The sequence below is a fragment of the Paramormyrops kingsleyae genome, chromosome 3 (assembly GCF_048594095.1).
Source record: "Paramormyrops kingsleyae isolate MSU_618 chromosome 3, PKINGS_0.4, whole genome shotgun sequence".
NCBI classification, from domain to species: domain Eukaryota; kingdom Metazoa; phylum Chordata; class Actinopteri; order Osteoglossiformes; family Mormyridae; genus Paramormyrops; species Paramormyrops kingsleyae.
Window position 1 is genome coordinate 3,889,712 of NC_132799.1, and position 116,092 is coordinate 4,005,803.

The 116,092-nt window shown below is 45.9% G+C and overlaps 8 protein-coding genes across 22 annotated transcripts; 3 read left to right on the forward strand and 5 right to left on the reverse strand.

The window, feature by feature from the left end:
* The first annotated feature begins 7,055 nt into the window (after positions 1 to 7,055).
* Positions 7,056 to 26,989, forward strand: desi2 (desumoylating isopeptidase 2). 2 transcript variants are annotated; one of them, XM_023828200.2, is made up of 6 exons: positions 7,056 to 7,349; positions 7,541 to 7,715; positions 21,076 to 21,148; positions 21,981 to 22,074; positions 23,637 to 23,778; positions 26,027 to 26,989. In XM_023828200.2, exons 2-6 carry the CDS (start codon positions 7,677 to 7,679, stop codon positions 26,261 to 26,263), a joined length of 585 nt encoding a protein of 194 aa, XP_023683968.1. In that variant the 5' UTR covers positions 7,056 to 7,349; positions 7,541 to 7,676; the 3' UTR covers positions 26,264 to 26,989. The 2 variants fall into 2 exon arrangements, with proteins under 2 accessions (XP_023683968.1, XP_023683969.1); XM_023828201.2 differs by having other exon boundaries at positions 7,076 to 7,166.
* Positions 26,990 to 30,198: 3,209 nt separating this feature from the next.
* Positions 30,199 to 33,236, forward strand: LOC111852349 (uncharacterized). The gene has a single exon (XM_023828198.2). The coding sequence runs from the start codon at positions 30,462 to 30,464 to the stop codon at positions 32,190 to 32,192; it is 1,731 nt and encodes a 576-aa protein (XP_023683966.2). The 5' UTR covers positions 30,199 to 30,461; the 3' UTR covers positions 32,193 to 33,236.
* An 87-nt stretch (positions 33,237 to 33,323) lies between these two features.
* On the reverse strand, positions 33,324 to 40,221 carry LOC111852314 (zinc transporter ZIP9). The gene is made up of 7 exons (XM_023828090.2): positions 39,867 to 40,221; positions 39,239 to 39,344; positions 38,600 to 38,779; positions 37,467 to 37,535; positions 35,846 to 35,931; positions 35,264 to 35,398; positions 33,324 to 34,776 (listed from the first exon to the last, which is right to left on the reverse strand). Exons 1-7 carry the CDS (start codon positions 39,960 to 39,962, stop codon positions 34,540 to 34,542), a joined length of 909 nt encoding a protein of 302 aa, XP_023683858.1. The 5' UTR covers positions 39,963 to 40,221; the 3' UTR covers positions 33,324 to 34,539.
* Positions 40,222 to 42,341: 2,120 nt separating this feature from the next.
* On the reverse strand, positions 42,342 to 75,595 carry LOC111852306 (CSC1-like protein 2). 12 transcript variants are annotated; one of them, XM_023828074.2, is made up of 26 exons: positions 75,323 to 75,595; positions 65,688 to 65,777; positions 62,906 to 63,126; positions 60,500 to 60,579; positions 59,310 to 59,342; positions 58,915 to 58,980; positions 57,919 to 58,003; positions 57,119 to 57,156; positions 56,222 to 56,364; positions 55,798 to 55,849; positions 55,582 to 55,690; positions 54,932 to 55,002; positions 52,888 to 52,968; positions 51,951 to 52,074; positions 51,395 to 51,528; positions 50,154 to 50,288; positions 49,855 to 50,008; positions 49,558 to 49,664; positions 49,315 to 49,401; positions 47,179 to 47,244; positions 46,772 to 46,934; positions 45,884 to 45,989; positions 45,120 to 45,287; positions 44,172 to 44,287; positions 43,943 to 44,017; positions 42,342 to 43,669 (listed from the first exon to the last, which is right to left on the reverse strand). In XM_023828074.2, the coding sequence occupies exons 2-26, from the start codon at positions 65,719 to 65,721 to the stop codon at positions 43,490 to 43,492; spliced, it is 2,628 nt and encodes an 875-aa protein (XP_023683842.2). In that variant the 5' UTR covers positions 65,722 to 65,777; positions 75,323 to 75,595; the 3' UTR covers positions 42,342 to 43,489. The 12 variants fall into 12 exon arrangements, with proteins under 12 accessions (XP_023683842.2, XP_023683838.2, XP_023683841.2 ...); XM_023828070.2 differs by having other exon boundaries at positions 65,658 to 65,777; XM_023828073.2 differs by lacking the exon at positions 75,323 to 75,595 and adding an exon at positions 75,022 to 75,183 and having other exon boundaries at positions 65,658 to 65,777.
* mrpl14 (mitochondrial ribosomal protein L14) lies at positions 73,511 to 77,509 on the forward strand. 3 transcript variants are annotated; one of them, XM_023828087.2, is made up of 3 exons: positions 73,511 to 73,778; positions 76,739 to 76,833; positions 77,043 to 77,509. In XM_023828087.2, exons 2-3 carry the CDS (start codon positions 76,763 to 76,765, stop codon positions 77,407 to 77,409), a joined length of 438 nt encoding a protein of 145 aa, XP_023683855.1. In that variant the 5' UTR covers positions 73,511 to 73,778; positions 76,739 to 76,762; the 3' UTR covers positions 77,410 to 77,509. The 3 variants fall into 3 exon arrangements, with proteins under 3 accessions (XP_023683855.1, XP_023683856.1, XP_023683854.1); XM_023828088.2 differs by having other exon boundaries at positions 73,511 to 73,725; XM_023828086.2 differs by lacking the exon at positions 73,511 to 73,778 and adding an exon at positions 76,369 to 76,570.
* Positions 77,504 to 82,838, reverse strand: sde2 (SDE2 telomere maintenance homolog (S. pombe)). Its single transcript, XM_023828089.2, has 7 exons — positions 81,875 to 82,838; positions 81,385 to 81,502; positions 80,988 to 81,099; positions 80,696 to 80,865; positions 79,432 to 79,537; positions 78,528 to 79,125; positions 77,504 to 77,938 (listed from the first exon to the last, which is right to left on the reverse strand). Exons 1-7 carry the CDS (start codon positions 82,130 to 82,132, stop codon positions 77,723 to 77,725), a joined length of 1,578 nt encoding a protein of 525 aa, XP_023683857.2. The 5' UTR covers positions 82,133 to 82,838; the 3' UTR covers positions 77,504 to 77,722.
* A 63-nt stretch (positions 82,839 to 82,901) lies between these two features.
* Positions 82,902 to 103,188, reverse strand: LOC111852307 (calpain-1 catalytic subunit-like). Its single transcript, XM_023828083.2, has 23 exons — positions 102,639 to 103,188; positions 100,592 to 100,605; positions 98,990 to 99,236; positions 96,272 to 96,341; positions 93,243 to 93,361; positions 92,965 to 93,098; positions 92,724 to 92,892; positions 92,523 to 92,606; positions 92,294 to 92,379; positions 90,469 to 90,543; positions 89,036 to 89,196; positions 88,726 to 88,895; positions 88,034 to 88,045; positions 87,622 to 87,833; positions 87,467 to 87,506; positions 87,295 to 87,360; positions 87,092 to 87,149; positions 86,857 to 86,921; positions 86,605 to 86,673; positions 85,866 to 85,944; positions 84,486 to 84,599; positions 84,323 to 84,381; positions 82,902 to 84,198 (listed from the first exon to the last, which is right to left on the reverse strand). The coding sequence occupies exons 3-23, from the start codon at positions 99,233 to 99,235 to the stop codon at positions 84,172 to 84,174; spliced, it is 2,115 nt and encodes a 704-aa protein (XP_023683851.2). The 5' UTR covers position 99,236; positions 100,592 to 100,605; positions 102,639 to 103,188; the 3' UTR covers positions 82,902 to 84,171.
* A 484-nt stretch (positions 103,189 to 103,672) lies between these two features.
* LOC111852308 (calpain-2 catalytic subunit-like) lies at positions 103,673 to 115,581 on the reverse strand. The gene is made up of 21 exons (XM_023828084.2): positions 115,227 to 115,581; positions 113,673 to 113,742; positions 111,856 to 111,974; positions 110,372 to 110,505; positions 109,513 to 109,681; positions 109,069 to 109,152; positions 108,826 to 108,911; positions 108,443 to 108,511; positions 108,188 to 108,348; positions 106,983 to 107,152; positions 106,684 to 106,695; positions 106,107 to 106,318; positions 105,901 to 105,937; positions 105,756 to 105,821; positions 105,544 to 105,601; positions 105,390 to 105,454; positions 105,091 to 105,159; positions 104,582 to 104,660; positions 104,369 to 104,485; positions 104,046 to 104,104; positions 103,673 to 103,891 (listed from the first exon to the last, which is right to left on the reverse strand). Exons 1-21 carry the CDS (start codon positions 115,461 to 115,463, stop codon positions 103,868 to 103,870), a joined length of 2,097 nt encoding a protein of 698 aa, XP_023683852.2. The 5' UTR covers positions 115,464 to 115,581; the 3' UTR covers positions 103,673 to 103,867.
* Between the last annotated feature and the right edge of the window lie 511 nt (positions 115,582 to 116,092).

Here is a 116,092-nt window from a genome sequence, read left to right on the forward strand (position 1 = left end):
CTTCCTTGTCCATGATACCCTCTGCTGGTTGTGTGCAGAAGCGCCTGGCCCGCTGCCAAGCATGTGTGGAATCCAGGAAGTGCTGAGCTGCCCACTGCCTGCTCTGGGAGGGCACCCGCCAGCGTCTCCTGATACTACTAGGTTTGACTGGATTTCTCTGGATTGTGTTACTAAGCAACTCATTGTGTGATGGATTTAAAGATCAGCTTGGAGCCCAGTGGCAGTTTTGTAGTGCTATTTGTAGACCGACAACTGCAATAATTGAATTGAGGATTAATGCAAATTTTGGAATATTGCTCTGATTTCTGTTGTTAAGAGTATTAGACGCAGACTTTGATTTATATCAATGTGATTTTTAATACCTTCTTTGTAATTGAATTGAATCACTGAACCCATTTATATCTCAGGTTCCAACAGATTGTTCCTCCTTTCCACAAGGACAGAGCTCAGCTCACTGCTTCTTAGGAGAGACAGCAAGTTGTTTTTGGGGTCTTGGCGGTTCACTGGCATGGCTGGGGCTTGTCACCTGCAGCCAGTCACACCCCTGTCTCCTGGTTTGAACATTGCTGCGGCAGCATACAGCTTGCAGCTGGCTTCAGTGGTGGTGCTGACCTCGGGAGGCCCTACCTGGTCGCCTACGTTGAGGTGCACAGGACCTGGGATACTAAAAGCCACTTTTAGGTGATGGGGAGCCCCAGTGCTGCCCTTTCATATGGTCCTTGTGGAGTCTGCCACCCAGGCCCCTGCTGTTCTGGAGCCAGGAAACCATGTTCTGCAGCTCCCACAATGGTCCAGCCCTTTGGTCAGAAACTGCCTCTGCAACTTAGTCTCCATGTAGCACATAAGGCACTTTTTGCCAGGAAATTCAGGCCAGGCTAAAAAATTATTATGGCTATGGGGGTATTTATCGCTAAGGATATGCAACCATATTTTGTATTGGAGAACATGGGATGTAGTTAATTAAGAATATGATGTTATCATTTTTGAAATTCATTTTGCATATATTTGCACAGTGTCCGCAATGTGCAAATAAGCATCACACAGGTTTTGTTACTCAGACACGAACATCTGAGACCTCAGATGTGGGGTTTGGTACCATAATAGCTTCAATTTAAACAGTCAGGTGGTGGCATTGAGCAAATGGCAGAAAATCCTGGAGTCTGATTTATGGGGTGCGAGTCAGTCTTACACTCATCCCCTCAGGCAAGACCAAACACACCCTAATGAGCCTCTGGAATACTCTTTATTCAGTAATCCCAGCTGGGTGTGGAAAAATGAGGCATTGAAAGACATTCTGGGTAGGATTGGGATGAACTGTTAATCAGTGTCTGGTTTAGCCCAGCAGGATGTGGTCTGAACCAGCCAGTGACTAACGACAGAGTAGCCCTGTCCACCGTGGGCTTTGTAGCCTCATCTCCCCAAGGCCTTTTCCCCTTGTAACTGCTTAGCTCTCGATCACCTAACTCTCTAACCAGTGTTGATGGTGCCCAGCCAGACTGGCAGTGTATGCCAGCTGCCATCTCTTTGGGTGAGAATGTGTTTCGAAATGAGGGTCTGCCTTTCACTTAACTCGCACCGTATTTGGAAATGCGCCAATCGGCCTCTGAACATGATGACTGTGTTCGGAGAGACCGAGCCCTACCACTCCTGACTCGGAGGTTTGTATTTTGTTTATGCATAAAGTTACCTCAGTCGTGTGCATTAACACACTGTGTGATCTGACCGAAAGGAACACTAACTGCATACTGTCCTTCTATGAATGGATATCCTGCTTTCGCATTGGCTGCCCCAGGGAGAGACAGGGAGTTTTTATCCGAAGTTCATTGCAGCGCAAATTCCTGTTCTATGCTTTTTTTAGTCACTTTTTAAAATAAATTTAGTTTAACTGTTCTCTGTATGTCAGGCTGCGAGGGATGCATTGTTGCGAACTAAACTTTGCAGAGCATTCCTTTCCTGGGTGAGTGGCATGGTGATGTCACATGTGAATGTGCTGTAGAGTGATCACGATCCTTCCATTCCTGCCTCCGGTCGTGCATTTACAATTCTCCTCTGCTCTCTGGAAGGATCGTTCCCCCCCCCCCCCCCCCCCCGAAGTGCATGCACAGACACGTGCATGCACACACAGGTGAGCACACTCTCTGGACCTGAATTACCCAACTCTGGTAATAATACACAGAGAATTAAGAAAAGATAGGAAGAAGGGAGGCTGCAGCGTTCCGATGGCTAAAATAACTTGCTCGTCTTCCATCTTGGACTTGTGAAATGCGAAATGCTATTCGGTACACAAGGTGCTTTTGTTTTCATTTTCGGTAACCATGAACAGGGTAATAAATACATGTCACAATGGGATTTTCTGCTTTAAACTATCACTATTTTAAGGTATCAGCTATCACTTTTAAAGCCTAACAGTTAATGTATTTGCAGGTCAAGACAAACTGCAATAGGCTGCAAGGAGACCGTCTTGCAGCCTTCATGTGGATCTCAATAAATGGGCCAGACGTTTCTGACTTCCCATATCAAGAGGCTTTAGAAATGTTCTTCCAGAAGCCCAGAAAGATACACTGCAGTGACAAAAGCTGCACACTTTGTGGATAATTGTCATAAAAAGAAATGTTCTGTTGATATAGTTCAGTTGTTATATTGACTGCTGTCATTAAAAGAAACACTGCCAGCCCCCCCCCCCCCCCCCTCCAAAGCTGTAAACCTAGAGGAAACACTGAAGCGAATGTTAAGTCCATTTGCTGGCCTTTTGTGCACTGCCTTTGGTTCTGAAGGTATTAGCTGTAGTGCTACATGTGTATGATTTACATGGTTCAGGTTCTGCATTATGCCCGGGAATCCTTGGCTGTCAGCTTTACATAGCAGAGTTTTTACTGACGTGGCTAAGGGGGTAACTTGCAAGCTTCTCACTTGCAAATAAAGATCTTTTGTTTTACTCAAAAGGAATTTATTTCATACCCTGCTGTTTTCCATTCCATAATGCTCTTGTTTTTGTCCATGTAGATGTCACTGAGATCAATTTGAATTTGCTGTAGATACAAATTTCATAGTATGGGAAAGATTTGGTTGAAAGCATTACTCCTTTAATACCACCATGCATTAGATATGTGTAAGCTGTCATTTCTTACTGTAAGCAATGTTACTACATACAACTTGAAGAAAATCCAAAATTCTCTAGCCTCAATTTGTGCTCCTGGGGAGTTGTCAGGGTCCCTTGGCAATATTCTCTCCCCTGAACTATGTGACTCGTTTTGAGGTGTTCTCCAGGAGAGCAGGGAACCATGAGCAGCTGTATGAGAAGATAAACTGCAACTTCAGCAGCTACATGTCCCTCTACCTAGATCAGTGTTTCCCAACCCAGTCCTCAGGGAACCCCGGACAGTCCATGTTTTTGCTCCCTCCCAGCTTCCAGCAAATCAGGAACACCGAATACCTGATGCGCAGGGAGCTGATAGGAAGCAAAAACGTGGACTGTCTGGGGTTCCCCGAGGACTGGGTTGGGAAACACTGACCTAGACAGTGCCATCTACATGTTCCAAGCCAAGATACAAACTATAAGTGAGTCACTGCTGCTTTTTTTAAAACTGTGCCACTGTTTAAAGGATTGTGACTGAGAGAGGAAGTGTAAAATGTATGGATGTTTTTAAATGGCAATAAGGGCAATGGCCGCTTTTAATGAAGATGTCAGTGCAGAGAAGGAAGTGTCTGCCTGCCTCTCTTCCCTTACTTGGCTGATGGCTTCATCACCGGAAAAAAGTTCCATAATCGTAGACAGTGTCTATTCTTTATTACTTTTAGTTTATACCAGGGGTGGGGAACCTGAAATCATCATCCCAAAAACCTGCACCCACACCGGCCCTCCATGGAACAGGTTCCCCATCCCTGGTTTATACATAAGTGGAGGTTGAAAATGTATCTGTTTGATGTGGTTCCCTTGTTATCATCTTGTTTGTCTTTGGTAAACTAAGTAGTTCCTCTTAATTATAGATACTCAAGATGACCACACGGTGGCGGCAAAGCCTTCCTTAGATACATAGTATTTTGACCTAATGGTTATTGAATCCCTCGACTAAAATCGATCTAGTACACATGGCACTAATTTTATTTTTTAATGCAAAACCTGCTTGGTTGTAATCAATATTTTCAAGTAAAATATTCTACTTTATGAAAATCAATTGAGACCTTTAAGGTATACTGTGATCATCATCATTGTGGTCGGGTGATTTAGACAACCGTTAATAAAATATGAATTAAAATTATGTAATTGTGAGTCAATGTACTCACATGGTTACTTGCTTAAATTTCTTGATGGCACAGATGTTGAATGGCTTAAAACCATCTCAAGGTCTAATATATTGAAAGTAGACCGAGATGTGGAAGACTAAATCTGGAGATGGTTTTTCTACTATCACAGTAGTATAGGTGTGACTGATTTTTAGCATAGTCAGGCAAAGGTATGGCTTCTTCCTGCTAGTGGTAAACAAAACCCCACAGTAAATACTACATAGCTGTTCTATTATCCTTTCAGATTCTGCGACCTGCATATTGCCTATGCCATCAAGGCCTTAGCAATTAAAAGACTGTAGGAAATGAGACAAATGTGATGGATGCCGTAGAAGCCTGACACGACTACATGTGTTTCAGCCCCTCTCATACACGCAGGCAGGTTTCCTGTATGAATGCTTTCCTGCCATGATATGTGCAGCCTTATTCTCACCGTGTTACAGAAGGACATCCTCAGAAAGGCAGTGATGTGCGGGGGAAAAAAGCAATTCACGAAGGACTTTTTAAAATGCAACATGCAGGTACTCAGTGGAAAGCATTTCCTTTTTAATTATGGAACTGTCCTTTCTGCTTTTTTACCTTTTTGTTGTTGCCAAGAGCAGCAGTTTGCTAATTTAGCTTGGCAGCCCCCCCCCCCCCCCCCACCATATCCCACACATTCAGCTCTGATTCTTCTCCACACCTGAACTACGTGCTGCTATCCTGTCAGCAGGACCTGTTACGTCATTGCAGGTCTGCGTTCCTGTACACTAGATCCACTGCCTGTGGTCTCAGTTTGGCTCCCTTCAGATACAGCAGGCATGTTGACAGCGTATAACATGATGTGTTGGGCCTCATGCTTAACTGGACTGGTTACTACACAGGGTTAAATGGAAGTTCATCTGGTTAAACAGCACTGGGAGTCTGTTTCTGTTAAATCTCATTGGGCTGAATACACATTCACAAATTGCGGTACCCCCCAATATTTACATAATTTCTTTATAAAAGACATCACTTTTTGGGACTTTCTCTGGCTTATGAAGCAATTTTGGGCCTTTTTCTCCTGAGGTTGGGAGGTTTTGGCATCTATTCTGTGTACTTGTTGCCCTTTTGTATAATTTGAATAATACAGTATAGGGTGTGTATCCAACTGATATAATTAGCTAGTTAGTGATAATGTGATATGTTTAATAAATTTGGTGATTTGGTAACAAGTAGATCTTATCTTATTATAAAACTATGACCATGTAAGGACAGAATCTGAGCCTTACTATGATAATTGATACTTTATTGATCCCTGCGGGGAAATTCTCTTTACGCCTCCCCTAACTTGCTTGCTTGTAGGTGAGAGCAAGCTGGCTGTGAAGGGCAGCCACCCATAGCAGTGCCTAGAGAGCGGGGGGTTAAGGGTCTTGCTCAAGGACCCATAGATGTGCTGAGGCTGGCCTTGAGCCAGTGACCTAATGATCACAGGCATACACTGCCCCCCAACTTGGTGTGTTGGGTTTTAATGCTAGAGAGTTAGGGGCTAGAATTTCCTAATTAATTTCAAAGAACAGGTTAGATAGATCTAACCAGCAGTGAGAAGTATATATATCGGAGCATTTTTTTGCAAAATTAAATGCAATGAAATCCATATACATCATTTTCAGCTGAATGGTCATGTTTAACTTTGAATCAATTTACTAGTTTTGATATTGGTTTTAAATATTTTTTTCAGTTACACAAGTAGTAGTGGATGGCTCAATCTGCTTGGATTTCTGTAACACAATCTCCCAGAGCTTTACTGTATCTGATTTCAGGGGTAGCCATTCTAAAATATGCATAATTTATTGGCCCCTGAGCAACCTAAGCTATTCTGATTTCAATACAAACACAAAACTAAAGGAGGATGTCGGGGGGGGGGGAATAAATGAATCAAACAAGCTTTAAGTCTGCGAACCCCAGGCGCTGTACATTATACCTCACATTTATATTATACCACTGCTGAAAAGAATGGAATGATGTCTAAATATTAAGTATTATTTTGGGAAGAAAATCTGCGAGGGTTATAAAAAAATATCGTCATGGTGGATAATTTTTATGATTACTAATCTTTTTCTGGGGGTTGATTTTTCCCTGTATTACATATTACTCTCTGCCAAAACCCAGCCATAAGAAATCTGTTGTATTATTACGTTTTTATGTATTCGTTTAAGTGTTATTAGTGCTGTTTTAGCTACCTTAAAGATAAGCAGAATGTTACAAATGACGCTTATCAGTTGTCTGCCTAAAGAAGTCGCGTAGTACGTGCTGCATTTTTAATTGTATAAGACATGGCTGTTTATATGACTGCAGTTTACGTTAGATAACTACGATGCAGAACATTTCTCAATGGCCCAGTATTACATGTTGAACTTGATTTTCAAGATTTAGGAAACATGCTTTTAAATCAGAATGCTGCATGTTGACACAATTTCCGATCAAAACAGGCCTACCTTTGCCAATTTAATATGAAATATGATTATTTTTACCGTAAGGGTTGTTATTTTATGGAGTATTCCAATTACACATTAAATAAATGATTTATATATTCGGAAGCTCGACAAGTTAATTTACTTTATGCTCCGCCAATGGCATATTCTTTTTAATATGATAGTCTTGAAAAATAATTAAGGTTGTTACTTGTAAGACTGAAAATAAAATATTAGGGAATGCCGTGGACGGTGGGTGTACCAGAATATCAGCTGGGCGTCATTTTTCCATTTCCGATTTTTCCAAAATGAAATATAAGCGGAACCGGAAACGCCGCATCCGAGTTAAAACAACTGGGGTTTGCTGTATCGCCAAGCGGGCTACGAGGTAGCCGGGCAGGCAGCCGCGCTGAGGCGGACTGAGCAGCGCAGAGCCGATACTCCGAGAGGGTGAATGTAACGCTCTCCCACCCTGTCGCGAAACCGGACACACCTCTGTTTTTATTTTTGTTTAATAAACTTGTGAGGGTGAAGTTTTGATGTACTGGGAGAGGCTGTGTCGCTTGTCGATAGCCGCCGTGCCTGGAGCGCCGTCCTCGCGGACACACGTTAGCCGGGAGGCTAGCTAGTCAGGTGGCTAATCCATGTCTTTGCGGGCTAATGCTAGCGAGTTGCTCCGCGAAACGCTGACCGCGCTCCGGGAGGTTTCTCCCGATCTGTGGCTCTCTCTTCTTTTTTAAAATTAAGAAAAAAAATTGGACGACACTCTTGCTTAACACGAGTCGGATGAAATTTGAATTTCGAGGACGTCTGTTTGGGTTTAGATGAAGGACGGAGGGACTAGAAGCTGAAGCCGACTGAAGTGCTGAGACGGAAAAGTGGGGGGGGGAGCTGGGCGTTTTTTTTCCTTTGGTCTTTTCCCTCCCCTGAAGACATCATCTGGAGACGGACAAATTCCCGATGGCAAACGAGCCGATCATACTGAACGTTTATGACATGGTAAGTGGGGGGCGACTGTTGGTGTCTTAAGACTACGGTAAGAAAGTTACCTGTGTTAGTGGGGATGCACGGCCAAGGGACGGCAGGTTTCATGTTGCTCTAATCAGATCGCTCTGGCATAAACCGCGACACATCTTCACGCTAGCATTAAGGTAATAAAAGATTAATACAGGCTTTGGAGTAATTGGACTACATTTGTACATCTGTGTTCTTGACTCACTAGTTTTGCTACATTCGATAGTAACTGTCACTTTTCAAGCTGCCCTTTCTAATGAAGCACCTTTAACGGAGATTAACACTGTTCGCTCTATTGAGAGATAAGTGGAGTTTGACACTGTGATGAATATTCACCCCCAGACCTTATCAGCCCTCTGCTGAGGTTTGTACTGTAGGCCAGGAGGGAAAGTACATGTCTGTAAATTTATCAAAATATAAAGGCACAGGTGGGCTTCCGTTCAAAAACGTCTGAAGTTTCATTCCAAGCAACAGATTGACATGTTTGAGACGGTACAAATGTGCTGAGGTATCACTTTGTTATGAAGTTGGAAAAATCATGTATCTGTTACCCATATTGTGGTTGTAACTGCTACTAAAAATAGCAATACTCAATAGTGGTAGTAAATCTTAAGATAAAGGGGATCCTTGTTAAGAGCTGAATGTAAGGCTTGTGTTATCTTTATTGCTGAAGTGGGTCAGCCTTGGAGAAGATGGTGAGAGATGATGGTGAGAGGTAGAGTTGTGTGAAAAGCCGTATATCCAGTGTGCGGATGTTCAGTCATCGATTGAAAAACCATCTTCTCCAGAAAAAGTGTTGCATCGTAACAGTAATTATGTTCCCTGAAATTTCAATTTAACCGTATTCTCATATGGTTCTAATCATACTGAACTTTTTTCCCAGTTCTTTAACATAAATTGGTAAATTCTTTATCATATTTTTTTCCTTTAGTGTTAATTCCATTGTTCTGACCTAATATTAATTTTAAGTTTACTTTGAGTAGCTGTGCTGAGCTGATGCAAAAGTTATTCCCATAATTTAAGGGGCATTTGTAGGTTTGTGTTTAAGATTTTATTTTTTCCCCCATACACAAGACCCATCTGAGTTTTCCTAAAATAATACAGCATTTGAAATGTGAATCGCAAGGTTGATTGAGCCTCCAAGGAACATAGAAACTACCTCTAATATTTTCCCGTATTTATTTCTTTCATCTCCACTCTGCACTTTCGTGTTGTGCTGGAGAGGATAGATTGAAGATTCAGTTCTTTGTAAGCCATAAAGGTGCTCTCTTGTGGATCCAGAGAATCTAAATGCTGTGTATTAATCCGCTTTGACAAAATGCTTCCTTGAAGTGTTTGAAGAATAATTGCTTTTTATTCCCTTCCTTTTATACACCTCTTCCAGACCTAAGGAGAGTGATGTGCTGTGTCATGCAAATACCTAATGTCATACTACACATGCTGTTATGACCTGCCATCCATAACGCAATGCATGAAAGATGAGTGGCTGACCAAAGGCAGAATTTCCTGACATGATTATATTTGATAGCACTTCTTCAAAGGATTTGCGTTGCTCTTCCTGTTTAACTTGAGTCCAGACAGTTACCCCTTTGCTGTCACAGGAAGTCTTGTTTTGTGCAAAGCGAACTGTGGCAGGAGTTGCGAGCAGCAAGAGAACACCAGATGGTGGGGTTTTGAGATGCTAATTACTGATTATTAGCACTATGTCCTAAGAAGCTTCTGCTCTACCGTCTGAGGTTATGAGCATTATGACTTTTTTTATTCCCCTCCTGTTTCAGCTTATTCAGAAGACCAACTTAAACAGAGCACATAATTTGCTCTGACCAGATCTTTTTTTTGTACTGAATTACTTTTAATATTTTAGTTTATTGCTCTCTTACCAGCTCATTTTAGTTACTCTAACAGAAAAGTTCCAAAGACATCTAGGTTGAATTGGAAATGATAGCTTAATTCTGTTAGCCGGATTTTTTTCCCCCCATGATTAGATTGATTCCAAGTGAAAGTGGCTCTATTTCTCCTGATGTGTTACTCGGATGTGTGTGTAGCAGTAGAAGGCGGACGGTGTGAAGCAGAAGCCGTGCTCGTTTCTCAAGGTCTCCCACTCGATGCTTTGGGTTTCGACTCTGTCATTCAGAACTGGAGTATTCTCAGACTGTGACGTCATTTTCACGTGCTTTGCTGTTGCTGGGGCTGGGAACGGGGGGCCCGGCTGCTGCTGGCCCTGTGCCCGGGGCATCCATCTGCGCAGGAGATTCTGCTGCTTCGCAATGGCATGAACGAAGTCCAGCTTTTGGTTTGGTTTGGTTTTGTATGGCGAATCATTCACAACACGTTTTGCTTGCGTCCGATCCTTTTGAAATAGCTTTCGTCGGTGGTGTTATAATCAATTAGTCCTTTTATACTGTAGCTCATGTACTGGGCATGTTGGTACCACTAAGCCATGAATATGGTCTTTGTGGATATTTTGGGGAGATTGTAAAACATGTGGTGCATGTGTGCATTGCGGGGCCTACTGACTGGAGCCTGACGGCAAAGTGGGCTAATCGATGAGCCCCCCCACATGTTGTCCTAGGGAGCGACTGCGTTCCTGTGTCTAGATATGTTATGTTTTTTTAGACTGATTGGCATGACTGTTTTATGACTGATGGGCATATTACTGAATTTTATACGAATTTCTGAAGATGAGCGTTGCTGAGTTGTGCGTGCGTGTGTGCGTGTGTGTGTGTGTGTGCATGCGTGCATCTAATGGGCTTCCTGCGGTAGAGTTTAAGATTTAAAGCTGAGTCCTGTCTGTGTTTTGTTTTGTTTTTTTTGTTATTTGATTTTTTTGGTTTTGCAAAGTTTTGCTTTTCACAATCTGCCCGTGTGCCAGCAACATTAGAGCCCCGCCTGCACAATTGATGCCTCCCTGAGAGGCGGCAGTTTTTGACGTGCTGTGTGCTCGAGCTGCATTCTCACCCAGTTGTCCCAGGTGGGGGCTTGTGCCTGGCTGTTTTCTCTCTCAGCCCTCATCGCCAGAGCCGGACTCCCCGTCAGCTCACTTGTTCGTCATACAGAACATCTTGAGGAGAGGCAGTGCAATCAATAAGCTATTTCACTGCACTTTGAGGAAGCATAGTCTCTTCTGGCTTCCACAATGCCTGCCCCTCCTCCTGTCTCTCTGCCATTGTGTGGCTGCCATACACAACTCATTTTTAAATAAAATTAGAACTCTTCTGTACTGGTTGTATACTTGCATGCATGCAGAGATTGACATAACTGGTGTGCAAGTACACATTCGCTATATGAAGCAATTTCCATTGTTATGACGATTTATTGTGGAAATTTCTTGTCATAACAGCAAAAATGCCCAAAAAATAAGTACACATTTGCGCTGTCACGACAAGCTGCGGCACATACTGCTTTATATGGCGAATGTATACCAGTTGCGTCGATCCATGCATATATGTATGGGGAAACCAGCCCTAGTGTTACTGAGAGGCCATCTCTGCCTCTTCTGTTACATGCTGAAATGCCACTGTAGAATGTCCCTAATTCAGCCATAAGTCCATCGTCCTGCTTAACCTCTGATTGACCTCTAGGAAGAACCTTAGCATCCTACCTTCTGTTAGTTTTGTGTAGGCGATGTCTTTATGGGGGGGTTGTTATGACTGTCGCCATAGCTTTGCATTTGCTTTTGGCTGTTCTCACCCTGCCCACCCTGGGCTGGTTTTTTTTTTTTTTTTTTTTTTTTTTTTTTTTTTTTTTTTTTGCAAACCTTGAAAGCCATTTGAAGGCAGGTCTAATGTATTATGGGAAAGCCTGTGCCTTGAGAGCCACTGTGGGTGGGATTGCTGTTCAGTCAAACCCTACCTGGCGTAAACTACTAGCAACCGTACTACAGTCACCAATGAGAAGTGGGTTATACCAATTTGAGGCTCCTGGGCAATGTTAATCAGCCCTGGTGTTGGTCTTGATGTGTCTTTGGTATTTGGAGGGGAGCGTAACCCATGTTTTCTTAAACTGACTACAGCCCTGTCCAACATTCATGCGGACCTGTGTGTATTTATATGGCAGGGATTTGCAGGATGCTCCACGCCACCCAGGATGCGCTACTGTAGGCTGGTATCCTGCACAGTCCATTTATTATTGATCTACTTTTTGGCTTTGATTACAGCTGACTTCAACAATGAGGTCTTATGCATTAACAATCAGTATTGTACAATGTGACTCAGGCTTCCAGAACTTTGTGTAAAAATGATTATTATTCACCCCCCCCCCCCCCCTCAGGATTTGCATAGCACGTTATGTGCTAATTTTAACATTTAGAACAACACATTACTCAGTGCTGTGTCCAGTCCCTCTTATTCTCCCTGTGCTTTCAGTGGCAAACGCTGAATGCGTCATGATTTCTCTGTTCCAGTTGGCTGGAGCAGATTTCATCACGTATCCACGCCTGTAGCCAGAAGCTGAGCTGCGTGTGTGTGTGTGTGTGTGTGTACGCACACCATGTTCTCAACACTGATTTCCAGAAGACCTTGGAAAGCAGGCAAACACATGACCTTAAAATCCCAAATTGCTTGAGAGACAAACAACAATAGTAACCTTTTAAGTGGCTTAATGTTTAAAATTGTTAAATATTTAAGCTGTATTCAAAGTCTCCTACTACTAAGTACTATTACTGTATTTTCATGCCGTAATCTTGCATTTACTCTGAAAACTGAACGCAGTCTGGTGTGCTAAGCTATGGGATGTATGATGATCTTTAGCACCTTTCATACATAAAATGCAGGTCAACGGGATTTACACTGCAAATAAAAATAACCATAAGATAATCTAAATTACAGTTTTATGCCAGAATTTATTGCTTTCATCCGTGCTTCAGGGTGTGTGTGTGGCTTTTAAGGGCTTCTGTAAATGGCATAAATTTCTCAGCCTCATTTAAGCAAGGCTCATGCTATCAGGTAAAGCATGATTTGCTCCTGTTACAGACAATGCCACCCTGTCTTTATAGATTCTGTTGAGTTTTTAGATGTTATTTTGTACTGTGCTTCACGAATCCTTGCAGTTTGATAACTGCTAGTCCACCTCAGAAAGTTGTAAACCCTTCCGGAGGCTCTGCTGATGAAACGCAGAGCATGTGGCTTGATGTCATGTTCACATTGAGGAAGTGGTAAGCTCACTGTCTCGTGAGGAGTCTGAAAACTCACCCCATGGTGTTTAATGAATGGAAACGGATGTTGAAATGAATTAGATCTTCTTCGATACAGATGGTTCCATGGTGTTGAAACATAAAGTAAAGGCTGAAGTGAGATTTAAAAAACATTCCATGGATCTTTCAATGCAAGCCCAGCATGCCTTGGGAGGCGAGGTCACTTTGCACAGTGTTGAAGCGGAAATTACCTCCAGTCAGGTTCTACACAGAGAATTGTATGAGTGCCCCCTAGACAGCTCTCGCCCAGATGAGCTCAAAATCAAATTATAGCAAGCAAAAGGGTCTGTTAAAGGCGGTGGCAGACTGTCCATCTCGCAGTTTCCGGAGCTTTCAGTCCATAGGAGCTAGATCAGACTGAAGGGGCTCTTGGATCAATGTGCTGATAAGACGTAAATGAGAAACTTCCCCCTTGTTTGCCTGGCCCTCTGAATGAAGACTGCAAGCAGGCATGATGTCTTAATCTGCTCCACACCCCCCACCTTTCTGGCTCGGGAGGGAGGCTCGCTGGCAGCCGGCTGATGGCCGCCGTTTGTGAAGTGGGCCTCCCTTTGAGCGCCAATCTTCAGTGTCTCCCTTCTCTTGTAGGGGAGTGGGGCTAGTTTCACACTGTCAGAAAAAGAGGAACGGATACCTATATTGGTCTCAGGAGGTGGGAGGAGTTAAAGATTCCTGCAACTTACTGAAATGCAGAATTACTTTTGCCTGTGGGTTTCAAACAAACTAGCCATAATAATCATATTATGTTATCATGTGAACTGTTTCTATTGTTATCCATACAGTGGCTGTTTTCTAAAGCCCCCCCCCCTGGATTCTAAAGTAGTGAAGTGAGCCAGGTTGTTGGTTACACCTCCCTCCAGTCTCTCTATTCCTCCTCATGGACTAGTGCATATTATTTGTCGGTTAATGATGGCCTTGTTAGTCTTGCTTTCATTGGCCGCCTTGTCTGTTTTGATTAAGTTCTCTTATTGTGGTGTTTTTCAGCTTTGAGCAAACATCCAGTGCGTTACAGCTTTGTCCCGTGTCCAGTCCAAATAAGCCATAAACTGCCTGCTAATGCCGTAATAAAATAAACAGCTCAAACTCCTTTGCTCCTCAGGGTTTGGTTTCTGTTCCGTTCCCGTAGGAGGCATGCTGAGAGTACCGGACATCTTTATTTACGAACCCTTGGCCAGAGCAAACGCACGGTCGCTAATGCACAGCTACTGCTCTGGTTCCATAAGCAGCTGAAGCATGCCGTGGAGCAGAAAGCCGACCAGGCCCCATTGGAATAAGGGGCAGGAAGCGCTCTCATGCCCTTTGGGGGGTAAAGGGGGCTTTGGGGCTTTGAAAGCAACCTGCAATCTTGTCGGTTTTTTGGCAAGTCGTTGTTCTTGTGGAATCTCTGCAAAGCCAGTCTCCAGTCCAAGGGCTTGGAACCGCTTTCCTAATGATGGACGTGCACTTGTGTCCTGGAGCTGTAGTGAGTGCTGCCTTTGTGATAAATAATATGGAACGTGTGAGCCAAAATGTCCACATGACTGGATGTTTGGACCGAGGCCACTCGCTCTCCTGGAGCTGTTTCAGGTGCGACTCCTTTTACTGTCATCATTTTTAAATAAAGAATATAAGGTCTTATGGTTACAGGCGCCTCAGCTGATTCTGCTCCATACCAGGTCTGCTTTGGGAAAATTGGCTTTAATGTGTAAAGAGGCTGGGATTCGCTCGCAGTTAAATATTGAAATGTCATTTTGGCTTTGAGCGATGCATATTTCCTTCATGTATAGTGGGTCCCCAACCCCCTGTCACTTCTGTGTGGCCAGCACAGTCAATCATGGGTTTAACGCATAGCACTGCCCACGACAACGCACAGACCAGCCAGCTTAGAACACCAGTTCATCCGACTATCAGCAGGACTCGAACCAACAACCATGAAAGTATCTCTGTTACATTTCTGTTTGCCATGATGAGGTTGAATATGTCTAGCTTGTGGAGGGAGCTGACAAGTGTGGTTATAGTCATTGTGATGTTTGTGAAATGGAGCGTTGCGTGTGGTTTAATGGTGAAAGGCCTTGTTTAAGAGGGAATGAGACTCGCCAAATGATCTTTGCTAAGGAATGTATTTGTAGTGTGCTTAGGTTTTGAAGAGTGTGACTAACTATACAGGAAGGCTTGTGAATCAGCTGTGTGACTTAGTGGTCAGAGAGCTGGCTGTGTGATGGGGATGGATATGGTTCAAATATCAGGGGTACCACGAATCTCAAGACTCACGGCTTGGATCTTATTGTGGTTTTCGACTCATGGATTGTATCATTTCGCTAATCAGATCAGCAAATCAAGGGGGACAGATATAACTTTGTCATTTATTACTTAAAGAACATTTAAAGCGTGGAACCTTAAACATGGCCCACTCGCATAAATACACAACTGCTTTGTCTGTATCTTTTCGCTGCTACTCAGTATCATATGGAAGTTCACAGAGAACGTTCACCTTTATCCTTTTCTGTCGTTGGCTAGACAGGTAGACGTGAGGTTTGATCCTGCAACCCACAACACACCAGCCCCTCTTCAGCAGAGGGCCACAGCATCCAGTGGCATTTGCCACCAAATTCACATATAATTTGGGAGTTGTATTATTCTGGGAAAAAAACCCACAATTGAACCAGAAACTCTACAGATAAGCAAGAACCTTATCCACAGGGCCAGGCAAGATAGGGGGTCACACGTTTTGTTACACTCATGGAAAGGTTCTTCAAAGAGAGTTTAGAACCCAGGTTTTGAACCTCATAATGCCAATGCCAGTTGACGATGCAACACAGCCACATCTCCCTTTGAGTGGTTTTCCTCATGTGATGTTCTCCCAATCATAGTTACTCAGTTTCTTCCCCATGGTGCCATACTTAGGCCCAAAGCCATGAAGTGTCTTTGTTACTTTATACCAGAAGAACACTTGCAATGTTGAACCAATAAGGTGTTCAGTAGGGGCCGATGATCATTGGTGCTTGAAGGCGTAGCAATGAGCTAAATGGCGAATAGCTGGAGCACTTTGGATAATTACATGTTTATTGATCCTGGGGGGGAAATTCATTAAGTCTCTGAGTACCTTTTACTCGGTTAGCTTTTTTTTTCCCCCCTGAAGTAGTTTCATTGCCCTCTCAGCTAACAACCTCTGTATGGAGGAAAGGGGAAAATAAGTTCATTGAGATGTTAGTGGATTTAAAGGCCTGAATATACTTCATTCTGCCAGCCAGCTATTGGAATAGCTTAGGTGGATAGGCCATTGGCTTTGTACTGATAGGATTCCAGGCTTGATGCTTCTTCCTACATGCACTTTAAGAATAAATGTAAGCAGCATTTTAACACCATTTATTAAAAAGGTTTGGTCATCTTCCGTAACATTACTGTCAACCTGTCCCAGGAAGCGCAGGGCGAGCATGCAGCCACCATGTTAGCACACTTCTCCTGAAACCCTCTGTAATAAGCGGAGCACTCAAAGATATTGGAGTATAATGACTATATTAAAAATAATTAGCAGGGTGTAGCAATGGAAGGTTTACCTGTTAAACTTGTGAGGATTCCCTGGGCTCCCTCTTAAGCTCCATTATTGCAGCCCCGGGTCTTCCCATAATCGCAGAGTTGGGTGCCAGATCCAGCCAATGTTTTCAGTGACCTTAATGCGATTGGAAGTAATTGAGGCCAACGATAAGAACTTTATCCCACACTATTGGTTGGGAGACACAGGGGCTGTGGCTTCAAATTTCTGTCCAATTGCAGCATGGCTCTCTGTTTGGGCCTGTTATATATCCCAGCCATAATGTAGGACAGTGTGGATTCAGTCACTTTTTCTGGTCCTTTACATCTTGTGTAAAGCCTTGGGGTTTGTTCTCAGAGTGATGATTTAAAAAATATTACTAATGCTGAATGCTAATCCCTGAGGGCAAATACATGTTAATGACCAGCATGTGTATAAGCAGGATTTTCCCTGAGATTGGGGAGCTTGAGATCTCCACCACTCTGCCAAGATTTTCAGCTAATGAGCAGCGTGGAGCTGTTAGCATTGAGGTAACGAGGGCCTGTCAGAGAGGCGCCTTCTACTGCTGGTACATAGTTTTAAATTTAGCTTCAGTGGCATTTGTTAGGATTAGGACTTGGGGGGGGGGGGGGGGAGTGGATAAGAGCATATTAATATGTTATGCTAACCATTCAATGGTTCTGTTGGCTGAGGAGGGATGCTATTCAGGCCTTTGAGACGTACTGTGTTCCATTTTGGGGTAGGGGAACTGGTCAGTAGGGTGGGAGTCTTTCATGAGAAGTGAGAATGGCAACTTCACTTGTTCAGTGGCTTGGTGACCTGATTAGGGTCCCGTGCTCTTCTGGGAAGTGAGTAAAGCAGCTCTCCCATCTACAGGCCTCTGCCGAGTCTTCCAGTATCGCGTGCCGTTGGACCTGCTCCCAAACCAGAACTCTCAACCATGTCATCTTTAATAGCCACTGTTAGACTTGGGCATCCCATCAGCTAATTGTAAAGTCACTTTGTATATAACCTTGTGTTTTTGTGCTCTGTTTCCTGGCTAAAGACCATTTTAAGTCAAGAACACATTGTGAATCATGGTGGCAGCAGTCATGGTTATACCATTGGAAAAGCTCACTATTGTACTGATTCCGGAGTTGTCGTACATGCTCACAAGCCCTGATGAAAGACACCACGATTAGCATCATCGCTGCTGGGGCTGGTCGGCCCTGTCCACATCCGTTTGACCGAACTGCATTTCCATGAGAAAAGCCCGTGTGGTCTTTGAGCTTTGCCACAATTGTAGTCCTTCTGCCTGCTTCTTAAGTGCTGACTGCCTACGTGATGCAAATATGCTCTCCTCTCTGCAAATCTGTGTTCTGCACATCTGTGGGACCGAGTTTGCCACATGTTGGCACGAGAGAGGTTTGTATGGTCTATAAGGGCTCGTGCTTGCATCTCTGACATGAAGAAACTGTCTGCATTTGAACGACACAATGGAAATGGTAGGATTTCACCTTTTCCCATGTTTCATTCTCTTCCTGAAAGCCAGTTGCGCTCTAAGCTCTGGCTTGCCAACATTGTGGAACTGAGGATGCAGGGATCCCATAGACTTAATCTGATCTTCGGCTGCCAGTACACTTTGGCTGGCCTGCTTCTGGATCCTGCTTCTCTTGAAGCCCTGGGTCCTCTTGAGGTTCCACGAGTAGCCCTTGGAAGGTGCTGCAGTGTAAGGTTACCATGACAGCCTGGTGACGGCTGTTTTTCCCCCTTTGTCGTGCGAATATGGATGTTTTGGAACCAAGTGCTTGATAAATTCCACTTCCTGAGCAGGCCCAGTAGTATTGCCTTGGTGGGGGGAGGGTGCTCAATGGCAAAAGCTGGCATTTCACATTAAGATGGCAGAAATGTAACCGTCTGATCAAGCCAAACAGCAGCTGTGTGTTGCTCTGGGGGAAGAAGGTGTAGAGCCACCTGCTGCCAGTGTTGTGCTCCCAGGGCACCTAGAACATACAGCAGCCGATGCATCCAGCCCCCATGAGAACTCTGCATTCGCCAGACCGCTCCCTCTTTTAGGTGCTCCCTCAAACTCCCTCCCCATTTTTCGGTCTGTGCAAGAAAGCAGCAGATTCTTAGGTATTTCAGGAGCAGTGTATCTGAATCTCCTGATCGAGGAGGGAAGGTTCCCCCTCACTGGCAGTGTAATGGCTCCACTCCCAGACAGCTGCATATTTTCCTTAAACAAGAAAATACTCATTAATGGCATGACGCTGCAGCAGCTTTAGAAGCTCACTGTGGAGTTCTGGGGAGTCCCCTCCGTCCGGAGTTCTGGGGAGTCCCCTCCGTCCGGCCGAGCGGTGGTTGGGCTCTCTAGAGGCTTTGACGTCCCTTTGATCCCAACGCCCCCTGAATTGGGTCGGGGAGGCCGCTAATTGCACCCTCACAATCACTGCCCCGCTCACAGTACCCCAATAGCTTTTATGTGGCTGGTGATGTGCTACGTAGCTTGTGGACTACGTGTGATTGCGGCGTATGGTATTTCCACTTAATGCTGCCAGTCGAGGGCATGAATCTGCACGTGGCTCTAATGTGAAGGTCGTCAGAGGCTTTCCTGGCTGACGATGGATGATGACGATGACACAAACACGGTATCCCGAATCCCTCACCCGCCTTACGAGCCCCAGGCAGCCTCGCATTCCGTACGGACATGCCAAACGCTCCACAGGATCTGGGAAAGGCGCCTGCTGACATCGGCACACTTCATTTATCACATGCACATTACTAATGCTCCTTAGCGACATCTTAGGTACCTCATCTGAGATGACGGCGTGATCAGTGACCCGCGATTCACCATCTACGAGCCCAAGTGACAGTGATGGATGGGGTGGGGGTGGTGGGGGGGGGGTTCTCAGGCAAGGCTAAACCTCAGATGCACAACATGGACCTTTACAGGCCCCCCTCCCATGGACCTCTATGTCGGGACCTCCTTTACCGTCATGCATTAATATCTCCCCCCACGCATTAATGTCAGTCTGCATGAGAGCTGCCAGATCAAAGTGACGGTCATTTGTCAGGACCGTGGCTGGAAATGGTTGCCGATCGCCACAGCTCTCTGGCCAGCACCTTTTAACGTAGTCCGCTAGTCGCATGATGTGGGGGTTGGCTCATGTTTACTTGTCTCACGAGCGGCGTTCATCCCGTTCTGCGGGGGAATCCTTTGGTTCCCATGGCTACCAGAGGGTACAAGGCTGCTCTCCCTTCATTGGCTGGGAGGCAGCTGCCTGCAAAGTACTTCTCCTAGCTCCACCCCCAAGGCCACCCTCCCCCCGAAACCACATCACCATTTGGCTGAGCTCTAGGGAGACACTGGTCACACAGCCCTAGTGTTCTAGGTACCCTCCATTGCTAAGGGAAAGGGGGTCGATATTGTTCTATTCCTAGTTAAACTTCCATTCCTCTGGGCCCTGGGGAAGGATGTTACTATTGAGCAGCTGTGAAAGGACTCTCGGTAAAAAAATGCCTAGTCTGAATGAAACAAGGCGGGTACACTCTCGTGTGGCTCCCCAGAATTTACGACACTCCACTGGCATGCAAAACACTTTCATGACAGCTGTTTGCATTTCCGAGCAGACCCACATCCTTCATGTTGACGGGCTGTGCCGTCATGCCGGCAGTCACATGACCCCATCATCTGCCCACTCTGAACAGCTGCGCTTTGATCTTTCACTCTTTTTCTTTTTTTTTCCCCTCACTGTGGATGTCGAGAGGCCTGCTCGCCCAGCTGCATGCTGTCAGCACAAGGGGGCCGTGTTCACGGCTGCTGATTGAAACACGCGGCCTTGGCCCTAATCTGCAGGCGCCAATAACGAGCTGAGAGCGGCACCGTTTTACGGGCTTAACAAATCTGTGTCCCCCGAGGCCCATAGCCGTAACGGCTTGCGTAACGTTAAGCCCTGTTTTGCTAACGACCTTGTGCGGTGTTAGATCAGATTAGCTCCCGCAGGGAGTAATAGAGCAGCCCCCTCTGCCTCAGATGTCCATCCGTTTAAAACAAGCTACGTTCAGCCTCATACAGGCCAGCGCACCCCTCACCTGTTACTCTGATGCACTCAAACCAGACCAGGTGCTGAGTGGGCTGGTGTGGCTCGGGGCCGTTTTCGCACGGCATCGTTTAGGGAGCCACCAGAGGAGACTCAGCGGTCCAGAAGCTTACCAGAGATGGTAAATCAGGATGCCGCTTGGGTGTGACTCTCTTCTGTAAACGGGCCGAAGGACGAAACCGAAGGGGATCCTGTTGGTTTGAATTGCCTTTCCTTAGAGGCTGCTTAACACGTTTTTGCTGGGTCTTTGTTTACTGGCTTCCATGAACAGTGGGCGAGCAGCCGTAGGCCGCTTCCCATCTCCGGTTGGAATGACAGATGGGCGTGGCCAAAGCTAGCCCAGTCTCCCATTGGCAAACTCTGATTTACACTCTATTCTCTTACATCGTGAAATTTCTCTGCATTTGACAGGGATGGAGGGTAATGCTTTGGCTCCCATCAACTGAGCATCTCAAGCCATATATGATTTGATCAGATGGCTTGGGCTTGAAACCTTTTTCAGTACCTCAATAATGAATATAAATCAAAGGCTTAACTTGGTGTGTTTTTTTTTTTCTCTTTCAGTACTGGATCAACGAGTTCACCTCCTCTCTGGGAATTGGGGTCTTTCACTCAGGGATAGAGATCTACGGGAGAGGTAGGATCGCCCACGTCCGCTGCCACCTTTCCCAGCAGCTCCATTAGACAGTCATTACTCTGCATTAGCAGGGCAGAAGGCCTGCTCTCCGCCGCCAGAGCAAGCTTGGAATGCGGGAGGACTTTAGCTGAGATGGAGATGAACCTCCACCCAGTTAAACGCTTAATGGTCAGCCCCTGAGGCACAGCCTCCATACGCCTCTCCTGAATTACACGTTCTGGTAGATGTAGGGAGCTGTGCATTAATGTCTGTCTTGTGGGTTTGAGGGCACCTCCATGCGTCTGTCCCTCAGCCCAAGATGGAGTTTAGCACTTTCCCACGAAACCCTGAGCTCTCCTGACTGGGGACCCACAGTCCCAGGAACAGATGGAATGATTAAGGCAGATCATTGTTAAGCTTCGGTGTGTGTGTGTGTGTGTGTGTGTGTGTGTGTGTGTGTCTGTGTGTGTCTGTGTGTGTCTGTGTGTGTCTGTGTGTGTCTGTGTGTGTTACTGCATTGTGGAGACCACCTTTTCACTCCCCTCAAGGGGAAATTCAGTTTTGTTATGGTTTTGTTTGGTTACTCAAGGTTATGGTTAGGGCTGGATAGAGGTTACGTTATGTGCTTCTGGAGGTCCGCTGCCATTTGCCCTCGCTTTCACCCAGGGAAGCCCTGGAAGAAGCTTTTGGGTTGCCGGCCCCTGACCTGGCGATGTGTAGGTTTGGCCGCACACAGCTGCATGACTGGTTCCTCCCCAGTACCGGTTGGGCACCAGCACCCAGCGCCTGGGCCCCCTGCTACGGAATGTGGGACGTCATCGGTCCAGGTCACCGCTGTCGCTTGTCCTTGCAGAGTTCGCCTATGGAGGACACCCCTACCCCTTCTCAGGGATATTTGAGATCACGCCTGGAGATGCCACCGAACTGGGGGAGACCTTCAAATTCAAGTGAGTGTCGCAGGGTGTGCAGTGAAGTTTGCAGAACCTAGAATGGCCTGTTTTTGTAACAGACAAACACTAGCTCGCACCTACGCCAGCCCCTGTACACACCTCCATAGTGCGGTCAGCTCAGCTCTCATTGACCGAGCACTGAAACCCTTAAAGTAGTGCTTTATTAGCTTTAACACCATCTCAGACATGCTTATTGATTCTTCTGTGACCTTTTGGACTTCGGAGAACATTAATAGCACTGAAATGGCGACTGAAATGACCTGCACATTTCCTGTGTGTAGGAGTGTTGTAACTCCATCCTGGATACTGCGATATACTACTGAACATTTCTTATGTTTTGTTCACCCTGAGCCAGTGTGCCGCGTGGCCCCTTTCGGCCAGTCCCTCAGCTTTGTGGCCCTGCCACTACCCACTTAACCGCTCGTCTTAGTGTTAAGGGTGGGGTGAGCATGACGGCCTCCATCTGAGTATCTGGGGATCAAGCAGCAGGGTTCAGCCACCACCGGCTTCTCCACCTCTGCCGTTAAACTGCTGCCTTATCTGGGTTTTCCTCTCCCTCCTTTTCTGGATGGAGGTTAACCACATGCTGCAGGTGTACGACCCTCACTTACACTGCCTCTAACACTGCCCCCCATTCTCCACGGCGCTCCCCGTCAGTAAAATAAACAGCCGCATGAGACGTAGGAGCCAGGGAGAATATGAGCCTCATGGTAGCATAGCTGGTTGAATGGACTCCGCTCATTCACCTCAGGCTGCTTTGTGTCTCTGAGCTGCTAATTTAGGAAACGCCTCATTTCTTTTAAAAATGCACCCATAGCAACAGTTGTTGGTCTGAGCCAGTAAGAGTGCCTATTAATTCTGGGGCCTTCTCTCATACCGGAAGCATCTCACCAAAGCCATGGCGGCGAGGCTTCAGAGGCAGAAACACCCAAGACAGCCCTTCTGGCTCGGCCTGGAAGGTGTAGCTCGTTTGTTTGTCATGCTACTAAATGCAAGTGAAAAATAGATGGGTTTTAATAGGCTGAAGCATTCCTAATTTAGAGAGAGTAATTGAATCGCTGAATAAATTATCACCCGCAGCTCACGGATGATTAACGCGCAGCGTCCTTCCAGGAAGAACGTAACTAAGCGCGGGATCTCCATTTAGGCGACGGACAAGGCTGAGATGGATTAAAGAGCAGGGTCTCGCGGAAAGCGCCGTCAGACGCCTCGCCGTCTCCATAGCGCCGCGTGCCGAGCACAGCCCCACCCAATCGAGCGGGCTCTCTCACCTCTGTGGTTCACAAGGACCGCAGACATGAGGGAGAGTGATTCAGTGCTCGCATGGGTGACTGGCGTCCAGGATTCGTCTGGCTCACGGAAGTCACGTGTTAAATTTCCATGCATAAGGTGCCGTTGTGGGTGGTTTAGTAAATAGCTAAATCATTCCATAAATAAAATGTATTGTCTAAGAACAGATGAACAAACGTGGCTTGGTGCATTATGGGAAACGAGTAAACATTGCCATGGGATTCTAACTAAAGGTATGTCTGTTTTGTGGTGACCCGGTCGGCCTGCAGGGAGGCCATTGTCCTGGGCAGCACGGACTTCACGGAGGAGGACGTAGAGCGCATCGTGGAGGAGCTGGGCAAGGAGTACAAGGGAAATGCCTACCACCTCATGCACAAGAACTGCAACCACTTTTCCTCGGCCCTGTCAGAGGTAAGGCTGTCCTCTTTGGGGGGGCCGCCCACTTTGTGATGGACGAGGTGACATTCCAGTGGCTGCTCCGAAGCCTTTAGCCACTGATCTCCTCACATTATCTGTACCGAGAGGACTTGGCTTCATATTCATGGGTGGAGCTGTGAAGCATGGGGTGAGGTTGGGGGGGCATGAATCATAAAAACAGCTGAAGGTTATGGTTTTGCTTCCAAAAATATGCGAAGAGCAGGTCTGAGATCAGGCACTCTTATTCACAAATGACCAGAGGGTGGAGGTTAAATTCGACTGAGACCCCGTGCGTTTTGAGAGGATGCCAAGCCCCCCCATTGCTGGTCGGCACATGCTGTTGCCCATCGTCACTGAGGCCATTGTGCTTCCCACGGTGTCCTTAATGCCTTCTCTATCCTCCATGCTTCACTATCCATTCTCCCTTTGTTCTCTGCTGCCATTCTCTATTCCGGTTTGCTTTTCACGAGGTGCACAGCTGACCAGTTCACAGCTATGGGCGGTGTCTTCTCAGACCAAGTACATGCCATCAAAGCCGCACTTTCTATCCCCAGTCAAGCTTCTGGTTTTCCACTAACACAAAAATCTCACACCCTGCTTTAGGGACTTTCTAATTGAGGTTGAATACTGGAATGTAGACTAAAGCCTGCAACCTCCTGGTCCGGTTACTTAACTATGCAACTTTTATGTAGTGTGACGCCTAATAGGTTTGCCTTTCAGTGATGTTCTAAGGTTTTATGTAGCTTTGAGCTTTGGCATTCGTCTTTCCAGGGCTCCAGTAAAACTTAACCTTGTGACTCACGGGAGAATACCAGACAAATGACTTGAGAAGTGGTCAGAGCAGAGCGTGCTCGGGCACCACAGGGCTTCTGGGTGGGGTGGGACTCAGTCTGGTGCATTGTCGGGAGGTTAATATTTGCCACAGAATGGTTCACCTTGGGTATGGCAGACGTGTAATTATGGTGCGATCAGTGGAGGTATGCCTTCAGCCCGCCGGCCTCTGTGCTCCTCTCACTGAGAAAGCGAAGTCCCTTTGGGCTGCATTGATTTCAGGAGAACACACTCGCGGCCGTCCTTCCAGTGGTTTATCAGAAGGAGCTTCAGGGACGGACTGCATTTCAGATTTCATGCTGCCCATGGATGAGAAACAGGCTGTAACCCTCATTAGTGGCTCACCTCCTCCCTGTGCATCTCTGAGGGTGGACTTGGAAGAGATTAACCCAGGAAGTTTAACATTTGAGAGAGCCTTGTGTTGGCTGGCTCCTTCTCCATGGGCGGAAATCCTACCACCCACAGGTCTCCGTCTGTAGCTGGATCCGAAGCCCTTTTAGACGAGGGAAATCAGATCAGATTAAACTGCAGCTGACCCAAACAGCGTGACTGGCTGACATCGGCCGGACTTACTGAAGGCAGAGATGCATCGTATTCCTGTGTGATGGGGAAGATGTGTAATCAGGGTGTGCATTAAACCCAGGGGGGCTGGGTTGCGTTTCAGTTGAAACCCAGCATCCAAGTTGCTTCAAGGATAAAACAGTCAAGGGTTATACCCAGCAGAAATGCCAGGTCTCCATCGCTGAATTATAAGCACCAAGTTTAGTTTAATCTGTTTAAAGCAATTGGTTGTACAGTATTTTACTGGGCAAGTTCAGGTCAAGCATCTCCCTCAAGGACTCAACAACTGGTCCATGAACCAGCAGCTTCCTGTTACACGCCCATGGTCCCTGGCACCCCTAGCTAGCTGGAATCCATTCAGTGTTTTTATTCCACGTCTGTCTGCCTCTCCTGGGATAGAGAAATACTACATTCATATTTGGGCGGCACAGGCTCCACTTAACCTGGGTTAATCCCATTCAGAGTTAGAGAATCCACACAAAACTTCCACCCTGCAGAATACTGTTATGATGACCGCTAAGTTGATGGAGTTGGGGGGGGTGGGCAGCCAGCTGGCGGAGGTTTCTGTGTCATGTGACCTCGAGCTGTCAGGGAGCAGTGTGTTCTATCCAGGTTCCTAAAAATGATATGAAATCAATGCACACAAAAAGCTCATCTAGCAGTTCATCAGCTGAATTTCAAGAACTGATTGCTGGACAGTTCCAGAAAGTCTGAGCATGTCTGTGCGATCCATCAGGGCCTGGCATACAGGAGAAGTAAACACTGCACTACAGTGTGGTGAGGATCTTCGTGACAGGATCATGTGACCCACGGTGCCCCACTGACCGGCCTGCCTTCCCTCTGCCTGTAGATCCTGTGTGGCCGGGAGATCCCACGCTGGGTGAATCGACTGGCCTACTTCAGCTCATGCGTGCCCTTCCTACAGAGCTGCCTGCCCAAGGAGTGGCTCACGCCCGCCGCCTTGCAGTCCAGCGTCAGCCAGGAGCTCCAGGGCGAGCTGGAGGAGGCAGAAGATGCCACGGCGGCCCTGCCTTCCTGCTCTGCCTCCCCACTGCCCAGGCCTAGTCGGCAGCAGCCCCGTCGATAGGTCCCGCCCCTGCACAGCGACTGGTCTGCCTCGCCTGCCAATTAACCCGGCCCCGGACTGCTGACTGGCCCAGCGTCGGCTGCATTGACGAGCCCTGCCCTCTGTTGCAGCTGAACGTACAGTCAGCTCAGAGACCCAGGCCTCAAGGTTGCGGGCTCAGGGAAACTGTTACTTTTATGTTACTTTTTAGCACTGTAAGCTGGAGCCGATGTTTTTTTTTTCTTTCTTTTTTTTAATTTAAATTAATGTCCATTTGTTGTTTTTATTGTTCTCTGGCCTTTTCGTTTATATACTCAGGATTCTGAAAAGTCTTTTACAATGTTTTGTTTTCTTACTATTTCATTCTGTTTTTATGCTTTCGTTTTGTTTTTCTAACGCAGCAGTAGTCACTCTAGCTTTTTCAGAATGCGCGTGGTGCATTTTAAACTTTTTAAACGAAACAAGTGTGTTTGCGCAAAAACAAGACAGCCAGGGCCAAACACTACCTGGAGTGTTCGTGTGACACACTGCTGACATCCCCACTTTGGTGGCTGTGCCTGAAGATCCGTACTGCTGTCCCCCCTCCCCTCCTCCCCAAAGCTGCAGCACCACCCCCCCTCGCCTGCTTCCAACAGCAGGCTCCAGGTGTTGGGCACGTTTAGGGTTTTAGTCTTCTGTGTAGCAGAAACCTTTGTATCCGGTCTTGAACTGATTAAACAGAACTCTACACCGTGTGGTGGCATTGCAGATTGGTGTGATCCGTGCCCGTCCTCTGCTGTCGTTTTTAACAATTCTAGTGTTTAAGGAGCCAGAATCCCTGTGTGACTGATTTGACACACCATTCGGCTAAAGTAGGTGAAGATGGACCCAGGGGAAAAGGTTTCACACGGACTGATGCTTTGCATGCAGCTGATTGCTGTTAAAGGATATGAAGTAATCTGGCCTTCAAAACAAGGCTATGCAGCTGATTGATCTGATGCAGTGTGCACCGATCAGATCACTTGACAGATGTCTCCTCTGCAGATAATATATTCATACTCCGTTCATATAGGTTATATGCTGTAGAGCCAGGATGTTAAATTCAGTAGCGGAGTTCCTTAGAGATGAGGGTAGTTTCTCTTCTCCAGCAGGGAAATGTGGAGTTCCCCAGTGAAAGTTCTGATCTACACCATGGGTAAGCAGACATGAGGTTTTAGCCAACCAGCACTGGCCGCTCGTGGCACGCGGTCACTTAGCTGTAATCTCATCACCAGAAGATGAAGATCTGTTCATAAAGATGGCAGTGTTACACGCTACACGACTGGTGCTGGAAACACATCATCAGACTAGTAGAAGTTACATAAAAAGGGAGCTTCTTGGGGGATGAAACTTTCTGACGTACTTTTTATCCTTTGTTCCATTACCCCATGTTCCACAACATGGTACGGCCCAGCTGTTTTTAGGGTGTTTGAAACCGTTCTGCCGGAGCTGCTCACGTACCTTGACGGGGTATTGAATTGTTTGGTTGGACAGGCACAGAATGGGTTCTGAGAGGCTTTCTGTGAAAGTGTGCCATCTTGTGGTGGAGGCCTTCTCCTGCAGCTGCTGATTTCTCTGATCCAGGTATGTGGGACAGGGGTCAGGCTTGCTCATTTACAGTGTGAAACCTGTTGCATAGTTCAGACAGCCAACAATCTCATTTTTACTGCTGTAGCAGCAGCTGAGTTGTTGCACTTTGAGTTAGAAAGGTGCTGACATTCCACTTTGGGCTCTGAATCATTAACCGCTTATTTATCCTGTTTAAACCAGTGGCGTTACCTGCAAATATTGCACTGAAATATCTCTATAATCATATAGTAGCACAAGTGATCTATAATCAAACAGCAGTGAGCATTTACCCTAAAATGAACTTATAGAATTCTGCTCATACTATAAAAATGAGTTCATTTATGAATAAATGTTGCATTTATATAGTGCTTTATAGAACCAATGAAGAACCCATTCAACCACCACTGTGTAGCACTCATTTGGATGCTGTGATAGCATTTCATCATCGGCAGCCATAGCACCTGCAGTTCAGACTGGGAGTGGATTCCCACGGTATCCTGCAGTCACTGTGGCTGATTCCTACTCTGGATCCTAGGGCAATTTCCAACGGAACAACTTTTTGCTTTTTCTGTCCATCCATAATGGCTATGGCAGCATTGGAATTACTTACACAAAAATGTTCTGAGGACAGAAGAAAAAAATGATTGGTTCAGAGAGATAACCAATAAGATTGTAGAGGAGGTGGACCCAAGCAACTAGAGGAGTCAGGAGCAACCAATCAGGTGTCATAGTCCTGCATTCCCTAGTTGCTTTGACCCACCTCCTCTACAATCAGGTTGTAATCTTCCTGAATCATTTTTTCTTCTGCCCTCAGAAAAATTTTGTGTAGATGAAACTCCCACAAGCCATGAATCCGCTGCAGCCGGACCCCTGAATGCTGTACCATTACCATGACACTCTGGAAGGATTTTTTGTGAAACTTCAAGTGACTACAAAATAAGATGGATTAGTTCACATTTGGATTTTTGACAAGTTACTAAATGGCAGAATAAGGTGGTGAATTCTGGGTAATCACCGTATTGTACAAAGTACTTGAGTATTTTGTATGAGCTTTTAATTGGCTATACAATAACACAACTCGTTACTTACCCATCTTCTGCCAGCAGCCAAAGCACCTGCAGTTCAGACCGGATAATCCACCTGAAGCTAAGCAGGGTTGGGCCTGGTCAGAACTTGGATGGGAGACCAACAAGGAAAGCTGGGTTGCTGCTGGGAGAGGTGTTGGTGTGACCGACAGGTCAGCCCATCCTGTGGTCTGTGTGTATTGCAGTGATGGGGACACCCTGACAAACATGGCAGCCCATCCTGTGGTCTGTGTGGATCCCAGTGATGTGTGAAAATGGTGGGTCAGAAAAGAATTCACCAGTTAGATATGGGGGATGATACCTAACTGGTGAATTCTCCCCTAACCCACCATTTTCAAACATCACTGCGATACACACAGACCACAGGATGGGTCTTGGTCACACTGTCCCCATCACTGCACTGGGATACACACAGACCACAGGGATATCTGACCAACAGGAGATATATATAATATACAAATACAACAACAACTACCTTTATGTACAAACAGAAAAATGTTTTATGATACCCATTAAACAGTGATAGAAAAGTATTTTTCTCACCCTCAGTAGTATCTTATGTTCAATTTAATGCGTTTCAAAGAATTTTCTGCAATTTTTATTACTGCCAAAATTTAGATGCCCCGCCCCCCCAACTGGGAAAGCATGAATGCACAATTTTGGCTTTTGTAAAAATTGTGATGCTAAGTTGAGGTGTCATTTCTCAGCATGACTCCCGGGTCCCATTCCCACTGTACTAAAGATTTCAAGGTGTGTCAGATGCATTTTAATAGTATACTTCTTAAAAATAAATGAGTCACTGTGACCGAGTCACGTTTTTGAGCTGCCTGGTGATTTTACTATGGCTACAAAACTAAATGGGCCATTTATTCTCACTCAGAAATATTGTTTTAAAACTTCAACCAGGTATTCGTTTTGAATATTCCTGAAAAGTCATTAAGACTGTCAGCTCAGCTTTTAAAAGCTCTGCTCCTAGATTTCTATGCAGTACAGAAACATAGGCCATATGCATACAACCGCCACCTAGCGCCCAAAAACAAATATAAATTTAAATCGTGTCAGAAAAAGAATACACAAATATATGGAAAACAAAGTTGTAGGCAATTTCATAAATACGCACTAAAGGACCACAGATTAGTCTGCAGTTAATTTCAGTAATCACAAAGACAATAAACATTAGAAACACTTTCCCACGTATGCATTTGACATACTTGTAATTATTCCCCGGCCGGGTAGAGGGCGGTCGAACTACATCGTGACAGCGAAGAGGCCCCTCTTGTCAAACTCTCTTGCCTATTTGCCATGGAGACGAAAGACGCGTCCTTGTCGCGATGTCAACTTCGATTAGCTGAGCTGTCCAGAGCACCTGCGGACACGATGTGCGGGCTGTGTGTCTTACTGACCTACTCCATTTCAAAGATTATGCAATAGTGCATTTGTAACGTTTTGAAGTCAATTTCCGAACGTTTGAAATAATGAAATTTAAACATGCGTTTAACGCTTTAATGCAGCTTGCGAGATACGCTGTCTAAAGAGATTATGGTTTCATGGAGGAAGGAAGCTCTTCGTGGACTGGTCAGGACATACCTGCTGCTTTCCAAGTTCAACATCGATCACTGGAATCCTGTGCAAGGCTTGGCATCAGACCCGTTGAACTTCTGTATAAATCGCTGTCCGAATTCGTTGAAGAGCAGCGGGACGCCCCGATGGCGTCAGTCACCGTGCTTTACGACGCATACGAAAAGGAACGGCGACGGCGTGTGCGTCTCTACCGGGATGAAAGTAAGAAAGTCAAAGAGGGAGACGGCAGTAAATCATCCTGTAAAAATCCGTTTCTCGAGACTGTCCCCGAACAGATCACGGAAAGACGGAGTTCAGAGTCCAAGATCGAGAAAGCAGATGTCGGTGGTACTTCAGTAGTGGATAAAAGCCAATTAATGAGAGAACAGGACCCCAGTAACTTAGGGACTTCAGGTGGGACATTAGCTGATCTCAAAAACCAGTGTCTCAGTACAGAGTCTTGGGATGCTAGTTCTCGTGATAAACTTAGAAGTAGCTTCAGCCTGGGTGAGCAAATGGATTCTATGATGGTGAGCAGGAAGCTGGACAGACTGACAGCTGACATCAGGAAGAAGACAAGCATCACTGTGCCTCAGAAAGATCTCAAAATAGCGGCGCTGATGCTACTCAAGCACAAGGAGGAGCAGCTGCGGCTGGCGAAGATCCAGAAGGAGGGGCAGCTGCGGGAGCGGGTGCAAAGGCAGGAGGCCCTGCAAAGGGCACGAGTCGAGCAGCGCCAATGCAAAGCACGGGAGCGCAATGCCAGGCTCTGGCAGGTGGCCCTAGACGCCCGACGGATGCAGCGAGAGAAGGAGGACCACCAGCGAACCAGCCAGCGGGAGCAGGAGGAGACACTGAACAAGGAGCGATGGAGGCAGCTGGCTGAGGAGCAGCAGGCACAGAAGGGGCAGCGGTTTGAAGAGAACCGACGGGAGGAGCAGAATCGCAAGCGCTACCAGGAGAGGTTGCTGGAGGAGCAGAGGCAGCAGGAGCAGCATGGAAGGGAGCAGGAGAGTCAGCTAGCATTGGACAGGGAGCTGAGGGCCAGTAGGAGTAAGCAGGCACGTGAGAGCAGGCAGCGAAGGCGGATACAGCTGGAGAACCAGCAGCAGCGACTCCGGCACCTTTTCCTCAAGAGGGAGGTGGAACAGGAGACACAGGTGCAAGAGCTTCAAAGGAGGAGTGGCCTGGAGAAGAAGCTGAGGCGCTTTGAGGAAAACCATGCACAGCGCCTGCAGGCACGAGAGCAGGAGCTGCGGAGGCGGGCTGTCCGGGGAGAGGAGTTCATCCGAAAGGCCCGCCTCCGAGCTGGCTGGCGGGAGGCTCAGCAGGAGCAGCGCAGGCAGCTTTTGGCCCAGCTGGGGAAATGGCGCATGGAGCGTGCAGCTGAGCTGGTACGGGTGCAGCGCAGTGAGCAGACCCAGAAGACGCAGCGAGCCAACGCGGAGAGGGAGCGGGTACATCGAGTGCTCCGAGAGAGGTTGCTCCAGGAGGAGGAGGGGCTGCAGCGCCAGCGGGAGGGAAACCTCATCAGCAAGGAGCGGCGTTGGCAGCGGCTGCGGCGGGAGCGGGAAGCGGCATTGGAGGTGGCCCGCCGCATCGCCCGCACCTCCTCCAACATGCGAGAGCGAATCAAGGAGGAGGCTCACAGCCGCACATTTGACCAGATGGCCCTGGAGGCGCAGCTCACAGTCAGTTTGAGCCGATGTAAGCTGTGAGAGTATTATATACTACTATAGTATTATTATAGTATTACTTTATAGCACAATTTTATACTTCATATATTTCATATGGTAGGTAAAAAATTCTTCTGCACAGATTTGTATTTTTGTATATATCACATTTATTTAAACTATTTTCTGAGCTAAATGACAGCAAGATATTTTTCATTAGGTATTTTTGTTTTGTAGAGCAGGGCCATGCACAAACTATAGAATACAGATTGTCGACCGGGGGAGGGGCTTTAACTAAATTTGATGGCTACTAAAAAGGGGGTCCTTCAAAAAGGGGGCATTTTGTTTTGGGCAAAAGGAGTTGGTGCTCCGGCCCCCACAGCCCCCCCCCCTGCACATCTGCTGTACAGAAGGTGCTTTTCACATCATTAAGGGGAAAAGGGGCGTCTCCCCTCCACTGAACTTCAGTACTGCACTGGGATATGAGTGAGGTGTGTGTGCCCCCTGGTGGTCAGAGTAGTTATGAGAGCAGTTCTCAACTACAGTACTTGTTTCATTAGATTTATTTTAAAATAAAGTGTTCAGTCTGGTTTGCACATGTGCAGGTGAATGTGTTATATCAGATATTCTGGCTCTCAAACATGTGGTAAATGAGAATTGCTGTTTATCTGAAGATGATAGAGATGCCACTCAGACATTTTCATTTATAAAATCAGGTTGAAGGAACTGCTGTTCGTTCCATCCATCCATCCATCCATCTTCTACCACTTTTCCGGGTCGAGTCTAAGCAGGGAGACCCAGACTTCCCTCTCCCCGGCCACTTCGTCCAGCTCCTCCGGGAGAATCCCGAGGCGTTCCCAAGCCAGCCGAGAGACATAGTCCTTCTAGCGCAGGGTTCTTCAACTCTGGACCTCGATTCCAAATCCAGGCCATGTTTTCAGTTCTCCCAAGTAGTTGTTTAATAATGACTGATTCTGATTGGTCAGAGGCTTCACACCTGACTGACAGGTAAAGGAAGGCTGGAAAACCAGCAGTGCTCGGACCTCGAGGACCGTGAGTTGAATAACCCTGCTCTAGCGTGTCCTGGGTCTTCCCCAGGGCGTCCTTGTAATTTTCCAGGAGGATACATTCAAGGGTCAGTCAGAAATCATAAGACCTCAAACCACTGAGAAGAAATGCAATGAACTGAATATGTATTCTATGACAATTAAAAAAATCTGAACAAAAACATCCTCCCTCTTAAAATCTTAAGCTAACTGATCATTTTGGCAGTTTTCAGCACTCTCATGACGCGATGCGCGAATACCAGGGTTCAACTTAAATGGGGGAATAAAAACGATGTGCTGGTGATACTGGAAAAAGAATCTACTTCAAGAAAGCATCAGAATCACACCGTGACAGGAATTGAAACAAAAAGCCGGCAATAAAACTGTAAACCACCATAACTCCAGTTAAGGTGCTGGCATGTGGAGCCGCGCTCTAAGCTGGAATGTCAGGGATCTAATAAAATGCAGTGTTTTCATGGACTGAATAGAGTCCCAAGTGAATCAATTGGGTTTAAAAAGATAACCAATGAAATGCTATGAACATAATAATAGTAATAAAAGGTTAGCATAGAGGTCTGAAATTTGAGGCTATAACCATCCCAGTTTCGATGGTTATACAATCAAAAGTACAATATTTCCTTTCACCCAAGCTGAAACAGCCAAGAGACCAGACAATTGTGGGCTATTATTATGGGCTAGGGAGTAAACCCATCTTTAGTTTCCAGGGCTGGGCAAGTTTACAATTTGTGGTTTAAGACTTTCCCTGTTATACTGTAACAGGGAAAGTCCTTGTTAGAATTTCAGCAGCATGTCCCAAATACCTGGCAGGATGTTTATCTGACATTGAAGACGCTAAAAGCCGTTTAGCAATTATCCCATGTACCTTAAAGAGTCCCTGGGAAGGACAAGGACAAGAAAACAAGCCAATAAAGCTCCGCTGGGCTCAAGGTCTGGTTTCCCCCGGACGGACAAAGGCCTCACCAGAGCAGGCATACGAGAGCTAACCCCCCCACCCCACACAGCCAACTTATTTCACAATTAAATGTTTTGCTTAGGACCCGTAAGAAGTGTAGGGCTGGTCCTGGGCTTCACACACCACCCATGAGAAATGGGACTCTGGATTCAGTAAGTCCTTTAAAATCTCAGATAAATCTCAGTATGGGCTGGAGCATTAAACTGCGATCACTGCCTCGTCTTCCTGGTCCAAGTCACATAACTCAATTCTTAAATAAATACTTCTCTTTAGAAATAGGAGTTCGGCTGGTGTCTTGCTCTAACTGACCCCAAGGTGAAGACAGATACAAAGAAATGGTTAAAAAGAAAAACTGCCAATCACGTCAGTGACCTCAGCTGTCGTGGAGTCCCAGGGTCAGAAGCACAGGAAGTCCCGCCCCAGTGAGGAGAGTGAGGCTCTCCAGGACTCCCAGGCCTCCCTGCTGGTAGGTGACGGCGTGATGGTGGTGCTGCCCCCTGCTGCTGATCTCCGGTAAAACATGCACGGTCGCCACATACAGGAAGGTCCCGGCAGAGAAGAGCATTCCGATGCCGGTGGCAATAAGGCGGTGCTGCAGTGAGCCTCCCGTCTGCAGGCAGGAAAGAGCTTTCAGCAAGGAGGACCCTCTGCTTCCCGAGCCGTTTCCTTAACACTCGTCTTGGCTTTATGCCACTTGAGGTAGTTTACCTCAGCAACTCTACCCTTGACAAATTATAACAGAACAAATTTAGCTCATTAGTTATTTAGCAACTAACTTTCCAGGACTGGGGCTGAGCAGCCTTTAGATGGACAATATCTACCAGGTATCTCCCTGAAGCTACATCCTGATGCTAATCCTGCCCTTTAATGGCTGCTGCATACTATAATGAGAGATGTTCTGTGATTTCCTAGGAAGAAGTTGATGGTATGGTTAATTAAGTGAAAAGTGTGAAGGGATAGGAGAAGCCTGGCAGGGTCCAGAGGGCTACGTCCACACAGCTGTGCATACCTCACGGTCGGGCGAAGGAGCAAACACCCACAGATCGACAGACACACACAAACTTGAAGCGCAAGCTTCCCATAATCCCCCTCCTCACCATACTCAGGATGAAGTACGTGCTGATGGCCAGCAGAGGCGCCGCCACCGAGAACACCAGCAGGTGCATCTGGATCCGCCTCTTCTCCAGGCCGGCGTGTATGAGGAAGGAGACCAGGCCAAAGGCGGCGGGAGCCTGAGAACATAAGGCAGCAGGGACAGCCCTCAGACACACTGAGCAGCAACACTGAGCAGCAACACTGAGCAGCAACACTGAGCAGCAACACCACTGGGAGCTCAATAATGACACGCGCCAATCTCTGCAGTGCTCACTGTGCTGTTAGGAAGGCTAATCCAACCCTTAAAGAGGTATTAAGCTTTAAATGTAACATGTCTGTATTTAGCTAGCTCAGATAAACTGCTCAGTTTATAAACGGTTAGAAGCAGCTGCTGTTTGCTGAGGTGTTAAGATCATTGTGTGTCCTGTCAACAACTCCAGTCTACGGTTAAAGAAACAACAGCTGCTGCTGTACAGCCTCAACTAACAAGGGGACTGTTCTGGAATTTTTTTTCTTTTTTTAAAAAATCTGGGGGGAAAAATCTAGTGTAATTCCACCTCCAGTTCGCCAGGGGGCGCTCTGACCTTGTGCAGGATAACAGCGAAGAAGATGATGACTTGAACAGAGAGCTGAGACGAGGCCACAGCTGCACCCAGAGCGACGCCGTCAGCTGCAACGGCACAGAGGGGTCAGCAGGACACTTTTGGTAGCACATGGCAATTTGCCCCTTTGCCTTTTTCTGTTCTAACGGTTACATGCACCGGCTACTTAGGTTACTAAGATACTAATCCTTAAACACACAAAAAATTAATAAAATCCACAAATGGGACACCCCTGGGGTCCTCTAAGGCTTTAACAGTAGGCTGATTGTCTGGATTGGCTCCATGGCGCAGTCACAGCGTACAGGATGTTTGCTCATAATTATGTTGTAGTTAAAGTATGACTTCTGGAGTGTGTCATGTGACCACCCACACGGCTGCATGTTTAAGGTCAAGAATCTGGTATATTAATGTGGGAGGGGCAAAAAGCAACCAATAAATACACAGCCTGCTCAAAGAGGTTGATGGGAAATGGAGGACATGACTGAAGAAGCTGAACCCTTGTCCATGGTCTCTCATGCCCAGGTTAGCAGTTATCGTGCCAGAAAACCAAGACAATGGCAGCACACTGGCCGCAAGCCGCATTTGACCGGCTCTCCTGGCCAGGGCGTTACGCAAAAGCCTTAATGACTGCAAGCTCAGGTGACTCAAGAGGGTGTTGTACGCACCATCTGCTTCCTTAATTAACAGCCGTATTACAACCCATCACCCACTGAGCGTGGCTGAGATAAACGCAGGGGGCAAAGTAGGTTAAGAACAAAGAACTGGGTCAGAGCAGAAATCAAGAGGAAGGAAAATAATGCCAAACACCGAATGGTGAATGGTGGGGAAAAAATCCTGCATCACAAATATAATGATACACCAGTCAGTCATAACATTAAAACCACCTGCCTAATACGGTGTAGGTCCCCCCTCATGCTCTGACCAGAATGGTCTGACCCGTCGAGGCCTGGACTCCACAAGACCTCTGTAGGTGTCCTGTGGTTTCTGGCACCAAGACGTTAACAGCAGATCCTTTATGTTCTGTAAGTTTTGAGGTGGGGCCCCTATAGATCAGACTTGTTTGTCTAACACATCCAGCAGATGCTCGATTGGATTGGTTTAGGTAGGTGGTACATGTCAAAGTATCATCCACATGAATGCCAGGACCCAAGGTTTCCCAGCAGAACATCACCCAGAGCATCACACTGCCTACGTCCTATAGTGCAACCCGGTGCCGTCTCCTCCCCAGGTAAATGACCCACATGCACCCATCCATCTGGATAATATAACAGAAAACACGACTCGTCATACCAGGCCACCTTCTTCCATTGCTCCATGGTCCAGTTCTGACACCGATATGCCCATTATAGGCACATTTGGGGGTGGACAGGGGTCAGCATATCCTTCTGCTCACCCATTTTTCCTGCTTCCAACACATCAACTTCAAGAACTGACCATTCACTTGCCTAATATAATGGCACCCTTGATAGGTGCCATTGTAACAAGATCATTAATGTTATTGACTTCACTGGTCTGTGGTTTTAACGTTATAGCTAGTTGGTGTCTGTGTGCGTCCGACGCAGATACTGACGTAGCCAAAGAGCAAGACACATCCGGCTAGTACCTGCGGCATGGATGACCAGTCCCAGTGTGGCGGTGATGCTGGTGCTGCTGGTCATGCCAGTCCGGGGGTCTGCAGGTCAAGTGAGCGATGCGGTCAGCAACGAAGCCCCATCGGCTGGCAAATGGCCGACACGGGAGGGCTACCCAAGGCTATCGAACGGTCAGCGGGCCGAGTTCCCAGGAGGAAATACGCTTAATATTTCACAATACATACCATCAGAATAATATTATTGGTATTCAATAATAAAAATGACAAAAGTTGTCGCACAACTTTTGTCGTTTATTTACTGAAATGCCCATGCGGCCTTTGCTATGTTGACAAAACCAAAAGAGAACTAAGAATAAGAATTAATGAACATAAAAGTAATATAAGAAATCATGATGTCAGGCATTTCAATGCATCTGGACATGAAGTGTGTACTTTGAAATTTCAAGGGATTGAGTTGGTTAAACATCTTAGGCGTGGTGGAGACAGGGAGCGTCATCTTCTCCAACGAGAGGCTTTCTGGATCTACCAACTTCAAACCGTACATCCTAATGGCCTTAATGAAGAGCTAGTTTTAAATTGCTTTTTCTGAATCATTGTCAATCATGGTCTGTTTTGTCTCTTTGAGGGTTTTGGGGTATGTATGGGATTGTTTTATTATGATATTGGTATCTATTTGTTATATATTAGGTGTGTATATATAGTTTGTATTTTTTCTTTGGAGATCTGGTGCGTAATTGTGTGTCTGTGTGTCAACGTGTGCATTCTTGGGGGTTGGCAATTATGTCACACTATCACCTGTTTCTTGTTGCCCTGATAAAACCAGTGTGGTTTGGTGTTTTTTCCACATTGATAACGGCTTGATGTGCGTCTGTGTGACATGGTGCAATAAACTTTTTTCTTAATAGCATGAGAATTATCTTGTGAGTGCGGTACCTTTTTATGAATTTTGATGTCGTTAACTTGCACCATGAGTAATTTTTGAGGTATTTTGGAGTTTGAGCGCGCCTATCTTTGATACATGTGTTTCATTTTCATGCAGGAACACCATTGTTCAGAGGTCGTGTCTGATATTTATCAAATTCACATCAACCGATACCTGCAAACATGACAGCAAGGCCAGGGTGGAGGATGCGGTTGAAGCTCACCGTGTGTGGAGCAGTAGGTGCCTATCTGGTCCACCACAAACATCAGGCAGAACCCCACCACCAAGGACACTCCGATGAAAACGGGAGGGGGCCCGCTCCTCTTGGCATTTGGCTCCCCAGACAGCATGGGGCCGCTGGAGCTGTCATTGGCTGCTGTCTTGATACAGAGAGGCGCACTTCCTGTTGGAGGGAATTGATGTGTAAGTAACCTTTAAGCCGCTTTTCAGTGCAGCTGCTTTCGGACGTCAAAGTTGGCATATGGGTCGTTGTTAGTTGGCTAGTACCCAGCATACCTACATCAAAGTCATTTATTAGTACAAGCATTTTTTTCCGTGATAGACGGTAAAATATGAACGACGTCTATCACTACGGGTCGAAGACTAACATTGAACCCGATCTGTAAAGTTGAGTTACCACACGGTGGCATTACTGAGATTGACCCGGTTATCTAAGATCTGAGCAGTATTTACAACACATCTAACAGCCCTCATTGGATCCGATCCGGCCAGGCAGAAAAGGAATCACGCAGAACAGCATTTTTGCAGTCCTCGAACAAGCGATAGTGAAAGAAAAATATGGGGGAGGGGGTCAATAAAATATGTAGGGCAAGCAGTCCCCCCCGGCTGCGGCTCCGCTCACCGCGCCAGGCGTCCTGCAGAAGCTCCACTCCCTCCGGGATGATGACGGCCAGCGCCGTCCCGCACAGCAGCCCCGCTCCCAGCAAACTCACCAGCTGCAGCTTTTGCTGAAACGAACAGGGGGGGGGGGGGACAGCCGGTATCTAATGTCCTGCATGGAAAATGCTTACAGTGACAACAAAACTAAATGAAAAGCTCAAAAATGACTTGGAGATTAACCACAGTGGCGTTTGTTGTGCAGTTCAGAAGATCTATACATTTATATTAATCTGCCGGTATGAATTTGCAGGAGACAGCTGTATATTAACCAGATACGCAGTCTGACAGACTGATAAGGCATCTAAACAAAAATACCCGCACATAAAGCCAGTCGGCAAAATGACCCTTGATCTTATGATGAAACCGAAACTTTTCACATTATGTTCCCATTTATCTCCTCGCGTTTGCCGGGCGCTACTAAAGACGACAGATCAGTATGAAATTACGATCCCTTAAGAGAAAATGGGTTTGAAAAGGCACAATAAGTTCCCTCACAAAACCAGATCATTTCCCCCGGGTGTCCCAGAAACTGTGTGTAGCCGGAGAAAACAACAGGATTGATCAAAGAGACGCATTGTGCATAGTCTTACCTCCGAGAGCTTTATCATGAGCGGGATCAAACCCAGAAGAAAACACCCGATAAACATCGCCGCAGAAATCAGTATGATAGCAGCCAATCCATCCATGGCTGCAGCTCGGGTATCCGCCGCCTTTAGGAACAGCCTCCCTTTGGCTGAAGTACCATCGCATACAGATAATACACACACAGCGGATCGCACCTAAAGCCCACCCTGCCTCGTTTGGACTACGGACTCCTATTTGATCAGTTTTCCCCCAAAAAACAAAAAAACTAGCGGTTAAGCTGGGAGCTACAACAAACGCGTCACAGTGGCCACGTACTAAGAAAGTACAACACGCTGTCATCCGCCTGAACTTGTGACCGCGGTCTCCTCCCATCAAGGTCTGGGTTTTTTTCATAAGACGGCCCTGTTGTAACGTTTTATTAAATGATTAATTTCATTTTTTTTAACGTGCTGCATTACTGTACGTGACCACTCACTTTGATTACAGCAATGGATGGGAAATTATTATAAGCAAACAAGTAATTTACAAATAATCACAAATCTCCGTATCTTATTAAGCTATACGGGAAATGGAAAATACTCCATCGGATAGTCTGATATCCACCCCTCAAGCTCCCGCTTTACTCATACATAAGAGACGGTCAAATATCTAAACGATATATGGATCTAACTGATATATATGGAGCCTACACAGCTACATAAGTCTAAACGGTTACATAATTCATCGGCGAGCTTGAGTGTTTTGTCAAAGCAGTAGACAGAGTTATTTCATTTTGAATATTTCAACCATTTGGTAAGCCGGTGTATCCACTGCTGATGGCCCGGCTAAGCAATGTCGGCACATCACGGACCGATATGTAAATTAACTTACTACATTGAAGGGGATTTTCGGCTAAAGAAGAACGAGGTAAGTATTTATCTTTTGTGTACAATCGATAGGATTTACAGAGTTTAGGCAAAGTGAAACTTATTTCTCCTAAAGGAATTGCAAAGGGGGGGGGGTACTTTTTATTCAGAAGTTTAGACGAGTCGCGCATTTATTGCATAAATCGGTACAAGTCTATAGTGCACGACCTTAGCATAAAAATGTACGATATTTATTATTGTATATTTTGTTTTATCATTGTTCTGTATTGTAAAATTTTAAATAAAAAAAAAGACATTAACACATTAACATAAAAAGACTTCTTAAAAATCCCCAAGTACAAACACTGCACACAATGGTGCAGAGTGACCTCCAGTGGACATTTACTGCCAGGACAGCAGCGTTACGCATGGAGCTGCAGGTGGACAAAACCTCAGAGCAAAAGGGGAAGGGCGTGGAAAAAACTGAAAATCGTGTTTATGACTGAACGCACAAATGATTACGCTTAAAACATTACGTATTAATTTCAAGTTTTACAAAAACACGTCCTGAGATGATTTCAAAAAGGAAATATTGCATGATCGCGTTGAGTACCGTTATACCTTAATGTAACACAAATAGGTAAGAATCTGAAAGACAACTCAAAATTACAAAACCGTCCACCGATAGTACCGCAAAAATAATTTTAAAACTGGAGGTATAGCTCTAACTTTTAAAGGAAAATACATTTTAAAAAAATTACGTGCAAAAAAAAAAAAAAAGAGAAAATAGGAAATCTGACATTTCAAAAGAGCCATAATAGAGATCCCTTATATAGATCTTCTTTCAGAAGATATTACATGGTGAAACTAACAACTTATAAAGCTTATCTAATGTGTCAAATGATAAGTTGAAGAAAAATCAGTTCAGGAACACATTGCCTGTATCTTAAAGGTTCAGAGACTAAAGTCCACCAACTGGTTGAGTATAGAGAGTCACAGTCACAGAGTAACTCAACTGGTTGAGTATAGAGAGTCACAGTCACAGAGTACTCAACCGAATGGTTGAAACAAAATCCTGGTCTGAACTTTTACTCTCTGGACCTGAACTACCCAGATTTTGGTGGTAGGTCTGTCTTTTGTGCCAAATCCCTCAAAGTTCACTTAAATGGATCTAGCAACTACAGAGACTTGGAAGAGAAATGTGTATCTTAGTGGTGAGACCAAAATCAGGATGGAGTTTCAAAAAAGTTTTTATAAGCAAAATTTTGCATGGAGAATTTTGATGATCATATACAAGTTACAATGTTGTGAAACGCAGCTAACCATGACTCCCACGAACATGTGGACACAAAAACGGGCAAATAAACACCAGAATAGAGTTGGAGTGTGCTAGAACAACGCATTATGGCAACCAAAAACCAGATCAGCTCAGTAGGATCAAAAACAGCCAGACAAACATTCCTACACGAAGTTCCTCATCACCCGAGACACGCCTTTAACTTTTGTGATATTTCCAGTTCCTCCTTGTGCAATTCAAGTGAAATATTTGTTTGACGACAAACCTAGAGACGAAACAGTTGCGGTGAGAAATTAGATGAGTTTCCTGAATCATGGTATAACTTTATGTTCACACAGTTCTGGGGAGATAATTTATTAGACCAGAGGGGGGAAAAAGTTCAATACCAATTTCATGTGGGACAACATTAAATTCTTGATCCAATGTTTAAAATTATAATATCCCTAAAATGCATTAGTTTGACAAAATGGAACCGTGAGAGTATCTGAGGTAACATTAACACAACCATAAGGGTTTAAGTACATGAGAAACAGTTCTTTTTTATTAACTGCTTTGTAGATGAGAAATCACAGGTCTTATCATGCCAGCTGTTCCACAGCAAATCCCGATCCTCAGTCCGACCCACGTTTACACAGCAGCACCAACATCTTTCAGACAGCCCTCACACAGAGTGGAATCAGACGGCTTCTGAGCACGTTTTTCAGAGACAGGCAGAACTTCAGACAGTGAGAACATCTTTCCTCCACACTGTGCATGTGCAGTTCTCAGACAGTAAAAAAAAAAAAACAAAACATACTTTTCCTGTTCTCCCCGGTCACGTTCTTTAATGTCACACAGTGCATTGAGAAGGCTGCAGCAGTGAAACCTTTAAAAAAAATAGCTTAAAATAATAATAGACCCAGGGTTTGTCAGTTTCAAGATGATACACCTTAGCCTGCGTGGGGGGGGGGGGGGGGGGGGCAAAAACACAGCAGCAAGTCTCAGTTCTCAGGGGCTGTGAGGCCAAGGTTACGTTAATATACTGGAAATGAAATAAATAGTGAATAAAATGCATATGGGAGGCTAGTGTCATTAATTTAATTCAAGGTGACTAATGGCAGCGAAGGGGAATGTCCTGAAAGTACAAAGGAGGTTTGCTTCTCAAGATCGGTCCGCCACAGCCGTCCTGGTGGGCTTGGCACACGGCCATTTTGCACGCCATACCAGATGCCCGTCGATAGGGTGCCCGCATCCTCGGCAGTCCATTGGCCGAGTGTCACAGGGGCGGGGGTCGCTCGGAGGGGAGGCCCTTCGTCCTTACTGAGCATGCCAGGCAGCTGGCGCAGACGGACTGCGCAGAGGTGGGCAGAACCTGAAGCAAAGGGGGTCCTGGACACTATAAGATGCGGGGCTTATTTATTCGCAGTTCTGTGTGGCCCCCGCCTCCTTCCTGTCCCATGTGAGTCAATCATTCGCTTGTTTTCTCCTCCCTCACCCCTGGCAGGTGCTACTGGCAAACCTCATTGGCTATGAGGCTGTCCTCTCCAGATGGAAACTCCCCATCATTGAGGCTATCTGCAGCATTTAACATTTCTTCGTCTTGCGAGGACCCCTGGCCATCGTCTTCCTCGCTGCCTGCACCGGCCTCGTCCGAGTTGGGGTCCTGTAGTACCTGGGCGATGTACATCTGGTGGAGACAGAATGAAGAGAAAGCTCTGTTAGGGTCCGTGGGAAGGTATCTTAGAAAGTTTAATGTTCTGCCCACACCACAGCAAAAAAGGATGCTTTAAATAAAACACAAGGATGTCTTGCTAAATCGTTACCAGTTATGTGACAGAAATTGTGACAACGCAAAGGGAAATCACTCAAAATGTTCAGGTCCCACCACATTCAGGAAAGTCTGAAGGCTCACTTGATATTTAGGAATTGGCCTGAACACTAAGAGAACACCAACACTCACTGCAGTCTTGCTTGTAGGTGAGGTTGGCTCCACCTGGCCATTTTCCACCCCGTCCACCTCCTCAGTGACGGCGATCTGAGGGAGAGTACAGCTCTCAAAGATCCACATACATCTGGCTAAAAGCATCGCCCCCCCGCCCCCCCCAGGTCTCGCAGTTAGCAGAGATAATCGACAGAAAGGCAACTGTAAACACATTGGCTTTGGGGCCTGGTGAAAGGTGAAGCCGCACCTTGTAGTTGTGAGCGCTGAGGTACTTGAAGTGTCCGAAGCAGACGTGGGAGAGGCACACGATGATGGTGGAGACCAAGACGATCATGGTGACCACAGTTGTGGGCGCTGCGGGGCCTGTCAAAGACAACGGAAAATACCACTGAGTAAGGCACAGAATCAGAAGGCATTAGAAGGTACTCAAGGTTCACACTTATTTCACTACTGCATAGTGTGCCAGTCTAGTCAAAAGCACAACAAACAGCTATCTTGTTAAGAAGATAGATTGTCCTCAGAAAGTCTTGGGACACTTTCTTACCTCAGTGAAAATACTGCAAATTTATTGGTTTATTGGTTAATTCATTTGTTTATAAATATAAATCACATTAGAAACAACTAGAACTTTTAAGCAAACAATTTATTTAAAGTAATAAAATGAAACCCAAATTATAGTTTTTAAAAGAGCTGTTCTCAGTTAAGTTCATAGAGAAACAGGCTCATTGGGTATTAAATTAGTAACACCATTGCAATAACACAAAACGCCAAACCTTTGTGTTTACCATCCCTTTGGGAGCCTGTGACTACACTTGCAATTAATAACAAAATGGCAAGAACAGAACTGAATAAGTCTGTCAAAAAAAATACACTTAATATAAAGAAAACATCTGTGTGGAAGATATATGCAAATATTGCTTGTCAATGGAGTTTTGTTATGAAACCAATAAATTTGCAACATTGTTACAGAATTATGCAAGCGTGCCAGGCTTTGGGAGCTATTGACTTCTCTCCAAAATGTTGTAGAAATGTATAACAAGCTGAAATTACCTAAGGATCATCTCAGAGAACAAGCACTTGTCTAATTATAAAAGACCTTGAACGGAAACTCAACAGTTAAAACACGCCCAACTAAAGGTAACCATGGGAAGAAATGCACCAATCGGGTATGATCACCCAGCCCTCAGAAACTCACCTGTGCGCACGGTGGAGAAGAAGAGCAGCCAGAAGAGGCAGAGGATGGGCGCGGCCACCACCTGATTGACCGCGCCGGAATGGATCTTCTTGTCCAGCTTAGAGGGCAGGTAGGCATAGTACATGTTGTATCTGTCCACCAGGTGCTTCAGAAGCATGTACATCAGACCTGGAAGGGAGCCAGGATGGTAATCAGGAGGAGCTCAGCACTTTCTTACCCACAATGCACTTTTATAGATCTTACTCCTTCTAGGGTTCATATACAAGCAAACATTTCACAGTAATATTAATGTGACCTTGGCTTGTACAGCAGTGTTTCACAACCCAGCCCCCAGAGACCCGCAGACAGTCCTACCAGGAGCTGGGAGGCAAAAACATGGACTGTCTTTGGGTCGCTGAGAAACGGGTTGGGAAAACTGCCCTAAAGAATTAACTTTCATTTGTATTTATATTTATTTATGTGGAAATTAGCGGGAGAACATTTCAAACTGGATTTAAGGAAGCACTTCTTTACAAAGCGTGTAGTCAGAGTGTGGAATAGTCTTCCTGATAACGTAGTGCAAGCTGAATCCTTGGGTTCCTTTAAATCAGAGCTAGATAAGATTTTAACAACTCTGAGCTATTAGTTAAGTTCTCCCCAAGCGAGCTCGATGGGCCGAATGGCCTCCTCTCGTTTGTATAGTTCTTATGTTCTTAGAAATAATGATGCTCGTTTAAGGACACAGACAGAATGGTGGATGATGGGCTTGAGGTGTCGAGATTCACCGAAGGGGACGATGATGGGGCAGGTGATGCTGTAGGTCATGACCACAGTGAAGATGCACATCATCCAGGCGTAGGCCGCCCCGAACTGGAACTCGTAAGCTTGGTGCTACGGGACGGAAAGTGGCACATTGGCTGAGGACTCCAGCACAAACGCTACCTGCAACTAGTGTGGGCAATGGTGGCTTAATGGTTAGACAGCACTTGTTATTGAAAGATTATTGGTTTGGATCCCTGACCAGCAAGGCACCACTGAGGTACCCTGAGCAAGGTACCGCCCCCAAGCACTGCTCCCCGGGTGCTGAATTAGCTGCCCCCTGCTATGTCACGAAAGTCACATATGGGTTAAATGCAGAGGAGTGGTGTGTCAACACTGACCACCAAATTCTAAAAAATTCTGAGCATGACTTTTAAGGTTTAGCAACAGATGTGTGACCACCAGCAGCAGCTAAACAGATCCAGCAGTCATTTTTCTGACAAAAAGGTTTGTCAGTAAAAACCTGTTAATGGTTGTTGATAGCGGGGGGGGGGGATAGGGCAATCTAACAAACCTGCAAAGATGGAGAATGTGCCTTTCTTTGGTATGAGACAGAACAAGTTTGCCAAGTAAACCATGGTATTTCTGCTTGGTGCATTTCCTTATTTTGTGGTACCTCTGTAAACAGGTACCCTCCCCTCCCCCCCCATGACTTCCTATATTAACAAAATAATAACATCTGGCTCAGTTGAAGAGACCTTTTATCTTAATCCCAGTACCCAATACAAACACACACACACACTTCTTTGCTGATAAGCCCTTTGTTAAGGTCATGAAGTGTTTATGTTGCGCCTGCAGATCTAAAATATTTCAAATACTTCACATTTTAACGAAGCAAGGCACGGAAGGCTCACCCTCTTGACGTTGCGTCTCTCGGCCGCCGAGCTGGCCAGGCACAGACGGATCATGTACATAAGCAGACCTGGGATGCGTAACAGATCCATGGCGTTCCCGATGAAGGCCGAAGCGATCACGTAGTTCACGAAGAAGGCCCCGTTGTCCGGGAGGAAGACGCACCTGCAGAAGACAGCTTGGTAACCGGCGGCTCCTGTGTGCATCGTGCTGGATACAGCTTAAAAAAATATTTTTGCTACATGTTCTGTGATTCTGGACTCAAACTCTGATCTGAACTGGGCCCAGAAGTGCTCAAGTGTGTAAAATTGGCTTGAAGAATGTCTTAAAGGGGCAGCATCTTCTTTAAAATGCCACAAGTAGGTGTGGAAGTGATTGAAACAGGAAGGTTAAACGGGATTTTACTCACTCCAGTCTGACTTTACCATCCTCCACCAAATTCTTGTCAAACAGCCACCGGAAAAAATAGTCAAGACTGCAAAAAAAAGGACACGCAAAAGGATAAACGAATTTCTACATCTATAATGAGGTTGTAGCATGATTTTTGACTTTAATTAGTTTGAAGGGTAAGTTCTGGGTGACAACAACAGACGAGCACCAGGGGGGTATTCCAGAAAGCTTGGTTAACTTACCATTTGGTAAATCTTAACCTCTGGGTTGATATACCCCAAACCCGCATACCATGAGTATGTCGGTTCCAAAACACCTGAGAGGAATAAGTTCAATCAACCTCCTACTGGTTACCCAGAGTTAATGCGCGTGCACCGTGCATAAATAAAGACGTTTTCGATTGATCGCCGATTTCACGAGTCAGAATGGAAAATCAAAGTGAAAAAAAGAGAGCGGCATACTTCACAGAGGCGGAGTTGGAAGTTTTAATGCACGCATATGAGGAATTCAAGCCAATAATAATGAAAAAAAGCAATACGGCTGCATCGGCTAAAGAAAGAGTTGGCTTGGCAAAAAATAACGGACAGAGTAAATGCGTGTGTATTAAATTGCAAATTTGACATCGCCTCCCCTTTTATTATAATGCAAAATAATTAAACACATAACCCTTCCGCATCCCTTTTACTGTTAAATCACTATGAAAGCATTTACTTTTCCTGCCATTCATTTCTTTAGGTTAAAATAACAATGTGTATCGACTAGGAATATATGGTTTCTTATTTAATAAGGTGTAATCCTTCTGGAGACAGAAGAACTTTGAGCCAAGTCAAAATGAAACACAAAAACATTCTGCAAAAGGGTAATTGATTACACGATCACTTAACTATTTATTAAACACGATTTAGTATATTCTTTCTGTCATGTAGCTAATAGAAAAAAGGCTGAAGCCCGTCTAACTGGCGGGAGCCCACCACCACCTCCCCTCACCCCATCTGAGGGCAACCAGTGGTAACCAGCATTGTACTGTCCTGTAATGATTACCTATAGTTAGTGGAAAAAAGTAATGAGTTTGATGATTTTAACAAGGCAAAAAATTAAGGATACAAAATCAAGTTACCTGCACATTGATACTATGAATAGATTTCCTCCGCTATCTCGCTGTACTTGTATAGTGACAATAAAGACATCTATCTATCTATCTATCTATCAACATAGTCTCCCTCATTTATTGAAGGAGCTTTAATAGGAATGTAGGTGCCATCAATGCACCCAATTATGAATGAATGAATGAATGCCTTTTATTGTCACTATACATGTATTACATGTATTCCAAATTACATTTGGAAACCCTGAAATAGAAAGTCATATAGGGAAGTATCAAGTGTGTGTGTGTGCAGGATGAATACATGTAGGCTATAGATATAAATAGTATGACTATATATTAAATATGCATCATAGATTTTACTACAAAGTACAAACCTACCACTCTGTGGAATTCCTCTTTAATAACACGCAGAGCTTTATGGACAGGGAACTGTATAAACGTGTGTAAGAAGTGTTAAGTACCAGACATACTGTGCGAACGGCTCTACACACAGTTGCCTTTCCTATATGCTCTGCGTCGCCCATATTGTACAAAAAATGCCCTGACGCAAAAAACCGAAGTGCTATGCACAGAATGTTTTCTGTGCTAAGCGCAGACCCGCGGTTTGGGTTTGTGACATTTACAATATGCGGTTTCAAGAGATGTTAAGTAAATGAACGATTCTTTTGAAAACTGATAACGCTTTTTCAAATAATCATTAGGAAATGACAAGACATCAATACGCGGTCTTATAACTCTCTCCCGGCGAAAAAAACCTTGTATAATTTATGCCTCCAAGTTCACAGGATCGTCATCAAAAGGGCACGCCATGCTCAGTAACCTTCTGCAACAAACTTACCCTGGAACATAACCTGCTCAGTAGCAGGTTATCTTCAGAGAGTAAGCTGCTATGGTTACGTACATACCCAGAAAGTTAACCTCCGTTTTTGGAACCGAAAGTTGAGGTTATCCACTAACTTACCCTTAAACTTACCCGGGTATGTCACATAACCTGCTTTCTGGAATAGCCCCCAGATGTTGCTGTAGCTGTTGTGAGCAGGCCGGCAATACCTGGTAAGACCCAGAGAGGGCAGCAGTAGGACCATGACGATCAGGAATGTGTAGCACTTGTGCATGGTAGTCCTGTTCTCCCCTGACCTGTAATGGAGATGCAGAGATGACACACCACAATCTGAAAGAGCAGAAGTTCTGGAACAAATCTGTCCCAGTGAGGCCTTGGGGCCGATAAAGACCTAGAAGCCAGAGAACACCTCTGGTTTCTATGGAAACCCAATGTTTGTGAGCCTAGCCTACCTGGTCCAGTGGGCCTCAAAGAAGGCAGAGTAGTAGACAATAGTGGGGAGCAGTGCGGAGAACGACCACAGCAGGAGGGTGGGGAAGAACTGCGTAATGATGGGAGTCTGCGGGGGAGAGGGTCACACACGGCAGCTCAGTTACGCCTTAGCGCATGGACTTATGGAGCTCAGAGAAGGGACTCACTCAGCAACACTAAGGTATGATCAAAAGTCCAAGACATTCAGAAGTTCAGATATGATGATCTGGATGAATAAAGCACTTGAGAGCCCATTAACAGGAACAGACTCAACTTACATTAAGGTACTCCACAGGCTTGGTGACGTTGAACTTGTCCATGGTGGAGATGATGATGGCCGGGGTGGTGAGGAAGAAGAGCAGGAGGAATAGGATACAGTTGATGACCAAGCAGCGCAGCCACCAGGAGAAGCCACCCAGGGATAAGTGCTCCCTGGAGACATGGAAAGAGGCGGCGGATCCAGCCAATCAGATGCATTTTCACGACGTCATTGTTTTGGAACGTCAGAATCAGGAAGCAATAAGAGGTCGACCAGGACTCAGGGGTCTGGGGAGTACTGGGGAGGCGGGCGGCTTACCAGTAGACGTTCTGTGGGTCGGGTGCGTAGGTTACGGTCCAGTTGGTGATGTGCAAGCCCTCGCTGAAGGAGGAGGTTTTGGGCTCCCGGCAGATGCAACCCTGACACTGACAGGCATTAAAGTCTTTCAGAATCCTGGGGGGGGGGACATTGGGATCAGGAAGAGTTCACCCCCGGGAATAAACCCACTTTATTTGACACCCTGCAGTTGGTATGAACCCCCTATAGGTGACTGTCTTACAAAACTTTCAAGTCGCCGAGCGGCTGATCAGGGGAAAGTTAACCTGCCCGGTAATAATCTACAACTAAACCTGCCGGCCGGTAATAATCCAAGGGCCGTTCCTTCGGTTTAATCCTCTATTCAACATCTTCAAACATCCGAAGCATTAAACATCCTACGAGTCAGATCATGAAACATCCGTAGGATCCACAAGTAGTTTCCAAGGCAATAATCCGTAAAGCAAAAACACATTCACTGACATTCGTGATTATATCAGCGTTTATATTCGTGATCATATGTGCGGTCTGGAAAAGTAGGCTTACCAACCATCACCCACTCACTACCGCTTTCACCTAACGAGCGGTATTACAAATTACTGCCGTCACCAATACCACGTGGCCCAGCGTGCGCAATTACGTAAAAGACCCCGCCTACCTTGGTCTCCTACACCCCCCCCCCAAAGTAAATACAACTTAATCCACCCCAGTATATTTGTGATGGTTAGGCCGCAAATTCTTTTTTTTTTTCTTTTTTCTTTTTTTCATTCATGAGTGGAAAATTCAAATACAAATGGTGCATTTTAATTTTCATTTTGGCAGGATTTTTGCACATAGACTTTGAAAAGTAAACAAAGTGGAGAGTGCATTTTCATTTTATTTTTTTGCAGAAAATACCTCCCCATAAACAAGTCAGTTAACATGACAACCAAACTGATTACAGCAATCTCCTGAGATGCGACTAGGCAACGGCTGCAGATGGATCCCAGCCAAAATTCCACAGGAATGCTTGGTTGTGATGAGAGAGAATTACAATGTTTCAGTTACTGCAGTGTTTCCCAATCTGGTCCTCGGGGACTCAGACGGCTGACATTTTTGCTCCCCGAGGTGGGAGGGAGCAAAAACGTGCACTTTCTGCAGGTCCCCAAGGACTAGATTGGGAATCACCGAACACTGCTGCTGAACAGTGTTGCTATACTAAACAGGTCGGTGCCAGAAATGCAGGCATAGGACAGGAGACTTGCCTGGCGGTCATGGATTCGTTCTGGAAGGTGACAAAGGCCATGCCCAGTGGCTTGGTGTTGATCTTCTCCCTCTCATTCTTGCACTCTTCCTTCAGCTTGGCCTCTAGCTGTGTGTAGTAGCTCACAGCTTCCACCTGACAGCAGTCAGAATGGAAAAAAAGGTTGAAATATGGGCAGGACTCATTTCACAGCTAAAATGTCGTGAGAAATGGAAAGAGGATGTGTTATCTATGCAATGGTTTTCCATTTTTAGCATGGGGGGGAATCATAATGGGACAGCAACCTGCATTTTTTAGTTCAGCTGGATTCTGCAGTACCAAAAATCGAGGGGGTGGGGCCTAATGGCTTTGATGTCACCAATTTTGACTTGCATTTATTGATGAGCACTTTCTGTTCAACAAATCCAAAGCACATGCCGCAGGAAGACAGACAGGCAAAAAACAAACACAGAAACCAACAACCACATAAACTAACAAACACACAAACAAATGAAAAAACAGAGGAAAAAGCCCTAAGAGGTTGTGGCTCATGAGCCCCCATGAAAGCTGGGCCTCACCGGCTGGCAGCTCCCCATCACGCAGCAGCAGAGGTGCCCGCATGGCCTGGGGTTGATCATGGTGAGTTTCTGTGCTCGGTTATTCAGATCCAAGTAGTACTTCTTGCTTCGCTCAGCCTTCTTCCTACAGACCACATCCACTGGTCAGCCTGGTGGCCAGGGCACAGGCTCCGCCCACAGACATGCCACACCCATGCCGGTCAGCCCAGGGCACAGGCTCCGCCCACAGACATACCACGCCCATGCCGGTCAGCCCAGGGCACAGGCTCTGCCCACAGACATGCCACACCCATGCCGGTCAGCCCAGGGCACAGGCTCCGCCCACAGACATGCCACGCCCATGCCGGTCAGCCCAGGGCACAGGCTCTGCCCACAGACATGCCACGCCCATTCCGGTCAGCCCAGGGCACAGGCTCTGCCCACAGACATGCCACACCCATGCCGGTCAGCCCAGGGCACAGGCTCCGCCCACAGACATTCCACACCCATGCCAGTCAGCCCAGGGCACAGGCTCCGCCCACACACATACCACGCCCATGCCGGTCAGCCCAGGGCACAGGCTCCGCCCACACGAACATGCCACGCCTACACCCATCCTCCTGAATTCAGAGTGTTTCACACATCTGTACAATCGTCTTAAGGAATCCCCAGAGATGACTGGGAGATTGAGCAGACCTGAGACTAATTAGCATAATTGTATTGGGTGGTCATAGGAAGCACTGAAACCCGGGTTGGGTGGGAGAGAACAGTGCACCTCTACGACTTAGAGGCCTACATATCCGCCTTCTGTTATTGGGCTGCGATCCAACACATCAACCACGCACTAGAGATACTGAAAACTATTCAAGAAGCATATGAGGCAAGGATATCAAAGAGAGGGTAAAGACCTGACTTTGTCTACTGTGACATTGACAGCAGTGACGTCGGCGAGTGGTACCTGTCCGAGTTCAGGGACATGAGCTTGGCCACATTGTAGCAGATGCGTGCCTCCAGCACTGCGCAGCTGTCATAGGCGTCCCTGTGCCAGAAACACAGCGTTAGCAGACTGCACAGACCCGGCAAGTACGCTTAAGCTACCCTACCACCTTCCTCAGTGATGTCACACATACGGGAAGTCACATGATCAGGCATTTACTAATCACATTAACTGAACTACAACACTGATACAAAGCTGTGCTAATAAAATACAATCCTCTCATTCGTAAAACAGTAGCAAATATTCTTTGCTCCTTATTGCCATTTTGTTCTCCAAGAGCTAAAAAGACAATCAGGGACTAAGTGAATAAGACAATTCAAATTTAATGCAATTAGAAATGAAAGTGAATTGTTTTTATTAATTATTCTGTTTAGGACGCAAGGTCAGTTAAATATATTCCAAATTAAATGGATTCGGACAGCTCAATCAAGTCTAATTAAGGATGCATAGCAAGAGCCGGGGGGAGAGAAACACAGCACCCCTCCGAAAAAAAAAACATTGGCTTCGCCTCTCAGAGGACTTGCACGATGCCAAGTATTCAGTGGTGCACATCACAAAGTAACAGGGGGCTCACGATGAAAGTGATAATCCTGCATTAATTACTCGTGTTTACTGTAAACAGGCAACACAGCTGGAAATGCGGACTTTCAATGAGCATTTCATATCTTAATTAGCACCAAACTCAATTATAACTTTCTGCAGCACCAAAATCCAGTTACTATAAATATCATGATTATTATAATAATATATATATTTTACTTCCAATGGAACCCAAAACAGAAATGTGTCACAATACAAGCAGGGTTTATTTTCTATGGATATTGGAAATTATCCTCTGATTACCAAAAATGACAATAATATCAAGTGGAATTAACACACAGCACCAGGCTATACACAGCTATGAATTATGGGAAAGCAGATCTACCTTCCGAGTCACATGTCATCATACACCGACCCCATTGCTCAGCACCACAGCGAATGGTTCAAAACCATTTATAGTCAGACAGAAGCATGAAGTGTCTCCATGAGAGAATTGAAATGAACGCGCTCGAGAGAATCATACTGATGTTTCCACAGTTTCATTTGCGTTTTATGCAGGACAAGTTTGCAGTTCGGCAGCCTTAAGATCCGCGCAAAAATCAGTCATTCCAACGTGCCCTTGATTCCAAGCATATTTCCACATAATACGCCTCACATCGTTTCCCGGTATTTTACGGGTGCACAATACACAGTCCTGCATGAAAATGAAATTACATCATAATCTAATGGTCTGTCAACAAGACAACAGCCGTTTGTAGGGCCTTAAGCAGGAACACGCGACTCGCCTTTGCTGGAATTCACTACAGAATATTCACGGAAAATACTGCTCGTCTTGTTTAGGGAAGCCGACTTGGCCTGTCTCGAGTTTAATTTCCTCACAAGTATCATTAAATGGTGTCAGTCATACATGAAAACCATAGACACTGATAAGACATTTGTCATTTTAATACCCATTCATTATCAGCGCCTGCCATCTTCCAGTAGTGCTTACATCACGGCTGTTTAAGTCACGGTTCTTAAGGGCAGAGCACTGCTGATTTCCCAGCAGTCCTTTACCTGTGAGCCAGGTGTGAGACCACTGGCCAATCAGAATCAGTAATTAAACTAACTATCTGGGAGAACTGAAAACAAGGCCTGGATTTGGAATCGAGGGCCAGATTTGAAGAGTCCTGGCTTGCACGCTTAAATCTAAGGATTCAGATTCAGCAAAATCCATCATATTCAGGTTACTGGTTCATAAAGTGTGTCTCTCACGGCCATCTTAAAATGCAGGAGTTGACTGAAGTAAAAGATCAGAGGAAAACAGAAGAATCCCGACACACAGAACTCAAGGTCTGAACCAACCTCACACTGCAGCAGGACCCCCAAGGAAAAGACACCCGAGGGCAACCATGAGCCCTTCATCTACTCACTCAGACCGGGACCGTGAGACCCACAAGCTCAATGCGGTTTCTCAGGGACTCACTCAAAGTGCCGCTTAAGGTCGGTCTCCTCAGCGTATCTGGAGATGCCGTTAATAAACAAGGTGCGCTTCACCTAGAAAAGAAGACGACGTCCATAAGCCACCGAGCTGAGCTCCACGCTCCTTCAAAGCACAGTACCCATTTGGTGGAGCTTCGGCTGGAAACTCTCGACGTTCATTTATTACTATAAAAAAGTGCATAATTTTCCTGTGTCAGAGATCAGACTCTACAAAAACTGCCAGTTCTTTAAGCAGGCAGGGGATACAGGACCAGTCCGATTCCTGCTACGGTGCCACATCGAGCAACGACACAGTTACGACCATCATCCATTCTTCAATTAGGTAAACAAAGTCAGTGATCAGGAGAGTCTCCCAGATGGAACCTTGGACAGTCCATTTTTTTAAATAATAAATGTAATTAGTCTAATTTTGTTTAACTTAACGTACATATTTATGTTAAAAACTGGGTAAAAGCACACATTCACATTTGTAGAGCTGAGAATTTAAAATTATTTTAATTATCTGGGCCAATAAAATTAGCTTGGTGGACCAGTAATGGCCCACAGACGGCCCAGACCGCCGCGTTTGCTCATGTCTATAAAAGGGCTTCAAATGCGCGACATGATCCTTGCTGGCAAGCGAGTCTCGCTCACCAGGTCGTCCTCTTTGTACTGCATCTTGGAGGTGTGACGCCTCATGCTGTAGACCGTCAGCAGCAGGTACAGGAAGGCGAAGGTTGTGTGCAGCCACAGCAGATTGTCCCTGCACAGGATGAAAGGGAAATGAGCCCGACTCGTGGCGTTCTGGCAAGTTCCACACGAGTCTGCTAAACTTGCGGGTGCCCTTTGAAGTATGACCGCTGCCCTCACCCAGATTTCAGGTTGGCTATGGTCGTCCTCCCAAAGCTGTATGCGTTGTTCTCTGTTTGATAGGGAGGGGAAATAAATGAAAGTGTTTAGATGAATCTAATTTCAATCATTATTGCATCCATACTATAATAGGAATTGTAAATAAACCAGAGAAGGTACTTGGTAGTGGCTGAAGATCCATTCAAAAATCAAATATGTACCAATATACCCCCCCGTCTCACTTTTACAGTCCAACTGGGCATCCACAACAAAAACAGTGTAAAAACCTATGAGGGTTTAGTTACTGAAGCCAGTGAGAGCCTTTTTATAATAATAATAATTAATTACGCAAAAACTAAATAAGTACTGCTTTAAGTACTGTACTGGGCAAGTTCTTGGAAGTCAAGAGTTCCAACAGCCAGACAATCACAAACCACCAACTCACCCAGCAAGTCTCCTGAGAAGTTGACGGGCAGTACAATCCCCACGGACAGCACGCCCACCACGACCAGCAGCCCAATGATATGGCGCTGGAAGGACAGGTAGTGGACCGCGTCCTCACCACATTTGTCTCTGATCTCCTCATCCCTGAGAAGGGGCAGGGCAGGCAGGCAGGGGGCGGGGCGGGGCAGACGGACAGGGGGCAGGGCAGGCAGACAGGGGGCGGGGCAGGCAGACAGGGGGCGGGGCAGGCAGACAGGGGGCGGGGCAGGCAGACAGGGGGCGGGGCAGGCAGACAGGGGGCGGGGCAGGCAGACAGGGGGCGGGGCAGGCAGACAGGGGGCGGGGCAGGCAGACAGGAATTTATCATCATGGGAGATCCTTCATGCCTGAGGCACATTAGTCATAGAGACAAAAAGTTCAAAAAAGATCTAAAGTAACCAGCATATTCTACTGATAAAAATCATTCCGTTTGAATTTTAAACTGTTCTGTCATAATTCCATCCATACATTAATGCCCAATAGTTTACTGAGCATTGAACTTGGGGCAAAGTATGTACCCTTAAGCAGATCTTTGACTACTATGGGTTATCAACAACCAAACCAGCAGTGAGAAGCCTGCCTCACCAGGCATTGAAAAGGTTAAGTTAACCATATGCATTTTGGTTTTGAAGTGACATTTGCACTGATCTTTAAGGGCACTTTGGGTGAAACCTTTAATAGAGACTCAGACTGGCCAATATGCTCCATCAAGGCAACAGGTTTCAGTCAAGTCTCTGTCCAGCATTCGCACCACGGCCAAGTCTCTGTCCAGCATTCGCACCACGGCCAAGTCTCTGTCCAGCATTCGCACCACGGCCAAGTCTCTGTCCAGCATTCGCACCACGGCCAGGCTACTCACTTTATGCGGAATATGGCCGTCAGCCAGGCACAGAAACCCTATGGCAGGAAAAATAGTGTGTTAAATACTAACAAGACCACAGGCTGGTTAAGAAGCACAACTGAACTTCCTTTTAGGTTTAGGTCACCATGAGCAACCAGATAACATCTGAAAAGAAAATTGTCAAACTGAAGATCACAGACTGACTGAAATTCACCCCCTCCCAGCCCCAGGAGATGAACATGTCAGCTTGCTAAGCTGCGTCATCTGACTTTGTCACAGTACGCCCCCTAAATATAAAGCCCGCCGTCTACTACATTCCTAAATCCTGTGACTTTAAAAATGTCATCCAGTCATTAGCTGCTTGAGCGCACAGCGGCAGCATGTCATGGGGGTGGTCTATGAGGCAGCTGGAGAGACTGGGGTGTCATAACTGCCGAGCGAGGGGCCAGCCATTGTCTGGAGACTCCGTGGTGTGTGAAATAACCATAGAACACCTATCTGGCATCTTTTGAATGCTTGTGTAACATCAGGAGGCCTGCCTTTCCCTCTACAATCAAAATATACACCTGCTGTCCCAGAACGGCTACCTAACAGCACAATAAACACAGACCTCAGCAGCAAACAGGCATGGTGATTACCACAGCAACGATATTGCAATTTGCAATGAAATACATGCATCATACAATGGTTTTGGGAACAATGGGAAATAAGGCTTGTCATTCAGCATAGCTGGTCTAATAGAACTACATGTGGGCAGCATTATAATTAATAAACATTGCCGGGCAGGGAAGCAGAGGAGGTAGGAAGGATAAACTTACATTATCTCTCAGGTCGTAGTCGACGGAGCTCGAGACTGATGTCAATCGCTCATAGCGGTCGGGTGTCTCAAGTACGGAGGCCACACTGAGGGTGAAGAGAGGGAGGAGGTCAAGGAGGCCATTTCTGAGGTCATGAAGCTCCTGGCTAGGCACTGTGTGGGATGTGCAGGGTGCCACGTTCTTGCTGCAGAATTGAAGTTTGACTAGACGCCACTTAAATTGTCTGAGAAACTTCGATTCTGGGCAAGAACACAGAGGTCTGAGAGAATGGGAGTAAAAATTGTCTTCAACATATGCCTAATAACCATTAATATACCCACAAACATTTTCCCCCCAATAAAATATTTAAATAGTGATTTTCTACTGCAGCACACTGTAACCCACACAGATCCATTTTGGGCAGCTCAGAAACGGAGCAGATCGATGTACGAATGAGTCGAGGGTCAACATCTCACGGTGCAATCAGACTTGACGAGCGGGGGGCAGGAGAGGCATCTGCCCCCCGCCGTCCACAGACAGATTTTAGAAGAGTCTGTTAGTCCTTAGACACGCCCCTGAAGGCCCAATCAGACACCACAGACCCATCACCCATCACCAGAACCAGAGCCATAGCTAGTGTGCAGTTTGGCTGAACACCAATCACAGCGGTCTGGTGGATGTTACTCTGCAACTAACAACTACCTATACAGTCCACTTGACAAGAGTAACAGAAGTGTCCACTTGTGCATCTAACGGCCAATCCAAGAATGCTTTGCGACACTGAATATGAGAAATGTAGTGACTGGATTATATATTAAAAGGGAAGAAATGCCACAATCAATGGACAACGCCACCCAGAGCTCCCTGGGGTTAAAGACAACATCTGTAAGAGGCAGAGAAGCATTGTGGGATAGCGACAGAGCTCCAAACCGTGAGAAGGCCATGGGAGAGCTCAGGGTAGGTGGTCCATGTTCACACAACCAAGGGGGATGGGGTGGTCAGCTAGATGCCCTTTACCTGTCCACAGGGGCATCCTGGCCCTGGGAGTCATTTGGCTGGCCCGCAGAGTCATGAGAGCACATGCTTCCAAGAGAATTAATGAATTAATTAAAAACCGACACCGTGGGGAAAACTCCAGGACAGAAAGTTCACATTCAGTAGGCTTAAAATCCTCGCTCTCTGAGCACTGTGATTGATCAGCGGCAGGAGGAAGCTGAAGAAGGAAGAGCAAGAGAGCACGTGAGCGAGAGAAAAAGGAGAAAGAGAAAGAGAGCGAGAGAGAGAGGCTCCAACAGTCCACACAGCTAGTCTGGAGGAGAAGGAAGTGTTAAAGGCACACAAGGAGCAGCGCCAGGAAAGACAGCAGACGTTTGCACGTAAAGACAAAAAAAAAAACAAAAGAAAAAACATACTATTCCCGTTCTTCCAGGCCATTGTTCCGCAGCCTTCAGAGGAAAACAAAATAAGAGGGGAAATTAGTTTCACATCAGGACTAAAGACACATTTCAGACAAAGAGTGTCAGACCTCCTTGTTAACAAAGCCATACAGGGGACGCCGATCATTTTGCAGAAAAATGTTGAAACTGATTCAAGGTTAGTCCTGGGGGGCAATGGCTACTGCACATCTGTGAACTCGCTGATCTCTCTCCCCCCCCCCCCCCCCTAAGTGTGCGCCTTAGAGAACAAAGGTCAGTTTGTTTTTGTTTTCCACACAACTCCAGCAACAGATTAGGGCAACAACTGGCCCCCCCGAGCATCAGGCTTTAATAGTCACTGCACATACAAAAATGGTTAGTGATTTACTCATTTATAGGTTTGGAGGGGGGACCGATCATTGTCTCGATTCCTGCACTGGGGCCATTGTTAATTTCAAGGCAGTCAAAGTTCCCGTTTGATTGACAGATCCCTGGAGTTGCTGCGGGACCCAAGCTTTACATTCTGCGTTTCTATTGGTCCTCGGGCTGCCAGCACATCATGTGCCACCTGTCAGTCATCCAATGAGGCGAAAGGGGGCCGAGCATGTTGAAGCTAAAGGATGCTAACAGCGGCGCTATGGCAGGGGACTGTTAGCCAGGGCTTAGTGACAAATCAAAGGAGCATTTAGACCGACTGCGAGTTGGAGCCCCCAAGCCGCTGTCACCACCAGGGGGCAGTAGTCCATTCTATACTGTCAACGTGCCTATAAAAGTGCTCACAGCATTTGGAAGCCTTGGTACGTCAGTAAGAGTGCAGCCATCTCCCCGGATTCCTGGAAGCCTTAAAGTGCAGCTACATTTATATCACTGGCTGGAACCATAGAGGCTCTGGGAGGGGGGCACGTTTGGCAAGGATCTCAGCTAGTGTATGGCAGGAAATGAATGTGGCTCCTCTCCGCCGCACCAGAGGAACTGGGGGGGGGGGGGGGGGTTATGATGAAATAAATGAGTTCTTATCATATTTAAAACTAACAGGACACTCTGACAAATGGGTTCGATGGGCTGCCCACTCAGGGAGTGCAGGGACAGCTGGGTGCTAGCATGTAGCCGCTTAGCGCGCACCCTCTCACAGTGCCATCCACTTCCTTATTCCCCAGCCCCGACTGACTGGTCTCGCGCAGCATTACCTGTCGGCGTCGGTGACCAGCGCCAGTCGGCCGTAGTCCCAAGCCACCTTCCTCAGGATGGAGAACACGAATAGCAGGCCCTGGGGGGGGGTCACCAACCGAAAAGTGTCAGAGGGGGAGACACTACCCAGCCTGCCGTGAATCTCGGCCGCTCCGTGAAAAGTAAATCTCGTTAGTCACGGGCAGCGGAGCAGAATCGAGCCTAAAGATCAACGGGTTAATGACGGTTGACTAAGAGGAACTTTCACTGTTCTAGACTAACTAACAAACTAAAGCTGAAGCACAGGAGTCAGCGAGGACATCAACATTCACTGTCAGAAGACCCCCAGCCCATTGCCCAACAGGAGCCCAAATTTATACATTATCTGCTGCAGCAATTTCCAGATCTGAAGATTGAAAATCAGCAAAGCAACACATATCTCTACATCTCCGTTCACTGAGGACGATGGTGCTCCCTGAATACACATTGGTGATAAGACCCCAGACATTCCCACAGGTGTTTCTTGATTGGACAGGAAACCTCACTGCCTGGGTAAAAGGTCAGACTTTAAGGCGGCCCCCCCACCAATCCCACAAGCTCCAAGCTCACACCCCTCGTCTACAAGGGAGGACCTGGCTTGTGGGAGAAGGGAGAGATGCTCGTTTTTTTTCGTAAGAACGTGCAGATCTTCTCCAAACAGACCATGAGAAACCAGCATTGCGCAGCAGTGAAACTCAGGGCTTAAGTCAGGCTTAAAAAAATCCCCTAGCCTTCTAATTTTGAGCCTAAGGTAAGAAACCCTACAAGTTAAACAGGTTTCAGCCTGGATTTCAATCGGCACGTGTTTCACAGCAGCCAAGCTGACAGGACGCCAGAACGATAATGTAAACAAAGACTAGCAAGGGGCCAGAAAAACTATCGGGACAAAAAGACCCGAACTGTATGTATCACTGCCAGGGCTGTGGAGTCGGAGTCGGAGTCGAGGAGTCGGAGTCGGAGACAATTTTGGGTACCTGGAGTCTGAGTCGGCAAAAAGTTAACTGACTCCGACTCCGACTCCTACTAAATTTAAATGGGAATTAAAAAAGTAAGTTGAAATGTCCCAATTCACAAACAGTCATAATGAACTACTTCTTTGCTGTAAGAATAAAGCCCAATGCATGCAGTGCATAATGTTACCACAAAACGAACATGTCAAGTAACCATGAAGCATGCTTTTCATTGACTGTATGCGTCACTATATGGGATGTAATGCACAGGTAAGGTGCGGAACCGCTTTCCATTGTGTCGTGTTCCACTGTTACAGGGAACTGTGAACCTAGCCTAAAGCCCCCCATACATTTACAGATGCACTGCCGATTTTTCGGCCGTTCAACGAGTCATCACGCGTCAAACGCCTGAAAAATCATCTGGTGTGTTCTCAGCTCCGTCGGCTCCCCTTCGCTATGCGCTACCCTTGAAACCTTGTTTTCATTGCGTTTGTCTTTAATCTGGCATTATAGTAGAGTGTTGGCTTCCTAGCCAGTAGTTCTGTGGTGAAATGACATGTATGTTGCCTTCCTTTCCTTCAATGGATGTAGAAAATACATTAGCATAGTATATACATACAGAGGAGTCGGGGAGTCAGAGTCGGGGAGTCAGAGTCGGGGAGTCAGAGTCGGGGAGTCAGAGTCGGGGAGTCAGAGTCGGGGAGTCAGAGTCGGGGAGTCAGAGTCGGGGAGTCAGAGTCGGGGAGTCAGAGTCGGAAGATTTAGAAACTGAGGAGTCGGAGTCGGAGTCGGAGCATTTATCTACCGACTCCACAGCCCTGATCACTGCCCAAGACACCTTTATCAGCCTACAAAAGTGTGCGTGTGTGTTTAAAAAAAAATCCTGTCAAAGTGCACAAAGGCACGATTTCATCACCTTGGCAACAAAACAATCCTCTCCCAGGTTGGCACGGGCTTCACAAGCACACAGTCACGAGACTAACAGGTAAATGCTCAAATATCACTAGCAGGATGCAGACGTGCACACGTGACCATGGAGTCACCACTTGTGTGCCTAAGTAGCTGTTTTTTTGGGTGCCGTTTTTTTTTTGTTGCCAGTTTTAAACAGACATACGACTGTTTTCTGATTTGCGGCCGCCCCCGATCTTACTTAAATCACGGCACCTGGCTGTGCACCACACCCTAAGAACCAGAGATGTTTGGGTTGTCTGGCCAAGACACCATTTTATTGGTTACCAAAGCCTCCCTCCCCCATTTAATCCATGGGACCTTACAATTGTAACCATGTTTACAGCTGGATTTTATTAAAAGGCATTAAGGTTGAGAGCAAAATGCAGATAAAATTAAAAAGGTACAAATCTACTAATCACCACGCCACATATCCAGTATATCCATATATCCTGCCCCCCTGCAGATTATACGGGTCAGCTGACTCACCAGGAAGCACATGAAGTCGAGGGCGAGCACTGTGGGCACACCCCCAAAGGGCAGGCCCTGCAGCACCGTGCTGCGGATGCGCGCGCCGAAGCAGTAGTCCATGGAGCCATTGTTGGAACAGCCTGAGCCGGTGCAGGGCTTCTCTGACGTGGCCACACCCCTGGCCACGCCCACCACCAGAAATGCCACGCCCAACATTCTCACTGCTGCATACTTCACACCTGCATGAAAGAGGGGGAAGGGCTTAGAGCACAGAAGGCAGACACGGCCCCGGTCCAGCGATGACAAAAAAAATATATGTGTTACAATGCCTGGTTTACATGCCACCCAACTGAAAATTGGTACTAAATAAGGAACAAAAATAAATAAATACAAGGTGCTTGTACATCCTCTCCAGAAGAACACTGCCCATAACCATTAACCATTTTACAATAACTGGGTTACAGAGCACACTGCTATTTGCCCTCTTGAAAGCCCCAGCTGGGGCATCTTTACAAGGCTCCATGTCCAAAGGTCCCTGCCCTTTCTGCCCTGCCCTCACGTGCGTGTAGGCGCACTGGGTACCAGCAGCTCCCAACTTCCCGGGTCGCTTCCTGGACCAGGAGCCTTTGGTCTCATTACATAAGACACTTCCGCACACCAAGACCAAAGCCGAAATTTCCACAGCAAATTTTCCCCTGATTTATTACCAGCTTAAAAAGCGGCTTTAATGCAGCTGCGCTTTAGAAAAGGTCAACAGACAAAATAAGAAGCCACTGGATTCTCTGCCCTTTAAATCTGCAGAACAACCTCAAGCTGAGACTTAATTTCCTGGGGAGAATCAATGAAGCTGAAACATGCCCTTCATGCTAATCTTAACATCATTAACCCATATGGCTCATTAAAATGTCCGAGGCCTGAATGACTAGACAGATCACGTCACCGCTCGTCCTTATTGGAGAAGACGTACATACAGTCAGTTTGGCTTCCTTAAATGATGGAAACATGAAAGAAAGCACAGAAGTGTTCTCCTCTGGTATAGAAGCACCAAAGGGGTTGGAATCTCATATATGGAGGAGAAATGAGTTATAGTTCCAGGGTGTTACTGAAGATGGGCCCAGGTCAAGGCAGAACATTCAACAAAAGCCAGCTCCGAACATGGGTGGTTCCGAACAGGAAAGGGAGCAAAGTTCAAAGGAGTGTTGACTAAGCCTGTAGCACAAAACTGACCTGCCAGTACAAACACTGAGGGAATCCATCGGCCCGGTCCTGCGAATCAATGGCAGACCAGAGAAATGGACGTAACAGAAAATATGAGGCCCACGGGGATAAGATACACCGAAAAGAACAGTTCATCCACACTGCACAGTGCCACAAATTGTAAAAGAAAGTCTTTCAGACGTCGCAGGTAACCAAAGTTCTCATGTCTAACTACAACCAGTGCGAGTGTAACTAGCAAGAGGCGTAATAAGACTGACAGTGTGATTTAAAAGTGTCAGAACTTAATTAATGGGAGAGAGGGAAAACCGGTGAACGAGTATGGGAGTGACAACCGTTCTGTCCCAAGAGGGAACTAGAGTCTCATCTACCAAAAGGACGAAGGAGGGGAGGGACCAAAGGTATCATTCGGTGACATTATTTTTAATACATTTAACCATGTAAAGTGAGATTTAATTACTTATTTTCCTGAAAGTATGATCAAACCAGTTTGTGAGTTAACGCCAAAGATGATGATCAGCTGTTAAAACCCAAACGCTTCAGTCCAGAAGGAGACATGGAATGAGACAAACCTACAAGTTTAATTACTTCAAGGTCAACCAAACCACATACGCGTTAGACAAATGGTTGGTTCAGCTCAGGTGCGTCCCGCAGCGCTGCGTAATTTGCCGTCCCTGGTAAACACCCAGTCAGTGACGCCGTTTGACTCCTCACACAGATACTTACCAACACAGCTGCAGGCCATGTAATCCTGAACAGGGACAGACTTGCCCACACAGCGTCACACTGACACACGCAGGCGCAGTCACAAGACAGCTGGGGCTGCTCTGTCGAAAGCACGGGTGGGGCCCAGCCTGGGGTGGGGGTGGGGGTGGGGGGGTTAATTCCAGGACGATCCCAGATACAAACAGCTCCGTCCTTTTTACCCGTGACCTGCTTGCATGACTCCCTTCTCCAACCTTGCCGAGAGCCCAGGCCCCACAAAGTCGAGGTTCCCCCCCCCAATCCACCCGACCTCCAACTGCCACAAAAGCAGTGGGAGCAGGTATCAAAGCCTACGTTACCTGATGCTAATGACCGGCAGCCCGCCCACTCAAGACCTCAAATCAAAGATGTTACGGACTCCACACTCCCCACCCCCCCTCTGTCCAGCGAGTAACCCCCATCCCCCGAAACGTAGAGAGCAGTGTCCCATCATGCTTCACTTTTTAGTTGAGCATTCTATACTCCCACCCCATCCCACCCCCTAATAGCCAAAGCCACAGTGGTAACACCTGCCCCCCCCCCCCCCACAGCCCCCCATCAACACAGAAAAGGCTACAGCGGCCTATCAAATTAAATAAGAGGCAGATCTAGCTGTGTATCTATGTTCACATTTAGCATGCATGCAGGAGTTTCCTTAGTTACAGGGCTTTCATTTCCATAATAAATCCCCCCCCCCCCACAAACATAGCGAATGAGGAACTTTGCTGGCAGCAAGCCAACACCACCACAAATATGCATGCAAATAAGGACTGAATTCTTAAAACAGAACGCAGGGCACGGGTCAGCTTACAGCGCACACTGGTAAACAAGCCGCAGGTACCGTAGTGGTGCAGAATCCGCAGTTTCGTCACCATGGAGGACCCGTCTGTCTCCTGAACCCGTGCAACAGCAGGCAAGCAGAACAGACGATCTGGGGGAAGTGAGGTAACCGTTAATTATAGGAGGACCACCTCCTGCGGACACAACAACCCTAATCCACCCAGCTGCACCCCCAACAACTGGGGGAGCAGGAAACTTGTGTGCTTTCCAAACACTATTTTTACGCAGATGGTTAAACAGCTGTCCGTTTGACCCAGTTTCACATTCGGGGCACTGTGTCTCCTGGCTTCAGACACGTCGCCTCGTATGCAGCTCAGCCATCATACATGAACTTTCTCTGAACCAACAGACCACTAAGCGACTCCTAGCCTGATCTTCACCTCATTCGCCAATAATAGTATCCAACACTATTCTCTGAGCTCACAGCCACGTTAAAGGTGGCGATTTAGATGTGCCACCCACCAAAGTTCACTCCACCTGCCTGGCAGGGTCCGAAACGAAGCTTTTAACCAAGACTCTCCCTGTTTACACTGCAACACCGGAGTCAGGGTGTCTCAGGCATCAGGCAATGATCTGCAAGATGATTAATGTGGTTAGAAACAGATTTGAGTCTAAGGTTGCCGTGTTCGGTCTGGCACCCAACAGACCCAATGGGATAAGTTACCGGAGGAGCTCACAGGCGGCCGGCCCGGAGCTCACAGGCGGCCGGCCCGGAGCTCACAGGCGGCCGGCCCGGAGCTCACAGACAGGGCTGGTTTCCAAGGCTGCCATCCTCGCCATCTCCATACAGCAGTGGTTTACCAGGCGGCCAGACAGGCTCTCTCTCTCTCAGCCACTTCCGTCACACATCCCACGTCTCCCCACCGCTTCCTGCCCCTTTCGGGGTTAAACACCTCCCAAGGTCTATCTTGTGGACAGCCCAAATCAAATTACGACCCCCCCCGTCCTGTTTCCCCGCCTGCTCGCCCATCCGCTGAGGGCCCGGGGGAGGACCACAAAAGAAAGAGGCTTTTATATTCCCCCATCGGAGGCTGACATCACCCGAGCCGGGACACGGCTGTGAAGGAACAATGTGCTGTCCCAGCCGAGAGGAGCCCGGGCCACATTTTAAAACTGCCAGCGTGAGGACAGGCATAATAATCAAACAGCACGGCACATGATGCACATGGAAACAAGCATAATGAATCAACTGGACAGGGAACCAAGAATTCAACCTAACCAAAGATGTGAAGAAATTTAATAATGTGCAAATAATTCCTTATTTAACCATTCTGTACACCACATTCTACTTTTCATACATCATTTATAAATTTCATTTTGAAATGCCTTAAGTATTTGTATTTAGTGTCTTGTCATTTTACTTGACAATAAAAGCATACAATAAAGGCATTCAATTGTATTCAAGAAAAAATGGTCACTTTAAGAAAAAAAGAACAAGACCCAAAGTGCAAATGTGCGGGAATGTTGTTAAATCGAGAATTTAAGTGTTGTAATCATTGATGAATTTAACATCTGCATTTGACATAGTGAATAGTCTTTAGTCCATAAAAGAAAAAGGCAAAACAAACACTGATTTCATACAGGCAGGGCGAACACACACCACTGCCCTGTAAATGACATGCACGTGTTTCAGGGTGTACTTCACTGTGTACATGCAATCCAGCTTCGCTTTTAGAAAAACACGCTTGGGCGGATGTGCATGGGCTCGCACGGCAGAAAACGCGCCGCAGGCTAGACTGCGCAGGCGGGACCTGGCTGGTCTGGAGAACAGCAGGGGAACCCAGGCACTGCCCTGTAAAGTTCACCTTGCTCCGCCGAGGGCAGTGGGGGTGAATCAGCACTATTTGCAGGGGACTGAATCAGAGCAGTATCCCCCCCCCCCCCCCCCCCGCCCCTGCCTGATTCGTACGTCTGCTCACATCTTAATGCACATGAGCCAGAAGCACCACAGCAAGCACTACAGAGGAGAACACGGAAAAATAAACAAAAATAGGACTCGGAAAATTCTTCGCTGCTGCCACTTCCCAGAGCCAGGTTGCCATGGTGCCGGGATCCGACGGGCTTTCACCAAAACAAAAGCAAACAACGGCTGAGGTGTAACGAGAGAGCGGAACAAGGGGTAGTTTAATTAGATTTGAGCGCTGGTGCCTCTCGCACAGGAAGGAGAGGAGAGGCTGCAGCCAACTCGGGCTTCGGGGCTGAGGCCAGCGCGCGCCACGGCGATGCAGACCCACGCATGGGATCCATCCAATCAGCAGCCCTGCCCAAAGGTCTGCGATACATTGTGTATGCTCAGCAAACATCTGCCCACTTATCCGAAGCTGTCCTAACCCACATCCCAGTAAAACATTAGCGCTGATAGGAGTTAACTGCTCCCTCAAATATTAGCCAGTCCACCGATTAATTCCACTACCAGCAGTGACATGACACAGACCCTAACCTAGGCAGCCACCTTCATGGGGCTCAGGAACACGGGGAAAATGTCACTGGGGCTCCTGTTGCCACTTGCCGAGACGGCCGAGCTCCCAGTGAAACCAGTCAGAACAGGCCTGTCACGTGGTTCACGCCGTCTGATGGCCAAAAAAGATTCTCCGAGTGAGTTTGGGAAAAAGTAAAAGCCGAAGTCGGAGATCATTGTCTTTATATCACAGCTATATTTCCCGGCCAAAAAAAAAAAAAAAAAAAAAACCTCAGGCATCCCTTTAAGGCCCCATTCCTAGTTGGGGCAGTAGGGTTTCCACTTTCCGGATTGTTACACCAAGACGCAGCGTGGGAGTACGGCACAGACATCGAGCCCACTGAACGCTAGCACTCAACAAGTGGACTTCAAAGAAAAGTTTAGAAAAGGTACTGTGATGGGTCCCTAATTCAGATACGCCGACATGCATAGACAAGGACAAATCACTAGCATCTTACGTGCATCCAGCCCAACCTCGTGGGCACGAGTCTAGCTTCCAGATGCCACGAGCCGGGCAACAGCGGGACCATCTGCTGGCGGCTTGGCATCGCCCACCGGCGTCTCATACACATCTGGCGTCTCATAACCACAGACAATTATCTGCTGCTTCTCCCACAGGTACGGAGAGAGCAGACGCACAGTATTACAACCTGTCACATGTAAACAGACGTCGGCAAAGCTGACCTCAAAGCAGGCCCAGTGTTGTCAGATAACAGTCCATTGGGACTGCAGGATCACTCACTGGGAGGAAAATATTTAAAGTACAGAGATCGACAGAGTGCCGGAACAAGCCAGCCGGGTGAAGCCAAACATAAGCTACTCATGTTCCTCGAGGAACCCAGATCCCCGTTTAAATAGCTTGTATGTGTCTTGCTGCAGGTTTCACACCTGGGCAGTCGAAGCCATGGGATCAGAAAAAGGAGAACGACGTTCCGTCCTTTGACCACCTCGGTATCGATCCATACGGATCTCAGTCTAACTTAGATAAAGCCTGTTCGCCAACCTGGACACAATGCTGACCCGGGCAGAATTCTCTGAATTCGCAAGGACTAAGGCATTCGCCAGTATGTCGACAGAAGGCATTCCTTTCAAAATCAGCCAGTTAACACACCTTCCCCCAGAGGAGAGAAAAGTAATTCTCTGTGGAGGAGAAATACTCCTCAAATATCCATTACCTTGATTTACAACACTGAGATCAGAAATCTGAAAAATCAGGCACACAAGGAACTGCACGAAAAACAAATATTCCTGCTGTTGCCCACACAAAAAAAAGCAGATGACAGCCACTAACCCTTCTAAAGCTGCTATCAGAAGGCAAGACTGACACTTTTGCCGTACTCAGCAAACGATGAGCTTAGAGCTTGCGTAACTGACCCCCCCGTCGCAGAGCTACAAGCCCTCGCCCATCCAAATTGCCTGCCAAGCTTTAGAACTTCCTCAACATCGAGCACATTTTCCACCCAAGAGGACATTAGCATAGCGGCTAAAGACGGGCGTTCCGGAAGTTCGGCCCTCCTGCGCCGCCATTGGCTCTCGGGACAGAAGACGGAGAGCCAGCACCCATTCCGCTCCCTCTGCTGCGCCGGACACCCCTTCATTTATCCTGTTGCAGTTAACTGTGTTAACTAATGCGATGCAGAACCGTGGCCAACTAATTCATTCGAGCAGTGAACTGAGGCCAGTAAATGGCCGTTTCTGAAGAAAAAAAAACAAAAAGGGACCTAAACACTATGCTAACCGTTTTAAACTGCTTTCACTGAAAAGGCCCCCAGCCCACACCCGCCACCCACTGTCACACCTTCATTTGAATAATCAGTGATTCATGCCGTTTTTTTGTACTGATCTTTTCCATTTTTGCATCTTTGAAAAATATTAGCCGAGCCTATAATAAAGCTGATGGATCTTCCTCAGGCAGTGTGGCACACTGGCATGGCGGCACACTGGCATGGCGGCACACTGGCATGGAGGCACACTGGCATGGCGGCACACTGGCATGGCGGCACACTGGCATGGCGGCACACTGGCATGGAGGCACACTGGCATGGAGGCACACTGGCATGGCGGCACACTGGCATGGCGGCACACTGGCATGGCGGCACACTGGTCAGCACTGCTGCCTCACGCCTCATAGTCTGAGTCTCTGCCATGGCTCCATGTGTGTGGAGTTTGCATTTTCTTCCCCGTGCCGTCATGGGGTTTTATCCGGTTCCCCCCCCCCAAAAAAGTCCAAAAACATGTTGAGGTTAACTGGAGGGGCCAAACTGTCAATGGTGTGTGAGTCCTCTGCCAAGCGTTGGCACCCTGCCATAGGTTGTGCCCTGCCTTGCCCCCACAACCTCTGGGACAGGCACAAGTGGGTACAGAAAATGGACAGATCTTCCTTAAGAACATCAGTTTAATTAAATCACCCTGAAGACTGATTTTTACCATGTTAAATCTTGCAAAAAGCTTTTAACTTAAATGAATACAATTTAAATAATCAGTACACCACACTGTACTGAAACAGCAATTATTGGAGTGGCAAGTCCAAGATAAATAAATACTTGAGATAAAGGAGAACGTGGCAGCATTCCTGATTGCCAATACAGACTCCACCTTGCAGGAGGTGAAGCGCCAGGGACACGGATTTGATGATGATTAACTTCCTCGCACATCAGAACTGCACCCTGCCATGTGGACGGTCTGGTGGGAGATGAAGGTTCCGGTGTATCGCCGCGGCGACGCCCCCAGCATCAAGTACATCAGGAGCGACCAGCACGGAATGTAGCAGATGTCAAATTCTGCTAATGAGATGGGGGGGGGGGGGGGGGGACAGCTACTCTCTCTCTCCGACTGGCAGAGGACAGACGCTCACGAAAGTCAACATGGAGAAGCGAGAGCCATATCTGGACTGGGAAAATCCCCATTGTGTAAAATTACAAAATGACACTGAAGGCCCACAGAACCAGTGACAGCTTCCTTAACTATAAAAACCAGTTGCAATCCTTTGTTGATTTAACAACCAGGAAGCTCAAAGGACGGAGAGTAACAGTCTATTCTAGCCAGACTGACACATTCTTCCACTTAACCAAACATTTCCGACACGTGGCAGAGCCGCTAATTACAGGTCACCTGAAAGCAATGACCCCCACAGAATGAAAATGTAATTACTAACGATCTGCTGTCACTGTCGACCCTGTTAAACACCTTTCCGACCTGCCGAGCCAGCAAGTGGGCCCAGGTGTGAAAGATAAGACACTTGGCCATTATCCAGACAGACCCTCAGTTTCCTCAAGCTGCGTCATGTGACTCACGTGGGGCCTCATCCTATGGGCTCTTGGCCGAGTCGCACTGCAAAGGAGCCTTACTCAGCAGAAGTTCAATGCAACATCAGACCTAAATGCTATAAAACCCCAACTCTGGCCTTTTTGTAACATCTACATCACCAGATCTAAGCCGAACCAAGCGGCTTATTGATGGGTAACGTGACCTGAGCCGTAACAGGATAATACAGCAAAATTATTACAAAATATGATATACATACATACACACACAGACACACGTTTGCAGGGTATAACAGTCAGGGCTTCCCCTTCCACATTTCTAGTTGTTTAATCAAGGTGCACTCCCAAAACACACAGACGCCAAAAGTGACGCCACATTTCAAACTTTCCTTAAAGGAACCCCCACTGAATTCTCCGACCACCAGATTCAAAATGTTACTCAGCTTGACATTCCCACTTTGATTATTATTCCAAACACCTAAACTGCATATTAACACACATTTGTTAGTTTTTCCCATTAAACAGATGACAGAGAACAATTTGTGGCTTGGAAACAGGAGAAATTTAAACACCTGGGATATTAACTATATCATTATGTATCTTTTTTTAAAGTAATATTATAGAATTGTAGAAATAGAAAAAACAGCCCCATAATTGTCGTGAATTTTAAAAAGATGAACAAGAAGTGGAAAGCAAAGTTTTTTCAGATCAGCCTGCTTTCGCGGACATTTTAAAGATCATAATGGCCGATTCATATAAAGGCTGCTCACCTGAAACCGGTGTCATTCAGGACACTAATAAAGACCAACAGACCGTTCCGGCTGACAGACTGATGGAATTAACCCGATAAGATCGTTTTGGCCAACAGGGTATCAATTTTTCAGGAAGCATAGTGAATAAAAAAAGACACACTGGGACGTTTCCAAAAGAGAAAGGGGATTTAAGTAATTTTTAAGGTAACTCCCATTTGTAAGACCCTAATTTAGCACGCCAAAGTAACGGACAGTAACTGTCACTAGCACAAACTGTCATGTTGACACTGTAGCAGGAGATGACTACAGTCTTTCTTGTACAGCTTGCAAATACTAATGACAGGTTCACCCCATGATCAACATGCAAGCAAAAATGACGGTGCTTTCCAGAGCCATTCTATCGAGGGGGTGCTGACTCAGGGGGTAACCAACACTACACGTGGGATACCTCCTGGTCGTCTGATGATTCAGTGACCTCATCCAAAGTGCATCCTGCCTCACGTACCGAACTTCCCGGAACAGACCCCACATTGCCGTGACCATTAGCTGGCATTGAGAGTTTTGGAAATCGAATGCATGGCTGAACAGATGGATTACATCTCCTAATTAGACTTCAGTTTCCAAAACTGTTTTGAGCAAGTGATTCTAGGTAGGCAGGGTCTCCCAAGGGGAAAGGAACGCCACAATATATCATGGTGCCAAGAACCTATAGAAGGGCAGCAGATCTACAAAGGCACTAACCCACAGTGTACAAGAACAAAACCACTGTACTGTGGTCCAAATACCAAACTGAAGGAATCAAGCAAGAACAAAGAATGTCCAACATATACAGAAGACACCTGCCAATAGGACACGTTCCTTTTCTTACCATTATAGGGATGCATTACCTTGCTTATACCCCAGAGAACGAGTTTAAATGTGTCTTTTGCTGTTTGTAAGCAAAGGCAAAAGATATCCCTCACGAGAAATGTTAACACGGAGCATGCCAATACACGGTAAGAATAAAGCAAACCATGTCGCAAAGAAATATTCCCAGAAGTGTAAAACCACTGGCAGCACGACACGGAAAGCCTTTAAAAACTTAAGTGTACAAATACTCAACTCACGTGAACCGCGGAGCAGCGGGCAAACGGGATTTTGATGCAAGAAGAGTCAGTTTTGGCAAATCAAATATTCATGAGATTTCAGCCATTGCGGTAAAACAAGCAATCTACAATACCCGCTATCTGCACACCTAGAGAAAAGAGTAATTCCCTAATGAGCTGCAGCACACACATCATGCTGCGTGCTTAGTCATAATGCGTCAATAAAAGTATTAAACCCTTAAAACACCCTTTACTGAGAGAGGACTTGTGGCCAGCAGGGACCCCACCCTCCCCGGCCGCCAGCTTGTGTATTTTTTCCAAGCAGTATCTGTAGATTACCGAACGATGACAAGCAACAAGCTGGCGGCTTATACTCAGAAAAGCGAGAAAAGGCGAGAAAAAAAAAACTTTCAGATGAATCGATCAGCAGCCAGCACATCTGCCTGCACCACAGCCGCTATGATGCGACAGACGCCGCCCGGTATGCAATCGGTTTATGTTCCATATAACCTAGAATAAACACACGATATTAAGGTAAGGTGTCGCCTTTTCCCTTAGTCTAAGCATTCAGAGTGTCACATGTAGGCCTACTTTACGAGTTGTGACTCGCCTAAGCGCAATCAGATGTGCTGACACTTTTAGAAAACACAGAAAACATTAGAAATAAATGTATGCTATTTAAAGTCGCTTTAAAATGACTACAACTATACAAATCATATGGCCGACATTTACATGCTAAGGAAGGGCAGTAGCCTATAATTTGCACATATTTTTAGCGTTTAGGACATTTTGCAAAGAAAATCCATACACGCCATATTTTCCATAAACATAAGATAATGCTATTTTGGCCACTTAATCAACCTGAAAACATCAAGCCCTTACCTGCTCGTAATGTTCAAGTTCAAACAAGAGGATTAACACTAATCTGGCCATTGTGGATTATCTAAGACCTCTGTCACATAGAAAACGGTACCCACTCCTTTCTCGTCATATGGTATTGTACCGATTTAAGTAAAAGTTAGCAGACGAGTGTAAAAATGAACAAATGCGGCTCAGATCTCTAGCCAGCCTCCTCTACTGTTGTCTTGCATTTGGGCCTATTTGCCGGTCAAGTAAAGTCAGAAATGTCACACTGCAGTTTCTCCATCACCATTGTATTGCCAGGTGTGTTATTTCTGTCGAAGCGAACAAGGTGTCTACGGGAAATGCAGTCCGAAATAAGAAATCCGTGGGTGTCGAATGCTGCTCATTGCCAGCTGTGCTTTGCCCTGAAACAAAATACGCCGTATAACCCCGTCCAAGAAAACAGCCGGATCATAAAGTCTAGTATTTAAAAATCAGGAACATCTGAGAGATCATCTGAAAATACGTTCTGCTCAACCATAGGAAATATACCGTGTACTTCAGAAATACTCGCATTATATTATATTACCAGCAATCTACTGAAACTGTAAATACGGGATCAAACAACATAAGAGCCTAAACGGCGTGCATATAGCGATGGGCACAGACGGCTGTCCTGGGTGCTTATGTTGAATTCCACTTGCCTATATGCAAGAGACTCTACCACGACACGTATTGAAAGGGCTCAAAATAACGCAAACAGGGTGAACCAGGCAAGATGACCAAATATCCGTACAACATCGGACACAAATTAACATTAAATAGGCCAACATTATCCAACCATGTAGTGCGCTATGGACGGAGCCCGGTTAAGCCCAGAGTAAACAGCAGCTACATTGTATCACAGCGAGATCTCAGTATGTTTATTGCTTACCCGCACTGTGAGTCTACCGACTACTCACACCCATGGTTAGTTGGTAATGTAGTTGCTTATCGGGGTGAATTGTTTGGTTAACCGACAATTTAAAGTCGCGAAGTGACCATCCGCTCCGCTCGTGTAAACCGTCTAGTTCGTGTTCGTCTAGTTTTTAAAATGACGTAAATCGCTGGGGAAAAATAACCAGTGTTTAGTTTTATCCGCCCGGGACGCGTTGCGACAACAATGCTGTCTTACACTTGCTTGATTCATTTCGCATTAAATAAGCTACCAGACAGGTTTAAAGCACAAACCTTACCTGTAAAGAGTGGGAGTCTTTGGGAATCCTTTCCCCGTATCTACAGGCGTTTGGGTAAATTATCCAGTAATATGAATAATCTTTGTCGATCCGTCGCTATGTCTGTAATGTTTACAGAAATATTTTTTTTCTTCTGCATTACCACGGGAAAAGGAACACATTCATTCCCATAAACTAGCTGAAATACGCACACCGGCAGGTCTGTCTAAAATTCTAGCGCACAAGCTATCAGGTGGAGTTTGAAGAGGGACGTCCTATAAGGAAAAGGCGTACGTCACCTCTCAATCTCTGTGTGTGTGTGTGTGTATGCGTGTGTTTGTGTGTGTTTCCCCACAATCCACAATGAGATAAAAAACCTGTAAATATGAACTTTGTTCGGACATTTTTTTAGTGACCACAAGGATAACCTCAGTTTTATATAAAAAAAAATGTCAGAAGTTTTGTATTTTGTCTGGATACTTATGGATGAGATTAGGGCTGGGTAGGGGTTAAAGTTGTCATTGTTGGGATTAGGCTTATGCCCACAGAAATGAATGGAAAATCCCCATAAAGATGTCAGTATGTATTGTGTATTTGGTTTCAGAGATTTAATAATGGATTTTTTTCTAACAGAAATATATAAGAAGTGTAAATAATAAATAGTAAAATATAAACTGCTCCATGTTTAGGTTTTTGAGTTTTAATTTATATGTTAATTGAAAAAATGCTTGCGTTTTGTTTTAATACACACTCTCAAATATAGTGAAAAATAGATATTCAAAATTGTATCCATCGTTATCGTGGTACAGGGAGCTGCCGTTAAGGGACTTTTATTTTGAATTTATATGTTGTAACAAAATATTTGTTTGCAGTTACGTAGTTTTTGTAATTTGGATCATGGTTCGTGCTCATTACACGTTATAAAAAATCATATATGTTGAACCATATTTTGGAATCCAGATAAATACAATGCAATATCGGACCGTAGGAGCGTTATCTAACTAATCACGTGGGCCCTTGGGCGCTTTCTGATGACGTCATTAAGGCGTACAATTTTACTTTAAATATTTATTCGTAAAATATTATACGTGTGTACATTATAACGAAGAAATATTGTTACCTTGATTATTATGATAAGTATTCATTTAAAAAAAACAAAAAAACAACACATATCTAGTCTCGTACTTATGACGTATAAAGGTCATTGACATGGAGCGCTCGTGAGAAGGACCATACTGCCGATTCATCTAAGAAAAAAAAAAGTCTAACGTGAGTTTCTAAATAATAACATCCCGCATTTTATAGTTTAAATAATATTTGAACCATATCATGGCACGAAGGATCATTTGTATATTATGGAGCGATAGAGAAGTGTTGTGATACTAACCAGCGAATCTATCTTCCAGCAGATTACAATCATGTATTTTTGTATTACAGGTTCCCCATTCACCCGAAACCCAAATGGCTCTGTTAACAAGACTCGGACTCGGCGTCTCCGAGTCATTAAGAGTGATGCCCCGCAAGGCCTTTAGGTAGCAGTAATATTTTTATGCTTCGCGTTTGTGTCGTCCTATAGACGTAACAGAACTTAAGTGTCGTAATGTGATATTCCATTCAAAGTGGAATAACCCAAGTGATTGCATATACACATAATTAAGACATTAAAAGTACACTAATGTATTACTTAAAATTGTTTTGTTTGTGACCATGCCTAAAATTGCGTTTGCCATTTTCTCTTAAGCGTATCTGCAGCTGCATCTGCCATCTACAAAATGACCCGGGTGCGCGTCGTGGACAACAGCTCGCTGGGAAACACCCCGTATCACCGCGCGCCGCGCGTCATTCATGTCTACAACAAATCCGGCGTCGGCAAAGTGGGAACCAAGGTGCTGCTCGCCATCAAAGGACAGAAGAAGAAAGCGCTTGTAGTGGGACACAAAATGCCAGGAGAGCGCATGACGCCACGGTTCGATTCCAACAACGTTGTTCTGATTGAGGAAAACGGAAACCCAACCGGGACACGGATCAAGGTGCCGCTGCCGTCACACCTGCGGAGGATGGACGGGGAGTATTCCAAAGTGCTCGCCATTGCGCTCAAATTCGTATAGCATCGAGACTGCAATTAAAACTTCAATATATTCAGAAACGTTCTCCACATAATCACCTGAAAATTTTGCTTTTTCAAATAAAATGAAGCGTTAACACTGATCATTAACCTTTATTGGTAATTCGAAGTTGGGATGCATGTAAAATACTGAGAAATTGAATACACAGGTACAAATATACAGTATGATACAAAAAAATCCTCCAGACATCAAAGAGTGGCCATAGCACACAACTGCTAACTTTGATATCAATTCTGTATTCAGGCTTTATTTCATGTAAAATAATACACTGTAAGCGGCCCAGTGTGCTGCAGGCTTATTTTTTCTTGCCCTTACTGGGCTTAGCCAAGAGGGCGGGGCTAATCTGGTCTCTGGGGACGCCTCTGACGGAGAACAGCCTGGCCGCCCTCTCCTGGAGGGTCCCTCCACATTTCACCCCGAGCGCCGTGAGCTCGGCCTTCAGCTGCTCCATTCCCAACACTTCCAGCTCCTCCGCGCTGCCGAAAGCCAGGACATCGACAGGTCCGACCACCTGCGCAGACGAGGAAATGCATGGATGTTTGTCTTGCCATTTTTACTTCTGCTAGCCTGCAGTTATTAGTTAGAATATGGAGGAATATTAGGAACTAGAAAGCGCCTGGTCTGAGCAGTGGGGAGTATGAACTGGCCCTCAGTTTCCTCCTAGGCTAAATCAGGCACTGCCTGCAACTGCACCATAATCTGACCAACTGCGTTTCCAAGTCTCCTTCCCTGGTTCTCCAGTTTTGAGTTAGCAGCTCGGATATCAAACATCCACACTGATAATCAGCTGTCTGATTTTGTCCTCAGGGATGCAACATAACTGGTATGTATTCACCATATTCAAAGCGATACATGTGACAATTTCTTTTAGCAGTTAATTTGTACTACTTTTGCGGTATAAAGGTTAAGATGCATTTTAAGTTCATGTCATAGCAGAGCAAATACACGAGTACCCATCTACGCTGTTGTGACCATTTGCCACACATATCGCTTTATATGATGAGCGTCCTTAGGTATCAAATATGTGGATCCCTGGTCAATTTAAGTATAAAATGCTTTAAACAACCATCGCATGTCTTCAGCAGCCGTTAGACACTCACAGCAAGCTCAGGGCTTCCATTCTGGGGTGGTGGCAAGATCGCGCTCTCGGGGGCCGCCACCGCCGCGCTCTCGGGGGCCGCCACCGCCGCGCTCTCGGGGGCCGCCACCGCCGCGCTCTCGGGGGCCGCCACCGCCGCGCTCTCGGGGGCCGCCACCGCCGCGCTCTCGGGGGCCGCCACCGCCGCGCTCTCGGGGGCCGCCACCGCCGCGCTCTCCGGGGCCACCGCCGCGCTCTCGGGGGCCGCCGCGCTCTCGGGGGCCGCCACCGTGGCGCTCTCTGTGGTCCCCACAGCTGCATTCTCTGGCTCCTTTGTTGACACTACAGTGGGAATGATGGGATCTTCGTCTGTCTCGGGCAGCTCAGCCTGGAGAGGAGAGCCTGGTTCCTCCTCGTGTGTTTCGGGTGGGGTGCCCTGTGGGGACTCCTGCCCTGGGCTGGAACTGGAACTGGCCTCCTGGCTCTGCTCCACAGTACTCATTTTAGGGCAACTCGCTCCTCTCAAAGTAGTGCCAGGCGAAGCGGAAGGAGAAGAGTCTTCCTCACTAGATTCACTGTCATCAGAGCTCACCATCTCCTCCAAATCACCTACTCCAGACCTGGGGAAAGGAAAAAAAAAAAAAGTTGACCAAAGTGTACTTCACAGATTTGATTAAGATTTAAAAAAAAAAAAAAAAAAAAAAGAACTTCTACATCTTTCCATTGACCTTACATACAATAAACAGAAGTTTCTAATATATAGAGATTTTACGTCTGATGACTTTTCAGCTACAAAGCAGGTCCAGAAATGCACCTGTTCATATACATGATAAATTTTAAGGTGTCAAATGTCTGTATTTGTCTAGTTTTCTAGACTTCAACTCTGGCATTCTACTGCCATTTCAGATGGTAGTCTTGCCCATTACCAAAAGCATTTCCTCTTCTTGGGTATCTGGTCTTGACTTGTGGGGAGTCTCTTCCTGCTGGGTCCCTCGTCTGCTCTGACAGTCCCACTGGATGAAGCCTGCATACCTTTATCAGATTCATATACATGACATTAGCGCACAGGTTTACCTGCAATGTTGAATCATAAAAAAATTACTAACTCAAGAATGACAATTTGTACAAAATTAAGAGTAAGCACATGCCACCCAAGAATAAGACCACACAGCTTTCTGACATGTGCAGTGAATACTGTAATAATCAACAGACTAGTGGTGTGTTCGATTATCTCTCAGAAGTCGGAAATTCCGAGGTGCGTGACACCACATCCAAGCAATCTCGGAACAAACATGGCTGCCTCCACGAACATGCTGTCCTTGTGTGTTGTTGCTTTATATTTTAGATTTGGAGCGAGATTCTTTTTTTCCGAGACAAACACTCAAGGAACACAAACTAGTCAAACCACATTAGAAGCTTTATAATGTTTTAGTAGATCCATAGCGATATTTTTTTCGAGAGGCAAACAAACTACCAACTAACAAAAAACACTAACAAGTCTGGTAAAAATCTGATATTGCATGCTAGGATACTGTTTACGGTCATGATATAATATTCTCTAAATTGACCAAGTGCAATTACATTTATAACTATTAATATTTAACAAAATAAACATTTTAAAATATTTATAAAATAGAATTACTGTTGACTGTAAGCCACCATGTTGGAATGACGACATGGGAATCTCGTACAACAAAATTCTCATCAACATCGGAAAGGAGGCGTGTTTCCGACAGGAAGTGACATTTCAACACATTTTCATGATGTTTTTATCCGACTTCCGACTCGGAGAGAGAGATAATCGAACGCAGGGCAACAGTCAACTAAGCAAAAATGAAGGTGTTGCCCCAAGTCATCAGTCTGACGTCCCCTACGGGACATGGTTGCTAATAGTATCCTACATGCTCACGAGAGTTTTACTTACACAAAAATGTTCTGAGACCAAAACGAAAAATGCCTGGTTCAGAGAGAGAGAGAGAAAAAAAAAAAAACAGGTTGTAGAGGAGGTGGGTCCATGCAACTAGATGAGACAGGACCAACCAATCAGATGTCTTGGTCCTGTATCCTCCTCCTGTACAACCTGATTTTTTTATTCCTATAAACCAGTCATTTTTCAATCTGGCCATTTTTATGCAAGTCAAACTCCCGTGAGCATCTTGCACTGCACCCTGCACATGCCGCAGTCCCTGCCTTTCAGGACAGAGTCCTCCAGGCGCTCTGCCAGGTCATGGCACTGCTGCTCGTAGTTGGGGTCAGTGAAGTGGTGTTTTGGCTCGGCCAGCTTGCGCTGTAATCGTTCCAGCCGCCTCTGCTCCTTCTCCGCCTCGCGTTCCGCCTGCTTCTTCAGCCAATCAGCCATTCTACCAACACACACAGGCACGCATGATATTCCTCAGCTCGCCCAACGCTGCCACAATGCATGCGGCAAAGGGCATGATGCGTTTCCTTCTGTGACTCGCACGAGCTAAAACTTGTGGCTCACTCTTTTTCGTGGTTGACATCACGGAGACGCCGGCCGCTCAAGTCTCGACATGCCTCGCGGTTGGTCGTCTTCTCGATCTGAGCTCCAAGAGCCCTGAGCATGGACCCAAAGCCTATCAGAAAGCATTAATGTTACTGTTGTACTCAGGTCATGTTTACCTCATGCACTGCGCACACACAGGTTTAATCCAACAAACCTCAACAGGATATAGATGTTTTGGCTAGACTGCATTACGCTTAAGGTACCAAGACATTCAATTATACATTAAAATCACTGATAGTCTATTAATTTGTTTGCCCTACGGGTCCCTGGCAAGATATTGCTTTTAAGCCATGCACAGATACTAGGGCCTCGTTTTCTTCAGATAGACATGTGCAGCTTATGGCTTAGGACCCACCTCCTTTGCCGCCGCACAGCCGAGGCTCCAGTCTGTAAAATCCTCCGGCTTGTAATCCATCTTTCGCGTCACAGATACGGCCATTGCCCTTGACATAAAACTCGGTAGACGGGATTCCCTGAAGACGAAAACGCACTTTCAATGACTGCTACTTATAGTAACTGCATTTAGGAGTACTTTATAAGTTTAATTAAGGTCTATACATAACCATCGCCACATAACAGTAGGTTCTCATGTAAACTCATTACTGTAAGAAAGCTATTCAATTGACTTATACATAATTTATTCAATCAAGCATTGGGAATATTTTGGGGCGCGAATTTAAAACAGAAAGTGGCTCTCCGATAGCAGAAGCCTCATTTGCGTTACAAAACGGATAGACACTTTAGCTACGAGACACGTAAGCTTGTTGTTTCAATTTAACTAACTATGTCTGTGAACTAACTACCTCCTTCTACATTCCAAACAGAAACATATGAGAAGTACTCACGTTTTCCCTGGAGAAAACATTAATCAAATCCCAAACGGAAGCCCCAAAAGAGAGACTTAAACAATGTGAACGGTGAAACACATCCGTCACAAACACATCCATGTTGCTCAAACGCAATATCCGGTGTCTTTCCGGAAGTTCGAAACCTATAGCGCGTGTCGTCATCGACAAGGGTTTTTCCCACAATCCGTTGAGGGTAGGTGACGCAATTAAAATGGCTGCCATCATGAATGCTGTGCGTTTAGCGAGGAAGGACATGCATATTGTATTCTTAAGAAGGGGGAAGACATTGGGATGGAACCGATTAAGTACCCAAAGCAGCAGCAGCAGCAGCAGCAGCAGCTCTGGAGATCAGTCGGAAACGGAAAATGCTACTGGCTCTGCAGAAAAAACAAAGAGTGGATTTGCGGCCGCATACGAGTTGCATTCCGACATGCAGAAACAAGATCTAGCGACAAGTGGACTCCGGTCGTCGCCTGGTGTCAAAGATGTTAAGTCATTCGCATACTTGCTGAGACACTCTTCTTTGATTCAAATGGGACCAGCCAAGGACAAAGTTGTCGTGGGCAAGATCTTTCACATCGTTCAAGACGACCTGTACATCGATTTTGGGGGCAAATTCCACTGTGTGTGCCAACGGCCGGAAGCAGATGGGGACAAGTACCAGAGGGGTACCAGGGTGCGCCTACGGTTGGTCGACCTGGAGCTCACATCTCGGTTTCTGGGGTCTAACACGGACACAACTCTGCTAGAATCTGACGCTCTTCTACTGGGACTGCTGGATAATAGAGATACCAAGTCTAAAGAGTAGAGAGTTGACGACGCTGTGGGTGTTACGCCTCTGAACCGTTATCGGACTGGAAACTATTCTGTTCATTTAAAAATATGCCTTCGATAATCACTGTGGGAAGATAATGCTGTATTTTATTAACATTTCATGACTGAGTTGAAATAATGTACTTTGGCGTTATGCTCATGGAGTTAAAAACAACTCAAAATCGACATAGAAAATCCACGATTAAAAAAATGAAGTTTGATGTTTGACATTTTATTGTAATAACACTCTGAAACAGTGCTTCACAGATACGGCACGCCTAAGCAATGTGCCCATAAACAAAACGTGCTTTTGAATCCTAAAACATACTAAATAAAGTCCATTCAAGCAAGAAATAAATGTATATTATGTGCTCTGTGTGTACATTGTCACATTTCTGTTAGTCAAGTAATAGTGTGGCATTCCTAACAATCGGTAGTTATTGAGGTAATCCCTGTTGTACCCCTGAAATTAGGGAGCGATCACCACAGACAGAAACAGCAGGTTGTGGTCTGGTGTGCATGCAGAAATTGAGCAGCCTCACATTTGCTTTCTTTAAATTAAGGCTACATGGTAAACATGGATGCCAGTCCTGAGAGTGAACAGCAAGAGATCAAATCAGAGAGAGATGATTGTAGTACATTTTACAATATCCAGATCTTAATTTTCAATGCATGAACCCTTTTTAATCCTCCTAAGCAATTTATTTTATAAAAAATCAACCACTTTATGACTTTGTGGGGTCACTGAGTAACACAGGTCTTGGCTTTGTAATATTAATAATGGATGCAGGAGTTCCCTTAAATATTTTTCCTTTAAACATCACTGCAGTTTAAGAGTTTTATTTTCACCTGTTATTTCGTATAGTCTTACCAGTGCAGGTAAGTTCTTTTATAGCAAAGAATTTTTAGTTAGGAGTAATTTTCATAAATCAGGTAGTAGATATTTTCTTTGCACAGCAACAATGGATGAATTGTTCTGGAATGGGTTAACAATTAAGCAACTATGAACTGCATGGTTAAGTTCTTTTACTTTTTTAGTCTTAAAAAAAATAATATCCAGAAGGTCACAGTATGTTAAGTCCCTAATCAAATAAAATAGTTTAAAATGGCACTAGTACTGGCATGAACTTGTGAGCTGTCCTTTTGAATAACTAGCACAGTGTTTCTGGGGCTAGGGCAGGGGTGGGCAATCTTATCCGCAAAGGGTCGGTGTGTATGCAGGTTTTTGGGATAACCTTTAGGTCAGGTGTTCAAACCCAGGTGTGAAGACTCTTCAGCCAATCAGTCCTCTAATTAGTGACCTAATTAGGGAGTTGCAGCGAAAACCTGCATACACACCAGCCCTTTGCGGATAAGATTGCCCACCCCTGGGTTAGGGACACTAAAGGTCAAAACTGTTAGTTGAGTCATGATAGAGATGGTGGGACTTCAGTATATCTAAGGTGAAATCCATTGGACCCTTTGCTGGAATGATTTCTTCCTCAGCCACACATGGTCAAATATAACCACTGCAAAAAGGGAGAGAGAGAAGTGTTTGGGTCATTAAGGTGAAGAGAATTCTATAAGGAATCACTGTAGTAGGAATTAATATGAAAATCACAGCCATTTGAGTTGCAAAGTATGAGATTTTACCTCTGTGATGTTTATTTCAACCACTCCAGTCTCATCTTTGTTAAGTTCTTGAAAAGTCCCTAAGAAAAAAGAAAATTTTACAACTTTGGACTTTTAGGAAAGTGCAGTAATAAATCTCAAAGATACAACAAAGCATTCTGAACATTTCAAAAGAGTTACGCACTGAACATAGCTTCTAGCTTGACAAGGCAGCAGATGAAGTTATCAAAGTCGATGGCCTCATTTTCGGCATATCTGGCCACCAGGATCTCATTCAACTTGTTGTTGAGCTTGAAGCCTATAGAATATAAGAACTATGAGAATTAGATAATCAAGTTTTTTCTTCTGTCTTTGTGTGTAATGTTCTTTAAATACAGAAGCTGGACAGTGAAACTGAAACACCTGGTTTCGGACCACAGTAATTCATTAGTATGGTGTAGGGCCTCCTTTTGCAGCCAATACAACATCAATTCCTCTTGGGAAAGGCAGATACAAGGACAATGCAATGGTCCTGCACAGTGGCCAGAGGGATTTTGAGCCATTCCTCATGCAGAACAGTGGCCAGGTCACTCTGCGATGCTGGTGGAGGAAAACATTTCCTGACTCGCTCCTCCAATACACCCAAACATGGCTTAATAATATTCAGATCTGGTGACGGTGCAGGGATGGGGGATGTGGGTGGTCCTTGGCAGTGACGCGCCAACAAGAACATGTAGTGGGCCTAGGGAATGCCATTATATTGCAGCCCAAACCATCACTGATCGATCCCTGTGCTGCAGTCTGGGTACAGAACAGTCTCTTTGGGGCTTCTCCACACTGTAAGACTCCCGGATGTGGGAAAGACAGTGAAGGTGGACTCATCAGAGAATAATACATGTTTCACATTGTCCACAGCCCAGGATTTGCACTGCTGGCACGATTGACATAGACGTTTGCCATTGGCACGAGTGACCAAAGGCTTGGCTATAGCAGCCCAACCATGAACAGCGACCCTGGGGAGCTGCCAATGAACGGATTTGATGGAAATAGGAGAGTCAAGGTGTGAATTTCATTCCGCAGCGAGTTAGGCAGCTGCGGTTTTATATTTTTTGGAATCTGGGTTAATGCTCAGACATCCCTTTCAGACAGCTTCCTTTTGCGTGTACAGTTACTCATGTTGGATGCAAGCCATCTTTTGTGGTGGTATGCTGACATTGCCCTGGATACCATGGCTCTCGACACACCACAAAGACTTGTTGTCCTGCTCACAGATGTACCAGAGAGAAGCACACCAATAGTCTGAAATGTCTCCCATTGTGTTGCGTGGACTGCAATATTCACACTCTGCTCTTACTGATGCAATGTGCAATCAGTGACTGGCCACCACTCTGCACATATATAGGCCTGAAACCTCAATCGCTAGTTTGGCCAGTGTTTCAGTTTCATTGTCCAACCCCTGGACAAGGTACATTACATGTGAAACACTGTAAACTCAAACTTGCAAAACCAGCTTTGAACCAGTGAGTTAGATGGCATGCAGTTGGTGCCGAGAGGCTGAGTAACAGTGAGTTGGTTCAGACGGTACCTGCCGACTCCACGGCCAGACGCATCTCATAGGAGCTCATGGTGCCTGACTTATCGAGGTCGTACTGTCTGAAGAGAACCTGGGGGAGGGGCGAGAGACAGGGACCCGGTGAGACAGACTCAGTAAAACATCTCATCTTCTAAACCAAGAACATGATTTACACATAAGGGTAATAAAAACCAGGGGCAAAAATAAACAGAAGTCCAATGTTGTTCAGCTCCAGATATTCTGGGTTAAATGGTTATCAGCTACAACCTCAGCCCACTCAGATACACGGCGGCCCAGGAACAGGGAGAACTGTGGGGACTGTGACTGGTGATACACCTAAAGCAGGGGTAGCCAATCTTATCCAGAAAGGGCCGTCGTGTATGCGTGTTTTCCCTGCATCTCCGTAATGAGATTACTAATTAGAGGACTGACTGGCTGAACAGTTGTCGTATCTGGGTTTGAACAGCTGACCTAAAGGTTACCACAAACACAGACACAGACACACACACACACACACACACACACACACACACACACCAGGCCTTTGCAAATAAGAATGGCCACATCTGCTCTCCACCTAAAAGCTGCTATAAAATACAAAAATAATCTCATAAAGTCATTTCCGTTTCTCTTTGGTCACATTGATGCCAATGTAGATTTATACTGTATATCTGAGTCATAAACAGCTTATCGTAAAGCCATAAAGGCCAGTATCGGGCTACAGGGCGATATGACCCGACTGCTCACTCACCAGCCATTTTCTGATCTTATTCCACAGAATCTGAAACTCCACCAGCCCAAGACGGGCGCTGCCATCTTTCTGAGGGTTTGCTGGGTAAAGGAAAGTGGTGCCACAGTGGACTTTGTTCAGTGTCTTATTTTTGCAGGAGAAAAAAAGTACCTGATTGCATACAAGGGAAAGTAAGAGAAAACGAAAGGAAGAAAAAGGAAAGTAACGGCCAAATTCACAGACACACACAGCGCTTTGCTTTTTAAAAGATACATCCATGAGGTTAACCATGGTCCGGCAGGATTCCATACTAAAGCCATCTGTCTTTAAGTCCTTATCTGAAATAGACACAATTGCTTTAGTGAAATGAAATCTCCTGATACTGAAATGAAAACAAGAGGCACCATTTCTGGCTTCGATCAGTATGGACAATGTTGCTAATGTGCTGCTCCAAAGCTGCTTTTAATTCTGGGAAAAATGATGTCTTATGAAACACAGGCGTACTTACGTTTGGACACCACCCTGTTAAGGATGGTCCTGAGCTCATGGACAGAGATTTCCATGTCCTGGAAGGTACATATCTCAAGTCAGAGATTTGCGTTAGGTAATAATTCCTTTTGTTGTGCTGTCTAAAATAACCTGGATTTAAACCAAGGAACTAGTCTAAAAAGTCCTAATTATGGACGAAAAAAGTAACAGAAAACTATTCACCTCTCCGGCCAACTGCGCAAACATAGACTTGAAGGAATCATCAATGTCGTCCTCTGTGATTTCCTCCTGCAAAAGTGAATCACAAAACAGGCAAATCTCAATACCTGCAGTAAACCCACGCAGCCATGGCATGCAGAGTGGTACCAGGACTCCAATGTGCTGCACAACTCACGACGTCTTCAAGGTCGGCCGAGATCTCATCGTCCAGCTCCCTGAAACAAAGCGTAAACCAGGCTTCATCATTTCTACAATGTTGTTCTTCAAGTGGGAGGGGCGAGTACCCAACAGAGGATGATGCAAGAAAGGTGAACGGTCAGATGCACTCACTCTGTCTCGGACATCTTCTCGGTAAAGACCCTGAGCACGAAGTCGGCCTCTTTGCTTGGTTCGAAGGTGGAGGGCACCACGAGATACTCCCCTGGGGGCAGGTGAAGGCGTGTGCTCACCTCCCGCAGGTTTATGAAGGTCTGAGAGCGCGCGCACGACGAGTGCGTCAGGAAGAAGTCCTTCTTCAAGTGAATGTTCTGGCAGCCCTTGAACTGTGAGGGTGGAATGTACAGTAGGATAAACATGCACAACAAGGAGTCTATGTGCTTAAAAAGTGCTCGCCACTAGAGGGAGCCAGTGAACATGGAACGTAATAATTGCAACAAGGTCTTTCTGCTAAATAGGCCTTTGGTTACATTCTTACTGCCATTGGAATGCTGATGAGGGAATTAGAGACAGAACAGCTTCGTACCTCATCTGGAATCTATACAAATGGGACACAAAAAGAAAAAAAAACAAATGAATTATTCTGCACACACAGATTTGCAGATAACTGTCAGAAATGATCCTGGAGGCAACTGCTATTCCTTCCTTTTCTGCAAATTTCTTGCTCTTTCCACCTTCTAACCATTTTAAAAAGTTGTGGTTTTGAAGTTGCTAAATATCCTGCTTACGCCACACCAGCTATAAATTCACTTCCAGTCAAAAGATTTTGCACACCGCAGGTTTTAACCACTGTCCTTTAAATGCGCTAGTTAACTGTTGTATCCCATGAAACGGAGCAGTATTTAATGTTTCTTGTAAAAAGAATGCCTCAAATTTTTTCTGCTATTATAACTGCTAGAGGAGGTAACTTTGATTAATCGGAAATTTTCTTGACATTTTCTTGCTAATAAAGGTACTCAAATGGTGAACAAACTGTACATTTATTTGTTAGCAAAGAATATTCAGTGTATTTCTAGTAAATGTTAAGCGAGTAACAATGAACAATGTAGTAAATATCAATGTATGCAAAAAAGTTTGGTATACATTATTGGTGTTTCATTTTCGTGAATGTGTTCATTGGCTGCACTGTGTATAAGGCGTGCCAAGAAGTCCGAATTAGCAGATTTTCAAAACACAAGGTGAACAACCTTAAAAACATTCCAGGTCGCTGAGTCTGACCTCGTAGATGGCGAAGCCGATCGTGTGCATGTCCTGCCCGTGCAGGCGGTACCGCCGTCGGTCCTTCTGCATGAGGGCCACCAGGAAGCTGCAGGCCACCTCGTCGTCGTCTGGGTCATCGTCCTCCTCCAGCAGGGTGATCTTGTACTGCGGGTTGATCCAGAAGGTGCCTGGGGTTGGGGTGGGAGTGCGGGATGTAAGAGGAGGAAGCCGACGAGCGGACGGGAAGCTGCAGCTTCACGCGAAAACCGCGTCATCACAGGTGAACACGGTGGAGGTGACAGATCTGGTTGTCATGGCGACCGCTCACTGGGATGGTTCCGGCAGCCGCCCGCCGTGCTGCCCCGCCTCCACGAACCGTGGAATTTGATGGTGTTCCAGAAGCTGGGGGTGTCCTCGTTCAGGGCATCTGGCGTCAGGTTGCAGATCTCCAGACGGGAAAACTGCCGCAGAAACTCCTGGAAGGACATCCTGAGAAAGACAGGGCGCGACTTTCAGGATGTCCGGGCATCGGCCAGGAGACGCAGGGAGCACCGAGGGACAGCGAGCACCGAGGGACAGCGAGCACCAAGGGACAGCGAGCATGGAGCACAGCCCAGCAATATGTCACACGGTCCTGGTAATATCAACACTACACATCATTTATCATATGGAGTCACATGCAAAAAAGTTTATGATTAAAATTACTTTCTTTTCTAATTAAATACACAGAGCAGAGGAGCTTTTTTTTAAAATAATTTAAAAAGTGTCCATCTATCTATATATTTCATTAATTGGTTCATTCATTCGTTCATATTTAAGCGGCAACTGGATCCAAAGGGAATTTCAAAGTAAAAAAATCTATAAACAATTCATGTATTTTCTAAATATAATTAATTGCTGACTAAGAGCAAAACATACACTTGTGCATCAAGGAAAAGAATTAAGGAACAATTACAGCCATCCATCGACTTGCGTCCCATCGAGAACCGTCCAGTCACGCTCACACCCTATAACAGCCTTAATAAAATTTATCGAGAGACAAAACAGATGCAGCGGATGTCAGCAGACACTTCCTCACATGTGCGGCATGCTGCAAGAACCAAAATTATGGCAAGCCATTTAACTTTGATTCATCTCTAGAGGATATCACAAATTCAACTGTAAGTTAGAATGCAAATTCTTCATCATAAATTCTGCTGTAATAGTTATAATTAAAACTGAATTATAATTAGTTACAATTGAATTCCTGATATCATAAATTGGATTTAACCTTTTTTTCTATCAACAATTGGTATTTTGACTAGTTAAACCTGATTTCCTGATATATATATATATATATATATATAAAAAACTGAATTTAGTTAAAACTGAATTTCCAATGTCAATCAATTATCAATATCAATCAACCATATGCATTTTATCTGAAGTTGAATTTCTGATATCAGAAATACACAATGTAACTAGTTCCAATGGAATTCCTTATATGAAGAATTTGCATTCTAACTAGTTAGAACTGAATTTATGATATCTTTTGGAAATGAATTAAGGCTAAAACGGATTGCCATACAAAACAAACCGATTGTGCTGCCACTATAGAGGTTCAGTTAAATGTGTGTGACATTGTATCTTATTTTATACAATATATCTGACCCATCCCATATAATGATCAAGATATGTCCAAAGTGACTTATGTCCTCACTTCCGGGACTGAACTGAGACGCAAGTCGACGGGTACCTGTATTTGAGAGAAAATAATTTTACCAAAACTCCCCATCTTCCATCTTCAGATGCAAGTCCTCCCTCTCGGACGGGTCGATCTCATCCCACTCAGGGGAGCTGGACAAAGCCACAGGAAGCAGTTAGTGCATGTTGGTGTGAGAGAGCCTTGCAGGCAGCAATATATTACAGGCAGCAACTGCATTTCCTCTTCAGGCGTAGCACTTTGCTGACAAACACACACCATCAGCAAGAGCGTTTTCCCTTGTGGAAAAAAAAAATCGCTTCTAGCGAGAAGATGATTGAATCAAGTATCCTTTATTAACAAACACACTCAGGAGCATTCTACAAGAAGACTCAAGGAAAGCTTCTGAGTGAGGAAAATAGAGGCTTTCCCACCACAGGAACCTTTTTCAGGAACCAAGAATTTCAGTCATGTTCCCACAACTGGAACTCAGGCCAATTCTAGTTCCTCAAAGGCAGTTCTTGAACTTTTTTTTTAGTTACTACTCTGGATTAGTCACTTTTCGCTCAACCAGTAACTACTGGGTGAGACTTACAGCGATAAACTTGCTGACTGGTTTACCACAAGCAGCAGTGGAGAAGTTACACAGAAGGGCAGGGAAAACAGAAGTAGAGGAGCAAAATTTGAGCAGATGTAATTATTTTTGTATATATGAATACCTTTTCTGTTTGGGTGGCCATATTTCTGCATTGGAAAATAAATAACCGTTATACTTCCGTCTAATATTAATTAATTATTATTATAATTTTTTTAAATTTAACCTTTATTGTCCCTCATGGGGAAATTCTTTTTACGCCTCCATCAACCTGCTCTTTGCAGAGTAAGCTGTCTGCGAAGGGCAGCCACCTGTAGCAGCACCCAGGGAGCTGGGGGTTAATGGCCTTGCTCAAGGACCCGCAGACAAGCTGAGGCTGGGTTTGAACCGGCGACCATGTGATTACAAGCACACAGGCTTAGCCCACTGAGCCACACGCTACCGATACTGGCAGTGAAACTTGCCAGCGCTGATTAGTGGAATAACATTACATCATTTTTTGTTCTGTGGAAAACAAAAGATCGATCTGTTGGCCAGATTTAAGAATGAATTATAAATACAAATAAAATATAAATAAAATGCGTATTTCTGCACTGTTCCATCTCCTCCAGAAAAAAAAATAAAAAACAACGTTTATCTTCCACTGTTTTGGGGTGATAGTGTAGTTTCTTATGAAATTACACGTGAAGTTTAAGCTACCTTGTTTTTTTGTCTTCCATGTTAATTTAGCATAAAGGTCACAGTTCCTGTTGCACGTTGGAAAGGTGACACACGCCAGTGGCCACGAGCTACAAAAGTACCAGGTGGAGACGGCCCAGGGAATCGGACCCTGAACTTTGGTGCGAATGCGCCTAATAAACGCAACTTGGATGGAAGAACCAGGACGTGTGTCATTTGGTTAGTTACCTCCCTGCCTGCGGGGGGCAGGTGGGGTGAAGGAATTTACATGCCCTGTGGGTTAGGTGGGCCACTTACACATCAAAGGAAAAGAGTGCATGAATGGTGGGTGACAAGAAGCAGGTCGCATGGTTGGAAAGGCCTAGTCTGACATACCGTCAGCAAAAGCTCTTTATTGCAAGGTCATTAGCATTTTAAAGGCAAACAGCCAGCAGCACTTAACCGACACACCACTGCCCCCCTGCTAGCCAAAGTGCTTTATAGGAATACTGTCAGCAATAGCACTTTGCTAACACACTGTTAGCGATTGCATTTCACAGCTAATGAGCTGCACTTCACTGGCTAATGGGCATGGTAGCTTGCATATGTGCTGAGGAACACGCAAAACACGCGTGTTTAGAGACTCCACTCACTTGTCACTCCATGCCCCGGTCCACTCCACCTGCCCCCAGGGGTTCCTGATGCGAATCAGCCTCTCCATCTGCTCTTGGTAGTTTACCTGTGACACAATAAGCAACCGCAGTAGTGGAGGCGGTAAGGAACATGCCTACAACCCAGAACGCCGTGGGTTCAAGCATTAAATAGGGAGCTAGCAGAAGCTACGGCCGTTAGCCTGCTGCCTCTTTCTCTGGCCCCGCCCACCTGCTTCACCGCGGTCACGGAGTACGCATGGCCTTTCACCAGCTTCTTGAAGGTCACAGCTTCCATATCGAAGGCACTGGTGATCTGCAAAGGGTCGGGGGAGGGTTTGAGTCTCAGCTACGCCGTAACGTTTATACGGAGCAGCGCCGTTCAATATGGCTGCTCTCCAGGAGAGCTAGAAGCACCGAAGGGACTACTGACGTCGATGGAGCAGCCGAGCAGCGAGCCCCTGTCCAGGGCCTTGCTGATGATCTTATAGAGGTCCCTGGGGGCATTCCGCAGCTCGTACATCTCTGCCACGCCCCCCGTGAAATCCTCGAACCCCTCGGTGGTGCTGCCCCCGGACAGCGCTTCATAGGAGCCATTGAGCCTGTGGTGACACAGTCACGCGGTTAGCGGCCGCATGTGGTGCAGCGTCTTCGGCTAGCAGGCGAGCACCTACTTGGCGTAGGCCTTCTCCAGCAGGGCACTCCAGAACTCATTGCCCTCGGCCGAGTGGACAAACATCAGCTCCCCGGCCTTCACCGGCAGCCGGTCATCGATCACCACGTCCACCCACTCGCCAAACTGCCAGAACTGGGACACAAAAGGTGGGGGGTGAGAGAAGGACCGGACACGAGTCTCGTCCAGCCACATCGCTGCAGTTTTTACTTAAACGGCATCCATTTAACTGTGTGGTCCAGGGCGCCATGGCAACCTGAACCAGCTTAAACTAAGCACCTGGAAATGGAAGATTCCAGCATAGTCTTCCTCGAAGGTCTGGCCATGAGGGACGACGCGGTGCAGCACGTTTTCATTCAAGGTGAGCGAGGCAATGGCTGCCAGAAGCCAGCAATCCCCTGCAGTCAGACAGACAGTTGTTATCTTCTGGTCATTATCATCTCATTAGTGCTATTATAATTAACCCGCACTAATCAGGAGATGGGCCTCGGACCAAGACAGCAGCTGCAGTTTGTATAAAGTGAACAAATAACAGAAAAATAACAAACAGAATAGTAAACCAGTGCTGAGTGTAAATCACTGGCAAAAATGCAGTGATAAACAGTGTCAGCAGCCTGTCTGGGGTCCCCTGGAGGATTAAAGCTGCATTGATGGAAACGGAGCCAAACTAGAGATGTGCAGGGAGCAGCAGAGCACAGCGATGAGTCTGCATGATAACCTAGAGGGACGAAGATTACAGGGTATGTTTCTGCTCCAGGAATCCCCGTGACACAGGAATCGCGATTAGAGAATGGCGGACTGGCACGAGTCACCATGCAGATCGAGGGGGTGTGACCTTTCGGGGCAACCAGACACGGTGAAAAGAGAAAGGGGAGAGAGAGATAAGGGGGTGGTGTGTCGTTCAGTGGGTTAGGACTCTGTGTGATCAGAAGGTTACTGGTTCAAATCCCAATGTCGGCAAAGTGATTTCACTATAGGAAAGAAATCCTTAACTCCCAGTTGCTCCAGGTAGGGCTGGCCCTGAGTGTACAGGGTATGTGTCTGCTAACTAGCAAACTAGCATCTGTTTCACAAGAAGTGCAGTGTAATATTAAAACTAGTGTAAATAACTAATGTCACATAATGTAGCCGGAGGCATCTCTCCTGATTTTTTTCACCTGCTCTCTGGCGCCCCCTAATCAAATCGAACCCCAGGCCCATGTCACCTGTAGGGTGGGCTGGCTCTGGCTCCAGGCACTGGCTGACCCTGCACTCTCAGAAGTGAATAAAAGCATCTGTTAAATACATAAAATGTAAAATGGAATAACGAGGAATGCGTCTCGCCAAACAGGGGCATGAATTCCCTGCCGGTAACGAACGTGAATCGTCCCGCAAGCTGGATCACGTTATCGGCGCTCTGAGTCACTGCAGACAATCCGGAACCTTCTCCGTGCTCCACCACACCCAGAACAGCAAATGCACCCCCTGCAAGTCTTATCCAATGACCAGAGGTGGCAATTTCAGGTCCAGAAAGTAAAAATCCAGACCAAGATTTAGTTTCAACCAACCAGTTGAGCACTCTGTGACTGTGACTTTTTATGCTCAAGTGGTTGGTCGAAAGTAAATCATGGTCTGGATTTTTACTTTCTGCACCTGAAATTGCCACCTCTGCCAACAACGGGTTTTTAGAGAGCCGAATACATCGGTACGTGACGGAAAGTGCAAACTCCACACAGAGTGCAAAGGTGGGATTCAAGCCTCCCGTTCTAGAGGCGTGAGGCAAAAGAAAAGAAATTAACGGCTAGTCCGGGCAAGTCTCAGCACCCACCAGCACAATTTAAATGCCCTGCCACAACCATAAATGCTCTAATTACACCAATTACAAATGCTTCACAATGGAAAACACGCCCCATGGCATGTAGTCATACCCACTGCGAACAGCAGGGGGAGCCTTTGGCCACAGACACTTGTAGGAGTCGGAGGCAGGATGCCAGGATGACACACAGGGGAAGGCCTGTGTGGGAGATGCGGGAGACACCCATCCTGTACTGGCAATAATTCTGGCATTTTCCAGAGCGGCACAGTTAAGAAAACTACAAAAATGCTAAAAATGGAGTGGAACTTGCAAATACAAGCCGTAGCACTACAAAAACGGTGCGGAGCACATGGGCTGGAGCCCCCGCACTCGTGACAGAGGGGCCATCTTCCCCCTGGGCGCCCGGGCTGTGAGTTAGCGGTCCACAGCGGTGAGTCACCCCAGCTATGTGCCCGGAAACACCCTCCAGCCGTAACATGAGTTACATTCAAGATTCTGCGTCACTCGTGCTGCATGGGGGATAAAAGAAAAAGGGGCCAGACGCTGAGGGCTTCCGCCCACAGGGCACTGGTCCACCTCCCTGCAATGTTCTCTTTATTTACCTTCATTTCAAGAGGCAATGAAGAATCACTGCAGGGGAAACAGCCACATCAGCATAATGACTGGCACTTCTGCGAGGTCTGCGCTTCCCAGCCCCCCGGCCCAGTCAGCAAGGACGCAAATGTACAAAATGATGGGGGGGGGGGGGGGGGGCAAAGTCGCATTTCCCCTTAAAGATGGGCTTCCCCGTTACCGATTCCTCCTGAGTGGTCACCCACACAGCGTTCTGTGAATCACTTGTTTAAATGCAGTGTTCCGAACTGGGCTGATTGATTTTCCGCTTCGTTGATTAACGGGCAGGAATTATAAATGACCTCTTATAGCGAGTCAGCACTAGTATAACTACAGAGAACGATTGAGCCATAAGACTGATTGTAGAAGGGTAAGGAATCCCGTGCTTGCTCTCCAGTGGTCCATCCGCCTGCCACTCAGGGAGTTCATCCAAATGCCACAGAGCACAGAAGCGTGGTCCAATCAGAACAATGGCAGGGGGTGGGGCTTGCAATGCTTTTCAAAGCAGGGCTGTTTTTGCTCAATTAACCGCAGGCGCTGTGGTGAGGTGCTGTATAAGGTCACAGCAGAAAAAGGCAGCCTGCCAACACACTTCCTGCTTAATGACAAGCAAGTGCTGTATTTGGCCCAGTAGAAAATGTTTTTGGTGCAGGAGATAAAGACACAGAGAACAGAAAGGGGAGAGTTCGCCCACGACACCAGGAAGTCCGAAACCTGAGCTGGCGACCACAGCGGCATGAGGACAGGCAGTCGTCACTCGCAGGGACCGTGTCCCATGCCGCGTAATCCAGAGGAGCTGAGCATCACAAGACACCCCATACAGATGAAAGGGGAGTCATGAGCCAGTTTTGAATTGACTCAGGGTGGGGTACATAGAAGGCAGGGGCCAATCAGAACTTACCCAGGGCCCCCTGGCAAATGTCAGTCCTTGTGGCTCCGCCCACAATAAACTGGGGTTCACTCGCCAACTCCTGCAAAAAAAAAAATCCAGTCGAACAAGTCAGGAATGTCCGAGCAGCCAGTGGAAAAAGCATGACAGCTCACCTGAAAAGCTTTCAGCCAAAACAACGGGTCTGAACTTCCCAGGCTTATTTTCAACTTATCTTAAAAAAAGGCAATGCTAGTGGACAGGAATGTGAATAAGCCTCGCACTTAAAAGAGGTAAAGTGTTTCTGTCAATGTGGTTCGGCTGTCTCCCTATTCTGTGATAAATATTCACTAATGGGAGACCTGTTTTATTTGTGCATGCTTTGAGAACGATGTAAGCCTCTGCTTCGATTTTTCACTGGGACGGTAGGTTTTTTTTTTCGTCCTTGAGACGACTTGGAGGGAAATTCAACACAGAAGTTCGTAGACCATGTTTGGGATGCATTACCATCCAGTATCATCTGAATCACCAGTTCTCGGACATTTCTCTGAGGAAAAAGAGGTGGATCCAAGCAAGCCTCAGGGACCGGTGGATCAGCGAGGCCAGGCCAACTCGAAGGCATCCCAGGGTGCACCTGGTGTCCATTGGCCAATCGTGATGCGAGCTATACGCCCACGACCTGCGACTGGCCCTCAGCAACAGCGGGAAGGCAGGGCCGGCATGCAGGATTCTGAACTATTCGACCCCCCACCCCCAAGCAAACACATGCTCACTAGGGAGAGGCACGTTTCTGCATCACTGCCCACTCTCCCAAGTGTGCAACACACAGCAATACGGGTAACGCCAGGCATGATGGGAAATGCTCCGGTCACCGTGGGCACTCCCATTAAGAGCGACTGTGAAAGGCACAGGTGACAAGGTCATCCAAGGACTTCCAGACATATGTAATCAGAGCCATTTGTCTTCAAAATATTCAATGCAATGCAAAATAATCTAGAAGAGGCAGCTTGAGTCAAACATGATGCAAACCCACCAGTTGCCTAGAACAAGTCCTGTCAAACTGAGGTACTGATTAAATTTCGGGAAATATAGAATTATTGGTGTCCTTTACAAAAATGAATAATTATACTGTTTTTCATTTTACGCAGTCCTCTTGCCTAAGATGTGCATGGTTGAAGATTTTGATTTTGATCTCGTGTAATCACAGCACAGCATTCCAATGGTAGTTCAAATAATGGTTATCAAAGTTCACACTTTGAAATTTGAGGGTTGTGCTAGTTAGAGATTCTTTTGTGCAACATTTCCAAAGGGTTTATTGACATTAAGGTGCCGTCTGAGAGAAACCCGATAACCCAGGAGACTCTGATCCTTGGATTCCTCAGGACTGGTCTCCCTCATCGTCTCCCTCATCATCTCCCTCGCTGTTTGGGGGTTACTGTGTGCATACATCCTCTTCTTGGCAAATCAACCTGAATTCCAGACTTCTGAAACTTTCTGACAATTCTCCTAGCCGCGCTCAGTGATATTTTCAAGTGTTAATGTATGCTTTAATATGTTACCTGATCTGCATAGGACTGCTGTTGCCCACAGTGTTAGATGATAAAGGGGTGTGGTCATACATATGTGTACCCCAGGGAAACAGGTACTGGTGAATGATGGCAATAAAGTTCCTGTATATTTAGACCAACTTATCAGAAGAGAACTTCACAATAGATACCACTTTGGTTGGCTTTATTTTAAATATTTTTTATGGGTACTAAAAATTTTGAAACCTATGTTTTATTAAAATGTTTTGAAAAATCATTGTGCTAAAGTAAACGGGTACACCCAGATTCTGGAGCACAATAACGGGATCATCGTGTGTATCTATTTAATACAATGATTTCTTGTCATTTTCATGATGGGTGCCATTAATTCCTGAATAGATTTTATTGTACCATTGTGTAGCAAATTGAATGGGTGTGTTCATATTCTTCCTGCCGGAGAATAATGAAAGCAACTGGCCAGCAGTAAACATCTTAGCAGCCCTTAGTTTTATCACCACAGCTGTGCGTTTAATGAGAAAACAAACAAGGCCTCTGATCCAGATTAACAGCGGTATTCCTGACTGAGCCCTGCCCCCGCAACCCCAGGGCAACTAAACACAAAAGGAAACAGTTTATAGAATCTGCTGGTAAGACACTCATCTACCTCAAGGGCAGGTTTGATTGATAATTACAGCTGGAGTCATGTTTTATTTACAGAGAGCGTAGAAGAGCATTCAGCTATACACAGAAATAGTTTACTGTGGATTCAGGCCACATAACATACCGTGTAAGACGTTAGAATGACGAGAATGTGAAGTAGCTGAGAACAAGAAGGAATTTTTTAACAGGTATGTGAGTGAAGCAGCCAAAACTTGGAAAAACTTGGAGACTGGGAACGTCTCATAATATCGTGGCCATCGATACAGAATAGGAGGTGTGACACGTACATGTGCCGAGATGACCAAACACCCCCCCCCCCCCCCAGACTATGATGCTATTAAACTGCATGTAGCCGGCAGGAATGAACGTATCAGGCTGCTTCTGACACTAGTTTGAATGGCATTTGGGGTTTGGCAATCTGATCCTGGCCAGACACCAGAACATCCTCTTCCCACTAAACAAACACCAGCACGGCGGACTTCAGCAATGGAGTCGGACCTCCCTCCACGGCGACGAGCTCCCAGGCCCAGATCCCCGCTGCCACCCCCCCGCTGCTCAGCCTTACTGTGGGACGCAGCCACTCCACGTCCCTGGTCTTGGAGGAGTTGGGGCCCAGCTCCTTGAAGCCGAGCGAGGCCGGCTCGGCCAAGAAGCAGGGGTCTTCGAAGAGGCAGCCGCTCTCCAGGCACTCCTGCTTGAGGGCCTCGTAGTCCTGGTTGAGGAACTTCACGGCCTGCTCGATGGAGCCCATCCCGTCCGCCTTCAGCCTGTCCGCCTGTATGCGAGTTGAGATCCCTCCAGAGGGGTACATACTGGCCAGATAAAATAAGAACGACAGACTTACCCACAGCGGGTCTATAAATACCCCCCCGGCGCACCCAGGACAGGGATGGTGGCTGAAACTAAGCAGACCATCACTCTCCCGTGTCAGTATCTCCTCTGTCATCCCATTAAGTGTGTTTTCAGTCTAAGGAAGAACGTAAAACCGTATGCTGCCCCCCAGATACATACTCTCAAGATACTTCAATGAACCTCCTTTTATAGAATAACAACCATCTTGTTGCTGTCCGATGGAAAAACGACCACACTGTATGGACAAAAGTATTGGGACACCTGGCCATTACCCCCCCCGGAGCTTTTAAAACATTACATTGTAAATCCAGAAGCATCAGTATGGAGTCAGTCCCTCCTTTGAAGCTATGATTTGTATAATAAATGATACAAATGACCATCATGAATACAAATGTTAACTAGTACAAACATAAATACTACTTTAACAGAAGACTTCATAAACTATCTTTTCATTGCTCAATTAGATGTCAAACACAATCGGTATAAAGGACACGCGCTCAAATACACACAGAGCATGAGGTAAGCAGGGTTCCCAGGGAAAACCCACACGGAGAGGGGGAGAACATGCAAACACAGCCTTGGGAGCGGGTTTCGAACCCGCAACCCCCAAAGTGTGAGATCATATTGCTCCCCTCTAAGCCACAGCGCGGCCTCCTTAACAATCCATTTAACACAAAAAGATTATTACATTGCTAAGCAATATTATACATATGAAAAACTGAACTGGCAGGGATAAATGGCAAGTTAAATTATGCATGCGCACAAAGCTGACACGCTTTGCAACGTCAGTTTTATGAGACGCCATTACAGCAGGCAGCAGAGGGGAGTCAGTTGAGGTACAGAACATCTCTGAGCGACAGAGCAGACTACATTTACTTTGCTTGATGTTTGGCTTCATGAAAAGTTTGAAATGCACACCTGTGAATTGTACTACGGTGGCTGATGAAGGTCAAACAATACAATCACGTGCTTCCTCACTGGAAACATGTTTTAATGAACACAAAACACCCCGCTGCTGGGCTGAAGCGAAAGTAGCTTTATTTTTTGTGTACTGCCACTTTTATGGGGAAAACACCAAAAATAGGTACCATGAAAATAACAGAAGGAGAAAAGAAGATGCAAAGTACTGCAGACGAGACTGTGACAAAAGCTCAGGGGAAGATGGGCTGTCAGTTCGACATGTGAATTCGAGGAAATGAGAGCAAAATGCTCCATTTAAACTGCGACAACAGGCTTTTTGCGGGTGTGCTCTGTGCAGCCCACCTGCCCCAGGGCAAAAGACAACAGCAAGCAAGGCAGAGTAAGGTAGGATTACCTGACGCCTCACTGCTTTAAGGGAAAGAGAACGTTGGCTGTAATTCTCGGAAAAACAATCAACACAGGTTTTGTTATTCACATCACAGCTTCCAAACCTAACAGAAAACTGGCATGAATAGTAATGAACACCCCCCGATCAAGCCATAAGTTCCACCTAAACAAAGCTTTTGGGCAGGCCCGTATTTCACGCTAAGCCTGAGGTCCAGCCAGAGGGGTTAGCCTGCCTAACGTAGTGCTCCAGCTGCCCCCAGCAACCACTGCCAAGCCAGAGGTGCGCCAGAGCTTGCCAAGGCCCACATACAGCATGGCCGCCTGCTGCGGGCAGAGCCTTAGCCACATGTCAAGTCCAATATTGCTTATTCGAGCCAAAGTAGGAAACTAGCACTGACTATAGGTTGTGCATGGTTATTCAATTTTAATGTCAGCTCATCCAAGTATCGCTTGGCTAATGAGGCTAAGCAGGCGCGATGCCATTGGTGGGTGCTTTTAACGAGGCAGCCAATAGCAGTCAGCTGCATGTGTGACTACTGAGGTTTTTTTTTGCTTTTACATGCAACAAACACATCTATTAAATTAAAATAATCTGGATTTTTGAAGCTTATGTTTACACTAATAGCCTTTTCTCGTTTAGAAACTGCTTTAAGATGAGCAGAAGCTCAATAAGAATCATCGTGGTTTCATAATGTCCGGCAGTTGAAAGCAGGAAAGCCACCAGTTTGAGACAAGCCCCCCCATTTCTGCTGCTGAGCCTGTATATGTGCGTTTATGCATTCCTGTGTCACCGTAAACACTTAAAAAACCAGACGCCGGTGAGCGGAGCACAGGCCTGCAGGGTTATAATTTGTGGATCCAAAGGAAAAGAGGAGCTTTGGTTTAGTTTAATGTCGGCCTAGTTCGTGACTGAAAACCGCGATAACAAGAAACTGCTACACCGTGAAACTCCGAGGGGAGGGAGACTGGATTCTCTCCGCCAAAAGCAAAACAGCGTCTCTCAGTACGGCCATGTTTGTCTGCCGGGGGAGTGCGGGCTCCCTGAGTTCATGGGACAGCTGAGCCAACCCCCCCGCCGCCATGCCAACAGGCGGTCCCACGGGGACCATTCAGGGGGCTGTTGTGATTTTAACGAGGCAGGAATAAATACAAGTCGGCGACCAATCAGCGTAGAAGGAGAAATAAAAAAAATACGTTTCCTGAAGAAAAGCACCGGATCACTGTGATAAACAAGCACCTAAAGGCAACTAAACACGTGTGACCACACTAAAACATCTTATAATCCAGCGTCTGGAAGGATGTTTTTAATTTTTATTTATATACAAGTATGATAATATGATAAAGGTGTGCCGAGATATTTTAAGGCAGCAAATCATAAGGCACAATTTAGTATTGCCTGTTTGAAAGTAGTTTACAATTAATACATTTTTTATAATTCCTAACAATATCTAAAATGACTTTGCATAAATGTCTTGTGGTTCTGTTAAAAATAAAAAAACATCAGTCCCAGTTTCTGGAAGTAGAAAAACAAAAACCGAGCTGCTCATAGTTATTTTAACCAAACCAAATTTGGAAAACCTTAGTAAAGCGAAGTTTCAGTTACCAGTTTTAATGTCTACATGAATAATCTATGACCGCCTCGGTAGATGCTTCGGCTCTGACGAGTAGCTAAATGAGATGAGATAATAACGGGGACTTGACGTAAATAATAATAATAATGATAATAAATAATAATAATAATAATAGCACAAATACAATTAGCAAAAACATTTAGAGATCACCCAAATAACACCCCCATGCACGTGCTAACAAGTACAAAATCACCCCAAGCACCCTTCCAGATGACAAAGCCAGATCTGATATGGCATTCGTATCTCAAACTCTGTAGAAACAAAGTAAACCACCTTGCAGTTACCATCTCAGCGATCGCGATCCTCTGACGTGACGGACGCGTAGCTTACAGCCCAAGGCAATATGAGTTTAAACTCGTCAATCACGTGTTACTAAGCGAATATAAACACACATGCGAGATCCACGCATGAATCGCTACTTACCACAAATCAATGGCACACAGACTGTCCTGGGACACGCTTCTGTCAGGCCGGACCGTGTCCTTAAACCCGGACCCCGTCCTTAAACCCGGACCCCGAGGGTAGAAATTACGCCGCTGGATTCCTTGCAAGCAGCTGGTATTACGCAGGCCGAGCCTGCCGGGGACTGCCGATAAGGATTAAGAGGAGGACAGCCGCAATCGGTGCTATTAAGGTTTCCTTTAAAGAGCCTGAACCCACTATAGCGGTACTGCGCTGCAGTCTTGCCAGCTTTGATTGCCGAGCACAGCACCTCCAGCGGAGGAGAGGAACCAGGCGGTGCGAGTGATACTACCGACTGGCGCCCTAAGACTACGGAGATCCCTGTTTAGATAAAAGGCCGCGCCTTAAATGCAGTATTAATTACCCGAGTCTCCAGCCTCCTGGGAATTTAACCTTTATATTTAAAATAATGGGCCGAATGCACAGGCTTGTAAAGTAACTCGCTCCGATCGTTCCAGTGTGAGCGAAGGCCTGGCACTCTTCAGGTTTGTATAGTGCTGATATGCTCCTGATCGATAGAAACTGTACTTGAAAAAGAAAAAAAAACAAGGATGACTCAGTATAGGCAACAGGCCAAAGTCTCCTACGGTTCCTTTCAGTTCTTGTTAGCGTGCTTGTGCAATTTGTCGAACTCCCAGCAACCCGTAGATTGATCTGATCCATCCATCCAGCCATCTTTTAATAGATTAGGTATTAATTTTAGTAACAGGAGCCGGGGATGTTAAAGTAAATCACTTTTTAGAGTATTTTGGGAAACAGAATGAGGAAGTATTTTATTAGAAAATCATGAGTTTACCATTTAACACACCTTAAGTTATATTTCCATATAAAAATTATTAATATTTGAAATTGTGTCCGGTCAACTAGTATGACACGGAACATACACATACACTGTGCATTTCAACCTAAAGCTCATATTTGTCAAAACAAAAACACACACCATTATAACTGTTTCCCCCTCCCCCTCCAAAAAAAAATCAAAACACAACACAGAGTGACCATTTTTGACATTTATTGCTGTAGTTCTTTCCATACTAAGTCACAAAAAAAGAACCATCAAACATAAAATGAAGCCAATAATTGTGCAATATATTATAGTATGAAATGACATAACTGTAATAAACATTTCAAATCAATGAATTAAGTGTTTTTGATGAACGGCTCCTGGTGAGTACATACGTGAAGGTCATCTAGATCATAGAGAACGACAGCCACTGGAAAAGCACAAACAAAGAAAACATCACAACTGTGATATCGGTATCGCCAACGGCTACTGTTGTCATGGGACACAATTAAAGGAAATAAGAGGCTAAGTGAGCCGTCTACATGCTGGCACTGTGTTCTGTCGCAAATCGGATGCAGTCTCACCTGGATGAAGTCCAGCTCTATGGAGCCAGTCTTATCCATGTCCAGCTTCCGGAAGATTTCTACATGAAAGAAAAGAGATTTCAAGCTCTCGGTCAAACCTGCAGTTTTGTAGCCGTGGTCTATTCATAACAAAGAGGCCTTTTTATAAATATCCATCAGCACAGCTCAAAGTAGCATGACATTTAATAATCGGGAATGTCAGTGTCGTATTTGTTACATGGTTTGGCGACACGCAGAACCACCAGCCAGCGGTAAACTGATGTGTGTTCTTGGCTGTCGCCACTTCCTGAAATGCAGGAACTCACGTTTGTCGGGAAACTTACTAAACATCAGCTCCAGGCGAATCAAGCAGCTGACAAAGTTGTCGAAGTCGATGGTCATGTCCGGGTTGCTGTAACGAGCTCCCAGGATCTGATGGATTTCGTTGTTCAGGCTGAACCCTGTGAATGACAGAGAGACCGGTGAAGGCCCAGGCTGTGCTGGGGGGGAGGGGAGGGGAGGGGGGGGGGCATGGCCAGCCGTGTTCCTTCACATACCAACTTCCTTCAGGGCCATGCGCATCTCTGGAGTGCTCATAGTCCCAGATCCATCTGTGTCATTCTTCTTGTAGATTGCCTAGAACGAGAGACGTGTGTTCAGATTCAGGGACAGAGAGACGTGTGTTCAGATTCAGGGACAGAGAGACGTGTGTTCAGATTCAGGGACAGAGAAACGTGTGTTCAGATTCAGGGACAGAGAGACGTGTGTTCAGATTCAGGGACAGCACAACTACTGGCCTCCCAGTAAATACTGGCTGTAGAAAACATGTATCTAATCTAATCTAAGTATACAGCAGGCCTCAAATGGGTCAAAATAAAATTGTATAGTAGGTATTTTGTAGTAAGTCATGCTGCAGTGGATTTCTTTACAACATAATCTTAAAAAGTTCACTAAATCAGTAACTGTCACATCCTGTTAGCCAATGTGAGCACCGGATTTGGATCTCCTTGACAAATAAAATTTCAGCACCATAGCCAGTGTTTATGGGTCATAAGGAGTATTTTACCAGAAATTTCTGGACCTTCTTCCACAGCGAGGCAAACTCTCCCATTCCAAGTTTGCCATTCCCGCTGTCCTGCTCTTCAGTCAAGGAAAACTGCGATCAATCACGTCTGAAATCGCTCCCCTTGCATTTAGGTATAAAAACGACAGACCTGAATAAAACAGTCAGCAGACCGTACCGGAATGTGGATGATCTCTGTCTCTCACTGCATATATGTGATGATATCGGCTGAGTTCATGGCCCGACTGAAAAGTAAGCTGTCAAAGCAACGTTCTGATGTTGTGTAGATTACTGAAGGATACATCCATGAGATGGACCATGACCCGACAGGTGTCCACACTGAAGCCATCAGTTTTTATGTCAGTGCCTTTGACAAAATGACAACAGACAGCTGTTACTTGGCAACTCAATAAGACATTCAGTTGTTTTTCTGCACCTCGTAAGAGATCAGCTTACGTTTGGCAACAACTTTATTCAAAATGGTCTGCAGCTCTGTGACAGAAATCTCCCTGTCCTGTAAATACAGGATAACAGCTGGTTAGCAAAGAAGCAAATCAAACAGCCATAAACGCAGAGCCATTTCATAGCATATGAGAAGCTAACATGACCAAACCAACAGGGTGGTAGGATTCATTAGAAGGATGTTTTGACCAATAAGCAATACTTACAGGTCCAGCCAGTTTCAAGAACATGCCCCTAAATCCTGCGTCAACCTCCTCCTCAGATACTGTCTCCTGAAACAGGTAAAAAAATTAAGTTATGGTACCAAGAATGTGGGGTTATAATGAGAAAATAGATAACATAACTGCTTACATCATCCACGTTTGCCTCAACTGGATCCTCGCACAACCTGAATAAGGGAGAGAAAAAGCCTTTGAAATATCATAAAACAATTAACCCAACCCCCTAAGTGTGCAGAATTAAAGTTTTACAAATGGACCGCAAAATTAGAAAGTAAAACAGTCAGGAAGAAGGAAAATACTGAGAGATAGGTGAATGAGTGAGGGGAGAAATCTCACTGTGCTTCGCTCTGCTTCTCGGAGAAGACGCGCAGGCAGAAGTCCCCGTTCTTGTTGGCCTCGAAGGTGGAGGGCACGATGAGGTACTCGCCAGGGGGCAGCTTGAAGCGTGAGCTCACCTCTCGCAGGTTGACAAAGGTCTCTGAACGGGCCGTCTGCGCATGTGTCAGGAAGTAGTTCTTGTCCAGGTGGACCTCGGTCTGGCCACGGAACTGACAGGGCACAAAACCAATCAGGTCAGAGGGGCGGGAGCCCAGCCGCACACTTCCTGTTAAGTGCATCTCTCACAGGACAGGTCACGGAACTGACAGGGCACAAAACCAATCAGGTCAGAGTGGCGGGAGCCCAGCCAGACACTTCCTGTTAAGTGCATCTCTCACAGGACAGGTCACGGAAATATCTTATTTACAACAGGACATCCCTATAAGATTAATAAAAATGGCAAAACTAGCAGTGCATTGTGAAGCAGAGTGAGGATTCGCTTATCAAAGCTACCACACAATCACAATTACAATTCACCAAAATGCCGCCATATTCATATGACCTTGAGATTCGACAGCGTCAATGGGATGCTCACCTGAGAAGGAATCTGCAACAAAAACAAAAATATATAACATAAACAAATGCAATCTGTCATGAAGGTTTCCAGCTTTCAATGGGTCTACATAGTTAAGGGACTAAGGGATTCTATTGACTAGTAAAATCTTTTTCTTCCCCAGTTCTTCCACAACATGTACAACTGAAAATGCGCAGTAATACTGATTTTCATTTACAAAGACTCAGTTTTGATTGGTGACAATATGACCACCGTCCAGTAGGGGGCACCGAGATGGGAACCTTGACGCCTCTGGCCCATCACACTGGAGATCTGCTCACCTCATAGATGGCGAAGCCGATGGTGTGCATGTCCTCGCCCGTCTTTCTCAGTTGCCGCCGGTTCTTCTGGATGAGTCCCACCACGAAGCTGCAGCCCATCTCGTTATCGTCCGGGTCGTCGTCCTGCTCGTCCAGCTTGATCCGGAACTGCGGATTCATCCAGAATGTGTCTGTGGAGGGAGAAGCGGTTTGACATGAGAAACTGGGTCACTGGCACGAAGGACAAGCTACTTCATTTATTTGCCACTGGAATTCGTTGGCGTTCCTTGCGCTGAATGAGAGAGGGTGTTGTTCAGGAGGTCTAAGCACAGGGTCAGCAGTCCCTGCAGTGGTTGGGGCTGGAGGCCTTGCTCAAGGGCCCAAAAGTGATATGACTACTCTTGGGAACCATAGGTTTCAAACCTACGACCTTGCGGATACGGGCATAGATCTCTCACTTGTTGAGAATCCCACCACCCCAGATCGCTATTGTGGGGACTTTCTACTGCCTCTTAATATAACTGATGACTTTTAATCTCATAAACAAACTGACACCATACAAAAAGCTCCCGGTAGCTTCCGGTAAGGCTGCAGCTGAAGTTGTGAGGACACTGAAAAGACACTTTCTCTTTGAAATATATCACTAAAACACCTTTCCATAGGTATCAATATGCTAAGTATATCTCAGCCATAACTGATACCACTTACTCATTAATATGGAAAAATGGTGCTCCAGTGTGGCCCAGGAGTGATGGGAGGAAGGCTTAGGGTGAGGGGTAGGGTTAGGGTGGGGGTACGGTATGGATGCTAGAGGGAGTGAAATGTGTGGGGTATGTTTGTGTTAGCACATGATCTGGGCTACAGCATTATGCTGGATGAGTTTGTCCCACATTGTGGTGTGAGGAGTATGGGCAGGGCAGAGCCTGCTGTGACTGGGCGGGGCTTGCTGGGACTGGGTGGGGCTTGCTGGGACTGGGTGGGGCTTGCTGGGACTGGGTGGGGCTTGCTGGGACTGGGTGGGGCTTGCTGGGATTTGGTGGGGCTTGCTGGGATTGGGTTGGGCTTGCTTTGGATTGGGTTGGGCTTGCTTTGGATTGGGTTGGGCTTGCTTTGGATTGGGTTGGGCTTGCTTTGGATTGGGTTGGGCTTGCTTTGGATTGGGTTGGGCTTGCTTTGGATTGGGTGGGCCTTACTGGGACTGAGCAGAGTGTTTACTGCAGACTCACAGGGGTTGTTCCGGCAGCCTCCTGCTGTGGAGCCCCTCCTCCAGGCACCGTCAAACTTGGTCATGCTCCAGAACTTGAAGTTGTCACTCGTCAATGTGTCCGGGGTCAGGGTGCAGATCTCCAGTCGAGAGTAATGCCTCAGGAAGTCAGTAAAGGACATCCTAGCGACAATGAGAGAATGGGCGGCCATGTTTACTCATGTTCTAATGTGCAACATAATGTCCGAATGAAGCATGAAAAGGCCGGCATTCATACCAAAACTCTCCGTCGTCAGCTTTTACATTCTGACGCTCCGAGGGACTCACGGAATTCCACTCGGCGGAGCTGGAGATGGAGAAAGAATGAAAGACAAAGAAATCCCATAAATCTTCGCATCTTTGTCCGCAAACATCGGATTAGAGTGACAGTCAGGAATGGCATCCTAATGGGTTAAGGCGCAGGATTTTCTCGCTCTTGTAAAGCCGCCCACTCAGGTGAGTGTATCACACGGCCTCGGATTGCATAAGCGCAGGTTGCGAGGGGAAGCTGGATGTGACTGCAGACTGGGCGAGCCTGTCCCTCTATGAACCCTTAAGGTTTGGGGGTCAGAGGTGACATCTGGCTCCTCTGTGCTGCTCCCACCCATCCTGCCCACTCACTTGTCGCTCCAAGCCCCTGTCCACTCCACCTGCCCCCAGGGGTTCCTTATGCGGACCAGCTTCTCCAGACATCCACGGTAATTCACCTGCGAGAGAAATTCACCATCTCCAGTTAACATCTGGCATGACACCCAGGAGGCCTGGGTTACTACTATGACATAGTTCAGGTAAGCTTCCAGTTCGTGCTGGTATACGTCACATGACCCGTGTCATACGTAATTAAAGAAAGCGAGTGCTTGTCACCTCGATGGCCCCCGTCAGGGAGTAGGCATGGCCCTTAACCAGCTTCTGGTAGGTGATAGCTTCCGAGTCGGCAGCGCTGGTAATCTGGAAGAACAGAAGTCACCACTCAGTCATTCTGAGCACTTTGCAGGGGTCCCACCATTTGTCCATGTTCATTTCGCTGATCTTGTACCATGTCCGTTATATATCTTGCCAAAATCTTCCACTTCAAAAAAATCTCTTTAATGTACCACGCTAATTAAAAACAGACATTTTATTATTGCTGGCAGGATTCTGATTCGCTGCTACTGTTACCCAAGATCATTCTGTGAGTGTCAAGATCATTCTGTGAGCGCTCTGCTAGTCTGAACATGCAAAGACGTGTTTAGCATCTATGGGTTTAATCTGCTCCCGGTGCGGCTAATTTTACAGGGAATTGGCAAGAGCGTGATGGCGGGAGCGTACGTCGATGGAGCAGCCCAGCAGCGAGCCGGCATCCAGGGTCTTCCGGATGATCTGGAACATGTTGGATGGAGCCTTCTTCAGCTCGTAACTCTCTGCGATGCCCCCAGTGAAATCCTCAAAGCCTTCGGTGGTGGAGCCGCCGGACAGGGCCTCATAGCTTCCATTCACCCTGTGAAGCAGAAGCACGGAGGAAAGACCAGGATAAAACTGAAGCTTAGAAGACAGATAAGATAGAACTTCACTGATCCTCATGAAGGGATATTTTTTGTCCAGTAGCACAGAAGAGGATTAATACAACAAATAATAATTTAGGTATAAATAGGTACCACAAAGCATAATGCATCTAAAATTAGACAAAAAAAAATAAAAAAAATAAAAAAATAAATATATATATATATCTGTAATAAAATTAACAAAACACCTGTTTTAGAGTTCACTGGGTCTGTATGATCATTTTAGCCAATGGACATATTTTTCCTATAATGATACGGTGGTCTGGGTTCCCTAAGGTTAAAAATCATCAATACACAGACATGTATAAATGATACACCACTATGACAAAAACTTAAAGTTACAAGATAAATGACAGCAGTGATTGGAAATGCAAGTTTGATTTCAAAGGTTTTTCCAAATCAGCGAGTAAATGACTGTGGGCCTTGGGTGTGGTTCAGACCTGTCTCCCTGAAGCTGCGTCACCTCCTCCATGTTCTCTAACGTCAGCACGGAGCCTAGATTTCATGAAGCTCATCTCTCCATTGTCATGATCTTAACTCTGCCCTCCATTGTGTTTGTTCATTGGTGTCACTGCTGGTAGTTTGGATTTCCCACCATGAAATTCCTGCTTGAGGTTCCTACTCACTTGGCGTAGGCCTTCTCCAGCAGGGCGCTCCAGAACTCGGAGCCCTCGGCCGAGTGCACGAACAGCAGCTCCCCGTCCCTGGTGGGCAGCCGGTCGTCGATCACCACGTCCACCCACTCGCCGAACTGCCAGAACTGCGGACAGTCAGACACAAAGGAGCTGAAGGCCAAATAAAACCACAGGGGTGTCACAGAGCCACTGCCTCAGGCAGCGTCACGCTCCCCCGGTGAGGCGGGGTTTCGAAACTACGCCACAGTGCCAAAAACCCGCACGTACAGCATGAAACCCCTCGTGGATAGTCTGCTTTGGCCAGGGAGGGTGGAAGATAAATGGAAAAAAACATACCAGGTTATTTAGCCGATGCTTTTGTCCAAAATAACATAATAATGAGAATCAGTAAAAAATAGCTCTGCCCAGACTACGACCAGGAAGAAACTGAAAACACTCGCAAACGGAGGCAGAGGCTTAACCACCATCGCTGAATGTGCAGAAACCCGTAGATGAGCCCCTGTCACACCGAGACGCTTCACCCTGCAGGCCGCAGACAGCACTGGCTGATCAGTCGTATCTCTCTGTGATTTGCTTATCTGGATTAAAATGAAATTCCTACTTAAAATAATTTACTTCCACCGCACCCAGTCAAACAATACAGCATGACTGGGGAGGGGAGGGGGGCAAATTTGCTTATGTTGCTGCATCTTGCCATGCTGGCATGCAAATCTGGTGTGACTATCTCCCTGAACTAGACTAAACCGGATCAGAGGAGGGCGGCTGCTCTAGCCCATTGTGTTTCTATGTCAAGCACATATATCCTTAATAAAACAATACACAGAAACCTAATTTCACTTACGCCTACTGCACCAGTTGTTAACACACATATGACTCCAAACAATAAGCAATGTAACAATAACAGAATAACATCAATTATCACACTAATAATGGTAGTTAAGAAATTGAAAATATTGGAGCAAATGACTCCACTCCTGGGCACAGTAATTCCAAAGGTATTTTGCCCCAGGAGAGAGTGGGCATTCCCCCTGGTGAACACGCCCACCTATTGTCCATTGACTCAAATTACGCAAGGATCGAAAGCCAGACAATCAGCTCAGCTATGAATCAGGAAAAACTCAGGCACACATGAGTCATGTTAATATGACTCTCCTCTGTCTGTTTCCTCTTCAGTATTTCCTCTCACTCCCGCAAATCATTTTGCTCCAGAATTTGAGAACATAAATGTAACAATACTGATCATCATCATCATTACAATTGCCTGCCAAACTGAAACTGCAAACTATTAATATATAGTCTCTATATTCAGTCACAACCTGTCAGATAAGCCAGTACTTAGCAACAAGCACATAGCAACACAAGAGACACGGCAACTGAGGAAGTAGGACATGAGCTGTGGGCCTTTGTGAGAAGCAGAAGGCCTTCCTGTGGTTTGCTGGTATGAGCTCCAGGGACGCCCAGCTTGCAGTGTTCACCTGGAAGTGGAAGATGCCGGCATATCTGTCCGTGAAGTCCTGCCCGCTGGGGACCACTCTGGCCAACACGTCTTCGTTGAGGGTCAAGGAAGCGATGGCAGCCAAAAGCCAGCAGTCACCTGAGGGGCAGGGAAGGAGCGTCAGACGAACGGCGCCGCCCTACTGGCACTGCTGAAGGTCGCTTCTCCAAAACTACGAAACCTACAATATCCAAACCTCACACTCAACCAGCTGCAATGAGTGGAGCCCTATTCCAACGAAGAGCAAATAAAAACTCCTGGGGTCTTATAAGCCACTAGTATAGTTTACAGAAATAACAAAATAGCAAGTAGTTTATTGTGTCATATAAGACAGGGCTAGTTGAGTCTTGCCTAGTATCGTGCGGCCAGCATGACCGTGGCTTTTCAACACCACGCTATTACGGCAACCAGGAAGCTAACATAACAATACTCTGCAGTTAAACCCTTAGCACTGTCTATGCCGCTTACGTAGCAGACGGAGCGCGCGGTGCAGTTGGTTACAGTGCTTCAACAATGCTCAGTGGTGTAAAAGTCTTTTGTTATTTCATTTTAAAGCTCAGTTCCGAACCAATCAATGTCCCACCTAAACTGTGTCCTCGCTGTTGGTATGAGCACAACATAATTACAAGTAAGGACTGTCCACCCCACCCACTCCTCTTATCCAGTACAATGTTAGGTGGATATATGGAACATATGGGGGGGGGGGTGGTTCAGTAGGTTCGGCCTGTGTGTCAGAAGATTACTGGTGTGAATCCACCACACCTTTAAGCAAGGTGCTTAACCCCGCCCCCCCCCAAAAAAAAAAACAAACGCCCTGTGTGTGTGCTTATGTATTTAAAAGGGGGCCGCTCTGGAATATGGAATATGGAATATGCAAAAAAAAAAAAAAAAAAAAAAAAAAAACACTAACAAACTTGTGCAAATAAAGCTTGATTTCATAAGCCATACATATGCCGCATTCACTGAAGTGTACAAAACAGACACTCCTGATATTAATTCACAGTTTTCTCCTTGTTCCATCTCTTTAGTTCATCTCCAAAACCTTCACGCCCACTCCACACCACACCAGGCCCACACCTGCTACAGAAGGGCTTTTCATCACAGAAATACGGGTCCCATGTGACTTCCGGATGCCTCCGTTCATTGGCTACTTTGTAGCACTAAATTCCACTGGTTTTTCAACTTAGGAGTCAAACCGTTGGTGTCAGTTGGACCACAGTGTGATTGTGGCTGGTTCTCTGTTGAACCAAAACAGAGCAAGCTGGTACTTCTGAAATACCAAATAATCATTGCAGTCGGAGCTTTGTCACAAATCTGTTTGTGCAGCATACCTTTAACTTAAAACCCCCTACTATGAAATACGAACCAGCTCCATACTGGCCTAACACCATTACAAACACACCCTATAATTAACCCTTCCTGCCTGTCCACGCTGTAATTAAGCATTGTGGTCTAGTCTCATTTATTCATTAGGAACCTGTCTGACCTGATTCCACATGCACATTACTTATTTTTATGAGATATGTTGGGAATCTCGAGTAATTTTAAGATTGAACGGTACTGGCTGCATTTTTCTCCAAAAGTGACGTGTGTGGTTACTTATAAGACGACAACTTGAATGACACTGTTTGCAGTATCATCGGCCATGTTTGCATAGTCTCAGTGTTCTTTCTGAGATCAGCCATGTTTCCTGGTTTAAGCTGTACAGGGTGTTTTTCAGGGTGTTCAGCCTGCAGGGGGCGGGTTCACCTTCACCGCCTGACCGAGTGTCATACAGCACTTAGACATACAACTTACCGAGGGCCCCTTGGCAAATATCAGTTCTGGTAGCTCCACCGACGATGAACTGTGGATTTCTGCATAATTCCTGCAAAAAATAATAATAACTGCAGTGAAAACAGTGAGACAAGAGATTAAAAAACTTTAAAAAAACTGGTGAGAACAGTAAGTGATCAAAAAAATAAGCTGTTAAATTGGGCTTAAAACCATGAGTCTTTGACGCACTGTTGACACCAATGCAATTTACAATGTCGACACTTAGCTCATTTTTTGAGAGCAACACATAGTAGAAAAATTCAAAGGCCACAATGTTTATTGCCAGAACTGACTGAAATGCCTTCAAATGCCTGCAAGTACCATGTCAGTACTTGTACTGAGCAGCGTTGTGCAAGACAAATTTGTGGGCCGGCACCATTTCAAAACCGCAAATAAGACATAAAAATACTCAGATATTAAAAGTTCTTGAAACTTTATGTAACTATTATACATTCAACCTTGTTTAAATGTATGATAGCCAACCTTGTTTAGCTATGTAGCTGAGAAGTAGGTCCTGAATGTGAAAGCGTGATAGCCCGTTAGTGATGTGTAGGATAATCAGTAATGATGAGGGGGGGGCGCAGATTAGAAGACGGATGCAGGCAGCTCGCTCATTCGCCAAAATACCCGGAATGCAACTTTACTGCAAGTTAAGCGACGTGTTATTCACAGTCAATGTAGGCACATTATTGGCTTGACGGAATGATTAATTTATACGTTACATTTTTACATGATATTGGGTAGGCACGTGTCCAACTAAATTGACTGGCACAACGCCAGTGCTTCTAATAACAGTGAAGCTCCAGAGCAGATGAGAAATTATATATATACATATATGTATGTATCTATCTATCTATCTATTTGACAGTTAAATAAAAACGCCTCCCTCGGGTTAGCCTACAGCAGTTTTTTATGTTAGTGGTAACAGATCACACCCCTCCAAACACCAACACCCGATTTGATGCATTTTTCTGTTTTAAAGGCCTTACTCGGACGTCCTGTTTTCCATTGTCTTTATGTATTTATTGTACACCTCGTGTTTGTTATTTTTCGCTTCATCGTACATAAACATAGAGGTGCGAATTCCTGCCAAATCTTTCGTGTAAACTCGAGACCAGACCGGACGGAAGGATTCAAGTCCAATGCAAAAAGTGCTCCAATATGAACTCTGGCAACCGCTGTAAACGTTTTATTTGTTGCAGACCATCACTTTGGATAACATTACGGTGAATCAAGAGCAAATGAAATTTAAAATACATACTTCTGTGAGTCATGTGTCCCGCCCGTCATAAATCTGTGAGTGATGTTCATGTCTACCAACCACAAGACCCTAAGGCTTCGTCCTGTAAACTTTTTACACGACAAAAGCGCTGGGATTCAAGTTGAAGATTGTAGTTATAATGACAATTTTGCTTTTCTATTAAGTTAATTAACGTTCTACATATCTGTGAGCCGTCATAAAATTCTTGGATTGATTACAGGATATAGTGCCTGTTGCGCATCATCTATAAAGTAAAAGAATACAAAGTAACTCACTCCTGGTCTCTTCCATTGCACTCCCCTGGTTTTGGACGAGGATGGCCCAAGTTCGTTGAAGCCCAGCGACTGTGGTGCGGCCGAGAAGGTCGGATCGCAAAAAAGGGCCCCCCTGCTGAGGCTCTCGGCCCGCAGCCCCTCGAAGTCTTGGCCGAGGTACTTGATGGCATTTGCGTTGGAGCCAAAGCCGGCGGCCAGTGCCCTCTTCTTGGCCACGTTAGATGCCACCCCAGACATGACGGTTCCGCGATCAGCTCTGCAGCTCAGTAGCAGCGTCGGGTTTTTTCCTCCAGCATTAGTTACATTCTTTCCCCGCCCTCGACTTTTCGTTCAGGCGTGGTCACATCCCGCAAAAAAAAGCACAGCTCAAAACATCTACTCAAAAGCGTAGTTTAGCAAACGTAATTTGTCAAACGTGACTTTGATCGTTCTGTTAAACGTTAAACTAATGTGTCACGGCAAAAAAATAAAAAATGATTTTATACCCTAGATAAGTTGTTACTGCGTGCGAATAGGAAATGCCGTTTCTTCCACGTTTCTCTAGTTAGATGAACGGCCATTATGTGAAATGTTTTAGGAGTTTTTGTCTAGATAAAATGAAATGTCCGACCCAGTTTCCAGAAAGTTAAGACGATGTAAAATGTAATTAAAACAGAATGCAATGACAAAATCAAAATCAAACAAACTCATATTTAATTGAAAACAGAAAAAGACAACATCAAATGTTGAAACTAAGAAATTTCATTATTTTATAACAAATATATGCTCTATTTGATTGTGATGCCAACAACATCATTCAAAAACGTTGGAACAGGGGCGTATTTCCCACTGTGTTACATCACCTCTTTTAACAACACGCTGTAAAG

Excerpts from the sequence above, each read along its gene's own strand:
- desi2 (XM_023828200.2), top strand. The coding sequence starts at position 7,677 with ATGGCAAACGAGCCGATCATACTGAACGTTTATGACATG. Across the intron at positions 7,716-21,075 it reads TACTGAACGTTTATGACATG|TACTGGATCAACGAGTTCAC; the intron begins GTAAGTGGGGGG and ends TTTCTCTTTCAG. Across the intron at positions 22,075-23,636 it reads GGGGAGACCTTCAAATTCAA|GGAGGCCATTGTCCTGGGCA; the intron begins GTGAGTGTCGCA and ends GTCGGCCTGCAG.
- LOC111852349 (XM_023828198.2), top strand. The coding sequence starts at position 30,462 with ATGGAGGAAGGAAGCTCTTCGTGGACTGGTCAGGACATACCTGCTGCT.
- LOC111852314 (XM_023828090.2), bottom strand. The coding sequence starts at position 39,962 with ATGGATGGATTGGCTGCTATCATACTGATTTCTGCGGCGATGTTTATC. Across the intron at positions 37,536-38,599 it reads CACCTACTGCTCCACACACG|ACCCCCGGACTGGCATGACC; the intron begins GTGAGCTTCAAC and ends CTTGACCTGCAG. Across the intron at positions 34,777-35,263 it reads CGTACTTCATCCTGAGTATG|ACGGGAGGCTCACTGCAGCA; the intron begins GTGAGGAGGGGG and ends TCCTGCCTGCAG.
- LOC111852306 (XM_023828070.2), bottom strand. The coding sequence starts at position 65,721 with ATGGTGACGAAACTGCGGATTCTGCACCACTACGGTACCTGCGGCTTG. Across the intron at positions 55,691-55,797 it reads ATAGCCAACCTGAAATCTGG|GGACAATCTGCTGTGGCTGC; the intron begins GTGAGGGCAGCG and ends CATCCTGTGCAG. Across the intron at positions 51,529-51,950 it reads TGATGGGGAGCTGCCAGCCG|GTGGAAGCTGTGAGCTACTA; the intron begins GTGAGGCCCAGC and ends GACTGCTGTCAG.
- mrpl14 (XM_023828087.2), top strand. The coding sequence starts at position 76,763 with ATGGCTCTGTTAACAAGACTCGGACTCGGCGTCTCCGAGTCATTAAGA. Across the intron at positions 76,834-77,042 it reads ATGCCCCGCAAGGCCTTTAG|CGTATCTGCAGCTGCATCTG; the intron begins GTAGCAGTAATA and ends TTTTCTCTTAAG.
- sde2 (XM_023828089.2), bottom strand. The coding sequence starts at position 82,132 with ATGTCCTTCCTCGCTAAACGCACAGCATTCATGATGGCAGCCATTTTA. Across the intron at positions 81,100-81,384 it reads GCTGTGCGGCGGCAAAGGAG|GCTTTGGGTCCATGCTCAGG; the intron begins GTGGGTCCTAAG and ends GCTTTCTGATAG. Across the intron at positions 79,538-80,695 it reads GGAGGACTCTGTCCTGAAAG|GTATGCAGGCTTCATCCAGT; the intron begins GCAGGGACTGCG and ends AATCTGATAAAG.
- LOC111852307 (XM_023828083.2), bottom strand. The coding sequence starts at position 99,235 with ATGTACCCCTCTGGAGGGATCTCAACTCGCATACAGGCGGACAGGCTG. Across the intron at positions 87,361-87,466 it reads CGGCCGACCTTGAAGACGTC|GAGGAAATCACAGAGGACGA; the intron begins GTGAGTTGTGCA and ends TCACTTTTGCAG. Across the intron at positions 85,945-86,604 it reads ATAAGATCAGAAAATGGCTG|GTTCTCTTCAGACAGTACGA; the intron begins GTGAGTGAGCAG and ends CCCCTCCCCCAG.
- LOC111852308 (XM_023828084.2), bottom strand. The coding sequence starts at position 115,463 with ATGTCTGGGGTGGCATCTAACGTGGCCAAGAAGAGGGCACTGGCCGCC. Across the intron at positions 113,743-115,226 it reads TGCAATGGAAGAGACCAGGA|GAATTATGCAGAAATCCACA; the intron begins GTGAGTTACTTT and ends TATTTTTTGCAG. Across the intron at positions 104,661-105,090 it reads AGAAGGTCCAGAAATTTCTG|GCAATCTACAAGAAGAATGA; the intron begins GTAAAATACTCC and ends CTCTCGTTCTAG.